Source organism: Pseudochaenichthys georgianus, chromosome 7 (assembly GCF_902827115.2).
Source record: "Pseudochaenichthys georgianus chromosome 7, fPseGeo1.2, whole genome shotgun sequence".
Lineage (NCBI taxonomy): Eukaryota > Metazoa > Chordata > Actinopteri > Perciformes > Channichthyidae > Pseudochaenichthys > Pseudochaenichthys georgianus.
The window spans coordinates 5741179-5885357 of record NC_047509.1 but is presented as its reverse complement, the minus strand read 5'-3'; the positions used below and the strand labels follow the sequence as shown (position 1 = coordinate 5885357).

At 42.0% G+C, this 144179-nt stretch overlaps 5 protein-coding genes across 9 annotated transcripts in view; 4 read left to right on the top strand and 1 right to left on the bottom strand.

Moving 5' to 3' along the window:
* Positions 1–17922, top strand: part of plekhg5b (pleckstrin homology domain containing, family G (with RhoGef domain) member 5b) — an 84203-nt gene extending 66281 nt beyond the window's left edge. For all 4 annotated transcript variants that reach the window (XM_034086748.2, XM_034086751.2, XM_034086752.2 and 1 more), the window contains 13 exons: positions 4599–4787; positions 6552–6728; positions 8510–8605; positions 9440–9640; positions 10631–10741; positions 11710–11859; positions 12967–13104; positions 13218–13337; positions 13471–13603; positions 15265–15380; positions 15493–15644; positions 16130–17077; positions 17614–17922. In XM_034086748.2, the coding sequence (XP_033942639.1) occupies positions 4599–4787; positions 6552–6728; positions 8510–8605; positions 9440–9640; positions 10631–10741; positions 11710–11859; positions 12967–13104; positions 13218–13337; positions 13471–13603; positions 15265–15380; positions 15493–15644; positions 16130–17077; positions 17614–17623 (2541 nt within the window). In that variant the 3' untranslated portion in view covers positions 17624–17922. The remainder of the gene's footprint in view (positions 1–4598; positions 4788–6551; positions 6729–8509; positions 8606–9439; positions 9641–10630; positions 10742–11709; positions 11860–12966; positions 13105–13217; positions 13338–13470; positions 13604–15264; positions 15381–15492; positions 15645–16129; positions 17078–17613) is intronic.
* A 6905-nt stretch (positions 17923–24827) lies between these two features.
* Positions 24828–50511, top strand: LOC117449708 (ankyrin repeat domain-containing protein SOWAHA). The gene is made up of 12 exons (XM_071203668.1): positions 24828–25116; positions 29279–29340; positions 29952–30173; positions 31635–31739; positions 37007–37063; positions 38070–38171; positions 44745–44831; positions 45644–45840; positions 45944–45963; positions 46185–46364; positions 47189–47284; positions 48612–50511. The coding sequence occupies exons 1-12, from the start codon at positions 24984–24986 to the stop codon at positions 48782–48784; spliced, it is 1434 nt and encodes a 477-aa protein (XP_071059769.1). The 5' UTR covers positions 24828–24983; the 3' UTR covers positions 48785–50511.
* A 7222-nt stretch (positions 50512–57733) lies between these two features.
* On the top strand, positions 57734–59223 carry irx7 (iroquois homeobox 7). The gene is made up of 2 exons (XM_034086755.1): positions 57734–57955; positions 58255–59223. Exons 1-2 carry the CDS (start codon positions 57734–57736, stop codon positions 59014–59016), a joined length of 984 nt encoding a protein of 327 aa, XP_033942646.1. The 3' UTR covers positions 59017–59223.
* Positions 59224–61186: 1963 nt separating this feature from the next.
* Positions 61187–68021, bottom strand: cd40 (CD40 molecule, TNF receptor superfamily member 5). Of its 2 annotated transcripts, none has more exons than XM_034086753.2 (9): positions 67882–68021; positions 67035–67119; positions 65754–65876; positions 65505–65651; positions 65328–65421; positions 63823–63881; positions 63257–63349; positions 63135–63166; positions 61187–61823 (listed from the first exon to the last, which is right to left on the bottom strand). In XM_034086753.2, the coding sequence occupies exons 1-9, from the start codon at positions 67933–67935 to the stop codon at positions 61518–61520; spliced, it is 993 nt and encodes a 330-aa protein (XP_033942644.1). In that variant the 5' UTR covers positions 67936–68021; the 3' UTR covers positions 61187–61517. The 2 variants fall into 2 exon arrangements, with proteins under 2 accessions (XP_033942644.1, XP_033942645.1); XM_034086754.2 differs by having other exon boundaries at positions 63141–63166.
* A 3818-nt stretch (positions 68022–71839) lies between these two features.
* On the top strand, positions 71840–110695 carry LOC117449707 (protein diaphanous homolog 1). The gene is made up of 17 exons (XM_034087541.2): positions 71840–72059; positions 72636–72764; positions 73665–73739; positions 74225–74398; positions 74531–74688; positions 77219–77407; positions 81880–82600; positions 82935–83097; positions 89729–89840; positions 91165–91255; positions 93085–93171; positions 96642–96794; positions 98498–98627; positions 98757–98789; positions 99158–99255; positions 99951–100034; positions 110313–110695. Exons 1-17 carry the CDS (start codon positions 71967–71969, stop codon positions 110412–110414), a joined length of 2592 nt encoding a protein of 863 aa, XP_033943432.1. The 5' UTR covers positions 71840–71966; the 3' UTR covers positions 110415–110695.
* The last annotated feature ends 33484 nt before the right edge of the window (positions 110696–144179 follow it).

The following is a 144179-nucleotide window of genomic DNA, read 5'->3' as shown; positions in this document are numbered from 1 at the left end:
CATGGGCCCTTTAAGATTTGTCCGGATTTGACACATGTTAAATACAACAACATTCAATCATCCTCCCTTGTCTTTTCCTTTGGATCAATGTCCTCTGCTCTACTGAAACATCAGTTAAAATGTGTGTGTGCGGTAGTGAGGGGGAGTTGTGTATTGGGCAAAGTGCAAAGGTTTCCGGGACCCTCGCTGCAGAAATGATGGGGGAGGTCCGGAAGAAGCAGCATTGTTTTGACAACTCTCCTCTCCCCTGGGGCTCAGAGCTTCTGTTGGTGTGTGTGGTTTTCCTTACTGGGACTGAACTGGCCTTGAACCGCGAAACAAGTGTTGACCACCAACTACGGGGGTTTTCTTTGGAAGTTTCTATTTCCTGGTTGTGTTAGTGTGTGTCAAGGAAGGTCAGCGGTTTTCCCATCGTTAATCAACCCACCTGATCAAGGGGAGCTGTTATCAGTTGAAAGGCAGTAGCAGAAAAAAGTGTCTCTCTTTGCTTTTTCTATATTAAAACAGTCCCTTCCCATTTAAAGATTTTCTCCTTTCCAGGCCAAGGTTAACGCCACAAACCGGCGGTGATAAGATAAGGCTGAGGGGAGCTTGATATCGTTAACGTGGCGGCGGCACATGGTGCAGTCCCCACAGCCCGAGGCTTTTCAACAAAGAGAGCTCTGGATCTGGCTGCCCTGGGTGCTGACTGACAGGTTTACACAGGAGGCTCAGGGGGATCCTTGTCAACATAATTAGTTAACCAGACTCTACCATGAGGGGCTTTGTGTTTACTAGGATCTTGTGTTTGTCAACTAAAGTCAATGTTGTGTAGTATTATGACCTGCAGAAATATGACTACAATGTTTTAGAGCTTCAACAACACATTTCTCTTAGTTTTTAGATTCATTGTTGTGAACAATCCCCATACGAAGGCGCCCTCTTCAAATTACTTGTTTTATTTAACACACTAAGGCTTCAAGATTTGAAAAACATAAATTATTCTGACTGCAATCATTTACATGGGATTTACGGTAGTGAGGGTTGAGGATCTTTCTTAATAGTAGTTGAAAGATATTCTTAAAATGATAAAATATATATTTTGTTCACTTTGTGGACACAACTTGTTGGTCTTTACATCTATGCAGCACCACGATCCCTAATCAAGACGAATTATTACACCTCCTATTGAGATTCCTGCAACAAGGTATTAACAGATAAAAACTGCAGATCTGCTTATTTTAAAGACTGTAAACGGAGATTAGAGAATTAAAACCATTGTTTTGTTATCAGAATAGCTGCGATAGTGTCACCTCTACAAGGTTTCCAGACCTCCCAAAGGATTTGGTGTTGCTTGTGCTTATCTACTGGGGATAAGCAGCTTATTTAATGTGCTCAAACATGCAAGTAAAGGGGATTTCTCGTTGGGCCATTATCGGGGCATTTCTGGTTCCTTGTTTTGGCCAGCCAGCTTGGCATTGTTCAAAGGTCTCCGGGCTAAACACAGATTTTAGATGGCACAAAGAATAGTGGAACTTCAAGAGAGAAAATAACCAAGTGTTTACAGTCACCCTGTAATTTGCATGGGTTTTATTCAAGGTAATTGCTCGGTATCCATTCTCCACTAATCTTGGATACATTGGATTATGTCTACATGTGCCTGTAGAGCCTGACCTAAAGGGGACGTGTGTGTGTGTGTGTGTGTGTGTGTGTGTGTGTGTGTGTGTGTGTGTGTGTGTGTGTGTGTGTGTGTGTGTGTGTGTGTGTGTGTGTGTGTGTGTGTGTGTGTGTGTGTGTGTGTGTGTGTGTGTGTGTGTGTGTGTGTGTGTGTGTGTGTGTGTGTGTGTGTGTGTGTGTGTGTGTGTCAGGGAACTCCCTCACAAGCTGTCACCCTGACTCCGCCTCCAAATATTTAAATCAGCCGCTCTTTTTTTTGCCTTTTTTTTTTTTTTTGCCCCGGCCCTTCCCACTCTTTCCTGCCCAGTACAATGAGGCAGGATCCTCCTTGTTGCTATGACTTCACTCCAGAGTCTGTATGAAATGCAACCGCTGACTGTTTGGACATCAGGACAGAGACAGAGACACATCCCGGTTCAAAGAGAAGCTCGGCAGGACGCAGACCAGGACCCCGTCAGCTGGAACGCTTTGAAAACCGTATGAAGTTCAAAACTGTTATCTTCATCCTGGAATTCTAACCCAGCGTTTGTCACTCACGCTTTTGGGACTGTTTCTGCGACAAAGGTCCGGATGGCGTGGATGTGTGTGCTTTCTCACTGGATTTGGGGAGAGAGAGGAGGCTAGCAGTTGAGAGCGCAGCAGCTGGTTCCGGAATGGGCTGCGATCCATGAATCCAATTGAAGGATTAGGATGGTTTTTGTTACTTTTGACATGCCTCTGGCGTCTATGGTGAGCACTGTTAATGTGGTGGGAAACTATCCGTGTGTTAATTACAACTTCCTGGCCTTGTCTTTTGAGAATCTAGTGTCTAGATACTTGCTTTCTTTTTGCATACTTAATTATTTAATCCATCAGATTGTAGTGGTGTTTTTAAATCTAAAGAGGTGAAAGCAGGCTCTTTCCCGAGAGCCGTCACGAAACTCAAACAAACCGGGTTTCAGTTTGTCCGTTGGTTCGCTGTCAAGAGTACAGGGTCCAGATTTGTTTCCACTGTTTGTCCATGGAGACTGAACACTTCCTGACACCTGTGTCCTTGCCCAGTTGGCCCAGAATCCCCCCTAAAAAACTCCCTTAAATCACTTGTTTCCCTTTCGCTACAACTACTTTAAAACGTGCCCCATTTCCCCTTTTGCTTTAAAGCCAACATTTCTATTTGCAGTTAAGTCACTCTCCTCTTTGGACATCATCATTTAAAAAAAGATAAAAGGACTAAAAGCTGAAAACCTTTAAGACGCCCCACTCAGATTTATTATCTTGTTATGCATCTGAATGGCCCACTTGTATGCCTTTACTCTCGTTAAGTGGTTTAACAAAGGGCTCGACTTGCTCTTCCTAAAATGGAATTAATTGACTCGAGCTGTTCATAATATTTACATTTTTGTTTGTTGAATATACATGCCGCACATTTTATACTTGGATAATTATTTATCTGAAGTGTAATGGAAGGTGTTTACTTTGAGTAACTGGGATGCCCAACCTCGGAAGACCTTTATCCAGTCGGTTTGTCGGTGCAGTTTGTACCCATTGAGTCAGCGTTCTTGTTAAAGTTACAGTGTTAGTTTGATGTTCCCTATAAACACCAAAACTCAGATATTTCCAGTGGGAAAGTTGATACAAATGTGTCATAAAACCAGTTGCGTACAGCTCTCATTTTCATTACGTATTACCAGCAGCAGCGAGTGATGGCGGACTTTATTTTGCCCCGGGTTTTACCTCCCAGGCTCTGTAGAGTCTACTGGGCTGCCCTCTGATTGGTGGAGATGGCACATGTAGACCGAGAGCTGCGGGGATGGACAATGTTGTTTACCGTCAATATTCAGGCTCACGGTTACAATAGCTGCTATTAGCATAACACCTTTCCGCAGTTGAGTTTTGTTGTAGGTAACGTCGGGCCGGGTTTTTCGCAAAGCAGTGAGTTGAGTAAAAAACAAGTCTGTGTAATTCAGCTTCATTGATTTCTTGATTAAAAAAGACTCGCCATCTTGTTATAGAAGTGCAACGCTTATGTGGTTAGACTTTTAATAATGCATCATGTGGAAATCATTTCATATTCGATAACTATTCATTTGAAAAGAAAGGCTCGACATATTCTGCCGTCGGCTGGAAACCCAGCTGTTTCTGCTGCAATGTAGCAATTCAAACCTGACACAAGTTGTAGTACTTTAAAATGTCTGGTTATCAATTAACTGAAGCTTATTAGTTTAACATGCGTGCTGTTCTGAATGGGTATCCTCATGGCGATTGCATGTATTCAGCCGCCTGTAATGGAGAGTGTGTTTTTGCTGCATCTGCAGGAATGTCTTGTTTTGTTGGCGACGTACCAACTTTGGACATAAGTGGTTTTCCTGCATTGTGTTTGTATGTGCGCACGTCGAGGGGGGGGGGATGATCAGGGAAAGAATTTAGTTTAGTGTCAGTGTCCTGGAATGTGAGTTCCTCGTCGCTGTTTGAAGGGGGGTCAGCGGCCGGACTCCCCACCAGCAGATTCCTCTCTAACGGCAAAAACAACTGCTTCCTCAGATACTGTTTGTTTGCTTTGCTGCGGCTCGTAAAGTGGACAGAGATTGTCCGAGCGAGGCAGGGCCCGCTGACAGGGTAACAATGGAGGGGGACAATGGCCAGACTCAGCGGTCTGTTCTTATGGAACAACCTCCTTGTGATGTAATGAGCGTTCGCGGCGAGGAAGTGGCCGTCCTTCCCTCTCCTGTTTGCGTCGGGTCGTCGGGATAGCTCTAACGGTCCGCTGATGTCATCCCTGCACAGAATTCCCCTCTGACTTCCTGTTGATCCTGTCCTTGTGTATTTCTCTCTTTCCTTCGTTGTCTCTTTCCCTCCGACTGACTGGAAACGTTCGCCCTTCCCCTTAACGTTGACAAGTCCCCTCGTGCCAAGTCTTTCATTTTCTGTTTGTTTTAAATGTCTCTCTGTCTGTGCTCTCGCAGGGTCAGGCTCGACGGAGAAAGAACATGACCGAGTTCCTGGGAGAAGCGAATATTCCCATCCCCGAGGCTCTGGGGGGGTTGGGCTCCCTGCCCGGCATCGGGGCCGGGCCTGACAGCTGGAAGAACCGAGCCGCCAGCCGCTTCAGTGGCTTCTTCAGCTCCAGCGCCGGGACGGGGGCCTTCGGAAAGGTAACGGACGGAGAAGACGACACGTCATATTGAGTTCAGAGCACTTCACGCAAACTGATACTGCCGCAGACACATTTTTAATACTTGGAACATGAACACATTCGACAAATACTGCGAAAAAAATGTTATTCTAACGGTCGAAATATAAATTGGTTTTAATGGCTGCTGTGGTTTATTTCTACATACATGTATTGTATTCTAGCGTAGGGTCAAAGGGAAATATAGCATGTTCTTCCGCCTGTTGTAGAGTTGTATAAGTTGATGAGGCTCGATTGCTTCCCAGACAAATCTCAGAATAAAATAAAGAAGCATTAAACGGTAGCGAGCTGCAGTGGGAGGGGGTCCGTTTCCCTTGAGGTCCTGACCATGAGGTAATTTCCCTTGGAGGTCTCGTGTTGTTGGCTCTCACACTTTCCTCTGGAGGTGAGGAGGAGGAGGAAAAGCCTCGCTCAATTCATAATAATAATAATAATAATAATATATTTTATTTATAAGCGCACTTTTCATTTGCGTAAACAAAACTCAAAGTGCTACAAAATTAAAAATTAAAAAAGGGTGAAACAAAACAACAATAAAAAACAATTAAAACAACATAATAAAAGCTGTGACATTCATGCCCGCATGGCATAATGTGGGGGATTTAAAAATCTAGTTAAAGACTATTCTAAAAAGATGCGTTTTTAGGCCTTTTTCATCCATGGTTCAATTTTGAAAATACAATAGTTTGACGTTGTGGGAATACCTGTGCGTGCTATTTGGAAGTTAGACGACGAGATACTTCTCTTCCAATGTTGGCTCGCTGAATTCGACTTAAAGACTGGATACCGGAGGAAACAGCAAGCCTGTCTCTATCCAGCATGTGTTTTAAATAGAACGTAGCTAACATGTTAAATATAGAAAAAAGCACACATAAGTAATAACACAATAAAAATAAGGACAACTAAGTCGTCGTCCATGGCTAACCTTTCCTTACATTTCTGTATCATATGTTTAAAACAATAATCATCACCTTCCTTCTGTTAAAGCGCACACACACACACACACACACACACACACACACACACACACACACACACACACACACACACACACACACACACACACACACACACACACACACTCCGATTGTCTCCCCGCCCTGAGGTCACATCCTGCACAGTAACAGATGTCAGGCAGAGACAGTATCTGTCACTCACCTGTCACTGCCTGCCTCATCTCTATTCACCCCGCCCCCCTTCACCCCTCCAGGACCAGAGACCCTTCCCCAGGACCTGGACCTCTCACTCCACCCATATTGTAGAGATGAACCACTGTCAGCACGGCCTTTCACTAAACAACGTTGTAAAGAAGTGCTAATCACTGATCACTGTTGTACAATTTCTCTCTATTAATAGTACTTCTTCCAAGGGGGTCATGCCCTATAAACCTCTGCCCCCCCCCCCCCCCTCTCCATGCTGTAGCTTTTGCCCCCACCCCTCAGTCTCCCATTGTGAAAGTGGTCTCAATGCACAGAGCTCATTTTCATAACTGCGTAAAGCCTGCCAGACTGAACAAAGGGCTGAATAGCAGCCACTGTTGGATTTAAGAATTAAGGCGCCAGTGAAGGGCTGGATTTGAATGCTAATGCGGGGACTCATCTTTACTTACTGTTTGAGTGTAACAATAAATCGAGACACAAAGGACAGAAGTGGACAGTAATTCTCGCCGTCTCGCCGCTAACCTTGTTGAAATGTAATTAGGCTTGTTTTCCCTGTGTGGTTGCAGGAGGCGGACCGTCTGGAGCAGCTCCAGAGCAAACTGCACTCCTACATGACGTTCGGGCTCCCCAAGGTGCCGCAGCAGCTCTCCTTCAACCAGGACTCCTGGGAGGAGGAGGACGAGGAGCAGGAGACCAACCTGGTGCTGGAGGACAGCTGGCAGATGCTGCTGGACGACTCTGAGGTGAACACACACACAGGCTGGGGGGGTTGTGTAAAGATACGGGAATATAATGTCTAGCTAGAAACCAAATTAGATAAAAAAAATGTTTTATGTTCTTTAATTCTTGAGGTTTTGTGCCTTTTTTCAATACATTAATTGTGAATTAGGACAAATAGCTTTTAGCTTAAAGATGCTACAATACTATTTCCTTTTCATTTGATTCTTTGATCCTTGAACTGAAAAAATGCTACTGTTCTGGTTCATAAGAAAAAACTGATTTTGAAGCGTTATGCAAAACACCAAAAGAATATTATTTTCGATACACTCAATACGAAGAGGACTTTTTTCCTCGTCTGGTTGAGTTTCAATGATAAGGACCACTTGTATTGTATTTAATTTATATTGATTTAATATAACTTTTGAGCAGGCTATCAGTAGAACAGCATGTATAGGTCAAACATGAAAAATGTCTAAATCTGGTGGAAAAAAGGGGCATAGCTTACAAAATAAAATGTTATACTGAAACCTTAATGTTTAAATCTCCTTTGCATTTGTTCTTTTTTGTAGTAAATGTCATAGGAGACAAAAAGAAATCTGGTAATTGCCATTTAATATCACTTTGTGATGATTCAGTATGCCGCTGACTCTCACTTCCTCATCGTGTGTCTCGCTCACACCTGATGCCTGTTTTCCCGGAATGATGCTGACACAGCGATTTACGGTTTCACTGCTGTCCGTGAACCCGACGTGCCAAAGTCAACGATGCCATTGCACGCTGTCCACCTGTTAATGTTTGATCAGCAAGACGCCCAGCTGCTGCTCGCTCCCATAATGTACATTCGCCCCAAAGTTACGCAAGCCACGACACTGACGAGATAATGAGTTGCTGGAAAACATCAGAACCAGTTACTCTGGTGTCTGCGAGCGTGAAGGAAGGACTGACTCCTTTTATTTATGTGACTAATCCTTCAGGGTGTGACTCAACAACAACAACAGCGTCGAACAGCACAATTCATTGACATCATACGAATATGAAAAGCTTGCATACAAACAATGGAAATGAAATACATCGATACAAACACGATATATTCACACGAAAAACATCACGTGGCTCACTGTCAGTTTAAACATCGTCTTTTAGCTTTTAGCTTTCTCGTAGAGGTAGTAACACGTCAGCACAAAGATTAAAGGGGCCCAAATATGCTCCTTTTCAGGTGTATGTTGTGGCTCTACTGAGACGTATCTCCTGCTCTAATGTTGATAAAGCTCTTTAATGTTCTACTTTGAACTTTGGGATTGTAGCCTTTGCAGACCATTGACATGCACAGAAACCTATATAATACACTACAAGAAAGAGAAAACCCCCAAATAGCTTCATTAGGCCTCTCAAATCGAATCTTATCTACCGGTAATTAAAAAAATCATATTTTAATCATATTTTCAGCCAAAGTATATGCGTTAAACACATTTGAACACATCATTATAGTAGTATGGTAGGTAAAGGGTAACTGGGTTTGTTGTGTAATGGTTGCCTACTCAAACACAGAGAGTGATTAAGTTAATGTTACGAGGCGTTGTTCCACCGGGTGCCCTTTATAACATCCTGTATTTAAAAGGCAGACGAGTTGAAGAAGAATATGTCAATGTTTATTGTATTTATAACAATCTGATGTGCGTTTGTTTGTATAGACCATCCTGTATTAAAGCCTAGGCACACATCACTAGTAATAACAATGTAATGCGATAACATGAAGAATCTGTCAATGTTTCTGTTATATTGAATAAGACGTTTGTGTTTCCAGACGTTGACCCGGCGGCAGTTCCACCAGCAGGAGGCGATCTGGGAGCTGCTGCAGACCGAGGCGACCTACATAAAGAAACTCCGAGTCATCACTGATGTGAGGAACTACTGTACAGACCACTGATACTGTATGGATGTGTTGCAACGGGCTCCGGTACCCACAGAGATAACACACAGTGATTCTCTTGTTAGGCGCCTTATCACCACTCAGTAAGCCTTAGAAAAAGACCTTAGTCCTGTGATGTGTTGAGGGATAACCTTCTGCTTTGAAGACTGTGTCGGCTTAACCTTTATGCTTAATGCTATAGTATAGGACAAACATTTCTGCTTTAAAAATGTTTTTTATGATGATATTATTCGGCACTTTCATCAGTCACATTTTTAATCAACTTCAGTCCCGGACAAAATCCCAAATGGAAAGAAAATGTGCCATCTGGTGAAAAGTTATAAAAAATACAAATTAAAATCCTCTAGAACAGGGGCGTCAAACTCAAATACACAGTGGGCCAAATACAAAAATCGGTACTAGTCGAGGACCGGACTTATTGAAATGAACTTACTGCACATATTAAACCTGGAACTAACAAAGCTTAAATTATTGCCTATAAAAACAACATTAAATAATGTTAAGGGAATGTTTTGCGTTGCAGCAACATAAAAATCAAGGCAATGTACATAAGAGAAATTAAGACACTAGAAATAAACAGTCCAAAATATTTCTGAAGTACAAATAAAATAGCATTAAAAAGTAAAACAAATAGACAGTACTATAGAAGCTGAGGTTGAAATTCCAAGATTCAAACATAACTACAAAAAGACTTTAACCTTTTGAAAAAATGTGCCAGAAGCGTTGACACGGCAACAATGAAAGAAAAAATGAAAAGCCAATAAACATTATTTGAAAACTCAATCTTCTGTGTGCCCTCCCCAGCTGTTCCTGTGTGGGCTGCTGAACCTGCAGGACAGCGGGCTGCTGACGGAGGTGGAGCCCACCAAGCTGTTCAGCAACATCCAGGAGCTCGTGGTTTTGCACACCGCCCTGTGGAACTCCGTCATGCTGCCCGTCCTGCAGAAAGCCCGGCAGAACCGCGCGCTGCTGGACCCCTCAGACCTGCACCAGGGCTTCCAGACGGTCAGTACACACCACACTGTGATATTATACTTATACTTACTTATTATACGTATACTGTCTGTCATGTGGGATTGCACCATCAGGAATGCTTGGAATTTCGCGGTACTCTGTGTCGTGACGATAAAAGGAATCTTAATCTTTACATAGTAACAATATATTCCAATATCTACTTAAACAAAGGGTTATCAGGACTCCGTGAACCTGTAGACTTTACCACGCAGCACTGATTAGTTCAGGCTAATCAGGTTAGTGGGCCATTTAACAAGCCGATTCATTTCTGTTCTAATGGTCTCGATCAAATCTACAGAATGTTTTGAGTTTGGTTTATTATCTGTGTCTTGGATATTATGGATAAAACTCTCAATAACTTAAAACCCATACATCTGACAAGTCAAAAATATGACTTCATTCATCAATAAAATGAACCTAATAGTTTCCATATACCTTCAATCATTTTGGTACAAAACAGGTCAGTTGATAAATTGAATTGTAGTTATTTTTTATCAATCTCTTAGTAGCTAATTTGTATTTGCATCTATTCTTTTAGACATTTTACTGAACGAATATCTGGACTGTGTATTATCCATGACATTGTGTTCTTTTTGATGTGAAAGTAAATAGTTATTTCTCGGGAAAAGTTAAGTGTTTGCTCTGTCAGCTTGTTGGAAATCCCCCCTTTCTTAATCGACTGATTGAAGGTTATGGGAAAAGTACTTTGCATTCCCTTTTGCTTATTCAAGCTGATGTTTATCACACTTTTTATTGCAGCCATTTTTTTTACTTGCGTAAATGAGATATGAAGAAGGAAGTACTTTAATATGCCAGCACCTCCAATACCCATTATATTTGAACACTAAAGATCATTTCTGGATTGTTTTATAAACGTTTTACTTAAAAATATAATACAATGCTGACGTTAGACTGAAGTGAATATGTTTCCCTCAGGAGGATGTGAGTAATATTTCTCATGCATGTTTTTGTTTGTTTCAGTTTGGCTCCAGGTTCCAGCCGTACATCCGGTACTGCATGGAGGAGGAGGGCATCATGGAGAACATGCGCACGCTGCTGCGGGACAACGATCTGTTCAGGACCTACGTCACGGTCAGTCCTCCACTTTTCTACATCAACATGTGTCCCCGGTGTGTCGGGGAACTCACGCAGCGTCAGAAAATAAAACCCTCTCTCTTTTCCTCCGTACCCAAATCTCTAAAAACGGGGGTACAACGGAGCTGATCCAGATTTACGTCCAATATGACGTAATATCTGAAATGCGGACCCACGGCCCAATCAGAAACGTTGCTATCAGAAACAATGCCCGACTGTTTTGGACGTAATATGGTCTTTGTTTACATTAGCATTGCTAACACTCAGAGCTAACCTGTACTGGAGAGTTTGTGTAAATAAGCAGGAAATAAAAAAAGGAACTCACCTCGTGGTAAACCTGAGAGAGAAAAAGTATTTGAGCTCCATACTGTTTCATACATAATCCTTAATGTGGTTTGGAGCATTTAATCACGGGAGCATTTATATATCTGAGAGCCATAGAATAGGCCTAAAAATAGCATAATAGCATAATAGGAGACATTTAAAGGTGGGGTAGGTAAGTTTGAGAAACCGGCTCGAGATACACTTGTTGTTATATTCCATGGAATGCTCTTAACGTCCCGATAGCAATGAATATCTGAAGTGCTTTGACAAAAAATCCATAAAGAAATGTCATCTCTGGAAGCCGTGGCGCTGTAAAAAGCACGACCAATCATCTGAGCCGGCCCGGCTAAAGTAACTGGATGGCCTACCTGCCTGACAGCCTTCCATCTGTGCACAAACTTATCTCGTGCCCTCATTGGTCATGTGTGCGTCCGTGTGTGTTGGAGGAGGGGCTTTGTGAGGAAGTGGCAGATTTGTTCCGGTTGTGTATTTTTAAATTCTAGCGCACTCGAGCTGGTTTCTCCAAAATGACCTACCCCACCTTTAAGATAATCCCAGATACTCACGGTAAACACACGGTGTGTTGTTTACATATGTATGCCTCATTAAAGGTCTGATTCCCTGTCTTGTTGTCTCTTCAGTGGGCAGAGACCCATAAGCAGTGCAACCGCCTGAAGCTCATCGACATGTTGGCCAAGCCTCACCAGAGACTGACCAAATACCCCCTCCTGCTGACGAGGGTCCTGAAGAAGACGGACGACCCGTCGACACGGGACAAAGTCAACAGCATGGTAAGAGCATTATTAATATGTAACAAACAGGGTTCCTACGCTCGTTAAAAACCTGGAAAAGTCATGGAACTTAAAATGCTAATTCCAGGCCCTGGAAAAGTTATGGAAAACAATATTTTCCCAGAGTCATGGAAATGTAACCAAAGTTGCAGCAAATATAATTTATATTTTATCTAATCGCCGAAATAGTAATACTATAACGATAATAAATACTGTGTCGTCTAGTAATGAAAAATGGCATTTAACTGTCGAGGTGTTTTGCTGGTGAGAGTTTTACAATCACGCCCTCTAGTGCTTTAGTCTGTTGGAGCTAGTAGGCCTCTTTGATTTGTTTTAGATTCACGACATGTTTCAGATGCAGACCTTATTGTCCAGCTTACCATGTTAAAATAAAAATGTTTCAGTAGTACCGCTGAGAAAGAGTACTTGTTTTGGTCATGAGGTAAAGTCAAGGACAAGTCATTGGTGAAAAGGTGTATGAACCCTGAACTAAGTTTACCTAAATAACCCATCAAGTACTTTTACATTTAAATACTTGATACATCATCCTAATTACACTTACTTACTTTTAGCTGAATACACTTTCGATACAGGAGATTGGTCACTTGTCGGTATTAAGTATTTGCACAGTATTATATGATGCTTTTACTAAAGTATAGGATTTGAATACTTCCATTATTTCTATGTTATATCACTTTATAATTACGCCAGACAGTTTTAGTTACTGAACTGATTACATTTGTTCATACAGCCTTTCTATCTAGGGTCAATCATGCACCTTCAAATGTGTTGACATGTTTGTAATAAACTGCAAGGATGAAGTGTGGGTAGAAGAAATTGCCTACTTCCTAAGCTAAATAAACGATTTAAAAACCCTCTGGGACCGGCTGAAAATGCAGCACCACGACATCTAAAACCAGATCAGAGAAATGTTGTTCTCTCAGGACAAGGACACTACAAAGATGGTTATGTTGATGCATCGCTGCACATTAAACTACCCCACAATATTTAAGAGTTACAATGTTCCCAAACCCAAAACATCCACATGGCAGAATGTGAACTACGGAAAAACATCTAAACGTGTATTTGTGATTTCCCCTCCTCTAGGTGGCGGCGGTGGAAGGCTTCATCAACAGCGTGGAGTCGAAGATGAGACAGCGCCAGGAACAACAGAATCTGGCCACCATTTCTGCCAGAATAGACTCCTACGAGGCTGTGGAGGGCAGCAGTGAGGAGGTGGAGAAGGTAGGACACTATTTAATAGCTTTCTCACGTGTCCTTCTTCAGGAAAGCTCAGTCCGATACGAGGCGTTCTGTAAGGATTGACCTCATGCCTTTTGTCTTTTTCCTCCCGTCAGATCCTCAAGGAGTTCAACCGCTTCGACCTCATGGCTCCCATGAGAGGAGTTTCCCCGGAGGAGACCCGACAGCTGCATCTGGAGGGGACGCTGAAGATGAAAGAGGGCAAGGACAGCCGAGTAAGTCTGACTCTCAGCGACACACCACGAGCTCCTCTTATCTTTCGTTCTCAACATCTGGCTTCTCGCCTCACATTTCACATTAAGAGGATGACCTTTCTGTCCCACCTGACGTGAGTGTATCCCCCTGCAGATGGACGTCCACTGTGTCCTGTTCACTGACCTGCTGCTGATCACCAAGTCGGTGAAAAGAGTGGAGAAAGTGAAGATCATCCGTCAGCCTCTGCTCATTCAAAACGTCGTCTGTAAGGAGCTCAAAGACCCTGGTGAGTGCTCAGACAGACGGACGGTCGTCTTCCTAATTCAGACACTTTTGACATAAGAATCTGCAAATGACTTTAGTTGGATTTTTTGAATATTTATTTTTCTTTGTCATTGTTTTTACTGTGATGTTTTGGGATAAATATCACTGCATTCTAGGGCTGTACCCGAATATCCGAATATTCGTTTGTTGGAGTACTATTCAGGTTTCAATTTCGTTATTCGTTTTGTTTGTTATTTCCCCGTTTTCTTTTCAAATTGAATTGATTGAAATCTCCAATATCAACGTAAGAGCTTGTGCCTCTTCGGGGGGGGGGGGGGGGGGTAACACTTACGCAATCATACACGAGAGGCCGTTTCTATTACACAAACTATCATTGTAATCAACAATATCGTAAAATAATTTCATAATGTGGGCTAATTTGCTCCCAAACCTACGCTTTCTGCTTGAGGTAATCTCCGTCAGAAAGTAGTTCCTAGAAAGTAGTTCCCATGGTAACGATAGCCGATCAATCGAACACTCCTGCTACCCCGCTTGCAGTTATTGATATAATTATAGTAAATAATATATTATTAACCAATTTATTGAAAACAATTCTTGAATTAGGCTATTTAAATATCTGAGTGATCACTGTGTGGGAATAGCGGAACAAATCAAATCAGGCTGTCCATGGTGCTGAAACATTTTGGGTTCAGAATGAAGGTGGATGTTCATGCTGCCATTCAAAGTGCAATTCTTGAAACAGCTCTCCATGAACTCCAAGCCAGACTGTTTTGCAGGTGGTGCTGTGGTGTTCACGGGTAGGACTACGTTATAGGAAGAGCTTTCCTCCAGTGGCCGTTTCATGGCGTGTCCCGGACCGGCAGAAAGCGCGTTGCTCCACATCTTTCTGTTGTCTAGAGATGGAGCCCAGTAGCTGCGAAGCGATGACTCGTTTTTATGTCCGCTAACTCTGGCCGATTTCCAACGAGAGACAATGTATAACAGTGTAACGGCTGTGTGTCGCTAAACGTCGCTATGGAAACCACACGATGTAGGCTCATGGAAGTAGTTTCGGTAGGCTAGTGGCGTGTGTAGGCCACTGGATACTTTGTGATTAGGCACGTTCTATTTGATCGTTGTTTGATCGTGGAATCAAACACGCCTATTGACCAATCAGAGAGCTTGCTCAAACCTATGTGTTATAGAATAACAAATAACTATAAAACAACAATACTGTAGGACAACAAAATGAATGTCGTGAATACACCAAAATACACGTGTTGAAGCGTCAACCCCCCCCCCCCCCCGAATATTCGCTGCTGATTACTACCGAATATCCGGAGCCCGAAAAATGGTATTCGGACAGCCCTACTGCATTCATGTGCATGTTGAGTTTTACTGCTGTAGATGTGGAGGGTTTTGCTAGTTCTAACTGTTTTAAATATTGCTGGTTTTGGTCATAGTATAGTTTAATCTATGATGTATGTGAGAAATTCAGTTGGGAATCAAAAACTGTCAGGCAAATGTAATGGATTACAAGTATACGTGACATATAGTCGAAATGAGTTACATTTCCATCTCTGGAGATCGCTGACTGACCTTTTACTTCAAGTGTGTAGCTTTTTGTCTCAATGTTCGCCCTTGGAGATCTAATCCTGTTTTGTGGTGCTTTTGCCCCCGCAGGCTCATTCATCCTCATCTACCTCAATGAGTTTAAGAGTGCAGTGGCAGCTTACACTTTACAAGCCAACAGCGCCACCCAGGGGCGAAGCTGGATCGATGCAATCTGCAACGTCCAGGTGAGCGAGACACATTATCGTATTACATGTTGCAGACACAGAGCTTGCAAATCAGATTCAGAGACATTGTGATGTTGTTTCCAAACTCAATGTGGTTGTATTCCCCCCGCAGAACCAGCTCCAGAGGCTGCGCACGGAGGAGGTTCTCCGGCAGCAGAGCAGCAAGAAGAGGTGTACGGGTGAGGAAGAGGAGGAGGAGGAGGAAGATGAGAGCAGCAACTCAAGCTCCCCCTGCCTGAGGCACACAAACCAGCAGAGCTCGAGGTACTGCATATTACGAATCAACTGCATTAAATAATGGATGGATGCTAATGGGAATGTTGTTGCATCATTTGAAAGAAATTACACCCATTTCATAACAATGTTCCAAAAATATTATAATTTTTTTAATGATAACAAAACTTTATACATGTAACTTGATGTATTCACAAAACTATACTACTCACTTCAAACTTTTTTTTTCTTCTACTGGCCTAAATATTATTCTAAAGGAACAAATCAACCCCCATTAGAACTCACTAATACATCAAAGTAATCAAAGATCACATATAAGTGTGTGTATATATATATTTATTATCCGTGAATACTCTTTTTACCTTTTAGTTTTAGAGACTTCTTTTAATGGTGTATTGTTTTAGTGTGTTGGATGGAGAACGACTTGTGTGTGTGTGTGTGTGTGTGTGTGTGACATTACACATTTGAGTTTCATGAGTAGCGATCCAGTTAACTAACCAAGTCTCTCCTCTCAGCCAATCAGATGGCTCCACTGAGACCCTGTCAGTGATGGACATCGATGAACCGAGCGAACAGCCCCCAGCCCCCAACATGAACCTGGAGGGGTCCGGTGAGAAAGACTCGGACGTGGATCCCCTCTCTGAAAGGTCGGAGGTCGAGCAGTCCACTCTCAGAGTTCACTCCAGTGTTTACTGTGATGAGGAGACGGACCCCCAGGGCCGCTCCCTCTCCATGGACAGCGCATACGGTACCCTCTCCCCCGAATCCCTCCTGGGAGAGCCTCAGCCGGGCCAGACTGAAGGAGGGGAGGAGGTGGAGGAGGCAGAGATAGATGAGATGGAAGAGGAGGATGAGGAAGAGGAGGAGGATGCGGCCTCTTTAGGGTCTCAGATTTCAGTGATCCAGTCCTCCAGACCCCGCCGGCGGCCTCACGTTCAGCCCCGACTCCACAGCCTCCAGAGGCTCTCCAGCCTGACTCTCTCCCGCTCCGAGGACAATCTGCTGCAGCGCCTCTACGGTAAAACCCAAACAACGGACACACCCAGCTCTCAGGGGCCGGACCAATCAGAACGCAGGGTCGCATCGCCGCTGGCTCACAGCAGAAGTCTGACGGAGCTCGGACAAAACTGCCTGGAGATGTTTTCCAGCGACATCGACCGGTCTGAAGACTGCTTGAGCGCCATCTCAAATAAACTCTCTGCCACCCTGAAGAGAGCGGAGGCGAAGCAGGCCCCCCCCACGCCCCCCGGGGAGTGGGAGGAGCCCCGGGACAACAGCTCAGACGGGGAAACGGCGCCACCTGCCTGCGTAGAACGGATAAACGACACACCAGCCCCCAGTGATTCGGGGGAGATGTCGCCTAAAAAGAGGAAATCTCCGGTCCAGCAGCACAAGAAGCTGACGCTCGCTCAGCTGTACAGGATACGCACCACTCTGGTCCTCAACTCCACTCTCACTGCATCGTAAGTCATTGCAATATCACTGTACAGATGTACCACATTAAAAGGAACGGTTCAATATAAGATCAATGTCGTTCTGTTTTGATGAGGTGCTTGGCCTCCGATGGTTTGGATGATATTATGCGATGGGTTTGCTCAAAATAAAATACCAAACTTGTACACAAGCAACGAAGAAAAGAGGCCTTTGCAATAGTCAAAACAAGTAGGCAAAACTCAAATAAAATTAATTAGGTGTTCTTTCTTGCTTTCTTTCTGTCTTGTTAAGGCTTATATAACTTGATAACTTAAAGGGTAATTGAGCGGTTAAAAACTGTTCCTCGACTGCATCTTTCTAGCAGGTTGCCCATCACTAGCGCCGTGGGAATTGTAGTCTTTTATACTTTGGTGGTACTTCGACTACAGATTAGGTGGCCTTTCTTATAAAAACAAAATAACAATCAATATTAATCTTCTTTTTTTAACATCTCTAGTTTGAAAGAAAGTGCATTTTATTCTCGTCAGTGGATATGTGTATTAATGTTGTTTTCTTTTCTTTCTAGGGAGGTATAACCACTCTTCCAATCAGCTGATCAGTGGCACGTGATAAGGAACACTTTTTCTTGCTTCGATGGACTGAATTTCTTGAGACACAAATGCACTCTCTCTCGCTGCCCTCTCCCTTCTGGTTGCTTTCTTTTGGACACTGGCCGCACCATTGTTGCATTTGAACATTTTCCTTTCTTTGCTGTTGCATTGGTTCCCGAGTGGAAGGGAAGGGAGAGGCGGAGAGACATTAACTGCTTGCACTTTGCAACGGAAGTAGCATTATAGGGGCTGGGACCTTAAGGCTGACTGTGGGGGGGGGGGGGGGGGGGGAATCCTGCATCTTCTCCGTCACCAGAGTCAAAGAGAGGAACAAGACGTCTTGAAAATGCTCTCTACACGTGGCTGAATTAAATAAAAAAAACAGCACCTAGGACGTCCTCCTAATATTTATACTACTCCTGGTTTGCTTTAAAAAAAAAAAGAAAGAAAGAAATTGCACAGTTATCTATGTTGAGTAGAAGAATCACTAAGGAGTGAATTACAGTCACACAATGGATTAGAATGTATTGTTAGCTGTTTGTGTCTGATTGTGTACAAGTGTGTGTGTGTGTGTGTGTGTGTGTGTGTGTGTGTGTGTGTGTGTGTGTGTGTGTGTGTGTGTGTGTGTGTGTGTGTGTGTGTGTGTGTGTGTGTGTGTGTGTGTGTGTGTGTGTGTGTGTGTGTGTGTGTGTGTTTGAATGATTACATGGTCCTTGATTCCTGACTGAAAGAAAACTGATTCCCATCTCCTGTGATTACGCTAACACACCCCCCCCCCCCCCCCCCGAAAAATGAATGAAAAGTGTACCCAAAAGGTACAAAACATGATGTTTCGACACGCAGGCGGGCTTCCTTCTTTATTGTTAATTTTGGTTATACTAACGCCATTTGGTATGTTGAACTAATGAGAGTTGATTTCCCTAAAAACAATGACTGAATATGAGATGTCTAAAACTGTTTTGAGGAATGTCCTGCACTAAATACATCAGATTGAGTGTTCATTAAACTCTTGAGGTATGAAAACCACACACACAAGAAACAACGTGGTCACAGGGAAACTAAAAACGTTCCCCGTGTATGTTTTTAGAGAGATTGAACAAACAGTTTGGGTTTCTGCAATGAGTGATCAGTTGAACTTTTCCCAGGAGATTTACTACAGCTTTTCAGTTCAGTGATTTAAAACCTTATTCCAAACACGGCCCAAACCAAATAGGTTAACTGTTTACTTTTAGTTTTTTTTGTTTATGTGTAATATTTATTATGCCTGCTATGTTTTATATATAAGATATTGTTTATATTGTTTTGCTTCCATGATTTGTAAAAAAAGAAACGTGTTGATGTAGTCTTAATATTTTTTTCTTGCCAGGCATGAATGTGCTACGAACCAAAACCATGCGTTTCCTCTTTCAGGAATGACGTGTTTAAGTGTCTTACAGAATACAAATGCTAAAATACTTGATCCCCCTGTGTTTAATCCATTGTAATGGAGTGACTTTAGGGGAATAATTGCATACTGAATTGTATTAAGCATTAAAAAAAACATGAACTGGTCCTACTGCTCTTGTCTGTCCTGTTTTAAAAGCAGTTTGCAAACACATGTGTTCAGGGAAAGGAAGTGGATTTACAACATGTTGAAATATGTAGAATGTAAAAGAAACAAAGTCATAGTATGTCGAAAAAAGTGGAAACAATTCATAGTATGGTGTCGAAAAAGGTCATAAATATGTAGAATAAAGTGAGAATAAAAGTCATGTAAAACAAGGTAATAAAATATATGTTCAAGTCATAGTATCGAATGTCAAAGAAAAAACTAGTAATGTATGTCTTAAAAAGTAATTGTATAATATTTCAAAAAAAGAGTCATGAAATACTATGTCCAAAAAAGTCAATGTTTCAATGTCTGGTATGTCTAAAAGAAAGTGACACTATGTAAATTGAAAAAGTCATATTAATGTGTGTCGAGAGAAGCAGAATGGCCCATGTCACATCAAGCTTCAGGCTACTGCTGACATATAATAATTGACTGTTGCAGCTGGTAGGAGTTAACATTGAACATTAATCATCTGTCCAGTTTAGATTCTGGGAAGTCATTCAGATCACATTTCTCGCCCAGCTGTCTGTCTGGTCCGAGCGTCTGCCTCTGCTTCCCAGAAAGTTAAAAACGGACCCGTCTCCAAAACAAACTGTCCAACACACACGAGGGACGTAATGCAGGGCTGATGGCACGCAGCGACATCATGGCCAAGGTGTATTTACAGGTGATATGTCAGCTAATCGGTGGATTACAGCATGTTGAGTCCACACAAGCCTCTAAGCAGCGGGGGAAAGACAGCGCGGTCCTGTGGGATTTTCAGTTTAATCTGGTCCCAGAATGCAACAGCCCCTCCCACCCTCACATCTGGCCCACGGGATTTACTGTTGTAATCCTCGATTTTAAAACAATTTTATTATGCTTTATTGCTGATACGCTGGACTTTAATTATAAAAATGCAGCTTTCTGTTTTAGCTTTGAAGTAATTCCACATCTGTGCTCTATTAGCCTTTTAGTAAGTAAGTCATAGGGTTGTGCCAAAGTCAGCTGTGGCCGCATTATGGCTTTCCGGCCTATGTGGTTTAATGCTATCTATGTTGAGAATTTAAAGTTGTTTTTTTAAGTTGGCAATTCTAGATTTCAAAACTATTCTTTTGGCTTTACATTGAAGAAACTTAGGCTTGTCTTCATCCTCTAAAAAAAAAAGTTAAATATGTAGACGTTGCATACCCTCCCTGTTTGTTTGTGTTGTGTGCACTTCGCTGCATGTCTGGTGTAAATGTACACTGCGTACAGATGGGGCAGAGATGAGGTTAACACCACCTGCTGTGGCAGATGTCAAAAACCATGCTGTAAAAAATGTCCGATTAACACAAAGGGGCACTTTGACAAATCCTGATTATACGAGCACTTTCATTTATTAAACTCTGACAATCCCCTGTACTCTTTTTGAGCGGGGATTAAAACCAGGTAGACACCATTGTCTATCCAAACAATCCCTCTCTAAGCTCTGGCTGTTTCCTGGAGGCCCGGTCTGGCTGCCTGTAATCTCAGCAGCTTATAGGTCACTACAACCACTACACATTCCCATTCATCAACATCATCCCCTTTAGAGGGACTAGGTGATTGGATTTAGGACATGTTTTACAGGGGCGGAAAAAAAGAGAACAGCGAACTAAAGCGTGTTTACAAGAGCTGTGCTGTGAAAAGGCCCGTGGACGAGTGGCGGCCATATGGAGTGGATAACCCCGCAAACATCTGCCCTCCATCAGAGCTGTGTACCGCCATTAGACCGGAGGCTTTGACCTTCACAAGAACATCTGGTCCCTCTTTCTGTTCCATGGAACCCTGGAAATAGTATTAGACACACAGAGAGAAATCCATATGGGATGTTTGGACCTCGCTTTGCAACACGGGGATGGTGGACAGTTCAGTTTGATCACCAGATCAAAAACATTCAGTTAATGGTCAACTCCAGGTTCCTGAATAGTCACTTTTTTTCACTTAAGCTAAACACCATTCTCCTGATGTTATCACATTCTTATAACTCACTTTTATATGGCCTTTTTTGTTTGTATATTTTGTTGTTGGTAATTCATGTTTTAGGATTTTATGTACTTTCATCATTTGTTTTTGCACTTAGAAGTAATTTTGGAAAGGTTCTTTAAAAATAAAGCTATTCTAACGATTATTATAAGATGATGGTGGGCTAACAGGCCGGATGTTTGGTCCATTTTGACTTTATAAATAATCTCATGAGGAATGGGTCATATAAATGGCCCAATACGAAAACACTATGTATTCATTCACTCAATTATTATAGAAAGAAAAAAAAATCAACATGAAATGACCCAAATAAGGTAAAAATGAAGTGTAATGGTATCTTACCCTTTTTTGAATAAACACATTAAAATTACATTACAACAATCTTGATATGGATTCATTATATTTGATATTTGATATACTTTATTAATCCCTGTGCAGGAATTGTTTCTCTGCATTTGACCCATCCTAGTGTTAGGAGCAGTGTGCTGCCATTTTGAACGGCGCCCGGGAGCAGTGTAGGGAATGGTGCCTTGCTCAGGGACACCTCGGTAGCACTTGGTCTTGCCGGGACTTGAACTGGTGACCTTCCAGTTACCAAGCCAAATCCCTATCGACTTCGCCACCACCACCCCGATATGAACTTTTTCTTCTTCTTTCCTGCCATCTTGATCATATTACAACCCACATATTTATCTTGTGACCCTTTGAAGGTTGCCGATTTCCTAGGTTAATAAACAATGACTAGCTCTACTTTGATCAGCAATGGTCCAATTGTATATGCATTAGTATTTACAATCTAATATATCGGTCACAATCAACAATGTGCTGCAGAATGACTACGTTCCCTTTAAATACTCAAATGTAGCTACAAAAAGTAGTTGTACAGAAAGGAAAGGATTCTAAATAACAGAGCGTTTTCGCGAAATATAGATTTGAAAAAAGAAAATATAAGTAATATTTCAAATATCCGAGTTCTCCTCTCCCACCACAGGTCTGAGTGGGCGCCCTGACAGACGAATGCCTCCTCTGTCGGGTTTGTTTTCCCTGACAGTAATATCAAGGTGATAATGTATTGCCAGCTGCTCTCTGGCATGAATTCATTCCACAAAGACCTGGCATATGCTCCGGATCAAATGTCTTGATCCTGGTAAAAGTTGTGTTGTTTTCTAAATTGAAAGAGCATAAGGTCCCACTTTCAATGGACAATGTAAAGTCCTCACCTCAATAATTGTATCAGCTTATAAGAAGCTTACTGTAATTACAATATTGTCGTCTTAGAGCAGCAACCTAAAACATGAAATACAAATCGCCCATTTCCAAATTAAATGAAAACTCGTTCAAAGAGAGGAGGACAGAGGGATTAACGTGTAAGTCTGGCACATTTAATATTTACAGCACAAACACAATTAATGGGGAGGGGTGGCGGGTTGCGATCTTCAATGATTTTTGATGCTAAAATGTAAAATTCAGATTCAAATTTGAGGGCATTATTGCCATATTTCCAGTATATAAGGCAATGAAAATCTTCAGTCCCAGGCTCCTCCAACAATGCAACATGAGATATAAAACAATAAAACTAATTTAAAAACTAAAATAGTACAAGAAGAAACGGTAGAATAAAACAGTGCAGACCAATGTGCACATAATGCAGATTAAGTCAACTATATACATGTCAGAAAAGATACAATAAGATAAATGGTGCAGATAATGTTGTAAGTGACCAAGTCATGCATGAGTTTATATAAATTGAATGAGATGAACAGAATGTACAATTACATATTGTACAGTGGAATGCAAATACATTGTGAGTAATAAATGATTAAATAAATATGATGGGCAATGTTTCCCTGTTGTCAAATGTGTTTAACTTTAATATTACATAATGTTACATATGTCATATTACATAATTGTTTTGGTTTGTTTCCATTTCTGTTGTTGCAAATTCAAAACGTTACTTCAGTTAACTGTTTGTTTCTGTTTTGTCAATGCTTTTGTGTGTAGCATAAAGGACTGAGCCACAAATGCATTTCATTGTGCAACCCTTTCTTGCACAATGACAATAAATGATCTTTAAATCCATAATCTGACAATATGTTTTGTGTTTAATACCTGATATGACTGGCCTTCAAACCCCCTGGTGTGCACAGAGGGGGGGAGAAACAAGAATTGGGGCTCTGTGGGGGGGCTGTGTTTACAACTTGTGATCCAAATGTACGACGGCCCTGAGTACGACAAACTACAAATGAGGAAAACGCATGCAAAAAAGACACAACACAAGGAAAATAAGAAACAACATCACCATTTGTTTACATACACAAAAGCATCATCTTGAAGATAAATGCACAGCAATTAGAAAAGAGATGCCTGAAGCTCACAACACAACGTAAACTGTTTTCAGGGGGAAATCATAGGTAACAAATATGCTTGTTGTTGCCATTTACAGAAAGCTATTGAAGTCGGTTATCTGTCAGTGGCATTTGAAAATTACGTTTTTTGCCTTTTTTAAATTAAATTGTGATGGAAAAATAGACATTATTGTAGATGCATTTCACCTATCGTGTTGGCCTTCTGTAAAGCCATGTTAACATTTTACAGATTCACATTTTCAGGTCAAATGTTCTAACACAGTATTTTTCAGACCACACCTGGCAAATTATAAACAGGTTTCTCCCAAATACCTGACCTGAAGACCTCCACATCTTAACAATTACTTCCATCATATGTGACATCCACAACATATCAGCATTGAAGGGAAAAATAAACACACAAACAAATAAGTAGAAGAATTACAATTAGCTAAAGCCTTGTATTTACGTTTAATAAATAGTAAAAATGTGTTCTTTTCCATAGGCCTACTAACTACAATTTTGAGGCAGAGATTGTACATTTGACTGTATTTGACAGTTTTAAGTACTAGTGACTATTAGACATCCAGGTTCATGAACTGTAGGCTATAGTTAATACAAACCCATCAATGGTAGGCCTACTTTAAATAGCAAATACTTTTATATATTTTTTGAATGCAGCTGTCCTTTTACTTGTAGCAGACCATGTCTGTAGTGTTAGTTTTTCTTAATACAAAAATGTGAGTAGTCCTTAATTGTTCAACCATTGCATAGCCTACATTTTTGAGAAGATAACTGTAGCCTATGCTAACTAGCCTACCACAAAATAGCTATTTTTGAATGGTGTATCATTATGAGACGTTCACTATCACCTGTATCACCAATAAACTGTATATTTAATAAAAACCCATCATTGGTGCTTTAAATAATACTAAATACTTTTATATTTATGTGTATGCAGCTGTCCTTTCACTTGTATCGGACCATTTCTATACGTCTAGTGTTAGTGTTACATTTTGAGAAGTTAACTGTATAAATACGTGTAGGCAGCTAACTAGCCTACCACAAAATAATGTTTTTTTTTTAATAGTCTATAATAATTATGAGACTTTCACGATCACCTACAAAAAGCCAAAGGAGTACGCATATAACGTGCACAGTTTAATGTTGTTAACTGAGAGCGGGAAACAAACAAAGACTTAACCAACGCTGAGGGTGAAGTGTGAGAATAAAGTGGAGTCTTTAAAGGGTTAACAGGAGGAGGCGAGGCAGCGGTCAGCTCGTTTGGGTGGAGTGAACTTTAGATATGTACTACAACAAATTAGCCAACAGGACTCAGCATTATGGATTGAAAAACCCCCAAGTCTAAAGAGAAAGCACTCCATTTAAAACAGAAACTCACCCGCTACAGAGATAAGTAAAGATGAGTGGAGTGAGTGAAGAGTCGCTGCTGGATTATTTCTACTCCACCGGAGACATCTCAGGCAGGGTGAAAAATGCAGATATTCTGAAGACATTTAAGCCCTTTATTGGCCACAGTGACGTGCAGCTGCGTGGTAAGTAGCGAGTTGTTGTCTCATGGATTCAGAAAGATTAAATAATTACCGTAAAAAGAGGGAAACGTGGTGCTGCAGCAGCGCGGTGTCAGTGTTATCGGTACTGTGAGATGACACACACTTTAATTCATTGATGAGCGATGTATTTAAACGCAGCATCCATTAGTCTGCTTAAACGTGTTGGTTTTATGTATTTTCATTGTTCCTCTGTTGTAAAGCACACATCTGGTTTGCATTAAAAGCCCCTCTAACAGCTTCAGCAGGATTGTGTCATTTCCTCCCTCGGGCTGAGCTGCCTGAACACAAAACCATCCAGAGGAGGAAAGTAACTTGTACATTTACTCAAGTACTGTTCAATACTGAGAGACTGGTACTTTACCAGAGTATTTCAATGTGTTGCCACTTTGTACTTCTCTCCCACTTCAATTCAGAGGTAAATACTTGTACTCCACTGATGTATTTAATACCTTTAGTTACTTTGCAGATTTTGATAAATTATTTGAAATATAATCAAGTGTTAAATCAGACTTTAGTTCCACCTGGAGTAAATCCACAAGCTACCCTGCAGTATACAAAGCCATTAAAACTAGCTGCACCTTCACCAGCTTTGAGAACACTTTAATGATCAGTCATTATAAAACATATCATATATTATTCTGAAATGGACCAATCTGCACCATGACTACTTTTACTTTTGGTACTTTGAGTATATTTTGATACTACTACTTTTTTACTTGCAGGACTTCTTGTAACAGAGTATTCCTACACTCTGATACTTCTACTTTTACTTAAAGGGGACCTATCATGCAAAATGCACTTTTGTACGTCTTTTATACATGAATATGTGTCCCCGGTGTGTCAGGGAACGCACCAAGTGTCAGGAAACACAACCCTCTCTCTTTTCCTCCATACCCAAATCTCTAAAAACGGGGCTGCAACGGAGCTGATTATTATTTTAATTGTTCTGACGTCAGAAAAGGGGTGCTCCGCCTATATGAGCAACTCTCCACCTATTAGGGGAATGAGAGACCGCTCGAAAGCGCTGGAGACGCTGTAGTACATATGCCAGGCCTGTAAGTGGCGCTGTAGTCTGCCACACAAGCAGAATCAGCCCTTGCAAAAACAGGGCTGGAAAAGAGCAAATAGAGCGAAGTGAGGCATGATCTGTTTGGTATTTTGAAAAAAAGACTTTACAGACATGTTTTATATAGGTATGGCCCTACAATACATGTTTCAAATATAGCATGATAGGTCCACTTTAAGTACACAATCTGAGTACTTCTCCCACCTCTGTCTCCATCACACACTGTCTGACACCATGCAGTGTATGTGAAGGCCCAGCTGTTGTCACTCAGCTAAATGATTAATAATGATAAATTCACGTTTCTCCACAATTGTAGAGATGATCTCAGTTATATTTGCTGAGCGGCTCTCTGCTGCTCTCCACCACCACTTTGCTCTCTCTCTCTGCTGCTCTCCACCACCACTTTGCTCTGCTCTCTCTCTCTGCTGCTCTCCACCACCACTTTGCTCTCTCTCTCTGCTGCTCTCCACCACCACTTTGCTCTGCTCTCTCTCTCTGCTGCTCTCCACCACCACTTTGTGTGGGTCTACACATGCTTATGCAACTGTTATGAATCACTGCTTTGGCCTAAAGCAACATTTCCTTTTTTTTGGTTTCTTACACAACGAATTGTGTGTACACAGCCAGCTAATGCAGTTGAATAGCCCTGAAGAACATCAGGTCCATCCCACCATCTATTAAAAGAAGACATAACAGAAGGTGCCTGGTACGAATGGAAAGTGGAATTAAAAAGCAATACAACGCAGTATCGCTCAGCTAATACACTAGAGAGAGTTTGTGTTACTGACTCACATAGTCTTTGTTGTCATTGTTTTTTAGCTGTGTGTCTATGTGTAAGAGTTCACTTGTGTCACTTGTGGTGGTAAGCAAAAGCCGCAAAGGATAGTCGATTCATCAATTAATGGATGGACAGAAAATCTATTGGCAGCTATTGTGATAATTGATTAAATGATTCAGACATTTTTAAAGCAAGAAAGCTGTAACTTTGATGGATACATGTTCTCAAGTGTGAGCATTTGATGATTTTCTTCTTATCACATTATGATACCGTTTTGGTTTTGGGTGAAAACAAAACCAGACTTTTTAAGTGGATGAACATTCTTTTACTGTTTTCTTACGTTGTATGCACTGTACAATCTCAATAAATCAATCAATAGAACAACCATCAGATTAATCTATAATACAAGTAGCTGGCCAACTCACTCTATATTTAAACATGTCACAGATAATGATTTTATCACAAAACAAAACATAAACACACTGTAGTAGCTAACGTGTGCTAATGTTAGCCACCACAAGCTATTGGTCACACCAGACCAAGTAAGTAGGGCCGCTGCTCGATCATGGCAAAAATCATAATCTCGATTATTTTGGTCAATAATTGATATCACGATTATTAAAAACGATTATCGTACTTTGAAAACATCCATTTATTGAAAAAAAAATGTTTGAACAATATGTATTTAACAGTTGATTACCCCGAACTTTAAGTATAATTCAACTGAAGAACCAAAAAAAAAAAAAAGATAATCGTTTTATTTCGATTACGTTGTTTTCATAATCGTTGCAAGCTAAAACCGTAATTGCGATTAAAATACGATTAATTGAGCAGCCCTACAAGTAAGGCTGCATGAGAAATATTGCTTTTTCACCGCTTATACATTTTGCATTTTATTTGTGGTAGATCTTGTCAATTATTCCTTCAAATGTGACATAGTCCTGTGAGATGGACATGCCTGATTGCAGTGCTGTTCTATCAGCTTGCATACGTGTTAGCTAGTGGTATGAACCCTGAAGAGAAAGCACACACAACCTATTACTGACTGCTGTTTAATGGCACAATATATTTAGCCAGACAAATAACATCATGTCCTGAATCATTATCCATGTAGCTGTACCTTTACCTTTGGCACATACAGACGGTTTTCCAACCTCCCTAAATGATTATCCAAAGTGACCTTGTGTTGCTGCAGCAGCATGCTCTGTCCAGATGCCGTGTTAGCACTGCAGACAGTTGTTGACAGAGGTTTAGAGAGCGGCCATCTGACGGCTCGGTCCAATTACAAAAGTGCTTCCCAGACATTTGAAGTCTGTCGTAGCATGTGGTTGCAGATTTACACGTGGTAATTGTGATGATAGTGTTTTAATCATAATTAAGTCCACATGCATGGGTGGATGTAGAGCTCTAATGGGGTTGCTTTTTCATCAGATCGGAAAACTGGGGCAGTGTAGCTGCACAGGAGGGGGTGGAGGGGGGGGTTCTGTGCTTGTGTGTGGAGACCTTTGGCTAATAAACAACTAGCGTGTTTCTCACTTTGGTTAGCTAGGAATTCTGTTGTTGAGACAAATGTAAGTGGTCGCTTCCTTTGGACTTCCTGTTGTTGAGGCGAGTCAACTGTCTCACTACAAATGTTCTTTCCGTCCACATCAGGAAAAGGAAACCCTTCAATTGTCCCCGAGCCGCATGCCCATGTTCACCTCTGCATGAATGGCATACCTTCGCCTGGAGACATTCCTTGTGTTGCCGACCCGGCTGCTTCACACACTGTGCACACATCTGCTCACTGCTGCAGACAAAGGGAGGTCCGTTATCTGTGGGGATCTGTCAGCGGTAGTGGGTTCCCACAGGAGAGACTCCCTGTATGTTTAAGGGACTCAGGTTCTAGCCTTTAGGGATGCACTGGGATCTGTTTGGACCTCTGCGAGGGACATGTTTGTTCTCCTTGCAGTGCGGCAAACATCTCTCTGCAATGCGAGCTGCTTTTGGCTCGGTCAGCTGGATGTTTATGGACCTCCTTCCTCTCAGAAACACAACTCAGCAACTCATCCTGCAGACAGTAGCTCCCCGCACACACAGACCGATCGTAAACAGACGCCATTACAATCGAGCTGCATCTGGAAATACTCTGTGTGTAAATCAAACTTCATTCGAGCTCTTTTTATTGCAGTCTATTTCTGTTTCCCAAATAAAACAACAAGAGCTGAGTCTGTGCAATATGTCGCCCCTTATTTGACATTGTCTGTTGTGGGAAAGCTATATTTGTATGTAGTTTTAACCTTAGACATGTTTCCCTGCAGCTAAATACAGAGAGGAATTCAAGCTCATCATCGACCGAATCGCTGCGGTGAAGTCGGAGAATGTGAGTGAACTATTTCAATACTACTAACTTTGGTGGAAAGAGCCCTGCTCCCGTGTATTCTGTATTACTATGTCAACACCGTGGCATGAACATGTTTGCTGCTGTTACGAGGTTCCTGTTAAACCGTCATGACTTAACGACGAGTTCTCCACTCTTTGTTTTTAAAAAGAAACTCTTCGTACCCACTGGTTTGCCCAGAGGAAGTGCAGCTGCAGTTTTCAGTTTCCTTGAAACTATTTTGCTGACGTATTAACTAAATCAATGAAACGTTTATTCCATTGAACCCTAAAACTGGTCTTGCCACAATTTATGTGCAGCTAAAACACCCTGACGTGGATGTGGTCCGTCAAGCTGTGCAGATGTGAAGTACGGCAGTTTCTTTATGACGTTTATCACCTCCTTAGAACTTCTTTAAAATACGTCTTATTCTTTCCTGTCATCGACGAATAAACATAATATATGCTTATGTGGATATTGCTGAAGTTTAACTAACACCTAAACAACTAAACGTGATGGAATAAGCCAGTTAAACCAACATGAATGTTTCTTCACTGTGAACTTTTAGTCTCTTTTCAAATACACATTGTCCTAATTGCCTCCGTTTGTCTCAGGGTGAGAAGTATCTTGTCCTAAAGAAGAAGTACAGGCAGATGCTGCAGGATCGAGACGCCAGACTTCACGGGACGGACGGAGACGCTCAGAGAGGTTCGAGTCCGGCCCGTGCTCCGGCTGCTGCTCAGTGGGACGCCTCGGACCCCTCCACTTCTTCTCATCAACAGAAGGACCCGCGGGACGAGCCCATGCTGTGTGGAGAGCAGGACGAGGCGGCAGAGGTGACTTTAAAACCAGCTTCTATTCTTCTATATCTCTAAACACACGAGACCAGTGGTTCCTAAACTTTTTCAGTCGGGCCCCCCTTGGGGAATTGGAAATATTTTCGGGACCCCCCAACCCGGTTCCCATCTGTATTGGTAGGATTTATTGTATATTGTTGTAAAAACATTACATTTTCTCTACTAATAATAATAAGATACAAAGATCCAACTATAATTTTATATTTTATGATGGATTGCACATGAACAAAAGTGCTTGTAATCGATACTGTGAATTAATTTGGCCTGATTAAAACGAGCAGGCCTTCTTCCCAGAGTAGTAGATTTTTAAATTCAAATTTCTTTAAGGGAAATATATGAATGAACTACTATTACTTGCAGATCTTCTCAAAGCGGGGCTGTTGTTTTGAGACTGCCTCTCAGTTCATTCTCAATGTTCAGCTTTGATCTGTATTTGGTTTTGATGGCAGCAAGAAAAGCCTCTCTCACAAGCAGGATGTTGCAAAAGGCAGCATTATGCCCACAGCTCTCTGACCAATGAGATATTTTCGAGCAGTGTTTGTTTACAATTGAATAATATTAATAATAATAATAATAATACATTTGATTTATATAGCACACTTTAAAAACAACGTCATCTCAAGGTGCTTCACAAAGCTAAAAGGAGAAAATAATAAAATGAAAAAAATCTTCCCGCGCCCCCCCTGCAGTACCTTCGCGACCCACCAGGGACGCCCCACAGTTTGAAAACCACTGCACTAGAAGATAAGGGACGGCTTCATCCCACCGGCCATAAGACTGTTAAACACCTGCACTTATGAAAGAACAACCATAAGATTCATCTGTTTGCAACTCATATCAATATATATATATATATATATATATATATATATATATATATATGTCATAACTGTAGCTATGAACACATGACAATAAAAGCCTTGAACCGTGAGTCACAAACACCAATTGGGGCTCAAATACTAATAGCTAAATCTGCTATCAGCGCAGCACACTTCTTGTGAAAGACGCATTTATTGCTAAACAAGGCCATCGTTGTTAGTGTCCTCTGCCTTTCCTCTCCACTGCCTTGTGTCTGGTTCACAGAGGAACACTGGTACGTATCTAAGTTAGCCATGAAAGCACGGGACAGTCAGAGAGCTCATGTCTTTACATGAAGGGCAGAGCTGTTGAAGCACTTGTGAGACACAGCCCTAGAAAGGGCGGTTGAATGCACCACAATCCTCTGGTAGTACTTCTACATATTGTTCCTGCTGTAAACTTGAGCATTTAATCAAAGATGTATTTTGTGCAGCTGTTTTAATGTCCTGACACATGATTTGCTCAAACAGGCATTACAACATGTATCCACGCCCAGATGGTGCCGGCAAAGCTCAATGTCCTCAGATCACACGTTTGGATCTGAGCGATATACAGCACGTAAAGTCTGTTCTTGTGTTGCAGACAGGAACAGCCTCCACGCAGCACGCTGTTCTGCAACTTCCTGTTATCCAAATCCAGGAACCCTCCAACGAGGACGATGAGCTGGACAAAGATTCGGGGTCAAAGGTGACGATTTGGCAATGCTGGAATTGAGCTTATCCTTGCTTACATTACCGATGACTGTACGAGTGGATGTTGCATTTGGTTTGAGTCCGAAGCTATGAAATACTTTAGCAGCTGGGAAAAGGCAGAGATGACGCTGAGCTGTCGAGGTGAGTCAAATAGTTCATCCACGAAAGGTTAAAGGTCACCATTTTGCGCTCACATCTACAATTAAATAGCCACCAAAGCTATCATTGTGAATGACAGATTTAAAGACAACAATAGGAGTTGTTTTAGTTGCCTTATCCACACAGAACTTGTAACAACACATTGCATGCATGCTGCGTTCAAGACGTCTTATTTAGAATCATTTTTGCAACGTTTTTATGCCAAACTTTAAACTATTAAAACACTGACAGGAAGCTCAGTTGATTTAAAATCACAAATAAATAAGATTTAGTAAAAGATAAATATCCCTAATTATACACACATATGATTACAAATAACTGTGTGGCTGGTCTTAAGTATATTTAATGTCACAATAACCAGTGAACTTTGAGCTATGAACCTCCCTGAACAACAGCTGCTGGACGAGCCCCCATGTGTTACGGCCCGGCTCATAGGCTGCAACAAAGATGGGAGACCAGACGAGTTAAGGGTAACAAAAGCATATTTACAATCCCACAAAAATCAAAGGTCTTCAAAGAAACCTAATAAATGTGGAAGTCAGTGTCCAACAGAAGAGTGAGAGCGCCCGGCGGCCCAGGCGTGGCTCATCAGGTTGATCACCTGAAACACAAACCAGAGCCAGGCAGCAGAACGCAAAGGTAGAGACCCCTAGTGGAGTGGAGGGGGTCGTAGCGGTGTGGAAACTAGTTAACAAGCCAAGAGAATAGTCAGAAATAAGGATAAAAGTAATACATATATGGTTTAAATCATCTTCTGCCACTCTACGTCATAACGATACAGTACGAACAGAGAATTGACCGAACCAGGTTAAAAGAAGGGGAAAGATTGACCTAAAGATACTCCATTATCTAATCTGATGTGTTAAATAAAAACTGTAAGAACTTTTAGTTTGATATAATAGTGTTGAGTAACATCCACTTCCAATTCCATTCAAAAGAACATATTGAGGAGTTGTTTTTGGAGTAGTTGAGTGATCTGACCGGGACGTGGGGGTGCGTCAATAAACTGACCTACTTTTCTAATCATCATATTTCACAACTAGCTACAGTTTCATCCAGGGCGGATCTGAAAGGCTGTGAAATAGTTTATAGACATGTCAGGACTGTCGGACTTTACATTCATATCAAAAGGAACATTTTCACAACATGTGGTAAGATATCATTTTAGGGGACAAAGCAAATAACACACTGTCTTAGTGTCTGGTCGTTCTCAGTGAAACATAGACCAGCTGTTGAAGTCACCTGATGCAATATATTATAATACTCTTTATATTTCAAAACATAGGCCTCAAATCTTGTGGTGGAAATAACTTTATGCAGCTTTGTTTGAACTGTTTATGAAGACACAGTGGCGTCAATCTCAAATACACAGTGGGCCAAAATTAAAAAATGGGTGCTAGTCGAGGGCCGGACTGGTTCAATGTTTATTGCAGAACGTATTGAAATGAACTTATTGCACATATTAAACCTGGAACTAACAAAGCTTAAACTATTGCCTATAGAAACAACATTAAATAATCAGTTGCATTCATTTCTTATGGCTCTATCTGCAGAGTCATTTCCTATGATTACATTTCTCCACAGGCCAACAACAGCTTCAAAAAACTATTCCCCTCAAAGAGAAAACCAAACATGCCCTGTTGCCATGAGAGACAAAGTGCAGAAGGAAACATGTAAAGTCAGTGTGCTGCTCTGATGCTAGTCCAGATACTTGGCATCTCATCTCGGGTGCAAGGTCATCAATGTTTGGGGTCAGGCTCTGAGCGGAGGAGACCCTCAGGATGGAGTGAAGGTGCAATATACCGGCGGGCCAGATCGAATAGTAATTAGAAATTATCCTGCGGGCCGAAATTAAATCCACCACGGGCCTGATTTGGCCCCCGGGCCTCGAGTTTGACACATGTGCACTAAACCATTAACACTGTTTTAATCTATTATTTTGATTTAAACCTTTTGGTGTCGAAAGAGATGAACTAGCACTACAACTGTAAGCTAAGTGGACTTAATTTAATATTCCATTCCTTACACACTTAAAGTAGATAACATCCTGCTTTATATTGTGTTAACTGAAAGTTGACCCTTCAATAGCGTCGTGTTTGTCAGATGTGTATACCTTGTTTATCTTCACGGTCAACTTGCATATTTCCTACTTTCTAAATAGTGTTTTATTTCCATTTTGAGATGTTTCGATTTTAGCATTGTTTATTTCTACACTTTTAATTTGTGTGCAATGCCTTGTTTTTTATGCTGCTGCAACGCAAACATTTCCCAATGTGGGATCAATAAAGTACATCTTATCTCATCTTCGTGGTTAGCACCTAATGCAATTAAACATTATCATAAATAAATTCATTTAAATTCCGAAAGATATCATTAAAATGTGTTTTATTAAATAAGCTCAGAGGAAGAGCACCACCTGGACTGACATTAAAAACAGAACATTTCACTGAGGACTTCACTCGTGCTTCCCTCTTCAGCCACCAGGGGGAGCTAAGTAAACCCCCAGATGTGCACCCTGCAGCATGTTGAGCTGAGAGGGAGGAAGACCCATTGCGGGAGAATCAGCATCTAAATGAATGTCTCTGTTATGTTAACCAGCAACATGTTGGAACTCATTAGAAAGATAATAATCATTTGTGTCCATGAAAGACATTGAGATGCATCCCGGAGGAAGGTATGTGGCGCTCCTTGATGACAGACGGAATATGTTGGAGTGTGTTAATGCAGCAGCAGTATTCAGATTAGGTGCGTCTGCTTAAGGTATTAGTCACACCATTGAAGTTTATATTTGGGACACCCAGTGTGCAGAGTTGCTTCATATTACACAAGCTACCGCGCGGGTTTTATAAACTATTCTTAATCACACCTGAGGCTTTAAAAGAGAAGGGGATTTATGATATCAGGCTCCAAAATACAGGAGGACTCTGGAGTGACGCCGTGTGCAAAAGGGGGCACCAGCGTTGACTGTCTTAGGAAACTGTCCTATTTTAGTGTAACTTCTGTCTTTTTCACGAATGCCATGGTTTGGTGACCTGTCAGATCGTAAAGGGGTCCAGCAGACTGATTGGTGAGCCACCGCTAAACCTGGAGACCCTGTAGCTCAGGCAGTGACGGCGGTTATCCAGCTCCATATTAGACGACGATGACTCCCAGCCTCTGCACTCAGAGTTCAAGCTTCTTCCTTCGGGCCGGAGGTTACTTTTACCCAAAGAGTACGAAGCGGTATAACAGTTTTATCCCAGCAGCTATTGCACACATTAACACATCATAGGAGCGTCACACAGATGCCTAATTTTATTGATTTAATTATGAATTTTGAATGTCCACGTTTGTACTAGTGGTTTCCTTCTTAAAACGTTTTTGAAATATTTTGAGATTTTGGTTGAGCAGGGTATACTTGTACTTTTTACTAGTCCTTTTATTAGAGGTGTGTCTGTTGTTTGTGTTCTTAGTGTCAGGATGGATCCCTTGTCTTTTTCTCTGCAAACAAAATCTACCTACGGGTACAAATAAATAACCTGAACCTGGGACAGATACCCTCAAGAAATAGAATGGAGAAAATGATAGTGTAAATATATCGGTAATTTAAGTACAAATAAATTGCAGTACTTGCATGCAAAATACATTTTAGAGTACGTTTTTAAATAGTTTTCCATTATATCATTTTTACTGCAGAAAGAAAGAGTCTCTTGGAGTAAAACATGTGTCATGCTCATATACAACTTTCCCTTATCAGAAATGTGTTGGTGTCTTTAGGAGAAACGATAGCGTGACGATGCAAGATTGACATCAATATAAGAATAGCTTAGCATTGTTAGTGTGCTGATGTTAGCATTCAGCTCAGTCCAGCCTCACTAAGTTGCGAGAGATGCAGCAGACTCTTGTTTAAATATCCAACATTATAACTGTATATATCTTACTGTGTTTAGAAACACAAGAAGAATCCTCCGTGTGAAATGTCAATCTCCAGAATATTTACACATGTTACTTGTTAGACGCTTTTATCCAAAGGGACTTACATACTCAATACTGTGGACGATCCCCACAGGAGCAATTTGGGGTGAAGTGTCTCACAACGACATGCTGACTGCAGTGGGGTTTGAACCTGTGCTCCCTCCCAACGCACAAGCCACTGCACCACACACCTCCATCTGATGCCCCCTTTACATTAAAAACTTTCTTCAAATTACTTTAGGCTATAAAACATACATACAGTTTCACTTCACTTCTCCTCGGGCTCCACAATGTCAACTGCAAGACAAACTAAAATGGCTGTTCCAATCAGTTCAACATGAATCGATACGTTGGTTTTATTTATCTTGCATTTGTTGGTTTCTCGGTTTAAAATCAATATTAATAGAACATATAGGCGCCACCTTGAACGATGGAGAATTGGGTAATTTACAGTGTTTTCTGCCAATTCAAACCAGAGGAATAATCTAAAAAATAATGAATGACGAATCAACAATGAAAATAATAGTTGCAGCGCTAAAATATCATTAATGAAAAAAATCAAAGAGCTTTTCCAGTGTTTTGTTTCTGTCTCTCTCAACCCCAACATTTTTTCTTGTGCCCGAGTGGAGTCGGCTGGATAAATACAATCGTCCACTTTCCATGTTCAGCCCGCTGACGTGCGGCCGTTTGAGCTGGAGACTTGAAAGGCCCGAGTGTTTTAACATCGTGTCTCCGTAAGATCTGAGAAGAATTTCACGTCAAGTAGAAGGAAAGGAAACCCCCTCTCATAAATCAGCCAGTGACACTTTCATACACCGCTACACTCCACTCCACTTCTCTTCCACTTGGCCCCTTGATACTTACATGGTGATGCGGCCTGGCTGTTGGTGTGTTGTTTTTTGGGTTAATTGTTAATTGGATTGTTATTCATTACCCCTGATGTGTGAAAGCGGCACCTTTGTCTCGCTGCCTCGTTACCCCTCGATCTGTCTGACACCCTTTGGTCGCGTCCCGTCAGCTGAGGAACATCACAGCAGTCTGGGAGTGGATGGAGAGTGTGTGTATCTGTGTGCTATGACGATGCTGTGTGCATGTTACAGTTGACTTCCCGTCACCCCTGAGCAACAGTCCTGTGTCTCTGTGTTTCAGTCGGAGTCAGAGCAGGACGAGGAGAGTACGGGCAGTATGGGGTCGGCTGCTGTCGCTGTGAGTCCTTTTGCTTCCTCTTTTAAGGGTTTCCTAATGGGTCAGAGAAGTTAAAGGAAAAAGCTTTAAAGATGATCATTGAAGTTCAGTCCTGGTCACCAACAACTCCCGGGTGTCCCGACTCCTTCCTTTCTAACCAGAGGTGTGGATTTGACTCAAACTCCAGTCAAAAGTCGGATAATCGTAAACAATTTGAATGAAAAAAGGCTTGTAATAATATATTTAATTTATATAGCGCTTCTCATCTGTCATCTTTGTAACTTGACTTGGAATATAATATGAATGACTTACCTTGGAGTTGAGTCCACATCTCCTCAAATCCACGTTGCTTAGACCAATCCAATCATCATCCTAACCTAACAAGCTGCAGAAAGAACCGATAAGAACTAACGTTAAGTTACTGACTGCTTGTTAAAAAAAATATGCCAAAGATACATTTGTTTGTTTGTTTGTTTGTTGATGTGAAAAACCGGACGTATATGACTTGTTTGGGACTTCAAACTCAAAGTATACGACTTGAGACTTGTCTCTCTTGACTTGGGTTTTGAGTGCTAAGACTTGAGAGTGACAAAGACTGTCAAAACAATGACGTGGTCCCAGCTCTGCTCTAAACCAACAGCAGAAGTAAGAGTGTGAACTGCTGGACTCTGTGCAGTGCATCATGGGAGTTTCCCTCTCTGTGTCAGTTGGCTGGGACTCACTCATTTGTAGGAAATGGATTATAGGCTTCAGCACGATCTATAGAGCACACAACAGGATGGATGTGTGTGTGTGTGTGTGTGTGTGTGTGTGTGTGTGTGTGTGTGTGTGTGTGTGTGTGTGTGTGTGTGTGTGTGTGTGTGTGTGTGTGTGTGTGTGTGTGTGTGTGTGTGTGTGTGTGTGTGTGTGTGTGTGTGTGTGTGTGTGTGTGTGTGTGTGTGTGTGTGTGTGTGTGTGTGTGTGTGTGTGTGTGTGTGTGTGTGTGTGTGTGTGTGTGTGACCTCACGCTCCTCTCTCTCTATGTCAGCTGGACCCCATAGAGAAGGAGTGGATCTACTCGGCTGCAGGTGCTCGAGTCCCTGACCTCTCTCAGCTGCTCAGACAAGACCCCTCGCTGGCAAACAAGAAGGTAACGCCGCGCTGGATTGGATCTTACGGTCAGCTGTCAAAAATAATCCACATCCATCCCACAAAGTCTGCCAGGGCAGGACACGGGAGCAGTCAAATGATCAGCACGTTCTAAACAAACACCAAGACGTAGCCATCGTATTTGAGATAGTAAACAATTAACAAAGAAATGGTCCCGTGTCCCTCGAGGGAGCGCTGTGGCCCACATGGTGAGGTTCAGAGACATGAGGCTAATTCTCCGTGACCACGCTAGCTTGCCATATTGTTTTGTAAGAAGGTAGACAGTGGAAAACGCATCAGACTGTCATCGCCAACATGTGGAGAACTGTGCTGCAAAGACAAACACGTGTTGAACCGTTTTAATCGACCTGGTGCTCCATCTTCTCTGTTCGACAACCATTTTGAATAGTTAGTTGTAATCAAGGGAATTTCCCCCTTTTCACACAGCGGGATATATCCATTAAAATACTTACAACAATGTAAAACCACATCTACAGCCTGCCCATGATTACAGTCCTGACCATCGTCACAAACATAATCCATGGCTCAACCTTTACCTATTATCCCTCCAATACTTACTGGAGACCTTTTTACCGACATGTCAGGTGTGTTCACTTTAAATTGAACCTCCGAATAAACCGTTTTAGATATCCAGCTGACGCTTTTTCTATATTCTCCAAGTTAAGGCCATATTCTACAGAAGAACCAAAAGATCATTTGACTTCTACGTCTGCCTCAACCATTGATTGTACTTTCAAATACGTCAAGAAGCATCGTGGTTTCATCCCAGTGCTGAACGCTGATTTGTCGAAAGCGACTTAAGTACAGCTTAATCCATCGTGTAGGAAAGTGTTGGGTGTCTCTAAAGTCAGGACCACCTTCTATTGGCAGGAAACACGGTTAGGGATTGCCGTCCCAACTTCTCGACAGACGGAGAAAGCTAGACAGTGAATAAGATAAGCAAGGTAAGCTGGAGGGAAAAAAACGTTAAGCTTATCATTTTGCGTCGGGACACCGAGTCAAACAACGTCAAACCCTCACCGGGTCGTTGCTACTGTGTTGGAGGAGCTTTCAGTCTCCTTTCATCCTTTCATCACGTCCATTCAAACCGCAGCGTCATGCAACAGCACATGGAGAACAACGCGCCGCTGAGTCGTGTGTGGAAATTACATTTGTCCACAGTCGTTTTTTTTTTTTTTTTTAAAGTTTGCCATTGCTCTAATTTGCCTAATCTTTATGTAAACAGGCTTTTAAAGGGATGCTCTGCAGATTTCCAATCAGCCTGTGTCCCATAGTGTCTTGTGGTGATGTCACCGTGTTAACAGATCCCAACCATCTCTTTGTTGGAACAAAACTGGTCATAACAGTAACCAAAACCATGCACGTCAGATCCGAGTTGTAATAAACCGTTATTTTTTCTTCAATATTACCCAAATTACAACGGAAACAAACGAATAAAAGATACTATTTATAAAAAAAAAAAACTCAAGGTGTTGCATGTGGTTGGATAAATGGTGTCACTAACGTTTGTTTTTGTTGTCTTTTTTTGGGTTGTCGAACCAGGACTTCACCTCCGTGAGTACTCAATATGGCTAAAGGCTGTATGTAGCATGTAGCATGTTGCGGTTTAGATGTTATGATATATATGGAGTTCGCTTTGTGTTACATTACTTTTCTCTGACTTAAAGCTTCTTATTTTCTCCCTTTGACTCGCTCTGGCTCCCGACTCCGTTACCATGACCATCCTTCTCAGGGGGTAAGTTTCAATAGTGTGCAATAACGCCAAACACCTACGGTAACCAGCTGGAAAACTAATTTAACTTGCATTAAATCTGATTATCCCTGCGTCGCCTAACTCTCCATCTGCGCTTGTGTAGTCCAGAATGCGACAGTCGCTGTGTTTTTCTTGTATAACTTTCACAAGCTCATTCTGCCGGGACCTTTCCCCTTCATAGTGCTTTGAGAACCCTGTGTTAAAACATCCAGATCATGCATTTCAAAGGTCCACTATCAAAAGGATTATGAAAGATAGCTTTTTAGCTCCTGTGCCCCCCTGACAACCCAAATCCTTTTATTTGTCTCCCTGTGCGCTTAAGAGATTTGAGCTCATGTTTGTTGTCCCTCCCCTTGTGTCACAGTTCTCACACTGTCCTGCGGCCGAGGCAGACCACCTTCTAAGAGCGGCCCTAAGCCTCTGCCATCCCCACCCGGACAAGATAGCATGGCCGCCATTGAAGTGTAGGCAGATTAAGGAGAGTCTTAATGCCCCACAAAGACTTCACCCACTTAAAGATAATCTGAAAGTAATAGAGCAGGCTGGGATTAATTGTAGAACAATGCTGGTTGTGTCCCTGTGAAGGTGCTAAGTCCCCCTCAGGCGTCTTTGATGTTCCCTTTAGCCCTCAGCCTTTCCCTGTTCTGCAGAGGTAGATCCAGAGATAGCGTACCTACACTCATGAGAACCAAGGCTTAAAAACCTGGAGTTTTTACTTTTGTATCTGCATGTCCTCAGTGTGGCAGCGTGGATGGCTGCCGTGTCGGTTTTATTTCAGTGTTCTTAAATGTGCTTTATTGTTTAATGTCTTCTATATTATGTTGCGTTGTTGGAGGAGCCTGGGACTTCCGATGTGCACTGCCAGAAAACCCTGTAGCTACTGTTAAGAAGTTAAGCGTACCAAACAGCAGCCTCTAAAAATCACATGTTTGACCAGGACTGAAGGGATTACTCTTCATCCCGGGAGGACTTAAGTGTTTCCTGTTCTGACCAAATGTTTGCTGGGATCAGGTGGTTCAAACAGCCGTTTAGAAAGGTTGCTTCAAAGTGAACACGGTACAGAACCATAATCACAATACTGCCCTTTTCACCTAAAGAACATCGCTCTCCTTCACCGCCCCTGAAACTCTCATCCATGCCTTCATTGCATCCAGACGTAGTTACTGCAGCAGCATTCTTTATGGTTCACCTGCAAGCATCCTCCAAAAGCGACAATACGTCCTTAACTCTGTCTGCACGCTCACTTCCACCCGACCTGACCACATCCCCCCTAGCCAATCAAACACCTGACAGACTTCAAGATACAGAGTGGCGAAGTCCCTCCCTTTCCGGTGGAAGTCCATGGGACCATATTTCGGAAAAAGTATGTATTGAAGTCAATGGAGAGAGAAAGATGATCTTTTGATCCCGTTTGAATTGTGCCACGAATTACACATATGATGTTTGTCAATTTAAAACATAATTTTGCAAGTCAAAAAAATAAAATGTGTGGTAAAACTGTGAAGTAACACTTTTTTTGTGTGAAACCGCTCAATGAACTACAATCTCCCATCTCGCACCACACAACAAGATGGCCGTCACGTTGGCACATCTCACATCTTTCTTTCAGAATGAGGAGAAAAATATTACACGAGGTGAAAATCACTCCAAGTCAGGGCATGTTGAGAGCTGCACACACACACAAGGGGAGTTAGTCGGTTCCGTAAGAGCCAGCATGCGGGACCGGGATTCTGGGATTTGTAGTCTTTCTAGTTGTGTATTTTTCATAGTCTTATATTTCAACAGTTTTACGACAAACTGTGACTTTTTTGACACGGAAATTATTTTTTAAGATTGACAAACATCATATGTGTAATTCATGGCACAATTCAAACGGGATCGAAAGATAATCTTTCTCTCTCCATTGACTTCAATACATACTTTTTCCGAAATAAGGTCCCATGGAGGTCCACCGGAAGGGGAGGGACTTCGCCTCTCTATTACTCACCAGCTACAAAGCCTTCAACAAGTCCATCACATTCAAAGTGCCAACAAAGTTTCCATCAATCAATCAAAGTTCATTTATACAGCCCAATATCACACATTTGACATTTGTCTCAGGGGGCTTTAGAGTGTGTACAGAATAGGACACGCTCTGTCCTTAGACCCTCACATCGGACAAGGAAAAGCCTCCAAAGGAACCCCTCAGTAAATGGGAAGAAATGGAAGAAACCCGAACAGACGTGGAGTAGATGTCGTGTCTAAATCAAAAAGATAATACATTAACAACATAGACACTCTCACAAGCCTCTAGCCCACCCCCCTTTTTGACTTAGCTCAGGACTGCTTGATTTGTTCTTGTATTAAAGAGTCTTCAAGCTGTGGGAAAAGCGCTCAATAAATATGATGTATTATTATTAGAACACCCACATCTCACCTAAGTTAAAAACCTCTTACTCCAATTCAATTCAAAGGAGCTTTACTGGCATGACCGTATCAACAAGTTACTACAACAACAACAAAACACTATCTCTCTCTAACTCTTTCTCTCTATTTCCTTTTCTCCTCGTGACGTGGACCCCGTTTCCCGCTGGGACCGACTTCCTCTGCCACACAGTTTGTAAGTCCATCATTCTCCCATCACTCCTCTCTGCCTTCCTCCGCGTCAAGTGTCACAGGTCATTGTTGAAGTGAGCGTCTCTCTGGCCACCACTTCCCTCGGCGGGGACTGGTGGGACGTCCTGAGTGATTGGACAGGTGGAGGCACCCCCGCGGGCAGGAAGAGGAACGAGCAGCGCAGGAAGGGAAGACGCTGCATCCTGTCCGTCCTCGTCCATCACCCCCGCCCACCGGGAGACCCGCCGAGCCGCCTGTCAAACGGCCCTTAGGGCAATCTGTCTTAACGTGTGACAGGGGACAGACAAAAGAGATGGAGATACTCCAGCCAGACGGCATCCATCACAATCTGTCTCTCAGACGCCTGACACGCAGAGCTGGAGCTACCCATCGCTCCCTTCAGGGGACACAAGCAGACATGTTCCTCTGGCCAGCTGTTGCACGGGCTTGTTGTGCAACGATTAGCACAATTAGCGTCGTAGCCTCGAAACACAAAAGGACCTGTGTGCTGTGTTGTGCCTGAGCATCGGTGCATTCGAGTCACAGAGCCTAACATCTGCTTCTGTGCTAAATAAACGGACGCTGATGTCGTTTAACAACACTTACAGCTGGGGCGAGGGCACTTGCAGACTTCGGGTTGAAAAAAGTATTCCTTCTGTCCCCAAAGAAACCCCCAACATGCTTCTGGTTAATACTAAAGCAAAGACATTGGGTCATTTCAAAGTGCTTTTTAGTTTGAATATTAGGGGAACGTTGCATTATCGTTCTACACCAGGGGTGTCAAACTCAATTTCATCACGGGCCACATTAGCATTATTGTTGCACTCAAAGGGCCGGTTGTAACTATATAAATATACATATATATAAATATATAATATAAAATAATGTATTGTATTATATTATTGCCTCTGAATTGGATTATTATCAGATAGGGTAATAACTAACTACGTTTGAAAGCAGAAGTCCAGGGCAAATAAGTCTCTTCAGTGGGCATGTCTCAAAACGAGATGCATTGTGGGACATGTAGTTTATGGGCAACATACTTACATGTAGTAAAGTGGCATGTAACAGTATAATAAACGTATTATATTCTTTGAAAGCTCTTGCGGGCCACTTTAAATGAAGTCGCGGGCCGGATTTGGCCCCCGGGCCTTGAGTTTGACACCCCTGTTCTACACATCTGGTTTGAAGAGCCTTTGAGGATTTTGGACACACTTGTAGAAGTTTGTTCAATGACTTCCTGCGTGTTTCAAAGATCGCCAGTGCAGATGTTCTGAGTGAATTAGATGTAATGCTAACACAGGCTAAAGCTAAGGCGATCCATACATTCTGAGTCTCCAAATCAAACTATGCTAGCTATGCTATAAAAGCCTGGACTTAGTCTGTGGGACTTTAAGACCCAGACAGAAAGATTTTTCGTAAGGATAAATTCAGAAAATGTAACGGTTAAAAAGACGTGTTTGAATTTGTCCTTATATATAATTTATTTAATTGTATACATTTGATGCATAATAACATTTAGGTGGAATCTTAACAAAATGTGTTTTTCATCTCCTCAACTCGTCAAAAAAAGTGGTTATACGGTTTGCACCCAGTCAGTGTGTACCTAAACGGTTGCCGTGTGATTCCCAGTGTTAAGGGTCAGACTCGGAAACACTGGAGGCAGTAACTGAAACATCTGCAGCGACGCTGGGCTCTCACCTGCTGATGGCCCATAATTACACAGCTTAGAGGCTGCGGAGATCACCGCTCCACTCCAACAGGTGGATGTGGTTTGCGTGTGTTTCCAGCGTGTGTTCCTACATACATCTGTCTATTATTTCCACACACATCTTAGCGTGCGGGTGTATCTCTGAGTGTTGGGGCCCGTGTTTCCTGACGTGTGCTGACAGTAGTGCTGATGTCTGGGTGGGTCTCCGCTCCGCAGGTCACACTAACATCATCAATCTTCCCCCCGCTGACAGGCCCCCCCCCCGACCGTGGGCACAGGGCTGTGTTGTTTTGTAATTAGGCTCTGTTAGATGGCAGGAAACCATCTCTCTATCCCTCCTTCTCCCCATCCCTCCCTCTGCACTCACACGGCCAATAGGAGGCGGCGCTGCTTAGACAACTTGTAATGATCAGCAATTACCACGCCTGACAATACTGCAGAATATTGTTGGAGAAGTGTTTTTTAAATGACCCCTTTCTTCTGTCTGCACGCAGACGGCTCTGCACTGGGCCGCCAAGCATGGCAACCGGGACATGGCGGCTCTGGTGGTGAACGCAGGCGCTGACGTCAACACCAAATCAGTGAGTCTAATTTGAGATTTATTTTAAAGGGGCACTCCTGAAATGTAGTATTATTGGACATTGAAGGCTACATTTAAATTTAAATTGCAATGACTGGAGTACCCTTACTGCCGTTTAATACATTAGGGTTTTTTAGGCAGACATGAAACGGTCATAATTCAAGCAAAGATATCAAGACATTTAGTCACACCGGTCAAGCTCCGAAAAACCTATATCCTACATTTCCCACAATGCAACTTGATATTTTTCAAATAGAGCCATTCAGTCACATACCTGCCTCTGTTCCACTGGCTTCTGCAATCTCTCATTAAGCATTTATTTCATCAACTACAACGTGTGAGCGTGCAGAAAACTACAAATCCCATGAAGATTGACCAGATATTTATTATATTTATTTCACAGATACCGGTAATTTTTAACAATTTACTTTTGAAGTCATTGTTTTGCTTTCAGTCATCGCATATAGCCAATACACTCGTCTCTTATTGACGTGTAACAGACATTCATCGAGGGCTTATGGGAAATAGAGTTCATTAAATGCTGCAAAAAACTGAAATAGTGAGGTTTTACTACATATTTCAAGGCTCTTTGACGAGAACGTTTTATCATTTGTATAATTAAAATATAATTTTTTGGATTTGCTTCCTTTTATGCACGTACGTATATATCTCTCATTTCAGAACTTTAGCCCTCTGTGTGGTGTGATAAGTTAGCTGAACTCAAATCCGTGGAGAGCGCCTTTAAGGTCAGATGTTGTCACTGATTCATTCCTTCTGTCTTCTGTCCTCTGTCTTCTGTCTTCTGTCCTGCAGCATGTGAGTATCCGGTGCATCAGGAGGTGGTGGGTACAGGGAGGTGTTTGGTTTGAAGAGAAAACAACAGCATCATGGCCGCTGGTCTGTCCTCCTCCTCCTCCTCCTCCTCCTCCTCCTCCTCCTCCTCCTCCTCCTCCTCCTCCTCCTCCTCCTCCTCCTCCTCCTCCTCCTCCTCCTCCTCCTCCTCCTCCTCCGTGATGTAATGCTAAAAGCTCCAGCTGTGTAAATGTATGGCAGCCATGTTGTGGGGAGTACTGCGTTAATAAATCAAGTCATGTCATGTTAAGTGTTTCCCAGAGCAGTGCGTCTGCGTGCCGGCATGCACAATTACCAAGCAATTATGTTTGTATCATTATCTTGTGTTTCCATAACCTTTGCTTAATTTGTATATTTTGTTCCACGCTGTTTTCATTGGCTGCCTTTCGGGCCTGGGAACCTCCAGGGGGTAGGTACTCAACCCTTCCAGCACTTTGCCACAGTCACGACCCTGAACTCACAAATACAAATGTCATGTTGACCCCCCCTTCCATGTGAAAAGGACAATGTTTGTTTGCATCATTTCATCACCTTAAAGAAAAGAGAGCAACTCCACAATACACATTTTGCAAGCTTTTCCATTGTCTTACTCTCGTTGTTGTTCTGCAGGGATACACACCGTTACACATTGCAGCGTTGCACGGCCATCGGCACATCCTGGACCTTCTCATCGTGACCTACGGTGAGACATTTTATTTTGACACAGCCATTAATAGCGATGTTGCACAAGCTTCAAATTGAGATTAATTAAATAATTTGAATTACGATATTCCTATATATTACTGCCAGTGTTAACCCGGACAAAGACAACAGATCACATCGCTCCAGGGCTGAGATCGCTGCATTGGCTTCCAGTAACTGAGAGAATTGATTTTAAGATTTTAATGCACACATATAAAGCACTAAACGGGCTAGGACCCAAATATATCAAGGACCTCCTTCAGCGGTACGAACCCAGCAGACCCCTGAGGTCTTCAGGCCGGCTCACTGTTCCATTTGTGAGATCAAAGCGTGGGCAAGCAGCTTTCTGCATGCTCCTGATGCATGGAACAAACTCCCAGAACATCTGAGAATGGCTAGCACTTTAGAAACATTTAAATCAGGTCTAAAAACATTTCTTTTTAACATGGCTTTTTAATTTTCTAATTTCTGAACTGTTAAACATGGTTTTCTTTCTTTTAATTAATTATTTTGTGTGTTTTGTATTTCTTCTCAATGGATTGTGTTTGATCCTGTAAAGCACTTTGAATTACATTACTGTATGAATTGTGCTTGCCTATATGAACAATCCGTATGTCGCATATTTGAAATGAACATGATAAAACAATTTAAGCATCTTTATTCAACCCTAGTCTAAAGTAAACTCCCTGATGCAGCAGAAGTACAGTTCCTCAGCGTGAGTCCCTGTGGGTCACGGGTTGTTTCTTAAAGCTCAGAGAGTCAGTAAACTAGCCTCCCTGATTCGCCTTGGTTAACAGACATCTTTTTCTCTTTCGCTCTGATCAGGGGCCAAAGAAAACCTAAGGGACTACAGCGGCCATCTCGCCGGCCATTATCTGAACATCAGAGAACCCGAGGGTCCGGAGGAAGAGTGCGAGCTGCGTGAGTCATTTTGCTACTACAATCACATGATCCAAAATAGCTTTTAATATTACTAACGGTGAACCGCTGCATTTATCAATTTCTTTTAATATGTTGTTGTATTTCTGTTTGGCCTTCCCGACAGCAGTGCTTCTCAAACTTTTGTCAGTAATGTACCCCGTACCCCCTTTGAAACATTTTCTCAGCCAAGTACCCCCTCACCGACCCCGGACATTTTTGACAGAAAAAGCCTATATAAATAATTACAATATAGTGAGTACAGTGTTTGATTTATTAACTCCTTAATGCATGAATTACAACAAACTAAGGATATTTTCATCTTTATGCCTGAAAAAAAAGATTTTTCAAGGACTTTTTCAATTGAATATTAATATATGTTTAAAAAACCAATGAACAAAATGATATATTAATAAAAACTATAAATACAATACACAAATGTGACATGTTTATATGAGGACCCCCTTGGTGGTTCTAGGAATATTTTATTTAAAATTGTGTTTTCTATTTAACTTGTACTAAGATTATTTTTGTAATCATGCATGGTATTTTTTTAATTAACCTTTTTATTTATTTTACCTCACGTACCCCCTGCAGTACCCCAACGTACCCCTAGGGGTCTGCGTACCCCCATTTGAGAATCACTCACTGCCCTAGAGCAGTGCTTCTCAAAGTGTGGTCCGCGGACCACTGGTGGCCCGTGAGCGCCCCCTAGTGGTTCGTGAGTATATTGGTAACATTTCACATTTGAAATAAATAAATACATTTAAGTTTTCCGCACTCTCGCGGGAATATCTCCGCAATGGAGCGAGCTTAAGTTTCACTTTCGATTGCATGATATAGCCCAGGGCAACACCTTCGTCACACATGTTGCCACTTGTTTGAACCATTTCCAGGCGATTTGTAATCTGTTCTAGAAAAACCATGTGTTTTTTTATATTTGTGGAGTTAGGTGGTCCGCGAGTGTTTTTGTATTGGTTAAGTCCTTGGTATGAAAATGTTTGAGAATCACTGCCCTAGAGCATCTTGTCATTTGGTTTGAAGAGACATTTTTGGGTATCCGAATATAAAACAATTGACTTTTCATAAACCGAAAACACACTGTTTAAGCGTTCACTTCTAAGGGCCTTGAATAACTTGATCGGGTTGAAAGGATTGAGACCATAAACTTGTTAGGATCATCTTTACTGTGGTAATAAATCAAGTTTCATTTTCTCTATAAAACTCACTGCTGTCTCTAAAAGAGGACGCCTGTTGAAGCTCCAACCTTTCAGACCTGGAGCTTGCCACGTCTCCCTAACCTTTGAAATGATCTTTCTTGTGATCTCAGAGTTTCAAGTCACTCAGGCCAGGGAGCGAAACAGGAACAGGAAGTTGGCGTCGTTGTTTCACTCCAAGAAGAGGTGGGGCTCAGCGGAGGAGCTGGCTCCGATCGAGGAGGAGCGGACGGCGTCTCACCAGCTCAACCTGCCTGCCTTCAGACCCCGGAAGTTCTCACGCTGAGAGGACGATACACCAGGGACGCTTTCTGCTCGCTCGCAACCACCTGATGCCTGCAGGCATATATCAGATATCGCAAACTGATTTTCCCGTTGTTTAATTCTACATATTCCACAAAGTCTGGAGATTACTGATGCCAAAACATCCCCCTTTTAAGTGCCATTCAAAGTCCGGGGCAGCAGTTAAAGATCCAAGTCGTAGCAACAGATCAGATCCATTTTGATGGCTCAGAATACACAGTTGTTCACAAGAATGTTCTTATTCCACAGTTACACACATATTGTAAACCTACTTGTATATACTCATGTGAATATGTGTCTTTTGTTGTGTACACGACAAACAGTTCATAACGTTACAGACGCGGTCGCTCCCACAGAAGCTTATCCTTGAAGAGGAGATGTAACCGTAACCCAGGGGATGCTTTACTTATATGTGTACCTTAAAAGTATTTCTTGAAGCCTTTACATTTGAAGGACTGTTGCTTAATGCCTTAACATTTCAAAAGAGCTCAGGCCATGTTCATCGCTTTAGCTCGTCGTTGACCTCTGATTGTGTTGCAACTCTTGACAAGTTGAGCAAAAGACACCGTTTCTCAATGTGGAGTAGAGCTGCTGCAGAGCCACTCTGTCAAGTATACGACGTCATCGAGTGGCGCCGAAGGACTGTTTAAAGGCCCGGCATTGGGCGCCACTCGATGACATCGTATACTTGACAGAGTGGCTCTGCAGACGGCATACTCCACATTGAGAAACGGCCTCTGACTCACTTTCACTCTGAGGAATTAAAGGGAAAGGTGTCCTATATTCAAATAAACCTTTTAATCGGAGCACACCGGTGGTTTGTCTCGTTGCTATGGTCTCGACGCTATGCTGAACATCCAGAACTATCTACAAGGTGATCTTACACAGCAGCATGGTATTCAAATCAACTGGCTGAAACACTCGAAGCCATTTCTATTTATTGAACTACTTTTTCCTACAATTAATTTGCAAGGAAAGGTTCTGATAAAATATGAATCTTTTGTAAGGTCAGATCCTCCCTTCCTCTCTAAAGGAAAGTCAACACCAACAGTAAGACAAATAAATAGTCCTCCCTAATCAGTTAAGCACACTCCCTCATGTCAATACAACATCTGTACTGGAGCCAGATGCTTCTTGGAAGGAAGCACGAGTCTCAAAGGTTACAGTTGGCTTTGCAGAATGTTTGGCACTAGTGTTTAAATGAGTAGCAGTTAGTGGGCTTAAACATACAGTGAGACCTCCCAGATGACCAAGAGGAGGACACGTTCATCGCCATGGCTACCACAGACTGCAGTTGTGATTTGTTGTCGGCTGCCTTCGGTGTGAAGCCGTGTGGTTGCCGTGAAGCAGGAAGCATGTCGCTGCTTGCCGTTTGTCGTCGTCGTTCGAGAGCTTTTCTGCTGATAAGAGTGTTTTGCCCGTTGCCGTTTGAGCAGATAATCTGATAAACTCTTTTGTCAGAGAGGTGATTGTCACAGGACTGTTCTTTATTGATGCCCCCCCCCCCACTCCCCTCCCCCTGCATTTAAAGTGCTGCATTAACTGTGTGTTCTGAATTATTCTGCATTCATTTCCACACGTTTTCATCGGTTGTAAAAAACAGCTATGTGTTTATAATTGGGTTCCATCATTGTATCTAAACTGCTTTCATTACATCTTTTGCACAATATTTATATGATGAAGTTATTTTGAAATAAACTGTATTTTATATCCGGGATTTTTATTTCAGTGCCTTTTTAGGTGTGTGTGTGCATTAACTTCAATGACTGGATTTAGATCTGGAGAAACGTGTCGTGGGCATCGAGATAATACACATTCAGGACACTCAGCCATCGATACAGATCACAGATCACATGGCAAAGAAACAAACAGGAAACATACACAGAACTTTCCCTATTGCACATTTCCACTTGAGTTCTCTCCACAACGCTGAGTGACTGGGCTTCTTCTTCTCTCCTTAGACGACGCAGAGAAGAAGAACAACTTGTGATAATGCCTTTTTCTTCTTTCTCTCGACACAATAACCCGGTTCCTTAAGCTGCCTTTGATCTCACTCGACCTACCTGACTCTGCGGGCTGCAGATGGAGTAAATATGGCTCCCTCTAACTCTCCATACGGCTTTAGACCTTAATTCCTGATTAGCTGAAAAGGGCAGCACTTGCTTCTGGGCCTTGGATATCAGACGACACAGAGGCAAGTGTTTTTGTGCTTCATTTTTGAAGCGAGGATGTTTGGGGGATAAGAGGGAGTTTCTGTAATAGATACTTATCTTACTGCCCTCAAGCCCCTCAAACAAAGTCCCCCTCTGAAGAGATTATAACCCAGGGAGGGCACATTAACTCTAATCCCATGCTTTGAGGCCTCGCACCCCCATACCACCCTCTGCCCCACTTATTCCAACCCTTCTGTTGTTGGGGGGCTACCTTGTATCTGGTGCATGTATGAGTAGGGCCTGTGGCTACACACGAGGGCTGTGTGTGTGTGTGTGTGTGTGTGTGTGTGTGTGTGTGTGTGTGTGTGTGTGTGTGTGTGTGTGTGTGTGTGTGTGTGTGTGTGTGTGTGTGTGTGTGTGTGTGTGTGTGTGTGTGTGTGTGTGTGTGAGAGAGAGTCAGGGGGGTGGAGTGACTGCTTCAATGGCACGCTGACTCTAATGAAAAGCATTGAGGGGTGCATACTGCTGTGTAACTGATTCCTCTCTCTGAAGAGATTAGGCGCTACATTGTTGGTTCAGTTGCTCATTTCCATGAGAGCACAGCCTCCCACCAGCGGCTGCTCGCCTTTGTTATTTTGAGTTGGAAAACACAGAGCCCAATGTCCCGGGCTTCCTTGTTACCATTGTTTCACAAATAGGCCAAAATGTAGATGTCACGTCACAGATGCCCAATAACCTCATTAGCTGCTCTCTGTGAGGCTTTGGAGGCGAATAATGGATGCGTGAACTTCAGTTTGTTCACTGTATGCAGATTCTGCGTCAAATTCAAATTTCAATACGACTCATAAATCCATTTGTCGGATATTAAACCGTGTCTCGCGATTCTAGAGAGTTCGTAGATGTACTGTAAAGGCAGGGGGAACTCTCAACTGAGTTTAACACTATAAGAAATGGGATAAAAAGGCAACACGTTACTTTAAATCCCCCATTTCTGACTTCCTAACGAGCACACGTGTAAAAACAAACCGGAATTAAGTTGTATTCTAATAAGTGTTGATAATGCATTTGACGACAACTCGTCCTGTGCGCATCCAAAAGCTCAAGGCTGGCGTTAAAACAGATATAAATGACAATATAACTAAGTTGTAATAATGTGAAAGTCTTCAGGCCCTCCGTCCTGTTTGAAGCGCTCTCGCTAATTGAAACTAGTGCACTTAAATAGTACCTGCGTGTTTCTTGTTGTTCTTTGTGGCCTTTTGGTTTATTGCACTTATTGGAAGTGACTTTGAGCATAAGCTAAGTACATTTGAAAGTAATACAAAAATATGTTTGTTATAATTGTTTGTTATAAGACGCTTTTATCCAAAGCGACTAACATACATTCCGTACTGTGGACGATCCCCACCGGAGCGATTTGGGGTGAAGTGTCTCGCCCAGGGACACAACGACATGCAGTGGGACTCGAACTTGCTATCCCCTGATTCGAAGTCCAGCACACTACCCACTGAGCCACAGCCTCCACATCTGTAATAGATACGTATCTTACTGCCGTGTGCTATGGATGATACATTCATTGTCTCAATACTTCAACTGCAGACTCGTAAAGTGCTAACGGTGGAGACGTTAGTTATGATGTCTTCAGCGAACGAGGCCCACGCAGGAAAACATTCATCTTAAGAGGAGGAGGTGATTATTGCCAGACTAAACTATTACCTACGAGTACTATAAGAACCGTTCATCTCACTTTGTAACACCACGACACTTTCTTTAAACAGCTCAGAGGAGAAAGGGAACGATGACGATGTTAGGGACCCTCACAGCAGTAATAATAATACATGTATCTCGTAAGTGCTTTTACAGGTGCTCAAAGTCGCTTTACAGAGGTAGTGAAAAAGGGCAACAATTAAATACCGTAAAAGTCACATTGAAATCGAGCGATAAAACAACAATCAGTTTGAAGAGGTGAGTTGGTGTACGTGTTTGAAGGTGGTGCGGTCGGTCTCTGATGGGCTGTGGGAGTGAGTTAAACTTACATAGCGCCTTTCAGGGGGCCCAAGGTCGCTTTACAGACAAACAGTCAGACAAACAAAACAACAATAAACTAGGGCCGAAGGCAGGAGGGGAAGTGGCGAGATAACGATAACGCTTTACAGAAAAACACGAGTCAAACAAAACAACAGTCAGACAAACAACAAATACACTCGGGGCCGAAGGCAGATGTGTAGGACAGGGTGCAGGGGGGTAACAAGCTGATCTGCAACGACGAGCCCACTGGGGGGGACCGGGCCCCAGCTAACGGAGGGATCCTGGGGGCCTCGCACCCACCCAGCGGGGCCCAACACAGGGAGACACCCAGCAGCTGTCACACAGGCCATCAGGGCCCTCACCAACGCCACCTGTCAATCACCCAGCGGAGGGCCGTCAATCAAGCTGCGCCCAGGAGGGAGCTGGGGGGGCGGGACCCGCTCCGGCCCTAAACAAAGACATACTTACATTTGCAAGCGGTTTGAGCGCCACTACCGCTTTGAGAGAATGATAGAGTGGTCCTGATAAGAGCGATGACAAAGGACAAAGAGGGGAAGGGGGTCCGGGGGAGAGGGGGTCAGATAGTGAGGAGGTGGGAGAGCTTGATAACATTCACACTCTGATACATCTCTCCATTTGTGCCCCAGGAAATCTCATTAGGGGCTTCTGCTGGGATCCCCTGGTCCTCTCCTCACTATGCTAACGCTGCAACGCTAGCTTAGCTTGATCTTTGTGGGATTTTCATTTGTGGCACTATTTTATTAGTATTTCTATTTGTAGAGTACTTCATTTTAAATGTAGCTGTAAGGAATTGTAATCGTTGTGCAAATGTGCTGGTATTTATATTTGATATATCTGTACTATGATCTCTTTTCTAATTGTTAGTGGACTGTGGATTGTTATGTATGTGCCTGACTGGACTGCACATTTTAAAGCTCAAATCTGGCATGAACCATCTCTTCTTCTTTGAGGTAAATATATGTCCATGCATCGTCCATATTATATTTGTACTCTCGCACTTTTTTACTTCTATTTCTTCTTGCACTGTTTTTATTTAGTTGACGTCTCACATTTGGTGTTTGAGAAGCCTGGAACTGCCACAATCCCACTCCAGCTATTGTGAACATGACAACAAAGCCTTTGAATCTGGACTTTAAATCCGGAAACAAGTTGAAAATCCACATTTTGTACCCTCTCATTTCCCTCAATGCGCCCCCCTCCTCTGGCTCAGTTCAATGAGCCCGAGTCAACGTTCTCCTCCTTCAGAATCTGCGGCAGTAACACATAAATAAACTAACAAGCGATAGGTGTCGAAGACTGTGGATTCCCTCCAGGCTGTTGTTCACACCTCGCCTCCTCCTCGCCTCCTCAGTCCCTTTGTCCGCCTGCAGGTAGGGGACAGCCTGTAATTGAGGTCACACCTAAGCCTTTTGTCCCGACCTGTTCATTAGCCCGTTGCGTCGTCGTTCTGCATTTCTCTCAAACTCGGGTCTTGCTTCCTTCCCTAAGCTGTCTGTGTTGTGAGTTCAAATGAGGAATATGCAGAGGATGTAGATAAAGGAATGTTCACAGGGCTTTCCCCATACAGAGGAACGGCCGCGCGTTATCACGGAGAGAGATCCTCTCTGCTATCTCTGCTATCTCTGAGCACCGAGGACAATCGTCTTCCATTCGGCCCCTTCTCCTGCAAACGACCGACATCCTAACGGCAAACAGCCCGAACTGGACCTGTCGGAGCAGGACCCACCTGCTGTGTGGCCGAGCGGCCCGACGAGGAAGAGAATGAAAGGGAGTCCTAGAAGAAGGACAAAGGCCGCTTGCCCTGAGCCGTTTGTGTTGTGAGATGTTACTCCTGATGCCATAAGCCTCCTTCTCTTTGCATCCATTGTTGCTCTTGTTCAAATTTGCTTTAGGTTCTTCGGACCCCACCCAAATAAATTCCTCCTCTCCCTCCCACCTTTAGCACCTTTAGAGGATGCTCCAGTTTCAACTTTACCAGATACTTCAATATTTGTATATATGTTCAATTTAAAAACAAATATTGCCATATACTAGTATACAATTATGTTATTAGTTGTTCTTATTATTAATACCTTGTGTCTGCCTCTTTCTTCTCACTTCCAACGGCGCTGAGCTGTGAACCCTGATTTCATTTGACCGCATGCTTTGTACTGGTGGGTCCAGAGCACTCATTGGCTGAGATTGATATTGAAAGTGGATGAGATTGTTGATGATGTTGGTGATGTGGTTAATGATGACAGGAATGACGTCTTGAATGTTGTTGTATTATTGTTGTGTTGTTTTAAGTGTCGGACCCAGGAAGTGTAGCTTTTGTCGAGAGCAAAAGCTACTCCTAAATAAACATTAACAAACTGCACTGTACCGATGGTGCCGCAGCTCAAACTATTATTCTCATTTTTAATTATCCTGTCCCTATTTTTATTTGTTCTGATTAAATGTTTGGTCTACAGATATTTGTATACATATATTTATTTGATTTATATTATTATTGTATTATTATTATTTAATTAATTGAACTATTATTTATTCTTATATTACTACTACTATAATTATTATTATTATTATTATTATTATTATTATTATTATTATTATTATCATTTAATGCATTAGAATATCTGGCCATTTGAGAAGCTTGAACCTTATAATGTTTGTTTTACTCTAAACTTAAAAAAACATGTTGTGATTTCATTTAAAAACTTGCATATTGTATTTCTGCCTAATGAAATAACGCCTTATCCTTGCTAGTCTGCAGCCTTTCCTCCAGAGTCACCTGAGTCTCTGATGTTGCATTTAAGTACATGACAGAATTCACACCGGTAGAAATCACATCGTGTGACGTTACATGGCTCTAATTGATGGCCGCTAAGATTTCAAATAAACAAATCACTTCAGGTCGATACTACCTGCTGCAAAGAGCCCCAATACACATCAGACTGTGACTGTTCCCCTTTTATATCTGCAAGCTTAGTTTTTCATTACAATTCCAAGTCATTGTGAAAAAGGCTGGTGGAACACATATAAAGTCAGACTCATACATGCTCAGATTTATAATTGATAAGTGTTGTGCAAAATGTGAGGCCTAAATATAAAAAATATAAATAGTTTTGAGTTTGTGAGAATGCAATTTACTCATACAAAATAATAAAAATAATAATACATGTCATTTTTGTAGCGCTTTCCTGGAGCTCAAAGCATGTGTTACGGTCGACAGTGAGGGCCGATACATTTCTTAAAATGAGTAACAAGTTATGTGAGACGACGAGTTATGAAAAGCATGTGTACTGATTCTGTTTAGCTTTAAAATATAATAGAAATAAAGCAACTTATTAATATTTTTTAATATTATTAATATTTAAAGAACATGATTGGGGACATCTACACTTTTAGGCATCCAGAGAAGGTCCAAGCTAAACTGCAACATAAGGACCATGTATTAAAACACAACGATTTCAAATGGAATATGTGTAAAGTATGTTTAGGTATCACTGCTGCATGTTTAGATCCTTCCCTGTTGTCACTTAAAAGCCCCCCCCCCAGCTCTACACCTCCTGAAACTGTTAATATAATAATCACAATTATGCAAGATAAGAGAGGGGAGTCCCTTGAACCCAAACACTGAGCTGAGAGGCTCTTTGAAGGGGGGGGGGGGGAATAAGAAGTGTAATCTTCTCCTCTTATCTCTCTGACACACACACGCACGCACACACACACACACGCACACACACACTGTTATCTCACAATTATCATATACATTAGTCAACACCTGTTTCACTTAACCTGCTTTAATTAGGCCCATTGAAACGATGCGCTGCACTCAAAACAAAACCATCCGACACGTAAAGGCAGCTTGTTATGGTTCGCTCAATAACATTTACAAATAAAAAGGTATGGCTGCAGGCGTGATGGTAGATGTTATGGTTGCATTAATCGTGTTAACTATTCAGTGGAATAACTTTGAGGAGTTTCGGAGACTGCCACAGCCGCGTTCATTCGCGTATACTTCATAGTTATTGAGATGGTTCATTTGATTCACAGTAACTATGATCTGTAGGGGATGAAGTGTGAGAGGCAGCAGACTGGCGGAATGTTGTTAACTGAGTTCAGGTGGTTTTCTTAGCTCTGCACATTGGTGCTAGACAAGCCAAAGTGTTACATTCGTCATTTAAACGACATCAAACATGGTGGTGTGCTGCGACAACTAAATCAAAAATGTAATTAACAGAATAATACGGATTTTAATATATGAAAACATCATGTCCCCATAAGATTGGCTTAGTATTTAAACTTTTAGTTATCGGTGGGCTGTGAAATGACATTTTATTTGTATTTTGTGCTGTTAGAAAATAACGAGGAAAACCTAAAGACCTTTTCTATAAAAAAAAATATAAGATGTTTAAGATGTTTTTACGTGAAGTTAGTTTTCCTTCTTTATTCCTTAGTAAAGCATTTGAATTGAAACTTCTTCTGAAAAAGTCTCTGTGGAGCGATAAGTAGCACATGTTTAGCCTCTCCGCGAAAACGCTAAAAGGAACAGCGGAGGGCTTCTTTGATGGGATTTGTTGCCAGTGAAAGCTGTGGGTCTTTTGAACGGAGCTGTCAGTCACTACCAGTGGGACCTCCCCCCTCCCTCCCCCCTCCTCACCCCTACAAACACACGCTGGCAGCTGGCTTGATATAAATAGATCCAGGAGGCTAGTTGCCACTCAAACTCAAATAGCAGGGACGCAGGAAAGATGCCCGCGTCGCAAAGTGGAATTGGCAGCTTTTTCTTGGAGAGGAACATCAGCATGCCGACTGGATATCAGATCCTGGGTCTGCAGCAGCAGCAGCAGCAGCAGCAGCAGCAGCAGGCTCAGCACCTGGCCGCCATGGCAGCTGGGATTCCTCTAACTTACTCAGGACTACAGGGATACAACTTCATCCCCTACCCGCACCACAGGCACATCACACACATGGTGAGTTGAGAAAGCATTCAAAAATATATAAAGTAGAGTCATAACAACTTAGTTTTAACAAAAACGTGCGTAAAATCTGATTTGGAGAAGCGGAACCAGCATGTCTCCGAAAAAGCTTCTTCAAGATTCTATTGTTGTGAAATGTTAGAACTTCAACACTTTTGTTTTCTCCGCATGATCATGCATTCCCCATATGGTGTCACACGTTACTCATTAAAGTCAATAGACGCCACATCCGTGCGTAATTACGCATCAAGACTCCTTTCCTCGTCCTTACGTTCCTTCTCTCTGTTTTCCAGAACAACGGGTTCGACTTGAAGGGCGCTTCTCCATACCACCCCGCTCTCCTGGCTCGTGGGGGGGCTTTCTACACTCCGTACCGCCCCGGAGCAGCCGAGGATCCCGGTAGAGTCGCCAAAGTGGCCACAAGAGAGAGCACCGGGGCGCTGAAGGCCTGGCTGAACGAGCACCTGAAAAACCCGTACCCCACTAAAGGCGAGAAGATCATGCTCGCCATCATCACCAAGATGAGCCTCACGCAGGTCTCCACCTGGTTCGCTAACGCACGGCGACGCCTGAAGAAGGAGAACCGGGTGAGCTGGGCGTGTAATAAGGGGAAATCAGACGAGGAAGAGGAGGAGGAGGAGGAGGAGGAGGATGATGAGCTGGAGGGAGAGAGCGACGATGCGGATAGTTCAATGCAGAACCTGGAGGAGGAAGAGGCTCAGATCGACCCTGCAGACACCAAGGAGAAGCAGTTGGAGAGCCCGGCCTCTGTGGACGCGCGCCTGGAGCCAAGCAGCGAGCAGGAAGACAGGAGAGAACTTGCACTTGTCAAGAAAGTTGAGACAAGTGACTCTGGTCACACGATATCCGCTTTGGAGAGTAAAGAAATCAGCCAGAAACCCAAAATCTGGTCTTTAGCTGAGACCGCCACCTCGGAGACTGTGAAGAAACCCCTGGACAGTTGTTACAACCCGGCAGGAAAACTGTGGGCAGAGTGGGCTTCAAGAAACGGGCTGTTTGTTCCGTCATGCTACAACACTCATGAAGTTGTCTAAGAATATTTAGACACACATTAAGAATTTAAGAGACATTTTTCCACCTCCTATTGCACTTTAAACTTTCAAACCTCAGGGATTTGGTCGCTTATTCCTGAAGTTTGCAGTGAAATAAATCTGATCTGAGACCAAAGATTACACATGTCATTGTAAATAAATGTAAATGTATTTTTCCACAACAAACATGTAAATGAAATGTCCTTTGTCTATTCATGAAGAAATATTTTTGCTTAAATAAAATTCAGCTTCTAGTGAAATTCTGACGTGTGTTTCTGGTGACTTTGCAATGATTGAAAAACTCACTTGCCGCTTTCATTCCTTCTTTTACATAAGCAGTGATGATCAAATATGAAACTACATTTTTTTACATGTAATTTGTGTTAATGGTTTCGCACAGAAGGTAGACTTTTCTTTAAGATCAATTTAAATTCGCATATAAAATTAAAATAACAATGATTGGGATTATGTATGTAAATCGGAAAGAGTCGTTGCCTTAATATGCACATCAAACCAAAGCATTTTAATCTTCTCGAATAGGTTTGAGTCCCAGCCATTACACTTTGAACCTCACATTGTATTTAAATGATCGTGTTACCCTACTTGATGTATTTATTTCAACCATTTTATTCACAATTATTCTACAATTGATTTTAGATTAGGCAGCAGCAGCAGGTTCACGGGTCTTTTAAAGTCTTTGTAAAGTTTTGGCAGAGGCATTCTTCTTCACTATCAATCGCACATGTGGGTTTCATGTAAATTCAAAGGGCTGTACCTCCAATAATCCGGGGATAATGAGAAAGCCCCTGGGAGCGCTGCTGCACCTCTCCATGCAAATCCCTACAAACAGGAACACACAGAGGACAGATTAGCTCTCATTTGAGCCTCTTCTCTCCCAGGAAACAGATGAATAATAGAATATCATGTAATGAAAGCTCAACATGTTAAGTGTTAGGCCTAATGATTAAACGTCGCCTTTACATTTGATATTAACAGTTTTAGCCTGATTAATGACTCCTTTTTCTACTCGTTATATTTACATCTTCAGTTAAAATATCATTGAGGAGCAGTGGTTTAAAGTAACTAAGTACATTTACCTACTGTACCATTTTGAGGTACTTGTACAGCACTTGAGTATTTCCATGTTATGCTACAGTGTACTTCTAATCCACTTCAATTCAGAGGTAACATCGTGTACTTTTACTCCACTACGTTTATTTAATACCTTAAATTACTTTGCAGATTTTGATTAATGATGTGAAATAGAATCAGCACTTAAATCAGACTTTAGTAAATCCACAAGCTATCCTGCAGCATACAAAGTCATTCAAACTAGCTGCATCTTTACCAGCTTTGAGAACACTTTAATGATCAATCATTATTATCAAAACATATAGTATATTGTTGGGAAAATGGGCCACTTTGCATAATCAGTACTTTAGGTTTATTTTGATGCCAATAAGTTCCTACTTTACTTGAGTAACATTTGTATTGCAGACTTTTAGTATTCCTACACTCTGGTATTTCTACTTTTACTTAAGTACCAGATCTGAGTACTTCTCCCACCTCTGTTGAGCAGTGGAGTAAGTAGTAAAGGTAATAATAACACACTTTGAGATCAACTTTAATAAAGTGAAGCTGTAGCACCACCATGAGGACATCAGATGTAACTACAGCAGCATTTATTCAACCGCACTAGGCCTTTGTAAACTATATTTCCAAAGTGTTATAATTAAGTCAAATGATGACACACATATAAAGTAAACACATGTTAAGTTTCAGCGTGACTTACAGTTTCCGAGGATGTCATTTTCCCCAAGTCCATCACAAAATCCGGTTAGAAATAATGGACGCTGAATACAACTAAAAAATCGGTACATTTGAAAGTTGAATACTGTATCAAAGGAATCCGGTAATAGTTGACCGTAAATAAATGAATTCGGTGCTTACAGCAACAGCTTGCAGATGACTCGGCATACTTTTAAAGTAGCATTATTTTTTAACGTCACACACATTTAGGCAAAAAGGATTGGGCTCAAGCTGTCGCACATAGAATTAGCATAGCCTACAGGCTATATCACCACAAGGCATTATGGGATTTCTTTTAAGACCCCATTCATAAGACAGACCAGACACACTTAACTGTACAAAACGTAAAACTCTGATTGTGTCAAACATTTTACACTTTTTTAATGCAAGTAAAAAGCTTAAAAGAACAATGCACAATTATTATCATAATGAGTTGTGTAAAAAAAAGATGTGAATTTGCAAATAAGCGGATGACATCACGATATAAAGACAGAGAAATGACCACAACACTTTAAAAAATGGCTACTTTGTTAATTAAAATACTGTAGTGTGCCACACTTGTAGTATTTTGACACTAAAATGTAATCATTTCAACACATAACAAGTTATTTCTAACACTAAAGGCAACTATATACATATTAAGAAGAAGAGTGAATTATTTACAAATGGGGCAACAATGCTCAACAATCCTAACTTCAAATAATCGAACTATTATCGGAGTTCAGCAGCGGCGGATCGCCTGTCAATGTGTGTGGTTGTGATTCCTGTCGGGAGAGTTTCGACGAGATCCCAATGTCTTGAGTCACAACGTTTCCATTATCAGAGAAAAGGCCATCTGATGTATTCTCGTAGCTCGGATGATCCTCGTTTTCCTCGGGTACTCCGGCACCCTCCTCCTGCGGGTGGGACAGCAGCTCTTCTTCTGCAGTCGGCTGTGTCATGTCAACTGTGGTCTCTCTCAGCAGCTCCCTCTTTTCTCCCCAACACGATTGAAAACAGCCCTACAAGAGTAACATGTTGTTTAATAAAGGATATTACACATCAACAGTTTGTATATCTCAGTGTGTATAAATCCTCCCTAATAATCAGATTACTCCAATTTCAAAAGAATAGAAAACCTGTTTTACTTGTTCATTGATTAGACAATAGCTGGACATTTCCAGCTAGATCTGTTCTGCAGTACCCTGTGTACCCTAAATTAAAATAATAGTTTGACTACTTTGGACTGATTAGCTTTCTTTTTGAGAGCTGTATTAGAGGAATAATACCACTCTCATGTGTGTATGCAAAATATGAAGCTAGTACAGGGTGTACGCAGGAATCCTGAAGTCAAATGTAATCCCTTTCAAGATTTTTTTTAAGACCCTTTCCATACATTTTAAGACCTCATCGCCACTTGGAGTTCTAACCGGTTACCTTGGCGACACACTTTACCTCACATTGACTATACACAGTATTGATTGTCCTTCCTCCTTATCTTCCAACCATTTGGACGCAGACTTGCATTTCCCCATAACGATGTTGCTTAGCAACCGGCGTAAACGGACCTTCGCGCGCTATCAAGCAGTGAGCGTGCGATGTCTTGTTCAGATGACGTCAAACCCAACGGGATGCCATCAATAAACTACACAGAATCACACGACACACCTACGCCATGATTACATTCAGGCAGACTGTAGAACACAACCTCTTTGGACAATTATATACTTATTGAAAACAAGCTACAAAATGTGATACCTTGGAAAATGCCCTTTAATACTTTTTAATAGCCTTAACTTTCGCTAAATTGATTTATCAACTTGTAATACTTGTTAAGACCCCGCGGACCCCCTGTAGATGTAAAACAGATAGCCTGGCTCTGTCTAAAGTTAAAAAGAGCCCAACTTGCATTTCCTTTTTTCAGATTAAACAAATTACCCATCGCATGTTAATAAGTGAGGTGCATGCTCACCGTGTTGTATGTCTTTATGTTTGTTTGTTTGTTTAAAGGACAGTGCACATTGATCAACATCGCTGTAAACGTGCCAGTGTTGGCCAGCAGGCTAATTTTCAACTGTTGTCCAAGATGTTAAATAACCATAACAAAGCTAAACTAAACTATTGTTAAGATAAACTATGCGAGGAGCTTCATATTTAGCATACAGATATTAAAGTGGTATCAAAAGACAATAAAGTGTGGAAGTGACATGATATACAAAAAAGACACATTTTGGGGAACAATGACAACACTGAACGGTCAATTGTCTTCTTGAGAGTGCGATAAGAATATTTCTGGCTTCTTCGGTAACGAGCAAGATAGAATTCACATTTACCTTTACCTTTCCTCTTGCATCATCTCGTTGACCTAACGGAAGGGAGACAAAACGAGAGGTGAGCACCTTCAGTGCCTTACCGAGAAGTCCTTAAACAACAGAACCTTAAGTGCCGTACGTACCTTTATAAGCGATACAAAGCACAACTCCAAGTGCAGCAAGAAGCACTACAAGAACAATAACACCGATCAAAATGTGATGGTTCCGATTTGCCTCTGCAAAACAAAACAAGAGAACCATTAACCAGATATCACACACAATTCATCATTGCATATAATACTGGATAATTCGATATTTGAGAAAAATATGGGCATTTATGAAGACAGTCTTTTATACAGTAAATAAATCTCCTCCACAACAGGAAATGGGTTACCTTCATGTATATTACACATTTGCATTTCATCAGAGGAAGCCCACATGCAGTTGTGAACATGTTCAGGAAGTCAATACATACTTTTTTAAATCAATTTTTATCAATGAAATTACAGTGGCGTCTGTACACCAAAGTAGTGTAACCATGGTGTAGGTGAAGTGTGTTAATCCCACACTTAAAACCACAGAGGAACACAGGTTTATGAGAGCCAACATCTCGTCGCCTACATGGTGTCGCTTTGAGCGAGTCACCGCTAACCACACGGCTGCTGAAGGTGAGAAACATTACAATTCACCAGCCTACTCAAAGACTCACCACAGATGTTGTCAGAAACGTCTGTTCCACCTTGTTGAATATGGTCTCCACTCTCACATCTGTAAAGAAGGTCACAATGTTAAAGGATCATTCCTGGCTTCTCATTGTGACTGAAAGATTCAGGTGATCATTTGCCCAAATGTACCCTTTTTCATTTCTATATTTCACAAGCATACTGAAAGCTTCAGTGAATTGGGAACTGCTATCGTGAGAGCAACTTATAAAAGGAGCTAGCAGCATCTTCAGCACATTTCAATACATAATGACCCCAGTTTACAAATGTGTTTAATATTCTTCATCACGGAAATCACCCACAAAACCACGATATCTTCTCAGAAATGTTCAAATGTAGTATGTAAACAAAATTGAGTGTCTACTTGCAGGATATTTTGAGAAATGTGTGTTCTTACAAAGAGTTAGAGAGAAAAGCCACCCTCACATTATGGCTAGCTGCTGGTTAGCTTAGCTTAGCATTACAACTGATGGAAATGGCTATCCTGTTTCGCTCTGAAAGTAACAAAGTCCACTTATCCCCTTTTTTAAACAAATGACTTACTATATTATTATATGTTATTTGTTGAAACAATAATGACACAGATTTACATCCTGGTCTATGTTATGGCCTGCTACTTGCTGTAGATTCACATTTAACAGACATGTTTAGAGAGTTATAACTTGTTTAATTAACAAGTGTACTTTCCAATATTTCCTATAATAGTGAACTAACTATATTCAGATTAAATATTAATTTGAAGAAGCCAATAACCAGACAAAACTGAAGAGAGGAAAAGTAACTTCCTTGTTAATGTTTATCTCTGAATCAGCCTGTAAGAAAATGTGCTCGAACAAAGGCTTGTTTTTCTAACCCAGGGGTCGGCAACCTTTTTGATATGAAGTGACATTTTTGTATCAGCGTGCCGGCGATCGGGGGAGGAGTTCGACGCTTGTGAACTGTCAACAGGAGGGCGGGGGGAGCCTCGCTGCGGGGAAACTGTGTGTGTGGACCTGCCAGTGCAACTTACATGATGCCGAATTTAACAAACACATTTAAATAATTGGTTTAAACGGCATAATAATAAGGACGATCGTCCGCTCTGTGATTCTCCAGAACACACAGGTGGCCAGTCACTGGGCTTTCAACTAAATAAACAGCCACGCAAAAACTGCGGCATTCGTACAGCTCCTTATGGGTACTGCAATTAGTGAAGTGCTTTCCTCCGTGGCGAAACGATCAGCACCACGGAGGAAGGCGGCAGAAAGTCGCCTGGAGTTAAAGAGAGCGGAGCTGCGCATGGCTTCCTTCTGCAGGTAACGGGGAGACGCGCTCTGGCGGCGGTCTCGTTCAGGATCCGAAAATAACATGTAAATATTTTGTCCACTTATTCATAGTGTGCCACTGGTTACGGTGCCGCGTGCCAATGGTGGTACGCGTGCCAGGGGTTGCCGACCCTAATATGAATTAGCAAGTGGAGGTTCAAGCTGGGAATTGGAGTTAATTTACTTACTCTGTCCATTTCTGACAGGGACCACCCCAAGAGCTGCCGTTGGAGAATGTGCCTTCAGGGCATTTCTGACAAACTGTGTCCCGCGTATGGTTGCCTGAAAGTGATAGATTTAGTACAGAACAAAAACAGTGCTGATCTTTCTATAGATTCAGTACAAATGAATATGGTGCATCATACCTCTGAACAGAGCCCCATCTCCCGGCGTGCAGGTGGTGTGCGGCACACAGGTGATGCACTCAGCACTGGAGCAGTGAAACCCCTCCTGACACAGGCAGGTGCTGCGCTCCTTCTTGTTCTTATGGTCAGTAACCTGGAAGTTTTTGTCTGAAAGAGAAACGAAGACACGTTATAAATTGTGCTGCATCAAACTAAAGTATATCAGTATGCATAGTCACTGTTTTTTGAATATTTCGGACAGGGTCTTACTTGGGTCACAATAGCGCTGACGGCGACACACGGTATTCTTTGTGTGTTCATCCTGATATTGATTGTCCTGACATTCGACACATTGAGGATCTTGACAAAGGCTGGAGGAAGACATTCTGGTCCCTGAAACACAGAGTGGCGCTTCTTAGTGAAACATGCAGAACCGTGCAGTATTATAGTACGTGTCTCAAGTGCATGAGGAAATAAGCTCTCGTTGAATAAGATGAAAGTGCGAATCCACCCCGATGTCTATTAAATGCAACCCATGATAATTTTGTCAAGGAACTGATAAAACCTAATGACAAAATCCCCTTTACAACTTCCTAAAGACCAATCTTAGTTATTGTTTTATCAAAAGTTTAAAACCCAGATATATTCACAATTTCCCCAATGATTTAAACACGTGAAAATAAGCACATCATCTAATTTGAGAAGCTGGAGCCAGATAATGTATTTTTTTGTTTTTACCATTCCTGCATTTAAAAAATAAAATAATATAGTCAACTTATTGTCTCAGCTCTACATGGAAGTTTTACTGATATGAGTATTGCATCGACCTTCTCCTCAAGTCTTTGCAATGACATAATGTTATTTATATAGCACTACATAAATACAGAAATGATTTCTTGAGCCAACCCAACAACCACTTGGGAACAATGGTTGAGATGAGAGAGAAAAAGCAAGAGAGGGGTAGAGAAGACTGAAGAAGAGAGTTGAACTTTTCCTTTAACATTTCTGAGGGGAGAGTGAAAGAAAAAGAACCCAAGGATAAGAAGGAAGCTAAGTGAAAGCAAAAATAAATGTTATTTTTATCAGTTTTGAACAAGCTGCTATCTCTGGGGCAGAGAAATGAATCTAATGTGGAAGTGCCAAAAGCTTTATGGCAGAAATAACCTCAGCCTCTTTTATCGTACCATGTGCTACTTTTTCACTTCTTTTTTTCTAGCTTAGTTACATGTAATATCCATTTAACCCATTTAGTAATTGGAGGACGTTTTTTAACATTTACATTGAGATACAAGTGACTCACAATTGTTAATTTTGCGTGAGTGAGTGTCTACTGACTGCAAACATAGAAATAACATGTCCTAGATTATTTATGAACACGTGAGGAAGTCAGCAGCGGAAACGTGTTTGTCTACAGTATGTTGTTTCAAGACTTTATCGTATTTTCATTTGTAGACATTTGTTGTTTAAATGTCGTGTTTGTGTACGCCTGCTTTGCTTTAACTGCCCTGTAGAGGATGAATACAGTATTAAGAATAATAAAGATTTCAATACCTGGACCACACATTTTGCAGCAATCGCCATTCACATCCGCATACTGGGTCAGTGGGTCACATTGCGGCTGAGCAGAGTTCATAACCTGCAAAACAAAATGGGTGTCATTTATACAAATACAATCACATTTATTTATAAAGCCCAATATTACAAAACACATGTTTCTCAGGGGGCTTTACAGTTTGTACAGATCAACAAACATGAATGACAGGGTAAAACATAACAAGATGAACAATCCATAGGAATGATGGTAATGTGAATCTCAAATACAAATAGAATTAAGTCAAATGCAATAACTCAGAGGTTTACTAATGCTTTGTATCCTCAGTAGTGTGTGGTTTCATTGACTGTATGTTAACTTCCTCTTAGTCCATACTGTTAATGCTGGGAAGTCCCAAGCATTCAAGAAGCTGGTATCCCCGATACTGACAGCCACATGTCCTTTTGTTCATTTATTAACATGTTTTCGCTATCAATATTAAAGACAATTGCATATTAAGATTCAGAAAAATACGTGTTTCTCAAACAAAACCTCGTCTGCCCAATGCAGCGACGAAAACGAAAGTGAAAGTACATTTTATAAGATGTGCACCATTCTGTCTAAACAGTATCTAAATGGTGAAACATTGAAATAATATTAACAATTAGGGCATAATATCATATTATAGTGTGCTTCTGAGTAATCGATGGTTATGATGAGTCTTACGACTAACTACATTTCGCCTACAGTAGGCCTACACCTTTCAATCACATGACTGGGCGATACAGTGTAACCGCAACTACATTCAGTTAGCTCTATTCAACATCTTTCATATTTATAATAAAATATATCATTTATCTTACTCACCATGAAACCCAGAAGCAGTATCGGCAGCAGTAGATGCATCTTAGTTCCCAGCATGTTGTCTCTCTCCACGGTCACAGTGTGTCTGCTCTGTCCTCCCCTCCTAACTATAAACGGTTAGACTGTTTATGAGGGTGGAGTTGAGAGAGGGGATTTCCTCCGTGAATTTTTTTTAAGGTCCTAGATGACCATTTCCTGTAAATGCAGAGGCATCCACAGCGAATCCAGAGTGGTGATTTTCCAGAAAAGTATTTTAAACTTTAAGAAAAAAATATCAGTGTTGGAATTATATTTGTGTATTTTAGAATTGGTGAAATATAAGCAAACTGTATTTGAAGTTGTTTATTATAAATTAAAGTAACGGCTACTTATGAGAAGAAGTAAGATATACTATTATATTATTGGATTATTTCACTCAATTTAATCTAGTTTAATCTAAAGCAACATGTTGCTTAAAAACTAAGTGTATGTTTTGTTAGTAACATAATATTCAAATACAAATAAATCAGTAACTGTATAGCTGCAAATAAGTGTAATGCAGAAACAAGTAATTAGAGAAATCCGAAAAAATGGGTAAAGTACAATAAATGAACAGTCCTGAGGTCAGTTTACTAAATCACATTATAGCAGCTGTAACCATGACGTCTTGAAAAGGATAATATGCTTGTACTGGGCCTCTATCAACACAAGTTTATATTTGAATTAAACAACCCAATTTACATTGCCTCTTACGAATGTTAGGACAGAGAAAGGGTTGTGTTGTTTTCACAGTTCTCGGCAACACCTGCTCCTCAGTAGCCTGAACACTGCACACACTGAGGGATTCCCCAGACTCCCCTCTTGAAGGGGGGATTCCCACAACTGGTTGACTGCGAGTGAAAAATGCTCTTCTCTCCTTTTCAGATATGCACACTGACTGAATACTCAGTGTGTTGTTATGACCCTGGGTCATTATGTCATTTGTGTGCGGATATTTTTCCCTCCTCCTGGGTGTTTTTCAATGTCAAGGAAGGCTGCTCCAGAGCCACTATTTCAAGGATGCTACGTCACCGAGTCCCGCCGAAGGACTGTTCCAATGTCCAGGATGCTTGGAATTCTGCCGAGGCTGGCGTCCTTCGTTGCGGGAAATTTCGAGGCTGCACATGTGTATCCTCCGCGGTCTTAAAATCCCCACAATGCTTTGCGCACAGAACAATTTCCAAATCTTTAGCGGAAATCGCGCTCCATTTAAGGCGGGGCCTCGCATATGACGCACACCTGTTAGCTTGTTCCACAATTCTTCGTTTTCCGAGGCTAAGAAGGATTCTTGCCTCGCTTCTGAAGGAAGTGACTCGGAAGACATGTCCTATCAAGGAAGCGTCCTCGATATTGAGAAACACCCACCGGCCGTTTCTCAATCTCGAGGATGCTGGCTTGGTAGTCGCGTACTTCCAAGTCACTTCCTTCAGAAACGAAGCAAGTATGCTTCCAAGCCACGGCTTCGGAAAACGAAGAAGAATGGAACAGGCTAACAAGTGTGCCACTCTCTCTAACGGTTTCAACATAAACTGTGCCGAAAATAAATACCTCACGATGTCTATCTAATTATGAACTTGCTTTACTTTCAGGAACACATTTTTGGTGGTAACAAATGTAACAAAGTAACATTTACCAACACATGTTCTACGCCACTACATACTTACATTTAAATGTGTGCTGCGTTGGTTCAGCCATTCTCCGCAAGGGTTTTTGAAATTGGTCCGTGCACAAAGCATTGTGGGGATTTTAAGGATGCGGTGCAGCCTCAAAATTTCCCCCAAACCAAGGACGCGGCCTCGGTGGAATTCCAAGTATGCTGGAGATTGGAACAGTACTTCGGCGGCACTCGATGACGTAGCATCCTTGAAATATTGGCTTGGAAGCCAGTATCCTCAAGATTGAGAAACGGCCCGTGTGTGTGTGTGTGTGAGTGACCTGAAGAGACTGGAGCATTTAAACTGCAGCCACGCAGTTCCTCTGCCCTCTCTCTCATCGACCTCTCCTACTCCCAACTCCGTGACTGTTGTAGAAAACCTGATCTATTGTTCTGTGTGGTTACATCTAACGATTACCGGTCCTTTTGTACTTTTTGGTATCTTTGTAAAGATAAGCTAATTTAATCTGTTTTATTTTTATTTATTTAATCGTTTATTTGGCAGGGACAATGCACAGTAAAGAACACTTAAAACATTCAAATGTATCAAGTGTAACATCCGCAGTCCCTCACATAAAACATTTAAGAAAATTACATTTTACAAACATAGTCAAAACTAAATACATAATATGCAAAAAGTGCAAAAGAGCAAGAGCAGCATGCATGAGTATTTACCACATGGCAGTACAATATAGCAGCTACGACATATAAGGTGCAAGAGAAGATAAAAGAGCTACCTAAAGTGCGAGAGGAGATACCCCTGTGTTAAAGTGCAGTTAGCGGTGCTCGCATGTCTGTTTGTTTCTCAACCTTCTTTGAGTTGACCTTTGAAGCTATTGGGAGTGGGACAATCCCGTATCTCAGTTGGGAGGCTATTCCAGTGTGAGCTGCCTTTAATGGAGAGGACATTTTGTCCAAAAAGTGGTCCGTCTGCGGTGGACTTCACAGTCTCCTCTGGTTTCTGACCTAATGCAAAATGTGTCTTGAAAGGCACTCTTTGCTTTGCCCAGGAGTGCGACACCCTTTTCTTTTGTTCAAATCACGTTTTCTCCTGTTTTTTCGTTAGGTTAGGTAAGAAGCCTGTATTTTATTTGACTTATTTTTGTTAGGCAAGATTTAGGTATGCCCAGGGTTATTTGTTTATGAGGGTTGTCTCGCCTCCTTTAAAAACAAAAAGGTAATTAAAATTACCAAAGGCATTTTTCTGTCTCATTGTCCATTTCTTGAAAATGGGAAGAATGGGGAGAGTGCAATTTTGTGCTGCGTCTAGGTTCCCCGAGACCTGGGCGTAACAGTGTCTAACACCACCACGTTATCTCTGTCCCGATCAGTCTATGGCCCTCACCTCATGCATATGTTGCTAGGCAACAGCCAGTAAACCGGCTGTGTTCAAATGTCGTTGCCTGTGTATTCGTGTAATTACTGCACTTTGACCGGGAGCACTGGAAAAACGTGCACAATGAATTTTCTCAAACTTTCCCTGGCTGGAAATTCCAATGGATATAGAATTAGAATCCTTTTCATGAAAATGAAAGCATTTTATGGGAATATTTACACCATTTTACCTCTAAACTTAGTGTTATTCTGCTTCTTTTGTACTGGCAATGGTGTGCCTTTTCTTGTATAGGCCCTGGTTAATTTGTCCTATGTTCAGAAAAGCTATGCACACTGTTTAATGTTGACTGGAGGAAGGGTTGAAAAAAAGGTATAGGTGAAAGGGTAAAATATAGATTTTTTAAATGACTTTCAACTACTCACTTTACATTTTCTTGAATTAATAACATACATATTATTACTGAACCATATGTAGGGTCAGGACTGTGTTGTTGCACCAAGAAAACTAAATGCTCTTACCCTTTTAAATCAAAGGTATCAAACCAAGAATATGATGAAACATTTACATTTGCGTTTCAATTCACAGGTGACTTAACCTGGTTTTTCAAACAAACAATATAATAAAAGTAATATTTCATATGAGTATAGAAGAATAAGTCCTCAGTAGTAATCCATAGGAGATACATGTTGTATTTTTCTATTAAATTGTACTTCTATGGGTCTGGGAAAAGAGCTGCCGGTCTTAGTGCTCTTTCTGGGTGAAACGGGGTGAGCAGCAGGTAATGCACATTGTGCTGCGAGTGGAGACATGTAAACCGACTTGAATGTTCTGTGGTTCTGCAGAGAAAGCATGTGTGCTGCTGTAGGTGTGGCCAAACAGCAAGTACTTGCCTTACAGGGAACAGTAATATGATCTGAAAGAGGGCGGTGGTAGAGAAATAGTCATACAAATCACAGCCTTTTCCTTTCCCATGTTTAAAGGAGCAGATCACTATTTGGGACTTGCGTGACAAAAAAAACAAAACAGCTTTCGTATCGTTGAGAGAGGCAGTAAATGGACTGAGCATTTGCATGGATTTTTATGTCATCTAAAAAAGTTGTAATGCCAAATTTAGGATCAAGGAAGAAAGACAACCCATCCAGAATGGACAGACACACTGAGGATCTGCCACAGGTACGATGTCAGCTTATATATATGTTATTAACGGCAACTGTGCTGTGATGTACATGTAAAGTCAATACTTGTGAAGCTCACCCACTCGCTTTCATTAACGTCACTTCAGGGCAGTAAGAGAAACCTTTTGGTTTATTGAAGTCCCTGGAGCATTTCTTACTTCCTCAATTCAATCTGATTTCCCTGTTGCTCAGACCAAAGAACACAGTTACTCAGAAATCTGACGGATAATTCTGTTCCTGTAAATCTCATGATGAACAGATTGAACTTTGCCACGCAGTGCTTCCTCTTTACAGTTTCAGTGAGCTGAGATTAAGTGCTATGGTCAAATATTGCCAGATTAAAATACTGCATGGTAAATAGAAGGGCATGAAAGTAATAAAGGAGGGAGAACATGGCTGCTACACTATGATGTATGTGTTAGTTTACCAAATGCAACGCTAGATTTAGAATCACAATCTTGAATAGTGTGGGACATGTGAACCAACATTACAAGTTTACAACAGGGATAACTTCTTAAGTACACACAGGGTAATTAACCTCACAATACTTGTTGCTGGCTTGTTGTACTTTCAGTTGAGCAATGAGGATCAGCTGAGCATCATGAACAAGGTGAGGAACGGAGAGTGGTCCATCGAAGATGCTCTGAAGGAAGCCAGGAAGGAAAATAAGAGGCTGTGCAAACAGAACAGCCAGACTGAAGAGGTACCAGCATGTTTAACCTTCCTCCACATTACATTGGTTGTCTTTCTGAAGTGTTTACATGGAGGTTGAGTATATGGCACAGTTTTTCAGGAGAAGTTCAAAAATACAAGTACGATTATTAGACATAATGGACACCAACCAAATACCCTTAAACTAATCTAACTTGAACTACTAAATGTCAGACAGAGGGGGAACATAAGACCTTGTAAACATGTCACATTAGAGGCACTAAATACAAATATGAACCTATACAATTAGTATAATAGGGCCCCTTTAAACCAAGCGTCCTTACCATTCGATTGGCTGTGATTTAAAGTTCACAAGAGTTTATAAACACAATCGTAAGACATAATAAACCCTTTTCAAATACCCTAAAATCCTACCCAAACTACTAAATGTTCCCAAAACCTTTAATACATCAGGCTAAACGTTGGTTTAAAATATATAAGATATAATAAACACAGACACATTACAAGATAATGATGGAAAGAGCTGCTGAAAAACACATTAGAAGTGCTGTGAAACTGAACTAGGCCAGTGAGCCTGTAAAAAACGAGAGACCTGGAGGTTTTGCTTACAACGTTTTCCATCTCCCCAACACATACATGTGTTTAAATCTCCTCATCAAAACTGTCTAGTAAAATGGAAGACTGGTGCCCCACATTTCCTCATCTACTCTCATGCTAATAAGCTGCTTAGCCTGATGGTTAGCTTTTTGAAACACACCACTGTCTGTCCAGTTTGATAGGCCCAAGGGTATTGTGTGAAGGAATGTGGAAGCGTTTGTTCACCTACCAGGAAACAGTTCATCTTGATACTTTCTGTTTTTCATTAAAATGTGTTATTATTTCCTTAAGGTCTACGTGTTTCTAATGTTTAGTTGTTGTGCTTTTGTTGCAGGAACAGCAACCCTCACAATACAACTTCAGTGTTCACAAGCACAACCGGTACAGGTGGCAGAAGCGGGTTCTTCAAGTGAGTTAAAATGAACAAAACAAAGATTATAAAGGTATGCTATCAGGGAAGTCTGTGAGGCAGGATGCTTTTTGCCAAAGCAACTCACACTAAGGCTGCTAACAATGCCCACATGCTGTTCAGCTGGTATAACAGGGTTGGGTATAATGTGTACCATGCTTACCATTTTAGTTTAGCAAGTTAGCATGCTAGCATTTGCTAATTTGCAAGAGACACAAAGTCTGTCTGATGCTAACGGGGGAGTCATTGCTTTTGCAGGTATTTGGTCCTAAACCAAAGATTTACAGCAAGTCAACAAGTTAGTATGAATCACCCACAGGGGAACATGAATTAATTAAAAAGCTTCCTTGGCAATCCATCCCTTAGTTTGTGAGATCATGCGTATCAGCCCGCTAGCATTGTTAAAAACACTGCCAGAAGATAACATTGTTACTGTGTTACTGAAAATAATATATCAATTCAAACCAACTTTGTGACCAACCCAGATTGATTTTAAAACCAAAATGCTGTGCAGCATCGAGAAAGGCATCATCAAGCGGCAACTTCTCTTTTCGATTGTCAAGAGTTGTGATGAAGGAGTGGGTTCCAGGTTCTCCATTTCCTTTAAAGGAAATCATGATTATGAATTGGAGGCCACTTCAGTGGAAGAGAAAAACAAGGTAATGTATATTTGTGGGAACTCTAAAGAACCTGTCATTTGTGTTGAAAAATGTACATGCAGAGAGAACGAAACATGTTATTTTTAAATTCCTTTTCCTGTTTTCTACTATTTTCCGGCGGGTGCTTCTCAGATAATGCAGCTTGTGAATCGGATCATTTATGCGAACATATACAGTGACCCTGAAGAGTGTAATGCAGAAACCCCTCAGCAGCCCGAAGCCTCACAGAGTCTTCGTGAAGGCGTCTTGTTGCTGCACAGAGGCGGCTTGGCATCATTCAGATGGGTGAAGTACGGATGTGTCTTTGTTATTATAACGCTACTTTAGTAAAACAGATAAACACCATTTATGATAGTGGTGAGAAATGTCAGGTTGGCAAGCACCCTAACCCAAGTTGAGACCGGGAGGACGTGTGTTGAAACCGCACCTGAAAAAACCTACACATTGTGTGGTCATAGCTTAGCATACAGAAAACAGGAAGCTAATCTGACTCTGCCCAAAGATAAAAACTCATGCACCAATATATTAATTAAAAACTATACAAATGCCATAAACAGTATTTGGTGATTTAGAAACAAGAATTTCTGAATTTCAATCTGAATCTTGAAGAGTTATTTTTTTAATCCAAAATATCAACATCAGAAACCAGTATAGGTGAATGGGTTTATGCATGTGTTTGTTTCAAACCTAATGTGTATAGGGCCTGTGCATATGTACTGTGTTTACATATCGACCTATTGAGTAAACATGTAATTTCCCCTTAAGGGGGTTCATTATTTCTTCAATAGTAGAGGACAGCAAGTATACTTCCTGCGAAACAGTTTGTGAAGTTCAGTATATAATACACAACCCAGTCTCACGGCATTTTGTGTTATAGTCACGACATTTAATCAATTAATTCGTGTTCACCATCACGATTTCCCCCTTTTTTTTCCGTGTCACACAGAACGATTTGAAAAGTAATGTATTTCTATTGGTAGTATGTTTCGTGCCTGCAACACGTCTTTTTGTCCGTTCTGGTCGTGGAAGACCGGAAGCTGTGTGGTTCATAAAAACATGTTCTTACTCAACTTTTTATTTTAAATCGTATAATGCCGGACTTTTTTTGTCGTCTGTGAGGAAAAGAAATGGGGCTCAGAGCCTCAGAATACTGAAATCTGTATTTTTAAAATCTTTTTTTCCTTCTAATTTGTTATTATTTTCTAAATAACACACTGTTATTTACTCACCAGTAACACACAATTATCCTTGTTTTTATTTATTTGTTTGATTCCATAATCTCTGGCTTTTTTGGTGTCCGTCAGGAACTGAATTTCAAAATAAAAATAACCGGAAACAGACATAGCATCATTGCCATACCTGCGATACACAGCCACTGAACTGATTACCCAAGATCCTCAGCTATGGTTTAAGCTCGCTGATTGGATGTTTTAGCCGCAATGCATGTAGGGATATGGTGTTCATGCCATATCAAATCCGAAAAACCTTTTTTTTTAAAGAAAATAATACTTTATTCCGAGTGTTTTTGCTTTTCTCTTTGAAAGTCATCACATAACTGCATTGTAATACACGGTTCGGCTGCATTACATATTACATATCTGCCGTAGTTCTTTATTTATAGAGCCCTGATGAGAAGACCTTTAGAAAAAATGCCGCCGAAACTGAATACTTGACGTGGATCATAAATATATCAACAATTAAAGGTGACATGTCATGCTTTTCCGGTTATTACCCGTCCCCTTGTGTTATGAAGGTTTTTATGCATGTAAATGGTGTGCAGAGTCAAAACCCTCAAAGTACACCCTGTAGCGAGTAAACTCTAACACAGAAAATACCTCCCCAAAACGCCTCGTTGGAGATACGTCACTGTCCATTTGATTCTTCCGGGGACATCATGATGTCATGTCGTCCCCGGAACGAAATGGACCAATCCGTGGAGCCGTTACGTTACGTCCGCGGAGCTGTTACGTTAAGCCCCCGCTGATTGGTCCAAATTGACCAATCCACGGACTTCCTCGCACACTCAGTGCAGGCAGCTCTGCTGATCTCTCCTCCCTGGCTGCAGGCTGATAACAGACAGTTGGGATCGCGGCGAAATCCTCTCTGCAGACCCATTCTCACAGCGTGTATCAACCTTTTCCTTACTCAATATCAAGCCACACTTATTGTTTTTACTTCGGCTGTGACTTTGTGTGTGCTCAGGGTGAGTTTGGCTGTGTTTCGCTGTGTATCGCTAAACAAGGAAATCACACCTTCACGGAGCTTAGCGCGATTCACAACGTCCCGACCAATCAGAGCACACCGTGCTCACAGGGAGGGGGGGAGAGCTGCAACGAGCCGTTTAGTGGAGAGAGTGAATACACATACTTTACAGAGATGCTATGCGGAACCAATGTGAGTTTGGAAAATTGCACAGTATAAATCTATTCTAGTAGACCACAACAATGGAATTATGATCAGTGGAAATGGCCATGACATGTGACCTTTAAACAAAAAAAGTCCGACATTATACGATTTAAAATAAAAACAATAATCGTGGCTTGATATTGAGTAAGAACATGTTTTTATGAACCACACAGCTTCCAGTCTTCCAAGACCCGAACGGACAAAAAGACGTGCTGCAGGCACGAAACTTTTAAAATCGTTCTGTGTGACACGAAAAAAAGGGGGAAATCGTGTTGGTGAACACGAATCAATAGATTAAATGTCGTGACTATAACACGAAATGCCGTGAGACTGGGTTGTAATACATACTGAATACAGTTGTTATATAGTATACGTATAGTTCCTCTCTTTCTTACCTTCTCCATTTTGTTCCAGATATAAGGTACAGCTGCGCCCAGGTGAGCTTACAATGGTCCCCTTTAAGCACCGGGGCCCCGCTGACGGTGAGGGGTCGTCCTCTCCGACCGTCCCCATCGTGGTTCACCTGTCGGACGGAGACACCAGCGTACCGAAACCCCACGGCTCCGACACGTTCACCCTGATCACACACAAGAATCAGTACCAGTGAGTAAGGATTATTGAGATGTGGAAACATTCCAACCTTTTTTACTACGACCTCCACTAATGATTGATTTTTCAATAATGTCAATAATGACCATATATTTCACCAAATATCAAAGATTAGAGAAAGAAAAAAATCTGATCTCATGTCATACTGTATATACTAAGAAATCAGTTAGAGGGAGCAAACCAATACTTTACTTTAATACTAATAAGAACGAGATGCTATCAACAGCAAGTCGGCCATCTTTGAAGGATAACAGCATCAGCAACTTGTTGACTAACCTCACGGCGAGCTCATTAGAAGTAACACTTTCAATTCAACTTTACAAACATGGTCGGTAGGCACTGTTGTTTAGCTGGCTGTAACATTTTCACAACCAGCGAACAAAACAAATAAAGACCATTGGATTAAGTTTAATATATGTCTCCCCTCATGGACATTTTACAAAGGGGAGGTAAAGCCAACATCAACAAGAGATGTAGAATAGTTTGGGTAGCAGCCAACTGCTGACTTTACTGCAAGTGTCTAAAGGAATTGCTCACCTAGAATAACAAAAGCCATTATAGAAGGAAAGAGATTACAATTATGAAGTGACGCAGTATATATATATATACACTTTTAGATGTATTATGCATGATAAGCCACTGTTTTATTGACATACATTTAGCATAGCACTTGCTATCTCATCTTTGTCTGTCAAGAGCTTTACTCTGTAGCTTTACTCCCTTCAGCCCCTCAATATTTTAATCTCTTCTGCCATGCATTTAAAAAACATTGGATTGTTTTATGTAAAACATTAAAAGTATGTATTAGGATGCAGCCTTGTTTGAGTTATAATGTCATAAATATAGGCCTCAACTTTTAACTACCAGACAAAGGTCAAATAAAAAGGGAAGTGTGCAACTCGATTTTGACAGGATAACATCTGATGACTTCTAGAATTGTGTGAGTAACATTCTGTGTTTAGACTTCTCTGTTTCAGTGTGTGTACTCTGTATACATGCTCTGTAGTTGATCTGACTGAAATTGTGATTTTAAAAATCTCAAAACCGCTACAGTATCTGTCAGGCAGAAACTTGGGACAACTAATTTGACAGAAACCTTAAAACTGAACTAACGGAGCGTCCACACAGCAGCGTGCGTTGACGCTTGGCGTGTCTGAAGCTTGGGGATTTTTTGCGAGCAACGCGACCAACAACCAATCACATGAATCTCCCGCCCCCGACATACAAAGCAATAGCAATGTTAAAACGAAGTAAACTGGATATAAAATCCCCAAACAGGCGAAAACCTACCAGTTTCACCCACTGTCTCTGCCTCCTCCCTCCATGCCTGGTTCCTCCGGTTTGTATCCCGGTAGGTGAACACAGACTGATCATTCAGCACCGGGTGATTCAGTACCGCTATAATGAATTTTCCCTCCATTTTTTGGAATATGAGGAAATGACCTGCGTAGTCTCTCCCAGCATACACGCGGTTTGATTGGCTAGCGCTTGTACTGGCAGATTTGCATAAACGGGATTTCATTGGCTGACGCTTCTGCCGAGGCGCCAAAAGTTGAACATTGCTCAACTTTTGAAGCGAGCAACGCCAGCAACGCTCCATGTCGCTTTCCAAAATGCAGCTAAAAGTGACGTCACCCCATTCAAAGTGAATGGGCAGAAGCGGTGTAAGCTTCAACGCACGCCGCTGTGTGGGCGGGCCGTAACTGACTGCTAGGGTTAACTTTGATTTAAACATTTGTAGAATACTAAGAGCTTTATTGAGTAGGTGTAACTGTATTAAGGGTTAAACTCATACATTTATAACTTAGGGTTTAATGTAATTGTAAAACCATTGTGCCACTGAAAAGATACAATAACAACTCAGGAGTGAGCCAGTCTAGATTTCCTTTTGAGGCCCACCAGCTGAGAGAGAGTTGACTAATTAAAGGGGCGTGGCCCCACAGCTGTGAGAACTCAGCAATCAGGTGTCCATTTTAGGTAGCACTTTCCTGGAGCGTCAGCGTCAGACTGACAAAGACAAAGGAGTCCTGTTGGAGTCACATCCTACTTTGATTGAGCTAAGTATTGCTGGTGTTATCTTTTCTTTTGTTTTGTAGCCCCTCATGCTATAATCATGTGTATTTTCTCCATTCCTGTTCATGTATCTTCTCGCAATTATCACTGGCCCCGTGTATCTCCTACTCTATATAACCGGCCAGCTCTCGCCTATCCCACATCTAGTTTCATGTGGCCTGTGGAATTGCCAGTCAGCTGTTCCTAAGGCTGACTTCATTTCTGGCTATCCCTCCCTGCAGTCTCTGGATTTCCTTGCTCTCACTGAGACCTGGATCTCACATCTCGGCAGGCTCCTGCTCCCTGGCTAAATGACGCACTGCGTGCCAATAGAATCATCCTTCGGGCAGCAGAGCGGAAACGGTGGAAATCCAAACACCATGGCGACCTCCTAACCTATCAGGCTCTCCTCTCCCTCTGCTTCGATCTCTCAGGCAAAAAGCACTTTCTTTCAAGATAAGATCCAATCTTCCTATTCCAATCCCAAAAAACAATTTTCCATCTTTTCCACCCTCTTAGAACCCCCCAAAGCCCCTTCCCCCTCCTCCCTTCTGTCAAGCAACTTTGTTAACTACTTTGAAAAAAAGGTTGATGATATTTGCTCTTCTTTTTCTGACTCACCTTTACTCACCGCTGGGTCACCAGACCCTCCTTCCACCCACACACTAACCTCCTTTTCCCCTCTCTCTCCAAGTGAGGTTCTTACCCTCATTACATCTACCACTTGTCCTCTGGACCCTATCCCCTCAAACCTCCTTCATACTATCGCTCCTGATATTCTACCGTTTCTCACCCATTTCATCAACACTTCTCTAACTTCTGGTCACTTTCCAAACAGTCTCAAGGAGGCAAGAGTAAACCCTCTCTTAAAGAAACCCACTCTCAACCCGTCTGATGTTATAAACTACAGGTCTGTCTCTCTCCTCCGTTCCTGTCTAAAACACTTGAACGCGCTGTCTTTAAACAACTCTCCTGTTATCTCCATCAGAACAACCTTCTGGATCCGCACCAGTCTGGGTTCAAGGCAGGTCACTCCACAGAAACTGCCCTCCTTGCTGTCTCTGAGGAACTGCACACTGTCAAAGCAGCCTCCCTCTCCTCTGTCCTCATCCTGTTGGACCTGCCTGCTGCACTCGACACGGTGAACCATCAGATCCTCCTTCGCACTCTCCAAGAACTTGGAGTTTCAGGCTCTGCACTTTCCCTCATCACCTCATACCTCAAAGACCGCACCTACAGGGTAACTTGGAGACGGTCCGAGTCCGACCCTTGTCAATTAACTACAGGGGTCCCTCAGGGCTCTGTTCTTGGTTTCCTCCTCTTCTCCTTGTACACAAACTCGCTCGGATCGGTCATTAGCCCGCATGGTTTTTCATACCACTGCTACGCTGACGACACCCAATTAATTCTGTCCTTTCCCCGCTCAGAGACCCAGGTCGTCGCACGCATCTCTGCTTGACTAGCAGACATCTCTCAGTGGATGTCCGCTCATCATCTCAAGCTCAAACTTGACAAAACTGAACTGCTTTTCCTTCTGGGAAAAGATTGTCCCACTCTTGACCTAACAATCAACATCGGCACCTCTATTGTTTCCCCGACCCAGACTGCAAGGAATCTGGGTGTGATCCTAGATAACAAACTGTACTTCACTGCAAACATCGCTGCTACAACCCGCTGCTGCAGATACACGCTTTACAACATCAGGAAGATACGCCCCCAGCTGACCCAGAAAGCGACGCAGGTTCTGGTCCAGGCCCTCGTAATCTCACGTCTAGACTACTGCAACTCCCTCCTGGCTGGTCTACCTGCATGTGCCATCCGACCTCTGCAGCTCATCCAGAATGCAGTGACTCGTCTGGTCTTCAACCGTCCAACATTTTCCCACACCACACCGCTCCTCCACTCCCTTCACTGGCTTCCAGTTATTGCTAGAATCCACGACAAGACAATGGTACTTGCGTACCATGCTGCGAATGGTTAAACTGTACACCCCAGCACGTGCACTCTGCTCTGCATCGGCCAAACGGCTCGCTGCACCAGCACTGCGAGGGGGACCCAAGTTCCCATCAGCAAAAACACGTGGGTTTGCTATCCTGGCTCCAAAATGGTGGAATGAGCTCCCCATTGACATCAGGACAGCAGATAGCTTGCACATCTTCCGGGGGAGACTGAAAACTCATCTCTTTCGACTCCACTTCGAGCGATATAATTACTAACAAAGCACTTATATACTAATAAAGGACTGGCTTATCTAAAGCTTGAGTAGCACTTGAAATGTGTTGGCTCTATGAAACCTGATGTACTTATATAATTCTGTTTTCTTCTAGTTTGTATCTTCTTGGTCGAATGCACTTATTGTAAGTCGCTTTGGATAAAGCGTCAGCTAAATGCAAAGTTGTGTTGATCTCTTGCAGGTTTCGGGTGTCTGTGCCAGATTACACCCCCACCCCTGCAGGTGTTCAGGGCGAGCGAGACGCCTGGGTTCACGCCATTGACAAACTGTGCTCAGGGTGGAAGAGGAAGTCAATGGGCGAAAACATGTTCGTGGGAATACCGGCTCTACGACATCTTAGCATAGCAGAGGAGCCGGAGGACACAGATCTCCAGTCGATTGGTGGAATAATCACTTATCCTCCAGTTGATTATAAAAATGCAAAACCCCCTCCTTGTGGTGAAGATCATTTATCAGCTGAAGACACGAGTAAAGATGATCCCACAGCTGATGGGACAAAGCCTGTTCCTAAACCTCGCATCAGTAAAAACCTTGCCGTTATAGAGCCTGATATGTTGCCTCCCGTATCATCACCCACATCCCCCGGTGTCTCTGCCTCATCTCCCCCGACCCCCCCTCACCCCTCACCTCTCACCCCTGCCCTCACATCATCCTCCACAGCCCCAGAGTCTCCTAACCCAGAGCCTGTTGTGAAAAGGCCTCCCCCCCTCCGCACCCCGCCGCCTCCCCCCCTGAGCACCCCACCTCCTCCCCCCCTGAGCATCCCGCCGCCTCCGCCCCTGAGCATCCCGCCGCCTCCGCCCCTGAGCATCCCGCCGCCTCCACCTTTACCCTTCAAGTTCATGAATTTTAAAAAGCCACGCACCAAAGCCTTCCACTGGGACATAGTTGGCAAAGATAAGGTAACACTATCACTTTTCAGTTAAAACTCCATCCATCAAAAGACTATATATTACCATATTTTAAGTATAAAGCTTACAAAGTGACTCAGTGTGAATTATTCATATTTAAATGTGTATTGTATGTATTTGTAAGTGTTTTTATTATCGTGGCACTGAAAGGTCAGTTTCAGCTTGGTTTCACTTCATTAGAACCTCATATTGCATCATTGTTGAGAATTATAGTCTGTATTATCTGGCGTTTATTGCTTCCCCAGCGTTGCTCTTTTGTAATGTTAACATTGATTTCCTCCTATAATGGAGTTGTCTCACTCACACACAATTTGTTTCTTGGCAGATTGCAAAATCATTTTGGAAACAAGAAAGCACCGGGAGGATTGAACTCGACACATCGCGCTTATTCGAGCAATTTGCCGTTAAAGACATGGGGACGTTTTGTGCGTCTGAGCCGAGCACCACGCAGCATATTATGCTCAACCAGAAGATTGCACACAACTTCAGTGAGTAGCTTGATAATGAAAGTCTGAGTTCTTATTTGAATTTGCTTATTGTGAATAATGTATGTTATAATAGTTAATTTGCAGTGTTTTATCATGAATTACAATGTTCATGTTGAAATGAAAGGGAATCCTTCTGGAATTAGTCAGATCAATAAGCTTTAAAGGGCCCTTTTTATGCTCATTTTCAGGTTCAGAGAAACTCCCTCTGGTGGGAACTTTGGGATTTTAGTCTATGCAGACCCTTTGCATGCACACACCTATACAACACATTACACAAGAGACACCAAATAAACATAAAGGGCCTTTTACTTTCAGTAAATCAAAAGATGTTTTGTGAAATGAATCCAGCAGAGGGAAGCACCACATAGAAAGAGTAACCAGGAACTCTGCAGAATCAGTGTTAATGTCAGTATTCATTTTCACAAATGAGACTAAAACGGCCCATTATGGGGAATCTGACCTGAATCTATTAAAGGTCCCATGTCATGGCCATTTCCACTGATCATAATTCCATTGTTGAGGTATACTAGAATATATTTATATTGTGCAATTTCCCAAACTCACATTGGTTCCGCATACAGCATCTCTGTAAAGTATGTGTGTTCACTCTCTCCACTAAACGGCTCGTTGCAGCTCTTGCCCCCCCCCTCCCTGTGAGCCCAGTGTGCTCTGATTGGTCGGAACGTTGTGATCGCGCTGAGCTCCGTGGAGGTGTGATTTCCTTGTTTAGCGATACACAGCGAAACTCACCCTGAGCACACACAAAGTCACAGCCGAAGTAAAAACAATAAGTGTGGCTTGATATTGAGTAAGAAAAAGGTTGATAGACGCTGTGAGAATGGGTCTGCAGAGAGGATTTCGCCGCGATCCCAACTGTCTGTTATCAGCCTGCAGCCAGGGAGGAGAGATCAGCAGAGCTGCCTGCACTGAGTGTGCGAGGAAGTCCGTGGATTGGTCAATTTGGACCAATCGGCGGGGGCTTAACGTAACGGCTCCAAGGATTGGTCCATTTCGTTCCGGGGACGACATGACATCATGATGTTCCCGGAAGAATCAAATGGACAGTGACGTATCTCCAACGAGGCGTTTTGGGGAGGTATTTTCTGTGTTAGAGTTTACTCCCTACATGGTGTACTTTGAGGGTTTTGACTCTGCACACCGTTTACATGCATAAAAACCCTCTTAACACACAAGGGGACGGGTAATAACCGGAAAAGCATGACATGTCACCTTTAAGGGAGGGCTGTTCAATGATACCAATGTGCTCTTTTAAAAGGATGAATGAAACTATAATGACAGTGTGTAAGGCAGATAGATGGATGTTCCTCCTCTGTGTCTGCAGGGGGCAGTGTGTCATCAATCCTGCAGTGACACAACTATCCATGCAATCTGCAGAGCTTTTGTAAAATAGAACATATTCTGTATCTCATCTGTAACAGCTTTTCACTTTTGATTAACTCAGTGTACGTGGCTTGTATATTTCAAGACCCTAGCCAGGGGGTTAGGGGAGAACATCTCAGAAGCTTCCTCTCACAGACTCTGTGCGGCGATACAGATGTGGTGGTGGAGGTGAGCTTCTTAATGGAATCGGTGCGAGTGTACAGGCTGAAAATATAATTAGAAATCACATGTTGTACATATGGAAAGGGCATCTGAGCGACAATGGCAGGGATTTCCTGTCCTGGCTCAGAATACAGGCTTTGTGTGTGCTCCTGCCTGACCTGGAAAGGTTGGTTGTGTCAGGAGCTGGCGCTGAGAGATGACAGCCTGCAGGCAACCTGAGGCCATGCACATTCTGCTGGAGCTTTAGAAAAAGGTAGACTTTTGAAGAACAAGGTGATCTGTCTGTCTCTTCTTTGGTCTTATTAAAACTGATTGAAAAAGTGACTATTCAGCAGTGGTGGAAGAAGTATGGACACTTTTAAAAGGAAATTAGCAAAAGTGTAATGTTAAGACAACTCAATATAAAGTAAGTCCTGCATTATAACTGTCTAATTACTATCAGGAAAGTTGCTTCAAAATTGTAATCCATTACAATTAATAGTTACCTGTAAACACTTTTATCGGTAACCAAACCTAAGCATCACAATATAAAAGTAATTATTTCCGTTACTTTTGGATTATCTGTCAAATGCAACTGAGCAATTTAAACTTGGATTTTATTCGGCATATTCAGGCAGTAGCCAATAGAATAATGAAAGTGCACATGAGCACATACTATAGTATAAAAGAAAAATAAATAAGAATGAAATCTGAGAGAAAATGTTGTGTTTAATTGCATAGAGCTAAAATATCACACACTATTTAATGAACATTAAAAAAACACATACTTTTTTAAATTATTGTAACATTATAATCCTGATAGTAATCCCATTTATTTAGTAATGTGACAGTTATCAGATTACATATTTTTTATGTAACTCAATGGGGAATACTATACCTTTTTTTGTATCCAGATTACGCAATCTGGTTACATGTAATCCCCAAAACCTGATTACTATTAGAACAATTGAAACTATCATAAAGTTTTAATAATACAGAGAAATATAAAATAAATATACATTTTACAATGTATTATTGAATATTTATAACTGATGCAATAATAGTAATAAGAGGTAATGGTGAAGCTACATTTTCATCTGACTGGCAGTAAAATCAAAGTTTGACATAGCACAACATGCTAATACCAGAGGAGGGTACACATCCCTGTAAACTGATTTGATCCATTATAAAAACAGAAGAACTTCCTCAGGATTCAGATCTGAAATTAAGCCATATTTATACAACACATAAAATGATAGGACTATCTCTTCTCTCTCTATTTCCTGGCATCCCCCTTCCCTGCATTTGTTTGCATGTTTATCACCACAACCCTGCCTAAACTTGTGGTGTTTATTCAGCTCATATCTCGCATTTTGCCACACTATTTATTCATCTGATCCGATTTCACCGGGAGCCATGCATGTGACATTTGTGCGTTGTTGTTGCAAAGATAGCAACATCTCAGCAGATAGTCAGGCTGCACCTCCGTCAGATGATGCCTCAGGTGGTCAATAATTAAACAAATAAGTCAGAGCTGTTAATTGGCGTCAGACATAAAGCCGTACCTCTTACTGTGTACATAGCGACTTTAACAACAATGTGTTTGTTCCAATTAAACACTGAGGTAGATTGGATGCAACAGTTTGAGCAGGTGTTTGAGTCACTGAGTTTTTTCTGCTGGTACTCATGTTGGCAAGAAAGAACAACATTGCGTTAAGAATCCATACGACAATGGCTCTAAGGATTCATGTACTTATTTTTAGTATTTTAAGTGCTCGACAGGAATCCAAAGGACTTCTGACAACAAGATTGTTTCTTGTATTGATTGTTTTTATCGCCTTCTTTAGAAAAATACCTCCAGAGCAGAAAAGAGAAGGTATATACCGTTTGCCTGTGAATGAGTACGAGATGGGATTCTGGAACAATAATGCCCGTGACGGTCTCTTCACAACGTTCAACTCAGTTTTAGTCATGACGACATTCTGATGAAACCACACTGGCCCTCTTTGGAGAGATCAGAGACTAGTAAAGTACTAGGTCTGTTATTTTATAAAAAAACAATACTATGTAATAAATACTCCATTACAAGTAAAATAATCCTGCATTCAAACATTTACATATAGAAGGTTAATGCAGTTGTCAAAATTATTTTGGGTTATGGAATCCCAAATACCTGCCCGGTGATGTATCTTGGGAACATTAAGGATGTTGTGATGGGAGGCGATCTATATTTGATTAAGGTTTTACTTGCAGCGAGTAAGAAAGCTATAACCAGAAATTGGCTTAATGTGAACGCTCCAACTCAGGAGCAGTGGCTGGAAATTGTTGAAGATATTTCTGTCATGGAAAAGTTGACATATGTTTTGAGAATCCAAGAGAATGCATTCAATAGGAAATGGGAAAAGTGGAATATTTACATGGTTGACACCAATGAGTAAGTGAATGACTAATTCAATCGTGTACGGTATGTGTGAATATTGAAGGTCTTCAGACAACTAGTATTTATTGTGTTTTATTTTACAACTGATTTGTGTGTATTATGTTTTGTTGTTCTGTTATTATTGTTGTGAAAACTCAATAAAAACATAAGTATAAAAAAACAAACATTTACATATGATTAGCGAGATACTTAAAGTATCATAGAGGGTGATTCATTTACATTGTTATATTTTTGATATCGATGAATCGGTGAACAGCGGCATTTTATTGTTATAGCTGGTTAACGTAGAGCTAATTTTAACCAATAAGCTATCCAGTGGCCCTTTATCTAAAAAGTAACTAATATACATATAGTAATTAATTGCAGTGGATTAAAAGGAACAATATTTTCCTCTCAAAAGCTGTGGCGTAAAAGTATAGAACAGCGTAAAAAAGGCAAAAGAGTTCAGTGAATCTTTCTACCTCTGGGAGAGATCCATTGTGGCGCAATCCTGTTTCAAATTCATGTCCAGCTAATGTGGTTATTTACCCTGAGGGTCCCCATGCACACGGCCTATTTAATGACTGGAAATGATGCACTCCTAATTAAAAGTACACCTGTGGCTTCCTGCGCCCGGTGTGGAACACTCTCCATCGCCATACTCTAATTTGCCAGAGCAATGGCCAGCTTGTCTGTGTGCCAATCAACAAAGGGCTTGATTTGCACATGTTATTTGAGGACAGAAGCCTAGCCATTGTTTTTGGGGCCACAGGTCGTGCTCAAAATGGCATGTTTTCGATATTTAAAAATTAAACCTCATTTAAAAATGGTACATAAGCCTGCTATTGGTCCTGGTGAGGGAATTAGCGTCTCCAGACTTGAATGTCAAGGATTTAGAGACATGATGATTTCTGCATCCAAAATGCTTAACATTTAATATGATTATTTGATTGATTTTATGTATCTATCAACTACTGATCCTAAAAAGTATAAGTTTGGGAAATATGCCGATCCTTTTTTATGTTAAAAGTTAGATAAGAAGAAGGAAACCATGTTCATTAGCCGCGTTCACGCCGCGTACTTTGCAGTACTTAGTGCTGGCACTTATTACCCCAGGGCACTAAGTACCAATCGCGTTCACACCGGAGTACTTTTCCCTGAGGGAGGATTACGCAAATGAAGCCGCTGACGTCACTTCGTCTTCTTCTTCTTTGGGTTTACTGGCAGGCTGCAAACAACTTCACGGCGTATACTGCCGCCCGAAGTCCCCGGAGTTGGGACTCCCAGCAGCTTCTACTGAAGCCTTCCGAGTAAATCGCCAGAACGCCGACACCTCCTCATCTCCACCGCTCCCATTTTTTTTTTTTGTTATGCCATAAGTTATTCTCTCTCCGTTGATGCTAATGCTAATGCTAATAATGCTAATGCCACAAATACAATGGCGGCTTCACAAAACTTTTCAGAGTTTTACAGGGCGTGGTTTGCAATTCGCCCAGCCAATCAGAACTGGGGCACTCCCCCCCCCCCAGGATAGTACCACCTCTCTAGCAGGCACTAAAAATGGGGGTAAAAGTTCCCGGCACTAAGTACTCCGTTTGGTGTGAACGCAACATAAGGGGTACTAACGGAACTGAAGGGGAAAAGTACGGGGAAAAGTACGGGGAAAAGTACTCCGGTGTGAACGTGGCTATTGAAGTTACGGCCAGCAGCTACTTAGCTTAGCATAGCTTCGGAGTAGAAGAGTAGAAAAAGGGGTGGAACAGTTAGCATAGCTGTGTCGGAAGATAACAAAATCTACGTAAAAAGCATCCTCAGAAGCTCAATCTGTGTTAGTGCCTGTCTTGACTTGTTTGTCTTGATCTTAACAAGAAAACAACTAGTTGCAGTTCTACACGAGCTACGATCTAGAAATACATGGATTTCTTAGTTTACCCAGCAACTGTTTAGATTTAGTTTTTTGAGCGGATTAAAAAAACATGATGATCCATGTTGATTACTGAATTTAAAAAAAAAAAAAGGTGGTAAAATAATGGTGTTACATTTATGACAGAGCCAGGCTAGCTGCAGCATTTTCAGTCATCTAAGCTAACTGGCTAGCTTCATAGAGAGCAGTATTGATCTTCTCATCAACTCTCTTATATTCACAAATCGTTTAAGTATTCTTTTTATAAAAGAAAGTATAGTAAAGTATTTGAAGCTTATCAAATATGGGGCTACTTTGTGCAGTCCAGCTATATAAAGCTCTACTTTAGGAAGAGTTTTGACCCAAAGTTAGTTAGTTAGTTACAAAGCTCACAACTTATTAAAAGAAAATTGGACTAGTGTCTGAATCTGGCTCAAGCATCTCTGCGGTGTGAAACTCACCAATGTGTTTTACATATATGTCTAAAATCCCTGCAGCCGGCTAATGAACGATTCTCACAGCTCCTGAAATATGCAGAGGCATTTTCTGTAATACAAAAATCAGCTTTGACTTGATAGAATGCAAATTTCTGCATTTCCCCGAAGGCATCTTGGGGAAAGTAATTAAGCAAAGGACTACTTTGTCTTCAGAATGCTTTTTGAGTGATTTGATCGCAGGATAAGAAGACTATCTGTCAAGAGGAAAGCTTTCATGTCGCCTACTATTGAGTGTGTTGACCTTTTTTCCCATATCTATTGTTCTTCTAGACATTTTCCTCAAAAGTTTTCCCGTGCATCCGGGAGAGCTGAAGGACAAACTGTTCGTCATTAACGAGGAAGATGGAGGCCTGTCTGATGGGCACATCACGTCTCTGAGGAGGTATGACGTTGTGCCAAAAAGCGCTGATTGGTATTCATTGAATGACAGGTGAATGACATTTCGCCGCACGGTTAATGGGCGGTTGATGTGTGAGAGACAACAGCTTTGAAAAACTAGCCGCTTAGCAACTCAACAAGGGATGTGAGTGCAGCCAGGACACAGTGAGAAGCCACTGCTGTCATGTGAGGAGGAGGCTCATGGTTTGCACAGCTGTCTCCACAATGTTCCAATACTAAAGAGCAGATACATACATTTTTTATCTCCGGTTATTTGCGGAGATGGAAACTATTGACACGCCCGCGGGAATATATCACTGGAAGTGGGTAAATGCTTCCTGACTGTAACCTGTGGTTTCCGCAGCGTCTTTGGGTGCTGACCTCCTGGAAGACGAGAGTGATCTATTCTAATGCACTGTGTGGGGGGCTTTATTTATTCTATAAAAACACAATATATATTTTAATGCGCTTCGGCGTGGGCCTGAGGAATACAATTTTGAAAGAACCACTCCCAACAGGTGCTGCAATATTAATGGCCGTTGCTCCTCCAGTTGCTCATGAAAAAGTGAATGCCTTTGCTTTGAGGTCAGAACGCACAGAAAGGAAGTCCAATTTAAAAGCGGTTCAAAGGCAGTGCGAGTGAGTAAATGGCCGTTCCCAGCGTCTTGTTGTTTTATAGAACTACTTGGCTTTTAATCACGCCCCACTATCTGGGCCACTGGAAATAAATGTAATGGCATCAGTTTAAGGCGGGAGGTAAAGAACATGTGATGACGGAAAGATGCAAAAGGTGAAAGTAGGTGATATAAAAATGAAAACCTCCCCAACTGTCACATACATTTTTAATATGTACCTATAGGTTTTTATTTTAACTGTTGGATATACAAGGAGCGATATATTTGACATGGACTCAGAACCACATAGCTTAAATGTATTAATCAGCCTAAATTAGCAAGCAGATAAATAATTAAACTTCATATATAAATATAAAATTAGCTACATTTTTAAAACAGCTAAACCTTTTATGCAGAGGTTATCAGGGGGGCAAAGCAAATAATTAGTGTATTTTGTACACGGGTTGTAGTACTATTACTTATTAAAAAAACAAATGTTCTATTATATTTACAACCTATTAAATGTCTTCAAGCTGTAGAAATCCAACTCCCTAAAAGTTATGATAAACAGACAACAAGAGACTAGTTGGTAAACAAAATGGAGCAATTAAATATTTGCCGACGCTCGTAGTAAGAAGTGGATGGGAAAGAACATTTAGAGAGCCTAGTATGGAATCTAACAAGAATAGTAAAATTGTAACGTTTTGTTTCAAGGTACGTCCCCACGTTGGATGATGTGGAAATGTACAAATCCCACAAAGGACCTGTGGCGGAGCTGCATATTGTGGACCAGTACATGATGGAGGTACAGTTAATAGCTCCGAATATTAACACGGCTCAAGATTACCATAATTAACAATGTAGGATTATCAGGATTTGATATGAACAGGCTGACTCTAAAGCAGCTCTTTCTCTTATAGCACTTTCTTATAAAAAAGAGTGGTTGAGTCGACAATGCACCTGCCCCTTCTTTTTCTGTGGGTGTCGTGACAAGCTCTTACCGTTCATGTGTTATCACCAGCCAGCATGCAGCCTTCTGACCGTGTGGTCGGATGCGGGCTGCAGGAGGGAGGCAGCTGAGCAGCAGGATCAGCCCACAGTGCCTCAGGAATATTTGACACTTGTCATAAGGCGTTGCCGATAGAAACCTCATGTAAGGCCGGAGGCAAAAGGATTTGGCGCTGGACTGCAATCAACCTGCATTACACCAAATAGACAAAATAATCAATAAACTTAGGTATGCAAGCGTTCACTAAAAAGCAAGAACAATGGTTACCATTTGAAACTTAGGTGATTACTTACTCCTTTAGGGGGTTTTCTTTCCACGTTATAATTGTCAGTTGCTCCACACATGTTCTCCCAAAAACTCTATGAATAATGAAAAAAGATGATTTTTTTTTTGTTTATGAATCATCAAAGATTGACATGTGTTGGCATCTTTATCACTTGGAGCAAGTGAGTCCATCATGTATCCTCATCTGCTCTCAGCTCCTCACTGCATAGGGTAGTGCGTCATATAACCAACATGATCACCATTTTCTACAGAAAATGATTATCCCCGGATAATGAATCAGGCTGATTGGTGATCCTATGTCTAGTATTGTATCTAGCGCCCAGTCTTTAGCAACACGCTAAATTGTGATGGTGAACCTGGTAAAAAGAATACCTGCTAAACATAAGCATGTTGGGATGTTTTGGGATATAAGCACTTACCTCCGGGTTAAGCCAAAGAAAGAATCCTCACTGCTGGCATGGCTGTGGAGAGTTGAATACACATATTTTTTATTCTAAGTGATCACTTTCACAGAGCGGACACAACCGTAACATCTCAGAACAAATGTCGTAACATTAAAGAAGCACTGACCTTTTCCCTGAGATGAATCTAATCCTAATAATGCTTTGCAGGCTTCTCTGAGAATATTGCACTGCACTGTATTAGGTCTTTGTGTGTTCTCTAATCCTGCATGTCATGCTTTCTCTGGAACCTTCAATCATGTGCAGAAGTCACACAGAAGAGTATTCCTTTTTAAATCTGAAATCTAGCGAACAGGAGTCTCTGATCCAGGTTACATTATGCAAACTACTCGATTTGTGAGTGAACACTTGAAACCGTACGTGTTTGCCTTAGCATGGAGTCAATGTGAACAGTCCATGCTGAATTAGACATTTTAAAGCAGGATGACATTCTGGGATTTTATTTTGTGGAAATAGCCAAATGATTACATGAACTTGATTCCTCACACTCATCCTAATATCTCTCCTGAGAATATGTCACTCAAAAGTGCCCTTTGGCTTTTAGGAGACGCTCTCTGAGCTCGAGCGAGATGCTCTGACAAGCTGTAATGATTTATTAGAGGTTAGCGCTGACTCAAAGGTCGACTAGGCAGCTCAGCCAATCGCTTCGAGGTGCCAGGCCTTCACTTTCTCTGTTAAATCAGCCTTTGGACAAGCCTGCCGCTCTCCACTTTAATTTTACTTTAGCACTTTAGTCTGTGAGAAAGTCTCAGCGACATCATCTCCTCTCGGTATCTCCCTGCTTTTTAGATAATAATCACATGGAAATATGTTGTGTGATAATTGCACTCTGTTCTGTATGCACAGCTCATTACACTCACTTCTTCTCCCCCGCTGCAGATGTGCAACATCCCGTGTCTGAGCACACAGCTCGACCTGCTGCTGACTCTGAGAGAGCTTCCGATCGGCATGAAAGACCTGCAGCCAGTGAGTTTACTCCATCGCCTATGGAGAGAAATCAAAAGGTTGAATCAGAGGTTGAGCTGTTTTAAGGTCGGTTTTGTTTCCTACAAGCTGAACTTGGGTGAAACCGCACGGCACAGGAGGAGAACAAGTACAAGTATTCTAATGTTCAGATACACCGTGGCAATAGACATAAATGAAAAGAGCAACTGGGCGGAAAGTGTCATTAATACATGAAAGCTTTTCTCCCTCCTGGTTGAGAGTTATGTTTGAAGTGGTTTCTGTATTTGCTGGATGGTAAAGCGTCTTGAAAACAGAAAGGCAGGACAGGCACACCTCTCCCCGTTAGACAGAGAAGAACAGATGGATCTTAATCAAATCAAGTTTCACTTTTCTGTCGGTGGTGTAAATCATACATAGTTTTTTTTATCGTCATCAGAAAAACCAATACAAATCCACTTTGGAGCTTTCCCAGGGGAGAGCTGTGGAAATATTTCTTAATTGTATTCAACAAACCTCTGGACTCTCTTCAAAGACAATCACTCGAGCATGAGTACAGATAAAACAAAAACACACCAAGTTATTTAAATAGATTTCTTAAACTTGAAATTTGAAACAATGTTAAAAAAGGGCCCTTTTCGACTTGTCTTTTGTTTCATATCAGTATGTAGTGTCTCTCCTGTGACATGTCTCCGCTCTTTAATGTTCAAAAAGCTCTTTATGTTTCTCATACTGCCTGTGCTGCAGCACCTCTTTTCACCCTCTGTCTGAAACCAGAGCCCAGTCTGCTCTGATTGGTTAGCTGGCCGGCTCTGTTGTGATTGATCAACCGCTTAGAGATGTCCCACCCCTTAGCCTATCACGTACAATGTGTTGGAGCGCTAGCCAATAGAAGCGCAATTGTTATGTATTGATGTCATTTTGTTAGTGAAGTAAACAAAGCAGTCAAGTGGAGGCGTTTAGGCGGGGGTTAATGGAGTGAACTTTGGGATGTTAGCCTTTGCAGACCATTTACATGCACACAAACCTATAGAACAACCCCAAAAGGGCCCCTTTAAGGCTTGCACAGTGTATCCAGACTAATCATTACCGCTCGTACAGAGGATTGTTGTTTATTGGCGTTGAGGACTGCAGGCTGTGAAGATATTGCAGTCAGACCAGAGAGAGTTTCTTTTTTATTCTCTCAGCTTCTGTTCCTTTCTGCATCAGTGCTTCAGTCCTAATCTCTTGTCTGCTGATAGTTTGAGAATAAGAGAAAGAAAGGATAAGAACGATGGCACTGTATCCATTGAAGGTGATAGTCATTTCTCTTTGTCTTAAACACAACATACTGTGAGCAGGCAAGATGACTTGACAGGAAAGATTCGCTTTTTCATTAAGTTTCAATTTACGCATGGCTTTTTCTTTCGGATGTTGTTGCTCTTGCTGCTGTGTTGTGACTTGGATATATATTTAATAAGATTGTTCTTTTTAATTAAACCATAGTTATTGTGTGCAGGAACAAAGTATCTTTCTTTCTGACATACGATCCGCATCACAATACAATGTTCAGGCATGAAAAAGTGAAGATGCTTTGTTGCAGAAGATTCTAAATCGGTCAATTCTCTGACAGCAGACTTCTTAAGGCCCGAACATTAAGGGGGATTTACTCGCCAGCAGACAGACATGAGGGCTTTAGGAGACAAAATGGAGAAGTCCCCATCTGGCGGATGTTTCTTACCTATGATGTATTCGTTGGTGCTTCGCCTCACTGTCAGGATGTCATGCTTTCTTCTGCATTGTGGATCTGGCTTCTTCTTTAAACTGTGCTCGGTGTGCAAGTATTTCCAATTATTATTCAGAGACGCAAAGACACAAAATCAAAGCGAGTGATTCTTAGACAAAGAGATCTCTGGACAGGGAGGTATGACTGGTAGAACCAAATATAACTTCATCAGCACATATATAAAGAACTCAAGTAAAAGTTGTACATGTTTGTCAAATAAAAAGAGATAACCAAATAATTAACGCAGGGAATCAGTAGTATAGAATAATTATTTATTGTGTCTTTAAAGTAAAGACCTGCATAGAATATAACTATGGCAATTTGTTCGGCCGCCGATCGTTATCGTCCGATATTCACTCTCTGCTGATCGATCGGTGCTCTCTATAAAGGCCGATCGTGAGAGCCGATCACATGACGTAAAACACATGCCACTTTTCTCTAAGCTCGCCAAAATGTCTTCACCGGTCTGGCAGTATTTTAAGGTGTCCGAAAAAGACAGTAAAATAGCGGTATGCAACGTGTGTGAAGCAGAAATCCTGCAGCTCCGCCCGCTGTGACGGACCGGTGAGCGGTGCAAAACACACACTAAGAGTTAGACCTAACACACTTAGCTAGTTTATCTACCTCTGGAACTAGCTAAACTAGTTATACATATATTTATTCTTCACTGTCGGGTCACTAATTACTGGATCAGTGAGCTGCATGAGATACTGACAGGCTGTCAGGAGAGAGAGGGGGAGAGAGAGGCTCCCGTTATTTCTCCCGTGTTATTCTCCAAAATTAATGTAAACTTGAATAATGTACTTCATTTGAATGTAATAATTATGTTGGTTGTTGTTTGGAAGCGCCAGTGAATGAGCCCATTAACTGAGTTTTAAATGGAAGATCGTCATAGGCCCCGCCCACTCGATTGGATTGGCGATCATTATCGGCCGATACTGATTCCGGCGTTCGGCCCCAAAATTGGCGATCGGAGCATCCCGATTTCATAATTTACTTCTTTACTTATTTTTGTAAACATTTAACCTTAAAACTAGATATATTGTACTCTAAAAACAGGCTACATAACATGGGCTTATTTATGTTTTAAACAAACTAGTTTGCTTTGATTGTACAGATGGTTTTCCGCAAAGCCAGTAGATAAGAAGAAGCTGGATATTCATTTTCTCTCCTGTGTTATTCTTTGTGTCCCACTATAGTTCTGGGGAGTTAATCTTAAAACAGGAGCATGCTGGGAGCTGCTGTCTGCCATGGACTTTATTTGGACTCATTGTCAACGACTACGATTCCCATAGCACCGACTGCTTTTCTTTCTTCCATACACAGCATTGGCAAAACCTAAAATACCAGCTTCATTTCTTTTCAGCTTTTTATAATAATTTCTATCCATATTCAGCAGGATCTGTTCAGCGCTGGTTAAGCTGGGAAATTGTGATATTCTAGAGGGATATTTGTACTTGACACAATTGCATACCAAATAATGATCCCGCCAAACAACAAGGCTCTGATTATTCATTGTATGCGGGTCAAATGAAGTGTTGTGAGATTGATTTTTATCCTTGTAATGTATAATACTAAAGCCTCGAGTTATTTTTGTCGACACAGTCAGCACAAGGAGCCCGAAAACAAGCTCCAGGTGTACACCACTTAAAATGTCACAAAGATATTGTGTGAAGAAAATGGATGTGGCTAGAATACAGAACAAAATGACTCTGCGTTTGTCTTTCAGCTGATTAACCAGAAGATCAGAATGTGCACGCAGCTGAACAACTGCAGGTCGTTTGTTTCCGTGCTGGAGTACCTCCTCACCGTTGGCAATTACCTCAACGAGAACGCAAGGAAGGAAAAGGCCAAGGGATTTCGCCTCTCCTCCTTAACTAAAGTATGACTCCACTGCTGTTGCCTGACCTTTGATGGAGCTGCAGCACAAGGCTAATAAGACTACTCATTGATATACACAGCAGGGCGACTCTTCATCTTCCATCATCTTCCTCTTTTGCTCAGGTTCACTCAGGACTCTGATAGTGTCACTACATGGCATCACAGGAGAAATTAAACTAGGAACAAAGTGGGGCCACTTGGGCTGAATCTCTTCGAAGTGAACCATCATTAACTGTAGCTAGTCAGTGGATCTTTTCATTAGCACAACATTTCTGAGCCCGTTTTCACACCAAGGATAACAGAATCCTCATACCAGAGTTTCTAAAGTAATCCAATTAAAATTTTGTTATAACCCAAGTTTCTTTTCATTCACATAGAAACCAAAGTGTGAAAAAAACACCTATTCCTAGCCATGGAGCAGGGACTTCCTGAAGTGTGGCAACCTTAGAATCATTCATCAAAATGTCCAACCAAGAAAAAAGTCCAGCACATAATCTTAATAAACCCCAACGTGTTTAGGAATAAAACAAAACATTAATAAGAAATTACTTGGTGAGCTTTAGAGGTGCTTGTTACTGGGGTTTCATACTTTCAGACAGAGCCATGCTAGCTTAATATGCTAATATGCTAAGCTAACCATGTGCTGGCTGTAGCTTCAAATGTACCGTACTACAAATACAAGAGTAGTCTCAATCTTTTTATCAAGCGATTTAAAATAGCAAAAAAAGCACATCATCAAAGTGTTGAACTTTTCCTATGAAGGTTCAGTAGTTGTTGGATGTACGTGTTTAAAAGGAAAGTTTAGTTTGAGCCTCTGTTTTGTGTGCATGTCTCATAACTGCGAAGGTTTAAGGGCAGGGCTCTTGACACAGAAGTAAAAAGTCCTCCACTCCTTTTAATGAAGCCGAGGCCTCGTGTTCCCTCAGAGGTGTTTCCGGGTCTAATTGAGAATAGTAAACTGTGGCTGCTTGAGACAGACTCTCAACAAATTAACTGTTTCCAAGAAAAACGCATCAAGGTTATCTAAGATCGCATTTGTGGTCCTTATGAGCATCAATGCATGGTTTCTTTATTGTTTATGTTGCCCTTAGAAACTTGCCATGGCCTTAAACTGCTAATAAACAACCAAGATTTTTCTTTTTTACCTATCACGAGGTTAGAAAGGAACATCTTGCATTTCACTTATTTCACCATGAAGTGCATCATGCCTTAAATTCTAGTCTAATGTTGGTACTTTAAGTATAGTTGAATGTCGATACATTTGTACTTTATATTTAAGTAAGATTTAAGTGCACAACTTGTAACAGAGTATTTTTACTATTTGGCATTGTTACTTTTACTTAAATCAAAGAGTAATTCTTCCTACCCTGCTAACTATGACTAATAATCAAAAATTACAAAAACACTATATTGCACTAAATGCATAATCTGGAAGCAACAGCCAGGTGTTAGCAAGGTCAGTATACCTTTGCTGTATACAAATACACAACATAATAGACTAGTGTGGAGGTGAATGTAGCGCAGAGAGAATCCATGCTGGCATCCTATTCTTTCTCTAACCTTCAGGTAACAATGTTGTAGCAACAAACACACAGAAGATGCTATATTTCATACATGTACCGTTTTCTTATGTCCTTGTTCTGTGTGGCAGGGAACTTTTGTACGTTTGTACACGCCTTGACCTTTTCTGACCTCCCTCCACAGCTCTCTCAGCTCCGGGGGCATGACAGGAAGTTCACCTTGCTGCATGCGCTTGTGGAGCAGATCATGTTGCATGAACCTTCCCTGGCTGCTTTTACAGAGGACTTGGCAGAATTTCAAACTGTCCCGGGAGGTATTCGCCAATCAAGACTTCCTCAAAGCTGAACAAATTATGTGTCTTACATTTCCAATTGAGGTCTGTTAAGTGAAATGCGTATTTACTGTGTGTGTCACTGCTTTTCTTTGTCTCTCTGTTGGATAGCTTCCATTAAAGGCCTGACCGCAGAAGTTGACGGTGAGTAGATCACATTTTACTACCGCGTCCAAAGACCGTTGTTCTCAAATTGGCTGAGAATACTGTAATACTGACCCTACTTTATTGTGCCGACGCAAGTTATTTGCAAGGAAGTGTGATAGTAACATTTACTATATCTTCCTGTAATTGTAGTTTCAGTATACATTGTGGAAACACTATAATCTCACTGTGCTGAAAGCAATATATTGCCTTTATGATGACTAACATTGGCCACAAGCACAAATACAACACTTGACAGGATCCCACAGGACACGGCATCTGATTTAAAGCAGCTATTTGCTTCAGTGGTGAAATATGATGGATGGTAACCAAAGTGTGTGTGTGCGTGTGTGTGTGCGTGTGCACAGTGCTGAAGAATGAAGTGCAGAAAGTAATTCAGTATGAAAAAACTTTCAAGAAGAGAAATGCTGGAGGTCAACACCCACAATTCTACAAAGACTTGAAGGTGAGGCAGTAAATCCTGTGTTATTTATTTACGTATTCATTTAAAAAGGTAATCTTTGTCTCCTTATCAACAAAAATGGGATTGATTATATTCATTGTTTCTTGTACTAATCAATTGTTTGCTATCGGCATTGTTTCTATCCAAAAGTAGTGTTCTCCCTCTCTCCTTCTTTGGCACATTGCTGCTTGTTATGCACCATTTCCACTACTAGGGATTTAAACAAATAGAAATACGTTATAAGGCACTATAAGGCAAATATCATTACTTGACCAACATTAAAACATTTGTGTACCTTCATCCAAACATTTCCAAACATCTATTTTTCTCACCAAATATTACTCTTAATGACATCCTTCATGCTACATAAAATGTTCAGTTTGTGCTGCAGCTCTCCTTAAGTTAAAACATTAGTATAATGGTGTTTAAAAAGGAATATGAACTTGTTTTGTTCGAGCTGAAACCATGCATATGTTTTACATTACGTGCCAGTATTCATATTATGCAAATTAATTCTCTAAACACACACCCATTCTTCAAAAACCAAGACTCATTCTTTTTAGATTTCTGTTTTCATTCAAGCTCTAAATGTGGGCTATTCAGAGTTCAACCCTAAGATAAAAGGTTTTTCTAACAATTCGCTAAATAGTGAACTAACTGACAAAGGGATTTTCTTCTCCTTTTTCTCTATTCCCTAGATGGCGATTGAAAAATACAAGACCGGTCTCTCAGCACTGACGAAGACGCGTGATGAAATGAAGAAACTCTACTCTGTCATACTGGTAATCCATGAGTTATTATTTCAATATCTATCTGGTTCAGCCTCACAGACGGATAGCGCTCTGTCAGCAGTGTCCACATGGCCAAACTCAATTATTTGTCATGTAACAGCACCTGCCCGCCCAACACACTGGGACAAAACACATATCACAAGGAACACGTCCCAAGGCTTCTTATTTTTCACTGGGTGTCGCTCAGGGCTCACGGCAGGATATAATGCTTCTGATGTAGGGGTTAGCTGCGACCTCCACATCATTTAACAGAAAGCACCGCTGATTTTTCAGCCTTGGAAGACGCCACTCTTAGACATTTGCATATTTTCTTCAGGATTATTGAAGAATTGTCACGGTCTGTTGTAGTCAGAGTGTGAACGACAAGTTCATCCCAACCCTTAATGTGCGATGTCACAGCGATGAATGGTCCAAAACAAGAAAAAGCTGGTGGTGGGTTTCTGATGGGTTTTTTTGTGTTGTTTTTTTAATGCAATGTATAAGCCTTTAAGGCCACATTCCACAAAGTTATTTGTTGTATTGCTTTTTTTGAATTTGTTCTTTTTTGGAGTATACTTGGCTGCACGCTATTGGAAATATCAGTAAAATGCATCACTCTTGTGCATTCTGAAGCAATATATTGTGCAGCACTTTAGTATAAAATAGGATATTGGTAACATGTCACAATGCAATAATTCATACTTGAACTATTTATGATCTCTGATTTTGACTGGACTCTGAGACAAAACATTATTGGGTACCAACTTACAATAAGACTACCCTTATAAAGGATTCATAAAGGGTTTAGAATCAGGTTGTAAACACTTTATTAATCATTAAGAACCATTTATAAACCAGTTCTAACAGTTTTCATACATCAACACAAGCTCACTATTTGGCAAGATGACTAAGCCTTATATTGGCTACTTAGCGAGAATCAACTCAGTGAACAACAGATACCAAGGATTCTGGCTGATGAAGGAGACGAAGTAAGCTAAGTAGCCAATATAAGGCTTAGCAGTACAGATACATGTGGGCTCACTATTTGGCAGGCAACCGGTCACAGTCGCCCTGTTTATCTCATGACTTATAAAAGCTCATTAAGGATTTATAAAGTGTTCACAACCTAATTAATACATTCATTACAAACTATTCGTAAACCCTGTATAAGGGTAGTCTTATTGTAAAGTGGTACCCATTATTGTGTTCCTTATTCAGTTTGTCTGAGAACTGTAGGTGCCTTTAAGCGTGTGTGGACATCAGATCTGTCATGAAGTAAATGTCTCTGTCACACATATCATCAGATTGAATGGAGGTACATTGTTTTTCACGGTCTATAAAGGAGGACATCTTCTTTGCTCACTAACGTGGTTAGATTAGGTTTATGGAGCTCCAGCCTACCATTGACATTTTAACAGGTACTATGTCTTCTTTTTATAGAGTCCCCACCAAAAACAATCAATACAAATGTAATGCCTATTTTCTCAGCTTTCCCATATCTCTGAGGACAATCCATCATCGTACAGAGTCCACTTACCCTTCCCTCTGTGTTTGAGCACTGTGATATTACGAGAGTTCTGGGCTTTAGGACCGGTAGAGAATTGTGTTTGATTAGGACCACAATTAGATTCATGTGCACTGCAAACTTTTTTCACAACTCATACACGAGGAAGCAACTGAAAACAGTCAATGCTATTGCTATATAGCAGAGCACAAAAATAATAGGGATATCTCTCTGGTAGTCCATTAGGGGGTGCGTTTTCACAACCAAACCTAAAGAATCTCTATAGGGAAGCTCAATTTATAAAAAAAGGACTCATGTTGATAGTTAACTGATTGAGCAGCAATTGCGATATGTTTTTGCGATATTGCTGATTTTTGAATTGCGATTCCACTAACATTTTGGATTAACTGTAACTCTAACACCTCTTCCTGTTTAATACGAGAACAATTACAAGGGGTTTATGCAATGGTTTTTACATGTTATGTCTTGGTTTATAGCTTATAGCTGACATGAAGATTGTGACAAGAGTGAAACAGCTAGCCTAAGGCCCCATTTACACGGAAACGCAAAATAACCGCAAACTAACCAAATTCGATATCAAAAAAGCATTCCGTTCACCGGATACGGCTCAATAAACGTGTCCCTTCACACGAGACCGCTCGACCAGCTGGAGACGCTGTAGTACATATGCCGCGCCTGTAAGTGGCGCTGTACTTCCGCCACAAAATACACCAAAAGCAGCGAAGAAGACCCCCGAGCATGGTTGCCCGGTTGCCCTTCTGTTTATCCTCCGCGGTGGATTTAGCAACATGTAATTCATGTAGTTCTCCATGTCCACTTGTTGCTGATGGTTGTGGTAGAGGAGCTGTAGATTTTGCACTAACATCTGTAGCATTTAAAAAAGAAAAGAAAATAGTTTTATTTCGATTACGTTGTTTTCGTAATCGTTGCAAGCCAAAATCGTAATTGCGATTAAAATACGATTAATTGAGCAGCCCTATACAGCAGTGAGCAGGAGAGGCGGGGCTATGGCTTCATCGTTATCAGGCAAATGATCGTATAGGGCGTACACACGGAGCCGTTTTGCCCGCCAGAGCGTTCCGTCCGCAGATCTATCCACCTTGGGACCCGTTATCGTTTTAGGGGTCCGTTTCCGCGGTTCTGTTACGGCCTTGTGTGAACGAACGGGCTATACGAAAGAGAAAAGTAGCAGATACAACCTGTTTGTTTCGTTCCCGTGTAAACAGCACCTAAGTGACTTCCTGGAGTGTCAAATCAACACCCTTATTCGTCATTTTAAAACGTTGATGTTTGTACAGGACAAACAAGATATAATGTGCTACTTAATGAGCTTTAGAAATGCCTTGGACACTGCAGGGCTGTTTCCTAATGGTTCCAGTCATGAGTATATTGATTCTCTCATGTAATTCTTGGCAAGAAAGCACATTTGGGGTAAGACGAGAGAAGATGTCCAACAACATTTTCAGTAATGTACTGCAACACGTAGAGTGAGCCAAACAAATGCCAGTAAAGATGATGTCCATGTTTTACCTACATTTGAAAATCGTTTTTCTTTGTGTTAAGGTTGAGATAGGGGACAAAAAGTGTCTAGTGTGGATCTACTGTATTCGTTAGTATTGTAAAATTGAACTGATAATCATACAAATGTTTAAAAAAATCCCATCTAAAACAACATATCGTGGGTTTGGGGATGAAGTGTCAAACTAATTCTTGAAAGTGAAGCATTCTTACAGTAAAATCCTAAATATTTCATTATTATTCCCTATTATTCAACATAAATCATTCCTCTATGTATAATTGAAAATGGTCTGGTGGTGTAATGGTATTGGCCTTTTCAAATTCAACAATTTGACCTTTAACTGTCCCCTTGCCTTCTGGCCAGGAGTTGTTTTTAATCATCTGGCTGCGGAGCCAAAAAACACCATTATTCCTGCATGTTTAAATGAAATTTGCACCAGAGGATATATTTAATAATCACGACCTTGTGAGTCTGTGTGTGTGTGTCAGTGGCGAACCTTGCCTATCACAACTGGACCTTCGGTAGACACACACACATTGTTGAGCCCTATACAATGGTTGCACAACATAATCAATGCAGCCATCAGTCAATCACATTTAACAGCTCCCTTTATTCTCCTAAAGCAAGTTTAAAGTGTAGCTGTGGAGTTGTTGGTTTTACTGAGCACAGCACGTCTGTAAAAATGATTGAGGCTGATCAACTTTTAAGAGAGGATTACTTACCTAAACTGAGTAAAAAATATTGTGATAAAATTATGCAATTAGATGGATTTGCATATCTGATGCGAGGGTGCAAGTGTTGCCAATTGACTGACATCTGGCTCTCTATATTAGAGAGTTTTTTGAAAGCAGTCGTCTCACACCTGTGTAAATATCAGAAGGCTCACTCACTGACTGACTATGTTTGTTTTCATGCACCAATGTTCAGCTGCTAAGAATTCCTACTAAGTTGTATACACGGCTATTAGGGATGTTGAAAATAATCGTTTCTACGATGCATTGCGATGTGGACGTGGACGATTCGGTATCGATGCAGTGACGGAAGATAATCGGTTATAGTGTAGCAACGTTGCTTCCTAATTTTCCGGCCAAGGCTTTACTATAACGTTTTTTTTTTCTGTCACTTTAATATCAAATCGGTCGGTGACGCAGAGAGTAGGGAACAGACGGGACAGCGGCATAGCAACACCAAACACGGAGCAGTCTGCTTTATCCACCAACACAACACCACCAGTCCAGAACCGACAGCAGAAGGACCCGCTCTGAATCACTCGTGTCTCTGAGGCACAGGGATTTATGTTTTTCAAAAATAATCGCGTTACAATCATGTCAGGTTTTTGGTGGATTTAGAAGTCTTGGATTGCAAAGTATGAATGTCCTCTAGCCATTTTCAGACGATATATACGCGTGTACATTTTGTGAAGGCAGGAGGAAAAAAGCTTCCGCGATCACCGTCTTCTCTCCGTTCCTCCAAGCCCCGCCCCCTCCCTGAAAATAATGAGTGACAGGCTGATAGTGACCCGATAGAAACTTTATTATTCACTTAATCACTGAGATATAATGAAGCTAATTTAATGGGATCTATGTAACAGTAAGACAGTGAATCTAAGTGTGCACCCACTTGCAGTATTTTTGTTTGTATATGCTATTGTAAATACTCCTGTTGTCTGCTGTGTTCAGACTCAAGTCCTGTGTGTAATGCCACATTCAGGACATTCAGTGTCCTTTTTTTAACAGAAGACTGTTGCTAGAAGCTGCAGCTAGACTGCAGAAGCATTATTTTTTTGTTTTTGAGGATGGAACAACTTTACACACAGATTTAGGGAGGCTAGACCTATACAATTCATTTATTTTGGTTTATAAATTAATGTCAAGACATTTATGTTATTGATTTCTGAAGCACTTTCTAAATAATTAAAAGAGAGTTCATATGTATTTACTGCATGTATGCATTGATGAAAAATAAGCCATGTGCACTAATATAGAAAATTGAGGATCCAACGCATTGGTATGAATCGTGATGCATCGTGATATCGAATTGAATCAAATCGTTGACAGGATAATCGTAATCGAATCGTGAGACCAGTGAAGATGCACAGCCCTAACGGCTATTAATGAAAATTATATTTCCATTTAACTGCAGCTGATCAGATTAGATGTACATCCTGCTACGGCTATGCCCTTTAAATAACTTAAATGTACCTCCTTTTCTATCTTTCTTCATCTTAACTTTTGTTACATCTCAACACAAGCCTTGCAAACTGTTAATTGGTTGGACTGTGTACAACACACAGCTGGCACAACACAGACAAAAGACAGTGTGTTGAAAATTGCACTAAAATTGAGACGTATTCAAAATGTAGTGTATACATGTAGGGGTGCATACCGGTTCCCAGTATTACCGAAATACCGGTTACTGGCGGCTACGGTATGCCGTACCGAAACTAACTCCGGTTTTGATACTTTTTTTATTTTTTATAAAAGTGAAGCGTAATATCCTTACCCAAACTTATTCCGAACCCAAACCGTCGGAATTACGATGTCAATGTCGCCATGAAACTCCGCAAACGAGTCACTTTAGAAAATCTAAAGTTTGGCTGCATATGACTGCCAGTCTGAATGGTGGGGTCTGTAACCACTGCCAGTCTGAATGGTGGGGTCTGTAACCACTGCCAGTCTGAATGGTGGGGTCTGTAACCACTGCCAGTCTGAATGGTGGGGTCTGTAACCACTGCCAGTCTGAATGGTGGGGTCTATAACCACTGCCAGTCTGAGGCTGCGGCCCCACGAGGACGAAAACGGCTAAACGCATAGGATTAACGCAAACGCAATCGCAAACGGCTTCCGTCCACATGCAATAATTATCTGGATAGTGTCTGCCCACACGAGACCGCTCCGTTTAGCTCCAACCGCTGGAGAAGCTGCAGTACATATGCCGAGCCTGTACGTGGCGCTGTAACTTCCTCCACAAAAGCAGCGAAGAAGCATGGTTGTCATGGTTGCCCTTCTGTTTATTCTCCGCGGTGGGGGCCGAGGGAACCGGGCAGAGTTTTTCGCCAGTCAGCGTGTATTAAAGTTGAAATCTTCCGGACACAATTATAAAAGTGCCGGTCAAAGGTCTTCTTTGTTATTTATTGAGCTTTAAAACAAATGAATAACGACTCTATATAATATAATGATAAAATACACGGAGCCTCTCTTTTTCCTCCCTCTCTTCAGACAGCGTCAGTGTCTGTCTCATGCAGCAGCTCATCCAGTAATGAGTGACCCGGCCGACAGTAAAAATAAACATTGTTATAACTAGTTTATGGAGTTTGAGAGGTAATTAAAATAGCTAAGGGTGATGATCTGACTTGAAGTGTGTGTTTTGCTGCAGCGGGAGGAGCTGCAGGGGAGCAGAGCTGCGTGTCTCCGTCCTGTCAGATTAGACTTCACTCGCGAGAGAAAGATAAATAATCTGAATTCAGGGTGCAGTTTACTTTGACGCGGGGGTGAGCAGCAGAGGTGGGGAGAGGCGGGGCTATTGCCTCATCATTATTGCTGTAGATGTTGCACAAACAACTGTAGCATGGTCAATAGCGTCCGGAGCACGATAGCAACTCTGCGATCCGCCATTGTTGTTGTTGTTGGTGGCGAAACACTTCAGCACTGGCGCGGGGTAAGCGGAGGTGAGCGGGAGAGGTGGGGAGAGGCGGGGCTATTGCGCAATCACTATCAGTGATCTGAAAATGTCCGTATAGGGCGCACACACGGAGCCGTTTGACCCCCCAGAGAGCTGCGTATGCCTTTCTATCCACCTTGGGACCCGTTGTCGTTTCCTCAGTCGTTTAGTGCCATATTCGGTCGTCCTCGTGGGGCCGAACGGTCTATATGACACTAAACAGTAACGCAAACGACCGAATTCGTCCTCGTGGGGCCGCAGCCTGAATGGTGGGGTCTGTAACCACTGCCAGTCTGAATGGTGGGGTCTGTAACCACTGCCAGTCTGAATGGTGGGGTCTGTAACCACTGCCAGTCTGAATGGTGGGGTCTGTAACCACTGCAAGATGTTTATTTCTGGGAAAGGTGGCAACACCTCCAACCAATGCTGTCTCGTATGGCAACCAAATACCTTTGTGTTCAGGGAAGCAGCGTGCCAAGCGAGAGAGTGTTCAGTTCAGCAGGTGATATCCTACTCTGTGAAAGGGCCTGTTTGGATCCAGAGAGCAGATATGCTCATCTTCAAGAAGATGAATGCACAGAACTGAACTGTGATGGGATTTGTTTTCTTTCATCAGGCAAATGTTGATTTTAATGATGCTATTTGTTTTATGTGCAATGCCGAGATCTCATGATCCTTTGTGTTCTCTGGTCAGTCGAATCTCAGGTTGAATATTGATTACAGTATACTGGTGCAATTTTCTTTTTCCATTGACAAGATGTACTATTCATGCCTGATGGTTGTTATAAATGATATTGCAGAATGTGTGTTTCATTGTTTGTTCAGTACTGAAAGGTCCAAGTCCCACAATTGAATTTAATATTCATTTGACATGTTATATGGTACGCACTATGATGCCATTTGGGAAACAAAATATTTTGGAGTGTTTTTTGCTTTGTATAATAGACTAAATAAACATAATCTAAAGACATTTTAAATAAATAATTATTTGGGGGTATTTTTTGGGGTACGTTGCCTTGAGGCAACACTGTACCATAATGGTAAGTTATGAAAAAGAGAGTTATTGTTTCAAATTTGAACAAAATGTATTTAAAAACACATGCAAAATACTAAATAGCCTCAACAGGTTAAATTGCATGCCAATTCAAATGTGAAAATCTTTATTTTTTATATTTTAACAAGATTACATGTCTGAAAGTTGCCTGCAGGCACATTGTACTACCATTGTGAAACAACCTTTAGGAATAAATACGCGAAGAGCCTAGGCATCTTTCATCAAACTTTATTGAGCCATTTGACAAAATAGACTCACTGCTTGTGGAAGTTCATGAAGCAGTTATTGTCAGCAGTGAAGCACAGGTATGTGACATACTTTGATCACTGCACTTTCACCCTTACAGCCAGGGTATTTGCACCGGCCCTTTTTCTCCACCCATACAGGCCAATGGTCAGTGTGGTTTTGATGCACATGTGTTGATGGCACTGATGAGGAAGAACCTCTGTGCTTCTTCTCAGCCAGGTCTCTGTCAACATTATGAGATGGTCTCCCCCTCTTTTGCAAGACTTTACTCTCGTTGCAAAGGCAACTTGCAACTTCAGCTTTGAATTTCAGCAGGCTGTACATTTCTTTCTTGGGGATGCACTTCCTTGACCTGATCTTTGTTCTGTAGAGAGCAATCAGCGATTCTAGAAGATCCACTCCTCCCATACTTTTATTGTATGCATGCACAACACTTGGGCCGGTAACCTGCACTGTTTCTTTCTTTTTCTTATCCCATCTTTGCACAGATCGTTGGGTTGGCTTTAACATCAAATGTATCTTGGTTAAATTGTAGAGATCTATGATGAATTGTATGCTTTTGAACAGTTTATACCTAAACACACAATACCCCAATATCATAGTGAATCCATAATGGTACGGTGTTGCCTCAAGGCAACATTTACAATTGACCATAATGGTACGATGTTGCCTCCAGGCAACATTTGCATTTTAACAAGTTTCCATTACCTAATTAGCAAATTAAGTATATTAAACTATTAGAAAAGAAGGTTTAATCAACTATTATTGTGAATACATTTTTTTCCAGACAAAAAATGCGCAGGAAATGACGTTTTTAGACACATTTCTTGGAGAGAAATGGCTGAGCTGATCCTTGTGGGAAAGGCGGCAAATAGGGTCTTCAAAATGGCCACCAGAGAGTCATGGGACAAATTCAAACACTACTATTGGTTCCTTATGGTCCTGCCTCTTTTTTAAAGTATTGCATAATAATTTGAGATGTATTGTGTGAATGTAAAAGGCAAAAAATGGGTATGTTGCCTGGAGGCAACATCATACCATAGAGGGTTAACTATATCATAAAGCGCTTCATGGGAGTAATTGCAGGATGATTCAATTTTTCCCTTATGCAACATGAAAGTATCACGATATGTATCGGTATCGTTCAGTGGTTTCGGTATCATAAAAAAGTCAACGATATGCAACCCTATATACATGTCCAAAGAATGATCCTATGTGCCGAGTATCGTTGTATCCCTTGATGGAACAAGGCAACATTTGGCCTTATAAGGACTTTTCAGCATAATCAAACTAGTTTGTCATATATAATCAAATTCTGAATAAAAGCTGGATATTAGTGTGCATGTAAACAGAGTCCCTGTCAGAGGTCACGTTTTGAGATGTTGGGAGAGCTTAAGGATGTTTTAGACATTAGTGTTTTCTGCCAGGGATATTATTTAAAGACTTAATCAGTCATCTAGTGTTATGAATAATTCACTATATATTTCTAATGATGGTGTTTAGACTTTCAATACATTAAAACAAATGTAGGTTTTGGTTCCATTTTTCCATCTTTAAATAAAGTTATTCTTAGTTCCATGCCAAGGAATTGGACTTTCATATCCAATTGTTGTTGTTAGATTTGGTGGAAAAGTGTTTGCTTTTGAGAGAGTTCTTCAATAAATAAATGCAAGCAGGAAGAAGGATACGGCCATGAGAACAAATTCCCCTTAATAAATAAAACATGAACATGAAATCTAAGTTGAATACAAAATATATGACACATAAGACGTTACATTGGAAGAGACGTGAAAGCAATTGGTCAGTAATCATATAAACAGAATAAGGAAATATAGCGCCTTGTGTTTTTCTTTTAATTAAAGAATTTGAAAGAGTGACAGCAGCATATCTTGAGTCTGACCTTTAACCTGCACATTTAACAGCATGCAATACGCCAATTAGTACACTTAGCCTCTGTGACCCTTTCTGATAACGTTTGACTTCCTTTTTAATTCTGCGACCTTAATCACCCAGGTGAAAGTATTAACTCAACAACCCTAACCCTGCATATCTGCCTCAATGTATGAGAGCACTCAAGGAATGAACTGCATGCCGAGGCAGTATGTGAAGTAATTATGTGTATGAAGAATTAGCTTGACTCAGGCATCATTTCACTTAGGAAAATAAAGGCAGTTGCTAATTGTAAACTACTTTGTATAAGCTCAAAGGGTCTCAAGAAGCCCACTTGATGTCAGACCAAAGGTTTTTAATTTCTATTCAACTAATCCTGTTTTTTCTCCTGTCAAGGTGAAATTCGGTGAACCAGCGGACCAAGACTCTCAGGAGCTCTTTGGGCTGATCTGTCAGTTTGTCCACGACTTCAGGGGGGCTCACGCTGAAATGATATGAGTTTAGAGTAGCTGCTGAGACTTCAGTGATACTTATTAAACAAACCAAAGAGAGATCTGATGGTCTTAGTCCCACTTCAGCGGGATAAAAATAATAAACACTTTGAATGCAGTGTTTGATATAAGTAGACTGTTGCATCGATGTATATTTGTTCAAGCTATTTGTATTTGTCTTTGTTGTTGTACAGATGTATTTTAAAGGCCATTGGATGTGATGTATGTGTATACTGCACCTGGATGAAAGGATGATAACGCTGTGAACAATAAAACTGATCCATGTCATATTTAGGCTAGAAGTCTGTTTGATTTGGGTTGATTAGATGTTTACCGACAGTTTTTTTCAGACAAATCAGGAATGCATTTTGATAATCCAGCGCTGTGTATGCTGTGTCGTGCTGCTAATACCCACAGCTGTCTGCTGGCAGAAGTACAAAACACACTTCCCTTCAGACGGCAGCTGAGCCTGGTGTACTCTGGCTGTGAGATTATTCTGAACATGCAACCGCTCTGTGATCGGGGACGTTTCCTTTCCCAGTGATCCAGGAGGAGCTCCAAGGCCGCCTCTGATTTAGAAAAAACACATCTGCACTGTGGCATGATGAGAAAGACTAAATTCACCTTCAAAAGGTAGAAAGATACTCTAAGCACGGGTTGGAACTGATTTATGTGCTGGACAGGTATGTGTGTGTGACACACTAATCTGTTTTAACAACAAAAACACTGATCCTTACTTCGAACTGTAGTGATACAAAGAACTAGGCCCCTTACTGAGCAGGAACATCTGCATATTTTCTTGTAAAAGGGAGAAACGCCTCATTAATTGGACATAGCGTCTTCAGTGGTAATTAATTAGAATGAAACGGATGCCATTAAATGTTTTTTTCTCTCCAATATATCAAAATTGTAGCCAAAATCAAAAAGAGATTAGTGGCCTGATTTCCTGGTTCCAGCTTCACACATTTTGTGAAGATTTGCTGCTTAATATTCATTTTGAGTTTTTAGGTAATCACTTTAAGTAAAAACCAATCACTATTTCAGACCCATAGACCATTTGTCTCCTTTTTTGTGAGGTTGGGTTTAACAGGGTAGACACGTTGGTTCTTTGGGGGAGAGAGCAGGTCACGAGTATACCAGATACTGTTTGTATTCATTTATCTGTAATAAGGTTTGAACTGTAAAGGTATTTAAATAGCACTGTTACGGTTTTTCCTTTCCTGTAGTGTCACACAGCTCAGTAAAGACTGAAATGTTGACTTTATTTGATAATTTCAGTAAAAACTAACATTCATATTTCTCTTTTTGATTACAATACTGATGAACGTTCAAAACAAAGCACTTTGGCAAGTTACCACATACGTTTTAAAATGCTTAATACGCACCGTAACTCATGATATAATTTCTCCGTCATAGTTTGTTTCCGTGAACGGCCGACTGTTGTGTGACGGCAAATTCTGTGGCTGCATTTTCTCCTCTCCTTTCGGTGAGGGAGGTCCAGTGGTTCCTAAGCTAAAGGAGGTTATAAAGGAAGTTTGAAACCTCCTTTCCTATCATCTAGAGAATTCGAACGGCACTTATCATGGCTGCCACTGAGGGACTTCCGGGGTTGCGTTCCAATAGTCCATTTAGCTTAGGAACCTTCCTAACCAAGTGAAATGACCCGGAAGTCCCTCAGTGGCAGAAAATGAGAAAAGTAGCGGATACAACCCGTTTCGTTCCCGTGTAAACAGCACCTCAGACAGAGGGTGAAAAGAGGTGCTGCAGCACAGGCGGTATGAGAAAAATAAAGAGCTTTTTGAACATTAAAGCATGGAGACATGTCCCAGAAGAGACACTAAATACAAATATGAACCTGAAAATGAACCGAATGCGTTCCCTTTTAATAATAAAGTTACTGCAGATGTATCATTTGGTTTCATGTTGGAGTTTGTTCTGAGCTGCCTAACGGCCCGTCCACACAGCGGCGTGCGTTGAAGCTTCCAACGCTTCTGCCCATTCACTTTGAATACATGAGTAACACATACGTCACTTCCGGGCGAAAATTATGGCTCCGCCCACTTTTGGGGGAAAACAAAGCTGTCATTTGAACGGCGGTTAATACAAATTCTGAAGTTGTTGCCAATCCGATCAGAAAATTAAGAAAACCGGAGATTTTTGGATCTTCAAACAGCCCGATTACAATGGCCAGACAGGCAAACTATTATATTAAATCATTGGAAAACGACGATCGGGCTCGATATATGATTAAATTAAAAGCAATAGGCGATCAATGTCCATTCAGTCTGCCGGTGGACGAGTGGAAAAATGATCCGACTCAATGGCCTGAGGTGTCATATCCTGACATCTATAACTACCTCATTGAATCTCCAGGTAGTTTGTCATCAAGGACACATTATTTATCCGTTTTAATAGTCTGTCCAATTTGCGTTACTGTGTAAACTATAAATATGTGTTATACAATAACGTGTTAAATAGGGGGTTTACCAAGCTAATTAATGATAGCATCTAGTTATAGGTAGGGTTGATAATTGACGATTTTATGTTATAGCCTATCTTTATAATCTCAGTAAATATACTACCACAACACAGTATGACAATATTTGAACATACAGTTCATCACAATAGCAAAATGCAGTCTTTATTAATTAACTTTCTGGATTGCCCATGTTTGTACTACTAATGTTTTTTAAATCTTTGTAGATGTGACGGAGCAGGTTTAGAGATTTGTGTCTGCTAACTTGTCCTCTAGGGATTTACACAGCAAGTTCAATGAAGAACTCCAGGGGGGTATACTGCGAAGCAGGATTTTCGCTTAGCCGGCTAAATTCAGGGAAAACTCCGGCTTTCCGGTCATCCGAAGCTGGTTCTCTTTTTAGCAGGCTAGATCTCCATGGTAATATATGCTAAGCAGCTAACCTGGTCGGGACCAGGTTAGGTTGCAGGCTAAGAGCTCAACTCAGTGAAAGCACCGCCTGCTGACCAATCAGAGCTCAGTGTGCGGAGTTTAAAGCGATCAAGTCATATTACAGGAGAAAGGAAATACAGAAAAACTGCCGTCGCAGGAAAGACGGCCGGCAAAAATCACCGACTGTGTGAACGTGAACATGAATAGAATATCACCTCCATCTTCAGAGCAATCTGACTATTATAACATTAGCGTTAAGAAAGCTTACTTAAATATCTGCCACAACATAAGTAACCGGATCAGAGTACATTAAGTACAGTCCGCGGCATATCACTTCATAATGTATCATATATCTCCTTATCTGAGTCAGCTGAGCCGTATCTGGCCGTGCAGCACTCACAGTGTCACATACTGTATGCAGAAGTATTATTTTAAGCAACACATAAGTTGACGAAACACTCGAGACAAATGTAATTGAAGTCAGATCGTGTTTTAGACGGGGCAGTGATATCATAAACCTGTTAATGTACGCATTCAAACACTTTTTCTTTTTCCAGCTGTATTCACCTTGCAGGTGCAGCTGTGTGGCTTTTATCCTGGATCAAGTGTTTAAGTCATGGATGTTTAAAGTTTAACTTTTTCATTTTTGACTAGTATTAAAGTTCACTTTTCATTCAGGAAGTATGACGCTGCGCTGTCAGTACGCTTCTCCATGTTTGTGATTGGTCGAATGCTCCAGATACCACCCCTTTCATGTGAACGCGCACCTAACTAGATAGGACACGGCTGGCTTGAGCGATCCACTTGATAACCAGCGTCGTAGTACAGTTTAGCGAGAGCGCGTATGTTTTGGATTAGGCCAACCGGCTAACTCAAACATATCCAGGTTAGGTTGAACCAGGTTCGTAGCATAGGCCCCTGGTCTCTGGAAGCACATACCTTGTTTACCAGTGGCTGGGTGGATGTGGTTCTTCACCACAAACCCTGTGCTGACACAACAGTCTTCAAGACCCATGTAAAGCCATCATGGAGAGTTACAGATAAACCCCACAACACCTGGGTTGCTGTTAACAAGACTGGAGAGGTCACAGCTGCTCACTGTGATTGCATGGCAGGGTAAGCTGACTGCATAACACTAATAGTACAGTCACAATGCCACCTATGTAATCCTTCAGAAGGGAAGAAATGCTTTTGTTATTTGGTGAAACAGTATTTATTTAAAAAATATATTTTTTACTCTAGACTAGGAGAAAGTTGCTCCCATGTCGGAGCCCTGCTTTTTAAGTTGAAGGCATCAGTTCGTCTTGGATATACAAGTGTGGCACCAACCAGCATCGCCTGTGCCTGGAATAAAGTCTGCACGAAAAAAGTTGAGGCAGACATGGTCATCAATAAAGACTTCTATGGAGACAAAGCCAAAAAAAGGGACACAGGAACAAACTGCAGGGTTATTCCAATGGCGAATGAAGAAAATAAACAACAGTTCTTGGAAATGCTGTCTGCCTCAGGAGAACTGCCTGTTGGTCTGAGCACTTTCAAGGCTTTTGCAGACCCTTTCAAACCAAAGCCTTGGTACCAACATCTGTCAGAATTGTCAGATGATCAGGTACAGGCAATAGAGGAAGAGACAAAAGACCAGGCAGAATGTTCATCTTGGCACCAGCAGAGGGTTGGGAGGGTGACAGGTACATCAGCACACAGAGTTATCCACACATCTCTTGAGAAACCATCAAAATCACTGCTGAGGGATATTGTGCAGAAAGAGTCACGCAAAAATCCGCTGAAAACACCAGACATCATTTGGGGTAGGGAACACGAAAAGGATGCAATTGAGACATACAAGTATGCACTGGGCCTTACAACTGCATATACAGCACCCACTTTGATTAACATCTCCAGTGACATATATAAACCCCACACAAGCATCAGTATTCAACGGGCAGGCTTCCGAGTGTGCAGAGAGAAGCCCTACATTGGTGTAAGCTGTGATGCTTATGTACACTGCGTTTGCTGTGGAAAGGGGGTGGTTGAGGTAAAGTGCCCCTTGAAGTGGAATAGTGATTTGTCAGCTGATCACTGGCCAGCAGACAAGAGAGGACATCTGGACACTTTGTTATCGCTGAGGACCAACCACAGCTACTACACCCAGGTAATACAATAAATAACAACTCATAAGGAATTGTATTATCTGTGTTTTGTTAATTGCAGGTAAGTAGTTGGAGTCTATGCTGTACTTTTTCTTCCTCTTTTTTTTACAGGTGCAGATGCAGATGTTTGTGTGCAAAACAACCTATGCAGACTTCATCACCTGGACGCCAAAGCAAACCGTTATCTTCCGTGTCCAACAAGATGAAGATTTTCAGTGTCAGGCAGTGGACACCATTAGCCGTTTTTGGGCCAGGCACATCTACCCACAGCTGGCGGGAACCACAATCCCAGATACAGAGCTGGAGCTTCAGGTATAAAACATTTTCCTTAGAGACTGCAAATACACTGTCTGTTATATCTTTATACTATGTAATACATGGCACACAAATATTATGAAACAATACAAATAATCACAAATTATGTATAACAATTTCAGGAGTCAACAGACAGTGCTGTGTCAGACACAGAACAGGAGCTTCAGGTAAAACACAAAACCTAAACAATTATTTATAATTATAGTTCATTAACATTTGCGAGCATTTGTTGTTAGGTGGCTGTTAGGTTAATACTAGCTAAGACAATTCCTAATACATAGTTTATTTACATTTACAGAATAATTACGTGGTGTCAACTGTCATTCCTGGAAGGAGAGCAGAGCAGTAAGGTAGATTTAAAAAGCTGAAGGATAGTGATTGAAGAGTTGTTCTTTTGCTGCCATGGCCCAAACTAAGTGACTCAAAGAGAAAAGACAGCAGGACTGATTTGACCTATACATCCCCCTGTCTGTTTTTATTGAACACAATGACCTGACATGTTGACCAAGGTGGCACAGGTATGTACTATCTTGTCAATGGTGGCTACATCCCTGTTCTCCATCTCGTCCCGCAGGGTCTTTACGAAGCAAAGAGGGAGCGGCCCATCCAGGATGTGGAATCTTCGCTTCAGCACACCGATCACCCGTTCTGTTCACCCATCAGTTGTTTTAAAATATTTTCAAGTATAAAACTTCACATTTTACCATTGTTCTCAGTAATTGTTTGTTAAGTACTTTGTTTGCACTGTTATACAATTTGCTACAGTCCGTTAGTGCTGTTTTTTATATAACTTAATTTAGTAAAAGAGTTAATTTATTTTCCATCATATTGATATGTGCAATAGTTTACCAGTCTGTGGATAATATATGTATACTTACCAATATGAATCCGAAATTTTGATTTCATTCTTGACTCTTCAACGTCTTTGCTTCTTTGTTTCCTGCCGAGAGTGAAGGCTGGGGTTTCGAGACTGGCACCAAGTAAGGCAAACTCATCTTTCAGAGTAAAACCCCGATCAGCCAAGATCTAAAACAAGTAATGCATAAGATGTAGGCCTTTTGCTTTTAATGTTTGCAGTCAAACAGTAAATAACAACACTTGTCCATAATGATTACCAAAAAAAATGCATGTGATGAACTGTTAGTGTAGAATATGTGCACTTTATGTAAGATGAAACATTACCTGGTCCCCAGGATGGTGGTAGAGGGGTGAAATAAAGCCAGATTCCCTAACTATCTTGACATCTGATGCTCTTCCTCCCCAACCTTTGGACAAGAAGGTGATGTTTCCTGCAGGACTACACACTATGAAATATTTGACCGTAGTCCACTTCTTATAATTAGAGTATGAGTTTGCCCTGTTGAAAAGAAGAAACAAAAACACGGTTAGATGAACAGGACTCATTTTCAAGTTTAAGATTTCAAACCTTTAATGGACCTTAATATTTCAAGTTTAAGATTTCAAACCTTTAATGGACCTTAATATTTGATATGATGCATGCAGCGACTGGGTACAATGAGCATCCCTCTATCTGAGCATACATTTAAAAAACAAGACCTGTAAATTATCAAACTCATTCGTATTACTTATTCAGACCTGTGTACGAACACTGTCAAAGCTACCTAGCTAAACCATAAATATTGGCACCTTTACCTGGCTTTAAGGGCTTTTGGATGTTCAATTCTGATCTTGAAGCAATCTATAATTGATGTGAGGCGCGGAAAGTTGGCCTTCATCACTGGTGGTATAGTTTGGGTGATGCACTCCCTGTCAGGCCAGTGAATGAGGAAAGTGATTTTCGCATACAAAAGATTCAGCCAACGTTGGAATATGTGGCGGACGGTGGGTTCTGGTTTGTGTAGTATTTGGCTCAGCAAAGCAATCGATGGATTTTGGCGTAGCTTGAGCAAGCAAAGGAAGAGCTGGTCCTGGGTAGACAATCTAAAACCTTTTGGTGATGATTTGATGAACTGAACTAAATATCGGTGAAGACAGTCAAAAACTGACCAGCTGAGCCCAGTCATGGCCCTGCATGCACTGTCATTTCCTTTAATAGCATGAACAGACAAACGCTCCTTAGACCAGTTCTGGAGTTCTTTTCTTGCCTCATCTCTTTCTCTTCTTGCCTCATCTCTTTCTCTCCTGAGATTGGCAACCTCTATGGCAATGGAAACCTGCTGCCTATGTAATACTGGCGTGTCACTCAGTTCATAATCATCAGAGGGCTGAGGAAGTGAATCCTCAGTGAAAGGGGCTTCAGGATAAGCTGTATCAAAATCTTCAGGGGTTTCAGTAGGAGAAGCCTCTGTAGGTGGCTTTATTCGCTGCCTTTTTGCTGGCAGGACCTCATGCTGAGAAACAGCATCTCTCCTTTGGTATCGCTTTAGCCTCTTTGAGCCTTCTGACGATGGTCGTTGTGGGAATATGGATGGAACATAATCTGGATGCTCGCCGTCATTCACATGGTATCCTTAAACCATGAAGGTAGGTGTTAGCCAAATACAGAGACAAACTTGACAGTTTTTTAGTTAAGTTCACTGCGCCTATAAAATATGTAGATCATAAAATAATTACCATAATGACTGTTTTGATAATAACCCGCCCCCCGCCATTTCACTCAATATTCACCAATTTTAACTTTTACATGAATTGATAAGTTTGCTTCAGTCTGAGCCAAATGAGCTGTTCTCTAATGTCACCCTGTGTGTACAGGCAGCAGGCTGATTTCCTTGGTTTGTCCGTTTTTTATATTTCAATGCAGCATCTACTTCCACTTCTTAAACTTTTAACATTACATCTATTTACTTCAACGATTGATATTAGCCTCGTTAGCATCATCATTTACCTGTGATGAAGTGTTTACCACAGACGTACACGTATTGACTGGCCGGGTCCCATTGATTGTGATTTTCGTCCTCTCTGTGAATAGCCTGAAGCCACAGAGCTCTTCTTTTACTGTCCCTTTTTCTTAGAGGAAGTACAGAAAAACGTAACTCCGGGTTTTTTTTTATGTTTGAGGTGCAATACACGACACAGCAGCTTTTTGGCATCATAAAACAATTATTTTCCGCCTCGCTCGTGAGAGTAATAGCTGGCGAAATAACAGCCCCGCCTGCTGCTTTTAATTTAACCAGCCCGATCGTCGTTTTCCAATGATTTAATGTAATAGTTTGCCTGTCTGGCCATTGTAATCGGGCTCTTTGAAGATCCAAAAATCTCCGGTTTTCTTAAATTTCTGATCGGATTGACAAAAACTTCAGAATTTGTATTGACCGCCGTTCAACTGACAGCGTTGTTTTCCCCCAAAAGTGGGCGGAGCCGTTATTTTTGCCCGGAAGTGACGCATTTGTTACTCTCATCTATGGGGTGACGTTAGGGCTGGGCGATTTTTTTGGTTTTCACGATTAATTTGCATTTTTACTTTCCTACGGTTTGTGAAATGGCTGAACCGAAAAATCGCGATTTTAAAACATTTCTAGACTCCGCAGATTTGTTTTGCTTTAAGGGACTCCGTAGTAGCTTACTCTCTCACTTTCCAGAACGCGCACAAAACTCAGCCACATTGCCTGTGACTACCCGATCTGCAGCTCTGCCCGATCTGCTGTTGTTATGCTGTGTTCGTTGTTGAGCATAACAGAGGACTCAGACATTGTACATTACATATATAACTAAACACGCCTTTTCTCCTCCTTATCTCTTTCATGACTTTTCATTTAATATGGTTTTGAACGCTGTAATCAATACTCAATACAGGAAAAACTTCACGGCTGGTTTCATTTCTGGTAGTTCCGGATGTTGTCTCATGCTACCCACGTCTGTAAGCAAACGTATTCAAATAAACTGTACCTTCATTTAATATTCAGCAATAATAATATCTCGACGTCTATACAGTAGTTGTAGTGTTGAAATCAGTAGGTTTCGGTGTGCAACACTCCGTGTCATATCGCTACTAAATTCACCTCTATAGTAAATGGTATATTAGCCACATGCTAAATGCTAACCGGAGATGAAGGATTTTCAGAATAAAAGCTTAACAACTGCGCACGAGAACTTCTGGTTTTCAGTATAAAACAGCATTTAAACTGACGGTATGTTTAAGGTACTTTATGCCATCAAAAACATTGATTTTAATTTATAACACTGTACACATGTGCAGAGCTGCAGATCGGGTAGTCACATAGCCTACTACAATCACATTCACCGCTTCACCGACAGACGTACCATAAAAATGTCCACGAACACAGATGAAGAACTCATTCCTAAAAAAGGTGCTACTTCAGTTGTATGGAAGTGGTTCGGGTACAAGCGGTCATACATAGAACGAACAACTGTTCTGTGTAAGGTCTGTAGAAAGACAACTTCCTAGAAAGTTCAAGGGATGTTATTTTGTTTGAGGGTATTTTTTTATTATTCATTTCATTATCATTATTTATTATTTGTTGTATTTCATTTTACAAGTTTTTTCAGGGCTGGCCTACAAGAGATTTTTTTTTCAGTTTGATTTAAAAAAAATCTTTGCACATTAATGACAGCCAAGTGCCGTGGTGCTGTTTTTATTTTATTTTTTTTATTCTTGAACAACTGATTTGTTCACATAGGCCTAGACTACTTGGTAATCTCATTTATTTTTATTGTGTTATTAAAGAAAATATGTATTGACATTTTGCCTTGGTCTGGTTTGTTTAGAAAAAAACTGAAAAAATCGAGGTTTAAATCGAAAATTGTCCATTAGTTAGAAAAAAATATATATTTTTAGGCCAAATCGCCCAGCCCTAGACGTCACTTTTAGCCGAACTGCATTTTGGGAAGCGACGTGGAGCGTTGCTGGCGTTGCTCGCTTCAAAAGTTGAGCAATGTTCAACTTTTGACGCCTCGACGGAGGCTTCAGCCAATCGAATCATATGCCAGTACAAGCTCTAGCCAATCAAACTGCGTGCTTGTGTGTCTGGGGCGGGAGATTAATGTGATTGGTTGTTGGTCGAGTGTCAGACACGCTGTGTGGACGGGCCGTAATTGGCAGCTGAGGGAAGAAAACAAGTTCACATAAACACATAGCAACTGCTCCAATGTACCTGCCTTACACTGTTATGCTGCTGTGATCAAAATGTTTTTCTGAACAATGGCTGGATCCTGTAACTGTCGTATTGTCTATCATTATCTGCAGTTCACCTCAGCTTTAGAGGTCTTCGCATCTTAAGGCTTTTTTGTTTGTTTACAATTTACTATTTTTGTTCTCCCATCAACACAGATACAAGCAGGAGCAGACAGTTGTGATGAACTCCCCTACATGACTAGCTCTGCTCCAAAGAAAGTCAGCAACCAGCCCGTGGAAATATATGTGGTTTAAGCAGCTAATATTTTCCTCAGGATTTAGTGGAGACTTAATAGAGCAGGAAGGACTTACATTTATCAGATCGCCACGAACAACACTCCGAATGAATGCTAATGTTGCTACGTGTCTGCTGCTTATTGAAATAGGCAAGCAGTTTCTAACATGTCAACTTTAAGTGAGGATAATACGTCAATGTTTACAGCTTATTGTGATGCCCTGAGGAGGACAAGAAATCAAGACAATTTTACTCCTGATGAGTTGATTCCAAGTAAATCTCCCAAAATAAAAATCACTGTGGAGGAAAACAGCTTCCTCTGCCAGGTAGTGAACACATATCTCAGATTCCCTCCATCACATAGCAGATTGTATTGCTTTGAAAAGAAGTGGAAAATGCACAACTTTTCTATTTAATAAGTGTAAAAGTACAATGACTTACCAAAGCCCCTCATTATATGCTACAAGGCTTGTTGTGCTCAGCGTGTTAAATGCAGAGAACATATAACTCCTTTTGACCACTAATTAAAATCCTTAGAGACATGTTCTTTCTATCAACACCCAGTGGAGTTTCTTTCTCTTTTCTTTGTCCCTTTCATGTGATAAAACGCTCCGTGCCCCCCAATAGTCTGCATTAGTTTCAAAGGATATAATTGCTGGAGGAAGAAGGGAAAAACTCATTTGATTTGTTCACTATCTGATGACGAGTTGAAGCATTTTTCGAGATGCCGTCTCAACAAAAGATAGCAGCACACACACATAAATGGATGAAAGGACTTTTAGCTTTTACTGATTTTCTAGTCATTGAACTTCAACTCAGCGTGACACACGAGTGCTTGAGATAATTGTTTTGTGTGAACCAAAGTGAAGTCATTTAAACACAAAGAGCCCAAAGATCACATCTGTCACCAACAATGAACACAATGAGGTCATGTCCAACAACATTTTACAACATCCAGTCGATTTTGTTCAGCTTGTTCTCACACCAAGGACACTGACTAAAGACAACACAGCTATGGTATATGTCGAGCTAAAGATTCTTTATAACCCAGTTTGAGATTTGTGACATATCACCTGGGGCCGCCTGCAAATCACTTTGTGGCATTGCACGAATTGGGTTTAGATAGAAGCTGGCATTTCTATGATGGCCTTGAAGAAAATGAAAAGCCTGGAAGAGGAGATGCCGTCATCAAAGAGACAACCATCCAAAGAAAACTTGGGGCTAACTCCCGTGTTGGCCACATTGTTATGGTCCGGGTAAGTATGGACAGCTAATTAAAGGGATAGTGGAAATTGAACCCCAAATAGTTTCGTTTTAACTTATATACAAGCATAATTACGTACCAAAACAATCACACCTGATTAAAAAAATATAATAATTGCCTTACGCATGTTAGAAGCACTTTATTGCAGCTTCCCCGAACTTTTTTAGAAACGAAATGATCGATTCAGCCAAACCGGAAGTGAGGAAAACTCAGGAAGACGAAACAATAACAAACCATGGCGTCTATGCAGAATGAACGTGGAAGGGCAAATATACCAGACAAAGAAGAAGGATTGTACGAGGTATCCAGTGATGATAGCGAGTCAGAAACATCCTCTCGGCTTTCCTGCGAAAATGTAGTTTTAGGAACTGAATCTGAATCCGGTTCAGTAAGCGACGATGGTGAGAATATTGAGCCAGACGATGGACCATTAATGGGGCGAAGCCTGCGAGCTAGTTCAGGCAGTCAACTCGAGCACTTATGCTGCATTCATACATAACGCCCCCTTGCCACTCTACAACCAACCAAACAGAGTTCTCCTAATACGCCGCTCTATTTAACCTGCCAGATCTCTCTGCATGCATTGCTTGCTGCTGCTATTGCTGCAGCTACGTCGCTGCTGCTTGCCTGCGTTCACTTGCTATTGCTGCGTTCATGTTCGTGCTGCTGTGTTTCATGTTGCTGCTGCTTGCCTGCCGGTGCTGTCCTTGCAAATGTCTATTGCAATCTCCGACTCCGGAACCGAATCATCATACGCAAGAAGCCGTAAGAAATGCCTCATTCCCGAAACACAGGCTAGCTCAGAGCATGGTTCAGACGCCGCTGGAACGAGCCACAGCTCCCGCACGACACATATTCAGGTGTCCCTTCCGTCCTCATCTGGAGTAGCTTTTAATATCCTTTGGGCCAGAGGAAGTCCCGAGTTCTACGCCAGCTCCGGTAACAACCCCTCTCTTGTGTGTCAGCTAAGAGTCGCACTGTCTCTCGGTCGGTGGGTATTTAAACACCAAAAAAGGCAGGAGCAAGCTGACTCCGGCATTCCCAAAGTACCTGCCATCCTGTCCTACCATCTCAAAGTAAAATCAGCGCTTGAAGCCTTTAATTGCACGATATATTCCCGTGAACAAACTCGATTTCCTCTACCTGCAATGTAAACAAATGTTTCTACTTCCGCGTTCAACCACGTTGTGCCACTGACGTCACACTCCCGAGGATTCTGGGAATTGGAGTCCCAGATCCAGCCACGAGTTCTAGCTTCCTGCCCCCTGCAGCAGCAGTTCCTTAGGAATCGCATCTTGGCAGGTATATATAATACTATTCTGCATAAGCAATGTTTTATTATGGAAATATTTGGCCTGCAGTAAGTCATATTTGAGACAATTATACAGAAGTTGTATGTGTATCTATACTAGGCCTACTATAAATCAATGAAATTAAAAACGGAAATAAATTCATTTCCATCACGTGAATATGAAGGGAAGCTCGATACATTGTTGACCATCATTTTAGACTTCAATCTCCAACAGTGTCTATTCTATGAATACCATGAATTATTCTCTGCCAAGCGGCCATGTGCATTTAATCACCTACCAAAGAAGAGTTTTTCCTTACAGGAATTAAGCTCTACCTGCAATATCTGCCCCTCACTGGGTGTGCTTCATGCTGCAAATTGTTTCCAAGCTCTTTCTAATCACAGCTGTTCGTCAAATGACCTCATCACAGGCTGAAATCAAGGTTTCTTAGCAGGTTATGCTGGCTCCCAGGGACCCATGTCTGTTGAAACCTGCACTCAAGACTGAAGTTTGCACTGAAGGAGCCAGGAGTATTACACGTGATGCTATTTAAACGTTTAAAAACACGACAGGCCCCTAGCCTAGTGCTAGGAGGAATTATTCTAGCAACGTTTCTTTATTGAGCCGTTAGTTCCTCACAATTATTCTGTTAGGAGTATTATTAACTACTAAAGATTGTTCCCGTTTCTTTGCTCTGTAGATGACATAGCAGGGAAAGCAGACATCCCATATGCCTTCTGTGGCATATATATTTTAAGGTTTTACAATCAAATGTGCATTTGGTTGCCATAGTAGCCCACGTTTTTTGACACCTCATCAGAAGCATTATGCTGGATTCTCTGCAACACCTGCAAGCACCCCTTGGTGTCCATCTTTTAACCATTTCCTAGTTGTTAACTTTCCCAGATAAAACTTTTCAACAGCTAGGCCTACCTCTTTCAGAAAACAAAAAAGACAAACATATTTTGTCGAGCAGATTGTCTGTGACAAGGCAACCGGTAATTGTTTGAGCAACACATCCGAACCTTTGCAGGGGATGCCCACTGCGGGTGGCAGAACAGACCTGAATCCAGTAGACTTCTCAGAATGACTAGAGATCTCCTCATAGTCCAAAACAGTTAACAGGCACAGCAGAATCCCGATATGGGCCATTTTCCCAGACCAGCACACAGTATCCGCGATGTTCCTGGAGCAAAATCAGCACAGCAGCAAAGGACAGGCGAAAACAGCAGCGTGGAAGCGCTCCGGTCCCTCCGTAGTATCCCCGGGGTGAAAGCAGGCCTCTGCAACAGCAGAACCAGGATAGGTGGAAAGCAGGCCCCAGCGGTGGTAAAATCCTCCTCCGTACAGCAGCACACGCCCGGTGGAAGCATGCCAAGCCCGAAGCGTGGATCCACTCCGTCTCTCCGCGACAACTCCGGGGTAAAAACCTCTCCAGTACAGCCGTATTCTACAGGTGGGAGCAGGCCTCCGTAGATCGCAGATCGCATGCAGCAACAGGTGGAGCCGCTCCGTTTCTTCGCAACGTTTCCGGAGGTAAAACACCTCAGTACAGCCGTACTCGACAGGTGGGAGTAGGCCTCGGCAGATCGCAGACAACTAAAACTACTACTTGTATAAGCAGGGATGGCTAAAAGTTTGTAAGCAGGAGAGCTAGATGCTAACAGATGCCAGATGCTAACAGGTAGTGCGAGCCTGTAGAAATTGCGACTGCCTCCAATGACGTGATGACCTTAAGGCACCATAGTCTTAGGTCACGTTCACACCTGCTTTGTTAGTACTATTGAATCGGTCCCTGTAGAGTTAACCCCTTGATGCGGTTCGTTGGATTGGTGTGGAAGCAGTCCGATACCTCTGCTCCGCCTAAAAGAGGTGGTCTCGGGTCGCTCGCTAGTAAACTCTGGAGAGGTTCATTGCTGGTGTGACGTAGTCCGCATCAAAACATGGGAAACGACTATTTGCGCGTCATCGCTTGTTTTGCTATCTATGCTGTGTGCAACATCCAGTAACCTATAGGGTCAAGCATTCTTTCTGGTGACTGCTTACCTCACTGGTCCCCTGTGTACAGAGAAAAGGCAGTGGTACAATTTCATCAGAGCCACCTGTCATCGGTGAAACCTCCTCACTGCATAACGTCTCATTATGTGTTATAATGTTTTTAATGCACGTTGTCTGATTTATAATCCTATGCGCTGGCCGCAGAGTCTGTTGATGCACTCTCCAGATTAACAGCAGTATGGAAATAACCTGCCAATGCTCCATGATGCAGGCTACTGGAGGAATTGCTGGGATCTGCATTTTATCCGCTTAATGTCCCGCCAATTGTTGAAAAAGCATCTCCGTACAATGACTTTAGTTTACAGTTCATAGTCTGTTTGAGGTTGCCTGGGTGAACGCAAAGCCAACCTTCTGCAAATGAAACGATGTAATACACTTGCGTCTGGTGTAAAGACGCGGACTATTCAGCATGAATGCAATCTTAGAGATGGCTCTTGCTCAGATCTTTGGTCCTTAGCTCCTCTGCGACGAGTGGAATGTTATGTTCATTCTTGTATAATGACCTTGCGGTGTCCTCAGATCCTCTCTAGTTACTTACAGATGCTGCGCCTTCTGCCGGTTCGGGGGATTTCACAATGAGTGGTTTGCCCCACCAGCTTGCCATGCCCTCGTTCAACCAAATGACTCTGGATCTACACGTCAAGCCCTCAAGGATTTCCCATATTATGCCTCCAACCAAGAGCATGATTCAAAGCATACAATTCAGCTTGGTACTGTATTTTCTTCTGTCCCAACCTCCTCCGTGTACTTATGCAATAGATATAATAGTTGTTCATGCATTAATTGTATTTTCATTCGAATCCTGCAATCTTCAAGTGCTAAGTATTAAGCCACGCTAGAGTTCATTAATTTGCTCCTCAAGGGCCTTTAGAAGGCCACGCAATAATAAAGACTGCCTATTAACTTTGCACCCGTGCAAAGGTTAATGTATAAATTCAGGCAAAGTGGTTTCACTATATATTGATAAACATCAGATGAAGTTGTTACAGCTTTCTATTGGTTTCTCAGGTGGCGAATATACACAGACCTCTCACCTTTTAATCCTCAGCATAATCTCTCCCTTACTGAATTAACTTTGGAGATCAAATATACACACTTTTTTGAAACATTCAATGTCTGACATTTCTGATTGGGGAGTCAAGGAACCCCGAATAATCATTGCTAAAACTAACACTGTTTTCTTTGTCCTATATCTTCCATGCTGAACTTCTCGCATCATTGCCCTCTGACACATGCGTCGGCACCCATGTGTATTCGATGGCTGCAAACCCAACGACGAGGGTTCTTCTCCAAGCTGCGTGATCTCTGCCTAAGCTGCGACCTGCCCCCAGATCGCTATTCCCACTGTTTAAGAATCTGCACAGCCACAACCGCAGCTCTATATCTGCCTACCTCAACCCTGTGTATCCTGGGCCGTCGGTCATCTTCTGCCCACCAGCGCTATATCATGCCTCACATGAATGAGATCCTTGCAGCACAAACAACCATGAGCTCTTGCACTACTCGATGATGAGTAACGTTCAAAGATGTATATCTGTAGAATCCTGTTATTGCATACCAGGTGGTTGCTGGGTTAGATTATAGTTATTTCATTATAGTATATTCCCCTCATAGCTGCATGCTTGGGGGGGAAAGCTCATTGTCGCTGCCTCAAAGACCTAGACACAGCAGTCTTGATAGGTAGTATATTCCCCTCAAAGCCGCGGTGCTGGGTGGGGGGGTCGGCACTGGTCACTTCCAGGCCTACACATAGCAGTCACTAGGTAGTATATTCCCCTCAAAGCCGCGGTGCTTAAGGGGGATGGCTTTTCGGGCTGTTCCCGGGCCTTCACATAGCAGTCACTAGTATATTCCCCTTAAAGCCGCGGTGCTTAATGGGGATGGCTTTTCGGGCTGTTCCCGGGCCTTCACATAGCAGTTTCATTAGGTAGCATATATAGGTAGTATATTCCTCTCAAAGCCGCTGTGCTCAGGGAAGAATCGGCTCTGGGCTATACCTCAGGCCTACACATAGCAGTCTCACTTAGTAGTATATTCCCCTTAAAGCCGCTGTGCTTAGGGGGAATGGCCACATGGCAGCTCGCCAGGCCCTCTACGTATCAGTCTCACATCACCAGTGTCAGGCTCGGGCTACGCAGTTTTGGGGGATAGTATCTAATCTCCACGCAGTTTTGGGGGTTAGTTATTTAATCATCACTCATCGTGCTATGTATATCTATGGAGTGATGATGCCCGAGCCTAGTCGCCAAATTCAACTATATGCTGCTTCTAATAAACATGTGAGTTGTCTGACTGAAATGGGGCGAAGCCTGCGAGCTAGTTCAGGCAGTCAACTCGAGCACTTATGCTGCATTCATACATAACGCCCCCTTGCCACTCTACAACCAACCAAACAGAGTTCTCCTTAATACGCCGCTCTATTTAACCTGCCAGATCTCTCTCCATGCATTGCTTGCTGCAGCTACGTCGCTGCTGCTTGCCTGCCCCACCACCACCCCAGCTTCCACCTGTAGGCTCGGGGGTTAGTTATTTAATCATCACTCATCGTGCTATGTATATCTATGGAGTGATGATGCCCGAGCCTAGTCGCCAAATTCAACTATATGCTGCTTCTAATAAACATGTTAAAGGAACACGTGAGTTGTCTGACTGAACGTACTTATTTGTTCGAGCCCGAGGTGATGGAGTTAGTTCACGGCATGGGCAATGGCGAGGATGACCAGGACCAGGCGCCAGATGATGCACCCCTACGCACAAATAATCTTGACTGGTAGGTCCCTAAGCATAGCTCACGCTCGGCGCTATATTATATATTGCAAAAGTTGGCATGCATGCACTGTAGGCCTATGGCTATGCCCGAGGATGACTGCATGTAGGGTACATTTCATAACATACCAGGGTCAGGTTCACATAAATTATCTTGTCACATTTATTATTGTATATGTAACAGCCTTATGGGCATTAATTACATGAATACATTTAAATGAATTGTATACTAGCATGATATACAGCTAGAGCCAATCGGTCTTTTGACGTAGTATGGTCCTAATCCTAGGCTAGCCAGACTGCCTGTCAAGTGTAGGCTGTACTCACAGTACTGTTAGTCTATCATGTCTATATGATGACTGTAGTGTACACATTCGACACTGTGTACCGGATTATCGGATGACGAGGCCTCCGGTCGCCTAATCGACAGGCAATAAATGGCGTTGTACACAATGGTACAGGCTAATGATGCATTAAATCAGCCAGAAAACATAATAAAATACTCGTGCCTCGTCCAATGTTTGTGCCCGTCTTCCTTTGTTTTCGTCATCACCCGAAGTATTTCGTTTCATTGAGAGGGAGTGGTCGGGAGCAGTAAAATTGAAAATAAAATGAAACTAGGCGCATGAAATTTAAAAAAATGGTTTATTATGCCTATTTTTAATAAAAATACATAAGTTAAACCCAAAATTCGCGGATTTCCACTATCCCTTTAAGGAAGAATAAAGTCTTTACTTCTCAAATGTATTAGAATTTTTTGTTGCAAATAAAAATTCAACAGATAAGTAGGTATACTTATATACACTACACTTAATATCAGTTGCAAGCAAAACATTTCAACAGGAAATTAAATATAACTAGCATTGTTCAAGTTTACTTTAAGCAACAAGCTTTGTTTGCCTAATTACAGTATGTCATCTTGAGTACTAGGATTGCTTGGAATGTAAAAAACATTACAAGATTAGAAAATAACACTTTGGTAACAATGGTATGAGAAAGTTGGTTCATTGTAATCCTGTCTTCTCTCTCAGAAAAATAATTGCTATTCATATTTTGCTTTAGGACAAAGCTGTTACGCTCCTCGTAAAGAGACTCAAAACTTGAACCCGCTATGCAGAACACTTGGGACGGAGACTTAGGTGTAGTGTCAAAAAAACTATATTTATTTACGTTCCTCAAAAAACAGTCAGGAGACAAAGTAGACTCTCAACAGAGTGGGAAGAACGTGGAGCAGGGATGAGACGGAGGTTGGGCTGGACGTGGCAGGCAGGACGGAATGGAATATGGAGTATCTGGAACAGGCACAAAACAGAACAGGATTAGTATAGGAAAAATTCCAACTGGAAGAGTGAACAAAAAGACTAGCAATACTAGTCAGCCGGAACTGGAGTTTACCACTGTGAGTATACGAAGAACTGGCGAAGTCTGATGATCGAACCGGAGTTTTAAGCAGCAGCAGGTGAGTGGTGGTAATCAGTGATGATGAGAAACAGGAGCGGAGGTGAGTTGGCGGAAAACGGAAAGTAGGTCAACCACGCCCAGCCAGGAAGACAGACAAACAGATAGACAAACAAACAGAAAAAAGGAGAAGGAGATACTGCAATTCCTCACAGTACCCCCCCCTCAATGGGAGCCACCTGGCGACCACCAGGCTTGTTTGGATGAGCCCTGTGAAAGGCCCTTACCATGATTGGGTCCAGGATACGGGAACGAGGAACCCAGCATCGCTCCTCGAGGCCATAACCCTCCCAGTCCACCAGATACTGGAAACCCCTGCCCCGACGTCTGACGTCCAAAAGACGGTGCACCGTATAAGCAGGGTGATTGTCGATGATACGGGCGGGAGGAGGGGGTAAGGCCGGAGGGCTCAATTCACTGGTGTGAACCGGCTTAATTTGAGACATGTGGAAAGTGGGGTGAATTCTCAGAGCTCTGGGAAGCTTCAACCGAACTGCGGAAGGGTTAATGATCCTTAGGATGGGAAAAGGACCAATGAAGCGTGGGGAAAGCTTCTTGGACTCAGAGATGAGAGGAATGTTGCGGGAGGACAACCAGACTGACTGGCCTGGGACGTATAGAGGAGCTGCCTTTCTGTGACGGTTGGCTGATCGCTGGTTCCGTGCCGAAGTCTGGAGAAGGGCAGATCGTGTATCTCTCCAGATTTTCTGACAGCGACGCACATGCTGCTGGACTGAGGGAACTGCCAAGTCTCGCTCCTCTTCGGGGAACAGGGGCGGCTGGTACCCTAATGAAGCCTCAAAGGGGGAGAGACCAGTAGCGGAGCAGGTAAGAGCGTTGTGGGAGTACTCAACCCAGGAGAGATGAGAGCTCCAAGTAGAGGGGTTTCGGTCGGTGATGCAGCGGAGAGCTGACTCCAGGTCCTGATTATTTCGTTCTGTTTGGCCGTTTGATTGGGGGTGATATCCAGAAGTCAGGCTGACTGAGGCTCCCAGGGATTGACAAAACTCCCTCCAAACTCGAGAGGTGAACTGGGGACCGCGGTCTGAGACAATGTCGGCAGGGATACCATGTAACCGGAAAACATGTTCTGTGAGGAGTTGGGAGGTCTCCAGGGCTGACGGGAGTTTTGGAAGAGCAACGAAGTGAGCTGACTTGGAAAACCGGTCTACTACAGTGAGGATTGTGGTGTTGCCCTGGGAGGGGGGCAGGCCGGTAACAAAATCCAGTGCGATGTGTGACCAGGGACGACTAGGGATAGGAAGGGGCTGGAGCAACCCTGCAGGAGACTGGTGGGAGGACTTACTCCTAGCACACGTGGGACAGGCAGAAACGTACTCCAGAGTGTCCCTGTTGATCGTTGGCCACCAGAAATGTCTCTTCAGGAAAGAAAGAGTGCGGTTTACTCCGGGATGGATTGAGAACCGGGAATTGTGGACCCACTGTAGAACCTTGGAGCGGGCAGCATCAGGAACAAACCGACGGTTCGGAGGACCATTGCCTGGATCTGGTTGCTCTCTCAATGCCTCCAGGATGGTGTTATTAATCTCCCAAGAGAGGGCGCCTACTACACAACTCTTGGGAAGGATTGAAGCATCTGGAGGATCAGGAGAGTCAGGAGAGTATAGCCTAGACAGAGCATCGGGCTTTACATTCCTGGAGCCAGGGCGGAAGGTGAGGCAAAAGTCGAAGCGACAGAAGAACAGAGCCCATCTGGCCTGTCGGGAATTCAGTCGCTTCGCCGACTGGATGTAGGAGAGATTCTTGTGGTCCGTCCAGACCAGGAAAGGCTGCTTGCTGCCTTCGAGCCAGTGTCTCCACTCCTCTAGTGCCAACTTAACAGCCAGAAGCTCCCTGTTACCAACATCATAATTGCGCTCCGCAGGAGAGAGGCGAAGTGAAAAAAAAAAGCACAGGGATGGAGGATGTTATCAGGACCAGCCATCTGAGACAAAACTGCTCCTACTCCAGTATCAGACGCGTCCACCTCCACAACAAACTGCTTCTCTGTGTCTGGCTGAATAAGGATGGGAGCTGAGGTGAACAAGGACTTGAGTTTAATGAAAGCTCTGTTAGCCTCTGGAGTCCAACAGAACGTGATGTTAATGGAGGTGAGTCTGGAGAGAGGTGCAGCTACCTTACTGAAGTTCCGGATGAAGCGACGGTAAAAGTTTGCAAATCCCAGAAACCTCTGGAGCTCCCTCCTTGTAGTTGGGACTGGCCACTCCACCACTGCCTTGATCTTTCCAGGGTCTGCCTCCACCTTGCCCTGACTGATGATGTAGCCCAGGAAGCTGATCCGGTTCTGGTGGAACTCGCACTTCTCCGCCTTAACATAGAGCTTGTTCTCCAGCAGTCTCTGTAGGACCGTGCGGACATGGTTCTCGTGTTCCTCCTGATTCCTGGAGAAAATCAGGATGTCGTCTAAGTAGACAAAGACAAAGCGGTTAAGGAAGTCACGCAAGACATCATTGATCATAGACTGGAAAACTGCTGGGGCGTTAGTGAGACCAAAAGGCATGACCAGATATTCAAAATGGCCCAATGGAGTGTTAAACGCTGTCTTCCATTCATCCCCCTGGCGGATGCGGATCAGATGATAGGCATTTCGAAGGTCAAGCTTGGTGAACAGGGTTGCCTCTTGGAGAGGTTCAAAAGCTGAGGTGAGAAGGGGTAATGGGTACTTGTTCTTGACCGTGATATTGTTTAACCCCCGAAAGTCTATGCAAGGTCGTAGCGACTTATCCTTCTTGCCTACAAAGAAGAACCCGGCACCCACAGGAGAAGAGGAGGGACGAATAATACCAGCAGCCACAGAGTCCGTGATATAAAGCTCCATAGCCTCCCTCTCAGGACGGGACAGATTGTAGAGGCGGCTGGAGGGTAGAGGAGCTCCAGAGAGCAGATCAATAGGGCAGTCGTAGGGTCGGTGGGGAGGAAGAGAGAGAGCCCTCTCTTTGCTGAAGACCCAACGCAGGTCGTGGTAAGTAGTAGGAACACCAGTCAAATCTACAGATGCATCAGGGCAGACAACAGGATTTGGGGAAACAGAAGTTGAAGGTAGGGCAGAACACAGGCAGTTAGCGAGACAGTGCTGATCCCATTCAATAATCCTTCCCTTTGCCCAATCAATGTGTGGGTTGTGAGTACGTAGCCACGGGTAACCCAAAACCAGAGGAGTAGAAGGAGAGGATATTACCTTAAACTGGATAAGTTCACGGTGGTTTCCGGAGGTGATTAAAGTCACAAGGGGTGACTGTGCTGTGACTGAGGAGATGATTTGTCCATTTAGAGCATAGGCAGTTAACGGTTCCTCTAGCGGCTCCAAGCAGAGTCCCAGCTGTTCAGCTAGCTCCTGGTCCAAAAAGCTATCCTCCGCACCAGAATCAATGAGAGCCTGGAGAGGCAATGTCATAGAACTAACACAGAGCTTGGCGTAAATAAGAAAACGAGTCAAGGATGGGGTTAGAGATGATTGCTGTGGACCCGTCAGGACCCCCAATCTTACTGACGAGCCTCCCAGTTTGGCCGTACTGGGCAGTTGGGAATGCTATGCCCAGTCTTTCCACAATACAGGCATTGGCCTGCACCTATCCGGCGCTGACGCTCCTCCAGAGAAAGTCTAGCACGACCCAGTTGCATGGGCTCCTCCTGAGAAGAGGTGCGCACACTGGACGACGGGGGAAAAGAGGGAGGTCTAGACACCGAGTGAGCAGAGTAGGAAGAAAAACTGGGCTTACTGAGTGAGGCTGGTGAATCCCTCCGTGTTCGCTCAGCTCGGCGCTCCCGCAGACGACCGTCCAAACGAGACACTAAGGAGATCAGCTCTGAGAGATCCGCTGGCACGTCTCGTGCTGCCAATTCGTCCCGAAGCTGGTCCCTTAATCCTCTTAAAAACACCGCCTTGAGAGCCGCCTCGTCCCATCGAGCCTCTGCAGCGAGTGTGTGAAACTCGATGGAGTAATCAGCCACTGTCCGGCTTCCTTGTTGCAGGCTAAGCAGCTTATTCTCGGCGGAGCCAGAGGAGTTGGGATGATCAAAAACAGCTGAGAACCGATCAGAGAAGCCCTCAAAACGTAGAGTGTCAAAATCCACCGAAGAGTTTAAAGCCTCTGCCCAGGTTAAAGCTCTCCCGCGGAGCAACCCCAAAACAAAATTAATCCTCGTTGCTTCAGCTGCAAATGCAACAGGACGCTGGCGAAAAACCTTGTTACATTGGAACAAAAAACCTCTGCATTTCTCCACATCTCCGTGAAATGGCTCAGGATCGGTGATAGGAAAATCCTGGCGAGGAGGTAGCAAAGGGGCTGGACTGGGAGTAGCCTGAAATGCTACCGTCGAGGTAGTGAGAGCGGAGATCTGGCACGCCAACTCGGAGACATGATGAGCCATGGACCGGTTACTCTCCACCAACGCTCGGATGAGCTTTTCGTGTTCACCCAGGAGGGAGCCCTGACTAGACAGGGCATGAAGGATTGGGGTAGAATCCGCTCCGGATCCTGCGGGGTTCATTCTTGGCCAGTTCTTCTGTTACGCTCCTCGTAAAGAGACTCAAAACTTGAACCCGCTATGCAGAACACTTGGGACGGAGACTTAGGTGTAGTGTCAAAAAAACTATATTTATTTACGTTCCTCAAAAAACAGGCAGGAGACAAAGTAGACTCTCAACAGAGTGGGAAGAACGTGGAGCAGGGATGAGACGGAGGTTGGGCTGGACGTGGCAGGCAGGACGGAATGGAATATGGAGTATCTGGAACAGGCACAAAACAGAACAGGATTAGTATAGGAAAAATTCCAACTGGAAGAGTGAACAAAAAGACTAGCAATACTAGTCAGCCGGAACTGGAGTTTACCACTGTGAGTATACGAAGAACTGGCGAAGTCTGATGATCGAACCGGAGTTTTAAGCAGCAGCAGGTGAGTGGTGGTAATCAGTGATGATGAGAAACAGGAGCGGAGGTGAGTTGGCGGAAAACGGAAAGTAGGTCAACCACGCCCAGCCAGGAAGACAGACAAACAGATAGACAAACAAACAGAAAAAAGGAGAAGGAGATACTGCAATTCCTCACAAAAGCAGCCGAAGCTGTTCAAAGTGGATGAAAGACTGAAGGTTAGCCTTTTTCTTTATCTCATGAACCTGAATTCCTTTAACATCTCTTTCATGTTGTTGTTTGCTATGAAACAGTATTTAAGATACGCACACTTTGTAGCTAAAGAATTATCACCTAAATGAGGAGCATACACTTATTTTTATTTATTCATTCATTCATTTGTTTAACAGGGACAGTGCACATTAATTAACATTCCTGTAAATGTGCCAGAGTTAGCCAAGAGGCTATTTTTCATCTGTTGTCCCTGGACAGATTTTATAAGTGAACCTAAACCAAATGTCATTTAAACAAGTAAATACAATCAAATTAAAACATGCAACATACATTACTGGAATACTTAAATACAAAGACAGAACAATAAAACAAAACAAAAGAACATGTTGTGACGACCCCTTCTGCCTGTCTGTGCTCCCTGCCTTGCTGTCCTCTGGCAGGTACTGGGAGTGTCGTCCTGTTTGTGCCCGGCTTGCCCAGCTGGGAGGTTCACTTTCTGATCCTGATCCTGGCCTGCAGCAGCAACCTCAGCCTTCCACCTGTGTTTGTATTTTCACAAATAAAATAAAGATTTCACAAATCTGAAACTGTGTTATAAAGTCGTTAGACATTCTGGGATAATCCAGTCCAGATTTGATGAGTCAAGGTCTAGTGGTTTTAGATCAGGACCTGGTCTAATGTGGTGAAGATGCGAAAAAAGCACTGAAATCTCCCTTGTTTGTATTTTCACAAATAGAATAAAGGTTTCACAAATCTCAAACTGGGTTATAAAGAATCTGTAGACCCTCTGGGATAATCCAGTCCAAATAAATCGGCTATGCAGCGATTGAAGAGGTTCAAACACGGAGGATCGTTCGCTCTGCGCTGTACATTAAATGTCCCTTAACTTTCCCCTTAACTGCCGAATCGGATGCTCTGAATCGGAAGCCAACTTCAGCGTCGTTGTACTCAGTTACTTTCCACTTCTGAACAGGTGCAGCTAACGTATCCTAGCAACAACACTTCAGCTACGGTAGTTAGCTACGTTATGCTAGCTTAGTTTAGATAACATATTTTACTCACCGGGACCTTGTAAAAGGCTTCCTTGATCCCCTCGGTCAATGTTCTTGTCTGTTGTCCTCCACACGGCCGGGTTTCACGTTAAAATCCATCTCGTCTTTTCTTGTTTACTTTATACTAGGGCTGTCAGTCGATTAAAATATTTAATCGCGATTAATCGCAAATTAATCGCACATTTTTGATCTGTTCTAAAAGTACCTTAGAGGATTATTTTTCAAGTTTTTAATACTCTTAACATGAGTGGACAAATATGCTTTATGCTAATGTTTATTATCATTTGAACAATGACAAATATTCTCATGAATATTAAACACAACAACCTGGAACCTCTCTCATTCAATACAAATGGTGTGTGTGTGTGTGTGTGTGTGTGTGTGTGTTGGATCGTTGGAGCTATGTGCAACTCAAGGCATATGCTCGAACGGGAGCTGCCTGGACGCTGCAAACATGTTGCACTATCATGAGTGTGCTGACTTCTCCTACAATGTCCCGCTGTCTGGCTTCCTGCATAAAGTCAAGTGCTCGGCGCAGTTGTGTGGATAGAGCGCTCCTCTGTTTTCATTTAAACAGCTCCTTATATCCGTTAGCGCAGCTAGCTAGCACCAGATGCTAACAACAACAATGCACGAGAGGTCTCTCCCTCGCTCGCTCATGTCACACACACACACACACACACACACACACACACACACACACACACACACACACACACACACACACACACACACACACACACACACACACACACACACACACACACACACACACACACACACACACACTGTTAGGAGATATAAATGTTAATTAGGCCGCATTTCCAAATCTCCTCGCGTCCCTACACGAGCCATTATCTTACAGGAAGGAAACCCAGAACCTACAAGTAACCGTTTAACAATAATCCACTTTAATGGTAATATACAATGCAATACAATCAAGTACAATCAATACAGTACAAATTACATACAGTTCTGTGGGATCCCACATTTACCTGATACTCACGTGAGCCAGCCAGCCAGTCAGAGAAGAAAGAGACCGAACACAGCGGGGTTTCTGTCTATATCCCTCGCTGAGCCAAGGAGGAGTTATCTGCGCCTCCCTTCCAGACCAGTGATTGGCTGCCCAAATTATCATCAACACCCCACATATTAAGTCCCCAATCCCAGTGGCTCAGCTTCCTTATCACAGGGATCTGAGATGACTGTATGTCAACTCCACACCTTCCCCCTCTTCCTTTGTCCTCACAAAACCAAATGTTCCCAGGCTCCAAACACAGTTCACAGTTTTCTCACCCAAATCATTTTCCCTTTTTAAGCATCTTGATAGTTTACTAACCTGAATACATACAAATATTTCTTTACAATTCCCTCTTTTGCACTCTTAAAAAAGAGAGTGCAATTTACACAAGGCACTTGCAAAAAACTGCATCCTTGTCTGCTGAGTCTCCATACTTTTTATTCTCAGTGTCCACAGTGAAGGGCACTCCGTCCAGGCTCTCGTTGCAGATGACGCAGCGGAAGCAACCGGGGCGGTAAGACTTCCCCAGGGCCTGCATGTCCATGATTAGATGTCCACCTGCGTTGCACTTGTCTGCAGACTGCTGGAACCCAGAGTACAGAAAGTCCTCTTCACAGAAAACCCTTCCTGCGTCATAGTAGAACGCCTTCCCTCTCAGCCTTCGACTACAGGCGCTGCAGGTGAAGCAGCTGTCATGGTAGAGGCTGCCCATAGCTTGGCAGGCCTGGCTGGCTCCATACACCGTCTTGTTGCACTTAACCCACACTCCTGTTTCAGCGGAGAGTGGAGTCCCCTGTGCCATCCTGGCTTGCCGTGTCTTTGTCCCCTCTGATCCGCTGACGGCGGCGAGATGTCTTCCTTCTCCTCCGGCTTGCTGATGGCGGCTTCCGAGTCGATGCTGAATAGATGTCCTCCCGATCTTCCTTCTCCGGTCCGATGATGATGCCTCCCAGTCGACCTCCATGATGAGAGCCCGATCCGTCCTGATGTCGTCTAGGGTCCTCGCAGGTGTTTTCCCCCGCCGCACACTGGCTCCGCACAGTGGTACCAGTTGTCCCCCTTTCCTTGTAGGCGGACGGCGCGGGATGTCCTCTGGGTCACTCGGTCGGGGCCGGAGAGCCTGGGGTTGACAGTCAGCCTCCTGCGTCTCGGGTCCCTCTTTCGGCGTCCGCAACCTGTGTGGAGAAATCTGATACAAATCCCTCAAGCCTACGCTCCGGGCTCTGGGGCCCTCGGCTGTTTAACCCACCAGTGCGTGGCAACTTGGAGCCTGTTGGTGGGGTGTCTTAAAACAACAGACGTGTGTGCACAGGTTTTCTAAATTAATTGTGCTGCTTCAGAATCTTGGACTGCGCCCACTAAATAAGAACCCCAACATCTTTAGGTAAATTAAAATAACATATTTCAATAGCTCTGAATTTCTGACAAGCATCTGTATTTATTTTTAAATGAAATCCCTGAGATCCCATTAAAAATCTAAAAATATGATTTGAACTGTTAATGTTTCTAGTAAAGAAACACACTAATCTTATGGATTCAAAAACAACCAAAATCACAATACTAACAAAGTGAATGGCTTCCTGGTGATACTGCTTCTACCCGTCAGTGCTTAGATATTATCCCACTGAAAAAATGAATACAGAATTCCCACCAATTGTCATCAAATGTCTTTCTAAATGTAGATGAAATGTATATCCCCATAATGACCTAAACAATCAAGTCTATGGCTTTTACTTCTTTACCAGACTAGTTACATGATGTTGTCCAAATTACATTGTGTCTCATTACATTACTATGTTTTAGCTTAACTGTAAATATGTTCTTTCTACATTTCAAACCTCCGTTACTTTAATACCTGTTGAAACATTAGTTGACACATTACTCACCGGTCAGCCTCTCCAGTATTTCATTCTGGACTTACATCTCTCTGGTAGCCCCTTGGCCACTGATTCTTTATCTGTGTTACCTGCTATAATTCAATCAATATTAGAGACATGTCAACATTCACCAAACAGTGTGTTATCCCCAAATATGGAGCAGGTCAATTCTAAAACTGTCAATCAATGGTCAGATTGAACAATGGAGTTGGGCAGCAGGTTCCTTTCAGTCCCTAAATGAAAAATGTACATTGTAAAGTTTACACTCCCCCTTGTTTACACATTCTCTCATGTGTAAACAAAAACCTGTATGGGAAGAAAACCTTCAGGTCATAATGGATTATAAGACAATACCAAACATTTTTCCCAGTAAACACTTGAGAGTGTTTCTCTCCATCATTCAGTCCTAAAAGAAACAGAATTCCAAATTTCCTAGTTTGAGTTTCACATTCTGCAAACAGCCACCTCCTGTGGGAGTGAAACATCATCAACCAGATTAGATACGGTTTCCCCTTTTGTGCAATGTTAGGAAAGCTCTCATTTCACACATTATTATCACACAAAAATAATGTGTTAGTCCAAAACATGCTTGATTAGTCATCGTTTCAAATCATGCAGTTGCACTGATCAGGTGCAGACATACACACACTCACACTCACACTGTCAGGTTGTAAAGTCAGGTTTGGTCAGGTTCACCGCAGAGTCAGTCATTGACAGTGCCTTCCCAAGTTACCCTGTCGGTCAGTTGGTCTCAGTCTTTTTGGCCATGTGTCGTGCTCTGCAGAGACTCCGTCTTCCAGCACAGGCCAGCATCCTCCGTCTATACAAATCTGTATATATGGAGCACCATCATTTATTAATTCACAATTACAACTATAATGTTCAAGATATCTCCAACCCCTCCTTGCTGTTTCCCACATTCCCTGAAAAGTGTCTAGCCAAAAAAATGTCACTTCCTTATTGTACTATTACTGCAATTCATTTACACCTAATTAGTATTAAAATGACTAATAGATCTATTTCAGAAACATGTGTACCTCACTATCTTGTGTCAAAACATTACTAGGATCTGTAAAGCTCTGCTATTTATTCCATAACTCATTCTATCAATTTATCTTCAATTCTGGTGCACTTAAAGAACAATGTTACCCTCTTTAACAGTGCGTGGAACTCTGGGTGTCTGAACATGAAACCAGTACCTCAAATTGAAATACTATATTTTGTTTAGAACCAGCTTTCCCTTCAACATGACCTATATAAATAAATATTTATCTGATCTTATAGAGCTGTTACTAAAACTCTCCCTTTGAACTGATCAATACTGTAACAAATTAAAACACTACCAAATTCACACACGAATAAAAAATCCAGTGCATACTTCCTTCATGCCCCCCCCCCTTTTTTTGTATCAGTGTGTATTAGACTGATTTTTCACTTCCCTTTAATAGTCCCCCTCTTTTCCGCTATTTTTATTTACCAATTGACTAATTTATGGTCCATACATCTTCTTATCTTCACTTATTTATCAAGTCAATTCAAGTTCTTTACAATACATTAGTAGATACCTTGTGGAGTCTTCACAATAACTAATCCCCTCTAGGATATGAAATCCATTCATCTTCAAGCAGATACTATGTCCTTATTTATGTTTTGTTCACGATAACAATGGTATAACAACCACATGTCATCAATTCTGGTCCACCTAAAAAACAATGTTAAACTCTTTAGCAGTGTGTGGAACCCTGGATGTCCGAACATGCAACCATTCCTCCCTCCTTTATCAAGGATTTAAAAACAGAAGTCATTTCATATTTCCCATGGTAATAACTATGCTACAATGGTGAAATCAATTATTTAGATTGGAATACTATATCTGGCTTGGCACCAGCTCTCCCTTTAACATTATCCATACAGATAAAGATTTGTCTTATAGAGTGGTTCCTAAAACTATCCCACTACTTTATTCACACGTGAATAAAAAATGTCAAAGAATATTTTGTTAACCTGACGAAAAGATTGAAGAGTATGGTTGTACTCTGAACCCTCAGTGTGTTCTCATTTTACCCTAATAGTCTACTGCTATTTTTATTTTAATAAATCTTTCTGTCTTTACGTATTTATGCTTTAAATGTGCGTTTTGTGAATAAGTGTGTTTATGTGTAAACTCACTCATTCCCGTTTTCCTTTTCTCCTCCTCTGGTTTTCTCAAGCCGTGACCCCGGCCTCCTCACTTCTAATCGACCATGCCAACTCCTCTGATTCTGTGTTCTCTTCAGTCCATCAGCTGTAACTTCATCCGCTGTCAGCCATTGGCCCAGTTACCTCTGCATGCCCCATCTTGCACTGCTTTGCATTTTATCCCCTCCTTTACAGTCTCTCTGCTGTTTTTATGGGGGGCAGATTCTGCTCTCATCTCCCACACTTTGCTCTTGTGCTCAGCTTGGAACTTCATGGTCCTGTCTGAGGGACTGATGAGCGTAGATTTCTGCCCGTCAGCATGCTGTCTGGTTCTGGATGCCACAGGTGGAGATAGTTCTGGCTGCAGTCTTGTTGTTGTCGTTTCAGCTCTGGTTCTCTGTCTGTTCGATGGAGAAGGAGGAGTTTCCTGTTGGGTTAGGTCTTTTGTCTGCTTGGAGGGTCGGGATCGAAGCCTTTTCTAACTCAGAGGGGGAGTCCAGGTCTCGGGACGCATTACCTATACAAAATCTAGCACACTGAGGTTAAATAAATCCAACCCTTTCCACTCTGACTCTTTGTAATCATACTATCTGTCTTAATTGTTAAATGCCATCTAAACAACCTAATTGATGTCTACAAATGATATTACAAAAACTCACTCTAAAAATTGTTTCATCCATTGCTACATATGTACCCAACATAACTCTTTCAGGAAAACATTTTCTCCTATACATTGAAAAACGTACATGTTTCCAGCATCACATATTCCACACACCACGAAAGAACATCTACATATTTTCTCCAATATTTTAAGCTAGTTTCTATAACAAGATTATCATGTGTGACATAATAATCAGATGTCTTGTTTGCTAACCAAGAATATTAAACTTTAAAATGTCTTTTGGCCAGTTGAAGTCCTGCTTACTTCATCCTTAAACTCTACTTTAATTTGAAACCAAAAAAGGTCTTCCTTCTCCACCATGATCCTATCTCTATATCAAAGTCCAGACAAACTGATGATTTATCTTTATAAACCATGAGGAATGACTCATAAAACACTATTCTCCCTTACTTCAGTTCTAAATCAAATGAGCCAGACAGGAAACATCCTTTAACCACTTGCTTATCCTATTATTTTAATCAAAGTGGTGTTACAAGCAGGTTAGATCTGTAATGAATTAAAATCAATATTTAAAGACGCAATATAAGTTAAATATATTGTTAAGGTAATTACTGTTTTATTGTGAAGGCATCTCTGGCGAACAGCGGCCTTTGGCTTTTATTTTGAAAGGCCGTTCCGGAACAGCCGTGTTCCTAGATGCATTAACTATAGTCGTGAAAGAGACAAGGAGGGGGAAGGCGTGTGGAAGCAAGCAATGAACTGAAAATGCCACCAATCCTGTTTTAACGTGATGGCGAACATTGAAAACCGAAGCGGGCATAAGCTAGTACTTTTTGTTTTATTCATAACCTAAAAATACAATTGTGATGAATAGCTTGCTTTTGTATCATTACATTTACCAACATAAAACAAGGTCTGTACTAATCAACAATGACAACCCACAGACAGCTCATTTAGTTAAATATACGCAATATATTGACTTCGCTTTTATTTATCTGACTTAATTAACGTGCTTCCCCCCCTTTCAGCCACTAGATGGCAGCAGCAGAGCACAAATGAGCTTCACTCTTCTGACTCAATGTCTGATATCCATAGACAATGCTCATACAGGTTATTTAGGTAAAAATCACACAGATTTATTCCCCTTACATTTTGTCCGGCTTGATAACGTGCTTCATATGTCGTCACGCAGGACTCTCTGCCTACCTTGCGATCAACGTTATGTTTACGTCAGCCTTTCAAATTAATTTTTACAGACAAGGGAAACGGGAGCCGGTCTCGTCACAATGTAGGTGACGTTAGCGCTCTCTCCCAAGGATTTAACAGATAAAAGTCCGCTGACACTTTCGCTTATTTGGTCTTGGACTCTTATTTTACCCCCAGTTATAAACGGCGGACCGATCAGAAATATCGATCATCCAGGTTTCGCCGTGTGGGACTCACACCGCACATCCCACGAACTGCACCGCTCCTACGCCACTTCAGGACTAAACTACCTGAAGATCCACGCTAAACTGCTCTAATTTCTCGTTACGCAGGACTCTCTATACCTGGCGATCAACGTTCACGTGTTATATATAACTTTCCTAACATGGTAAAAAAGATGCATTGTATACTCCATTCAAACTTCAAAAACACTCTGAAACGCCTACAGACAATCCCACAGGGCCCTGCTATTGTCCGAGGCGTCTAAAAGTGCTTGTTCCCGACCCAGTGTGGTCCTCTGAATCCTTCCACAGCTCATGTTTATTCAGCGTCGAGTCACCATTTGTTAGGAGATATAAATGTTAATTAGGCCGCATTTCCAAATCTCCTCGCGTCCCTACACGAGCCATTATCTTACAGGAAGGAAACCCAGAACCTACAAGTAACCGTTTAACAATAATCCACTTTAATGGTAATATACAATGCAATACAATCAAGTACAATCAATACAGTACAAATTACATACAGTTCTGTGGGATCCCACATTTACCTGATACTCACGTGAGCCAGCCAGCCAGCCAGCCAGCCAGCCAGCCAGCCAGCCAGCCAGTCAGAGAAGAAAGAGACCGAACACAGCGGGGTTTCTGTCTATATCCCTCGCTGACCCAAGGAGGAGTTATCTGCGCCTCCCTTCCAGACCAGTGATTGGCTGCCCAAATGATCATCAACACCCCACATCTTAAGTCCCCAATCCCAGTGGCTCAGCTTCCTTATCACAGGGATCTGAGATGACTGTATGTCAACTCCACACCTTCCCCCTCTTCCTTTGTCCTCACAAAACCAAATGTTCCCAGGCTCCAAACACAGTTCACAGTTTTCTCACCCAAATCATTTTCCCTTTTTAAGCATCTTGATAGTTTACTAACCTGAATACATACAAATATTTCTTTACAACAC

Excerpts from the sequence above, each read along its gene's own strand:
- LOC117449708 (XM_071203668.1), top strand. The coding sequence starts at position 24,984 with ATGAGTGGAGTGAGTGAAGAGTCGCTGCTGGATTATTTCTACTCCACC. Across the intron at positions 30,174-31,634 it reads AGCAGGACGAGGCGGCAGAG|ACAGGAACAGCCTCCACGCA; the intron begins GTGACTTTAAAA and ends CTTGTGTTGCAG. Across the intron at positions 47,285-48,611 it reads GGAGGAAGAGTGCGAGCTGC|AGTTTCAAGTCACTCAGGCC; the intron begins GTGAGTCATTTT and ends TTGTGATCTCAG.
- irx7 (XM_034086755.1), top strand. The coding sequence starts at position 57,734 with ATGCCCGCGTCGCAAAGTGGAATTGGCAGCTTTTTCTTGGAGAGGAAC. Across the intron at positions 57,956-58,254 it reads ACAGGCACATCACACACATG|AACAACGGGTTCGACTTGAA; the intron begins GTGAGTTGAGAA and ends TCTGTTTTCCAG.
- cd40 (XM_034086753.2), bottom strand. The coding sequence starts at position 67,935 with ATGCTGGGAACTAAGATGCATCTACTGCTGCCGATACTGCTTCTGGGT. Across the intron at positions 65,652-65,753 it reads TCAGCGCTATTGTGACCCAA|ACAAAAACTTCCAGGTTACT; the intron begins GTAAGACCCTGT and ends TTTCTCTTTCAG. Across the intron at positions 61,824-63,134 it reads ATGCAAGAGGAAAGGTAAAG|GGCTGTTTTCAATCGTGTTG; the intron begins GTAAATGTGAAT and ends TTACTCTTGTAG.
- LOC117449707 (XM_034087541.2), top strand. The coding sequence starts at position 71,967 with ATGTCATCTAAAAAAGTTGTAATGCCAAATTTAGGATCAAGGAAGAAA. Across the intron at positions 72,765-73,664 it reads AGAACAGCCAGACTGAAGAG|GAACAGCAACCCTCACAATA; the intron begins GTACCAGCATGT and ends CTTTTGTTGCAG. Across the intron at positions 82,601-82,934 it reads ACATAGTTGGCAAAGATAAG|ATTGCAAAATCATTTTGGAA; the intron begins GTAACACTATCA and ends GTTTCTTGGCAG.